The sequence below is a fragment of the Paramormyrops kingsleyae genome, chromosome 25 (genome assembly GCF_048594095.1).
Source record: "Paramormyrops kingsleyae isolate MSU_618 chromosome 25, PKINGS_0.4, whole genome shotgun sequence".
NCBI classification, from domain to species: Eukaryota; Metazoa; Chordata; class Actinopteri; order Osteoglossiformes; family Mormyridae; genus Paramormyrops; species Paramormyrops kingsleyae.
Window position 1 is genome coordinate 24,428,320 of NC_132821.1, and position 143,181 is coordinate 24,571,500.

The 143,181-nt window shown below is 50.2% G+C and overlaps 5 protein-coding genes and 1 long non-coding RNA gene across 17 annotated transcripts in view; 4 read left to right on the top strand and 2 right to left on the bottom strand.

Moving 5' to 3' along the window:
- Positions 1–308, top strand: part of abce1 (ATP-binding cassette, sub-family E (OABP), member 1) — a 7,080-nt gene extending 6,772 nt beyond the window's left edge. For all 3 annotated transcript variants that reach the window (XM_072707225.1, XM_023799477.2, XM_023799479.2), the window contains one exon: positions 1–308. This exon is cut by the window's left edge and continues 433 nt beyond it. The gene's annotated coding sequence lies outside the window, so the exon portion shown is untranslated.
- A 5,298-nt stretch (positions 309–5,606) lies between these two features.
- On the top strand, positions 5,607–18,723 carry smad1 (SMAD family member 1). The gene is made up of 7 exons (XM_072707144.1): positions 5,607–5,859; positions 10,354–10,903; positions 12,916–13,182; positions 13,275–13,391; positions 14,880–15,101; positions 16,166–16,422; positions 17,248–18,723. The coding sequence occupies exons 2-7, from the start codon at positions 10,504–10,506 to the stop codon at positions 17,389–17,391; spliced, it is 1,407 nt and encodes a 468-aa protein (XP_072563245.1). The 5' UTR covers positions 5,607–5,859; positions 10,354–10,503; the 3' UTR covers positions 17,392–18,723.
- A 1,148-nt stretch (positions 18,724–19,871) lies between these two features.
- Positions 19,872–24,458, top strand: mmaa (metabolism of cobalamin associated A). 2 transcript variants are annotated; one of them, XM_023799157.2, is made up of 7 exons: positions 19,872–20,072; positions 20,365–20,784; positions 21,359–21,481; positions 21,845–22,015; positions 22,137–22,222; positions 23,663–23,812; positions 24,094–24,458. In XM_023799157.2, exons 2-7 carry the CDS (start codon positions 20,424–20,426, stop codon positions 24,379–24,381), a joined length of 1,179 nt encoding a protein of 392 aa, XP_023654925.2. In that variant the 5' UTR covers positions 19,872–20,072; positions 20,365–20,423; the 3' UTR covers positions 24,382–24,458. The 2 variants fall into 2 exon arrangements, with proteins under 2 accessions (XP_023654925.2, XP_023654924.2); XM_023799156.2 differs by having other exon boundaries at positions 19,873–20,072; positions 20,339–20,784.
- An 11,521-nt stretch (positions 24,459–35,979) lies between these two features.
- znf827 (zinc finger protein 827) lies at positions 35,980–68,882 on the bottom strand. 7 transcript variants are annotated; one of them, XM_023799451.2, is made up of 15 exons: positions 68,345–68,881; positions 57,788–58,987; positions 56,080–56,252; positions 55,136–55,538; positions 52,710–52,931; positions 48,612–48,860; positions 47,930–47,984; positions 47,730–47,833; positions 45,638–45,775; positions 44,896–45,061; positions 44,481–44,647; positions 40,714–40,923; positions 40,053–40,230; positions 37,979–38,029; positions 37,579–37,715 (listed from the first exon to the last, which is right to left on the bottom strand). In XM_023799451.2, the coding sequence occupies exons 1-14, from the start codon at positions 68,385–68,387 to the stop codon at positions 37,981–37,983; spliced, it is 3,357 nt and encodes a 1,118-aa protein (XP_023655219.2). In that variant the 5' UTR covers positions 68,388–68,881; the 3' UTR covers positions 37,579–37,715; positions 37,979–37,980. The 7 variants fall into 7 exon arrangements, 6 of the variants coding, with proteins under 6 accessions (XP_023655217.2, XP_023655215.2, XP_023655216.2 ...); XR_002836653.2 differs by having other exon boundaries at positions 37,632–37,715; positions 40,044–40,230; XM_023799449.2 differs by lacking the exon at positions 37,979–38,029 and having other exon boundaries at positions 35,980–37,715; positions 40,774–40,923.
- An 11,913-nt stretch (positions 68,883–80,795) lies between these two features.
- On the top strand, positions 80,796–82,392 carry lsm6 (LSM6 homolog, U6 small nuclear RNA and mRNA degradation associated). The gene is made up of 4 exons (XM_023799192.1): positions 80,796–80,956; positions 81,313–81,414; positions 81,868–81,981; positions 82,223–82,392. The coding sequence occupies exons 2-4, from the start codon at positions 81,321–81,323 to the stop codon at positions 82,255–82,257; spliced, it is 243 nt and encodes an 80-aa protein (XP_023654960.1). The 5' UTR covers positions 80,796–80,956; positions 81,313–81,320; the 3' UTR covers positions 82,258–82,392.
- A 9,302-nt stretch (positions 82,393–91,694) lies between these two features.
- LOC111837267 (uncharacterized) lies at positions 91,695–103,234 on the bottom strand. 3 transcript variants are annotated; one of them, XR_011985781.1, is made up of 6 exons: positions 99,238–103,234; positions 98,545–98,628; positions 95,254–95,431; positions 94,927–95,055; positions 93,521–93,967; positions 91,695–93,422 (listed from the first exon to the last, which is right to left on the bottom strand). It is a non-coding gene; the product is annotated as an uncharacterized lncRNA (long non-coding RNA). The 3 variants fall into 3 exon arrangements; XR_002836615.2 differs by having other exon boundaries at positions 91,695–93,967; XR_011985782.1 differs by lacking the exon at positions 98,545–98,628 and having other exon boundaries at positions 91,695–93,967; positions 101,657–103,234.
- Between the last annotated feature and the right edge of the window lie 39,947 nt (positions 103,235–143,181).

A 143,181-nucleotide genomic window follows, 5' to 3' on the forward strand; every position in this document is an offset into this window, starting at 1 on the left:
TGCTATGTTTTATGTTATAATTTTCTGTTGGAAATCACCTGCGCGAGAATGGAAATTTTAAAACTAAAAGAAAAACGTCCAGCACTGCAACACCTGTTACTCGCTCACATTGGAATATTTGACAAATATGATAAATATTTGTACCAAAGATGGTGTCCATCCCAAGGTGACCTCCTGCTCGATAAATGTCACAAACTGAACTCGGCGTTAAAGGTCTTTCCAGACCATGATCAGCTGCAATGTTATTCTGTCACCGGGAACCAGGCAAAGATTTTCATTTTCAAAAAAATAAAAAATACAGCTCTCAACTGTATTTTGAGTGGTTCTTATGTCAGATAGTCTAATGCAAACTTAGCCATATCAAAATCCTTTGAAAATAACGATAAAAACTTGTGACATAAACAGGTATTAACTGTATTATTGATCGATCCTATATGGAGGAAATGTTGGTTGATGGTTTACGACGTAATTAATCTAGCAGAAATACGACTTAATGATTATGCTGGATAAGCGTTTCAGCTGACGAACGTGCATATGATAAAATTCTGTCAAATTGCTTGTGTTACCTCTTTTCGTCACTAGATGGCGTTTGGTACTTCATAGTCCCCGAGCGGAGAATGACAGCGATAATGACATTGGATAGGTAACTTTGACTTATGTGACATTTTATCGTTGCGCTGGATTTTCTCAAATTACTAAATTAATAAGACATATTGGTAGCAACAGCATGACTTAACACCGGCAGTAATTCTTTTCTATTTAAGAATACTGAGATGTTAATACATCTTACCCAGCATACGGCTAAGCGTGGATTGTAATGTCTTTCATTGACTGATCAGCTAAAAACTAATGTTGCTTAACAACAGCATCCATTCGGTGTCTTAACGTGATTTTTTGCTCTGACTGCGAGTCAGTTTCTTTCAATAACAATATTCAGTTTCTCGCAAAGCACTATTGATCCAGTGAGTAACTGCCGCAGCAGCTCCGCACTTTACTGTGTTTCTGAAGTGATCGTAAAAGTAACAGAACTGTCTGTCCATTTGGGGGGGGGGCGAGCTCTGAAATGGAAGATATGTTAAGAAGTCATTGCTCTGCTCAGGACTAGGCCCAGATCTATTGGGCTGAATTGTACTGCAACGTCCACAAAAGGTTTATCGGGGTCCAGTTGACATAGAAGCAGGCCGGTCTGGGGAGGCAGAGAACGCCATGGCTAATCGCTGCCGATCGATGACTCCGCACAGGCACCGTGGACGGAGCCCGGGTTATTGGGATGCGGGGAAGAGAGTGCCCCAAGCCGTCCAGGGAAGACTGCACACTGGATTAGATGTTAACAGTTAGCGGCTATGCCGGCGATCCTTTCCAAGTTCCAACCAGACACGTCACGTGGGCGGAGGGGGCGTGACTAGTGACCAGAGCAAGTGACAGTGTTTGGTGACGGCAGCAGTCAAGATGTATGTGCCGCCCGCCAGTCCGCCCATCTAAACCAGTTCATCTAACCGGGAAAGAAAGTAGGGGGAGTTATAATTTGTTTCACAAACGATGCTATTTTATGTTGTATAAAATGCCTTTAATTGTCACTTGTTCTATATTCATATTCTGACGCATGTGAATGAAAATATATTGAATAGTGCATCTTTTTCTACTTTGATTCTATATCGCATAGCACATCTTATGCGCAATTCACGTTTAGTTTTGGGGAGACTCCAGAATAATCTAATAACCTTGTATTTCCCCGCTTCTATCTATATACACTCAGTCCTATTGTGGATGTTGAGTACCACCCCTCCCCCACCCCCCACTGGGCGAAAAATTTGTAAGGATCTAATTTTTGCCTTGTGTTCATTTTTAAACAGACGAGATGGCCACCAGGTTTGTTTCGGAACATGCTCTATTTTTGCCCTAAGCTGTGTTTAGAACACAATGCAGGAAAGGGTGACGTAATGCTCCTATCACTTACAACACTCTCTCCCAGATGTACAGGCCTCTCGCGGGGGATGATCTCATCACCTTCTATTGGAGAAACATCTGCTGCATTTTGTGTGCAGTGAAACGTACGGGCGGCTGCCTCGGCGCAGTGAGCCCGGCTGACAAAAGCCTCCTCTTCTGACCAAGATGACGTCTAATGTCTTGCTCCTCGCGGATGAGTGACCCGCTGCCATTAAAACACGTAAATCGCGAGATGCATCGGAGTACATTTACACGGTATTAATGCAGATTTTGTAGAAACGATAACAGAACAGTTTATTGGCACATAAAAACCAGTGTAGCTGGAGATCTAGGGCCTCGAACTGGCGCCCCTGCACATAATCACATTGGCGATGGACTGTATTTGGTGCAACACAAATCTGCATGATATAGGCCATGAGGGAATTTTTCTGTCATTAGAAGGTTGTTCTCATCACCTACCAAACAGCCGTTCAAGCACAGTCCCCCCCCAGTGTCCCGGACTCTCTGGAGCTGGAATAATCAATTTCGACGGCATCTTGCGAACTGAAACGCTTCTTGCTGAGGCCTGAAGGCCCGATCGCTGATCGCCCGCGTCCGGGCCTCGACGCTGGGGACGGGGATGGAAAGGGTGGCGACCCTGCCCGATCATTTGCCCCCTCGCACTGAAGGCGATGTCTCTATAAAAAGATCACTGAACAAGCAGCACCCTCACACAGCTCTTACCCTTTAATGAACGCTGTAAGGACGAAAATGTTTTCTCTACTGCTGATTCTGAATGACTCCTTTTATCTACTATACCATTCTGGCATTACAATTACAGCTTCACTAAAAATCGTCAGTAAACAGGTGACTCTTACAAAGGCTTTATTTTGCATTTAAATGGCATTCCTCAGACTGCTCCTGTTATGTAGTCTAGTATTTGGTAAATTATTTTAGTCAGTTACATATAAGCCTATAAGCATAAGAACAGGCTATAGATTCCATAAATCAGTTTGACATACATCTCATTCAAATTTTTGTATTATTCTTTGGGCTTTCGTTTGATTACTGGATCATTTGAAAATTTTACTAATTAAATATTCTGAAATACAAAAATACAGAACACCACAAACAAGAAAGCGTTCCTATTTAATACAGCCAACAACTGTATGCAAACTATTGAAATAGTGTTCTAACAGCTGGAGAGCAGGTCTTGTTCTGTATATTTCATACTTTTGTGGGTAAGTCTAAATCCCGTGGCGCCTTAGGTAATATTGTTGCTATTTGACACGCCCGGCATCGTCTCGGGCTGCAGAATGTGTCTTTTCAAACTGATTTCCGAGGTTGTCATAAAGTTATTGTGCGACCAATAACATATAAACAAATTCGCAGAGCACGAGACCATTTCGGTTTTAAAGTTATAATAGTGGGAGATTTTGATCTCGAATCACGTCCATGTGAAACACACATAATTCAAATATTTCTGAATTTTAAATGTGTTTCAGACAATTGCTCCTGCAAAATTAGTCTAATTGAAATTCTTGTATCTAATGCAACACCAGAATGTTGCGAACACTGTACTAAATGCATGGGTTTATCGTAATGAGACACCCATGCACGGAAAGGCTGACATGTTTCGCACGGTTACAGTGTGGTGGTTTCGGTCGCGGTCTCTGTCCCCTCCGCTCGCGCCCAGCTCTCGGCTCGCGCTGTTTTCCCACATTTCACATTCACGTGCAGCTAGCACTCCGCCTCACTCAGACATTCTGTCGCCAGCCGCGTGACGTAACCTGCGCTAGGAGCTTCCACTCCGAATTGTTTCCCTCCGCCAAAAAGCAATCTGCTGGATAATCTAGTCCCAAAGTGATATCCGCGCTTCTTGTTGCCAAATTAATGCATAAACTTACCATGCTCCAATTTATTTAAGATGTTGCTAATGGTGCATATGAATAATTATTAAAGTGGCGATTCCTTCTACAAACATAAAGGTTTAGGCTATATTTTAGATCAGTGACATATCGTAGGATCAAAGGCAGGGAGGCTCTGTTTGTTTATTAGAACTTAAATAAATTGTTTTGTATCCCTCAGGTTTATATCATAATCGATAACAAACTATTTTTGTAGGAAATTTATGTTGGTTCGTAAGGTTGTCAAAGTACCCCTCGGACATCCATATATCCAGATACTTCAGTACTTGAAAACTGAATTTTTCGTACTACGCGGCGGACGGATTTACCTTGCCAAATACTGTTGAAGCATTTTGTTCGATATGTTAATGTGTTACATTCCGTCCTTTAATTAAGGTAAGCTTTACACTCATTACTGAAACTGCACTTCGGTCTGCGTTGCTGCAGGGTAATCGTTACATTTTTACAACTGTAAATTAATAACGAAATAAGGTCTTCATAACAATCCAACTGCACCAACACATAATTTTTTTCAATTAACCATGGTTACTCAGACATGGACTGTAATGAATTATAAATATTCATTAGTCATCATAATATTATTAGCTCAACTGGCCATCAGTCCACCAGAATTTTATGTGGCATATATAGGAAAAAAATAAATTATATATATATATGTTTATTTCATAAATATATTAAATAAACGTTATTTACTATGGTTATTTACTATGTGTAATTGCCAATAAATATACGTGTCCTTTTAAAAAAGGTCGGTATTTTCCTCATTTAATATAGATTTTGATTTGATATAGGCTACTGTGTAGAACTGATCTCGGAGGCTGTGGGGATGTTATCCTTGGATAGATTTCTTTTAACAGTCCACTAAAGCAGAACAAGCCCAGAGCGAAGTTCCTGGGTTTTTTTATGCAACGATTAAATAAACATAAGATCCCATTTGTTGTAGTTGAACTGCACAGATATAGTTTAGCGGCTATATTTATGCTGCACATGCACTCATAGTCAACAGCGTCGTATTTTTGCGGTGAGATAGATTATTTTGTTATACAGAACTTCACTTGGCAGCTGTTATTACAGTACGTGTAGAAATACAAGTAGCTGTTCATTAATTCATCCACCAGATTCTATTCCACGAAAGCATCAACAAATATAGTATAAATACGATGCAGTAAGTTATAAATAACTTTCTTCGAGTTCACGATGACCGATAAATTCATTGCTGATGATAATATTTTATATAAGACAGTATAAAAAAAAAATCAATTAAACGAAATTCAATGCAGGAATGTTTTTTCTTTCTCTAGATAAACAGTCAGTCTGCTGGGGGGGATTCTGTACCTTATAAAAGTGGGCCATGTTCTTGTCAATTATCCCTTGGCAAGTCACATTATACTACAGGAAGACGTAAAAGGATAAGCTTGTCCATTTAATATATATGCATATTTAATTAGAGCAAAACTGAAATGATTATGGATTATTTAAAAAATGAACGGTGTTTTTATTCTGCACATGAATGAAAATACGCATCTTCAGTGCCGAAACTTATGAAAAAGTCGGAGGGGACTACAAATGCAGACAATGTCAGCGCCAACAACGGGCACACGACCGGCATAGGCGGCGAAAGGCGACATCGTCGCGCTGTTACATAATCAATCCCCAGCGCCTCGAAAAGTTACATGTGTTAAAAAAGAAAAGTAGCGCTTGGCCATTGAGGGACCGCCCCCGTGCGCGCGCTTGCGCGGCGTGATATCCAGAGGCGCGCGGAGGGTGCGGCGGCTCGCGACACCCTGACGCCAGGCAGAGCACGGCGAGCCAGGCAGCCCGACGCGACCCGCCGAGGAGCCCTCAGGAGACGGCCGAGCTGACCTCCTCTCCGCTCTCCACGGCGTGCGTCCGCTGCCTTCGGACCCTCTGCTCACTGGGAGAAAGACCCTTCTGGCGGCCGCTTGGGGTTTTATGCTGGTTCTACTGTCCCTCTCGAAGCTCCCAAACTTTCCGTCCACGCCAGGTTGGTACATGGCCGGTCAGCACCGCTGTGTCTAAGAGCAGCAGCTTTATTTAAACACGTGATATTACACTGAAATCGAAAGAGTTTCGCTCCTGGTTGATTATGCTTTTGTGTTGGTGTTTCATCTTAAAAAGCTTGGCATCGACGTTTATTTTCTAAAAGAAATATAAATTCCATGACCAGTTAAACAAGATAATTTAGGTTGTTTACAAGATAGTTTAAAGATGAATTTCTGTGTTTGTATTTCAGAGTGGCTTCGGCCTTTGCGTGGTTTGTAAGGTACAGTGTGGGTCCCAAAACGTTATGTTTCCTCCGGTAGTGTTAGTTTTAACATCAGGCTTGTGAATCCGCTCCTTTGATGTTCACCTCGTACTGCCTCTGCAGTGGACAGGTGCGGGTTTTTGCAGCCTCCCGTGTGTTTGTGTCTCCGGGCGAGCAGATCATAGGCTAACGTCACATTGTACTAATACATATATATATACACACACACACACACACACACACACACACACACACACAGGTCTGTGCCACTTGGTCCAGCGTGAACCAACTGGTTCCCAGATTCAGAGGCTGCTTGATCTATAGCAGCTGGGGACAGAGCTCCTGATATCACTGAAGATGACATATTAGATTACTCAAAGGATGGGACTTCATCCTTGCCCTCTATTGGATTTAATAGATTTCCTGTCTTCCACCCCCCCCCCCCCCCCCCCCCCCACTGTAGCTATGTCTGACTTTTGATGTTGTTTTGGACTCTGCGTGTGAGTCTGGATCTGCACTGAGCTGGAACATAACAGCGAGTCAGAAGGGTGCTGCTCTGATTTGTGGATAATGCCCATTTCCGTAGCCATTTGTTCTTGCGCTTCTCGTAAATCCCAGCGTCCCGTCTGGTGGCTTGACGCAGCCTTTAATGTGGGGGCCTGTCAGCAAACGCGGCAATTAGCTTCTGCCGGATTAGATTGTAAACATCGCGGTGGGTGACGATTACGCTAACGGCTGCGGTCGCCCAGCGCCGACACGGGGAGGAAGGAGGCCCAGAGAGTGCTGACTCCTGCTGATCCTTTCGGGGAGCTTGATGGAGGCGCGGCATCCAGGTTGGGGATGGAGGAGAAGAGGAGGAGGTAACGGGGGGGTCTTTAAGTAGGTAGTGGTTTATTTAGTGGTGCTTGGGCCATATTCTTCGGATCTCATTCTCTTGATGGGAGATGCAGGCTTGCCGTTGTCATGCCGCAAGGAGAAAGTTCTGGAAGGGGTAGACTCAATGGAAAAGAGGGCATAGGCATGTACTGTACTGGCCATTTTGAAGCGAGTGTGGCGAAGGCTGGGCGCTGACGTGGGTCCCCGGAACGCCGCGTATGGGACGATGATGCTGCTGCAGCGGGGGCGGGGGCCACGAATCCCGTCTTTTTTTTTTTTTTTCTTCTTCTTCCTCCTCCCTGGTTGGGTAACAGAAATCGCATGTCGGTGGGAGCTTGGGGTCGCGTGCCGGGCCGCAGAGTGACAGAGCCGAGCCCGATTCTGGGGCCGCGTATGCAAGCGCCTGTCTGCACGTTTATTTCTGTCTCTCCACAGACAATGATGCTGGAAATACCGTATGGCGCCCCCCCCCCCCAACCATGGGTCTCAGGGTTATTCCTATCGTGGGGAGGGAGGGAGGGAGGGAGGGGGGGTTCTCCCCATTTTTAGATAGTGTCTATTCCTTTTGTGTTAGGGTGTGTGAGTTCACTGAGGAATGTTTAAAAAAAAAAATATATATATAAAAAAAATAATGAATATCACACTGGATCCTGATTGGACGGCGCTGGGTGCAGGTGCCGGGTCTGGGCCGGGCCTGCTTTCCGGAAAGCTCCGGGGCCCCCGTCCCAGGCTGCATCGCACGCGGGCCGGCTAATGGAGGCTCCGTCTCAGGCCTGATAAATAATGTAAGGTCTTCATAATATCTGGTCCCGCGGGGACAGCGCAGAGAGCATCATTATCCCCCGCCCCCCCAATCCCGCTGGAGGTCCTAAATTGATTAAACGCACTGAGGCAGGGGAAAATGATACATTGGATGCATCGGCGGGTCGGCGTGTCAAAGGCGTGCGATCATAGCGCATTAGACTGGCGGGAGATGGGGCATCATTATGCTCCCCAGCCCACTGTATGCCCTTTGGGGGGGGGGCTGAGAGTATCAGCCTTGCTCTCTCTCTTTTTTTTTTTTATTTAAATTTTTCGTCATTTAAATCTGTTGGGGTCACGCTGCCATACTTTGGCTCATAAAGCTTTAAATATTTATTGCATTTAAGGAAAACAGACTGGGTAGCATTACATGTTTGATTATAATTTGCCCTGAAACGGTGATATATATATCCGCCTTCCGCTGATCCTCCCTGTTCGGCGAGAGGCCCGGCAACATGGTGTCGCGTTTCCACCTTGAAGTGGAGCGTGTCACACCGCTTGTGATTGTGGGGGGGCTTCGAACTGTGTTCGATCTCCCCGCATTGCCCTGCCCCCCCCCCCCCCCCCCCCACGACCGCTCCCCTGCAGAAAGGGTCATGTGACCTTTTGCGGCCGCACCTGGGGGGTGCCCCCCCCCCCGACCCAGATGTCCGCTTAAGCAGAATCCGTCCCGCCTGCCACTGTGATGAAAAACCGGGAGCTGGTTTATTTAGTTATTTCCCACATCCGTCTTTGGATCCGCGGGCCCCATTGCTCCGAGCTTGATGGCCGACCCATGGAGAGCCCAGTTCTAGAGGCGTACTGTCTGAACATGTGTCTCGGATCCTTGGGAATGGAGATCGTAGCCTCCTGCCAGTCCGTCTTTGGCTATGTGTTTCAGAACCGGTCAGATGTCATTTAGGCTCGTTATTCAGGGCATTGATTCCACAAGAACCTTTCTGCTGGCAGTCTGATCGCGGCACATGAGTGCCCTGTGGGTGGCACATGACTGCCCTGTGGGCGGGGCTTCCAGCGGGAATGCGATGAAGTCATTTCTGCCGAGTTCCCCTCCATCACCTCCGCAGATGTATCTGTCCTCTGATGCGAGGAAATGTGCCGCGTACCCAATTGTTTCAGCGCCGCACCTGTAGTGGACCCGACCCCACCCCACCGGCGGGGGGGAGGGGGGGTGGCGACTAGGAGGCGGGGGGAAGGGGGTGTAGCTGCTGGGACAGAGGGTTTTATTTTGGGGCCTTTGAAAAAGAGATTAACCCCTCATGCAAACAATGCTGGGGGCGGCACCAGAGGGTGCAGAGGTCGAGCGAAGGATGTCGTTGTTACCCCCCCCCCCCCCCCCCCCCCCGAAAGATTTCCTTTGACGTGTCCTTGCAACATGCCACCCACAGAAATGAGTGACTGAAATGAGGGAGGGTCAAGGAGCAAAAAGTATGAGAACGGCCACGTAAACAGCACCTACTTTAATTTACAATAAACAGTTTATTATAACGTACATGGGAGCTGGGGGGTGGTGGTGGTGGTGGAGCTGGTGGGGGGGGGGGCCTGGCTTTTTTTCGCCGAGCGGCAGGCTGAAAATAATTCCCCAGGAGAAAAGCGATGCTTGGTAATGTTTGTGCTTCTCGTAAGAGGAAATCTCATCCGCCACGCCGCTTACTGTCAGGGGTGATTCTTGGTGACTCACGGCCGTTAAAAAAAGACGGCCGCATGTGATTTTTTTTTTTTTTCCTTTTTCATCCTGCGTGGAGGAGAAGCCAGTGGCCATATGTCACCGGGGAGGTTGGGGGGTTGCTGTAATATTACGGTGAACTTGCTGTCCCATCACCGTGGTTTTTGGCTTCCGATTGGGACAAGATAAAAGTTGGGAGGGGTGGACACCATTGGCCCCCACACAAAGCTGACGTGTGTGTGTGTGTATGTGTGTGTGTCTCGGGTAAGTGAACCAAGATGGCGGCTTCCTCCACAAGGGAGCTGGAGGGTCTTGGCATGGCTGTGGGGAGATGGAGCATTACAGAATGACAGAGCCCCCTCCCTCAGCTTCTCTCAGCCAGTAGAAAAAAAAAACTGAAATCTTTGATAAGTGGGAAAAAATTTAAGTTATGATGAGTCCTAGAGGAATTCCATTCGCTGGAAAAAGATTCACCTTTCAGCTTTGGATTGACTCCGTCTGTTTTGGTCATTCCACGTTTTGTGGACGTATGTTTTTGGATCAAACATTCAAATGAAAACCTGATATTGCTTCGAGAATTCCATCTGCTCTCTATGCTCAGGGATGTGACCCGCTGCCTGATGTGTAATTCCCAGAAGCCGTTTCTGAAATGACACCAGGGGTCCCGTTAGAGGCTGGAAGGTTCTGTCAGCTTCTTGGGGTATCTTTGGTTCCATGTGGGACGGCTTCACCAGCTCACGTCCAGAGTGCTTTTTGTTCCCGGTCCCCTCCCCCTTCAGGAGGCATGTGGAGCAGAGTTCACACCACACGACTGACACTCACACGACTGACACTCACACGACTGACACTCACACGACTGACACTCACTCGCTCGCTCTCTCTCTCTCTTGCAGGTGTGAGTTCTTGTGGCGATCATCCCCGAGGAGCGAGGACAGCGCCCCCCTCCCTCCCCACAGTTTTCCCGCCTGCACCTCCCCCTGTCAGAGCATAGGAGTGACGCCCCCCCCCCCCCCCACCCCCATCCCTCTGGCCAGCCTGGCACTATGAACGTCACCTCCCTGTTCTCCTTCACCAGCCCGGCGGTCAAGCGCCTCTTGGGCTGGAAGCAGGGCGACGAGGAGGAAAAATGGGCAGAGAAGGCGGTGGACGCCCTGGTGAAGAAGCTGAAGAAGAAGAAGGGGGCTATGGAGGAGCTGGAGCGTGCCCTCAGCTGCCCGGGGCAGCCCAGCCGCTGCGTCACCATCCCGCGCTCGCTGGACGGCCGGCTGCAGGTGTCACACCGCAAGGGCCTGCCGCACGTCATCTACTGCCGCGTGTGGCGCTGGCCCGACCTGCAGTCCCACCACGAGCTCAAGGCCCTCGACTGCTGCGAGTTCCCCTTCGGCTCCAAGCAGAAGGACGTGTGCATTAACCCCTATCACTACAAGCGAGTCGACAGCCCGGGTGAGCGCCCAGCAAGGGGAGAGCTTATCTATCTTCGAACCGACTATTTCAGCTGAATACCCTGTACATCCGACTGTGGTACAGTTTAACAAGGGTGGGTGGGTGGGGACCATAATTCAAGCAGAGGGGTAAACCGTATCATTGGCCAGTGAAATTTTTCTGGGGGCCAATCAGCTGGATTCGATGCCCCCTGGACACGCCCCTGCATTTTAAAGAAGTTGACATTATGCTAGAATAATTATATAATTTAGTCATTATTAAGGTGAGCGACCATAGAATGCCTAGGGGGCTTCTTGGCTTCAGAATGAGGCTTGTAGTCATTTTCTTTAAAGGCAGTATTTTGGGAGTATTTTCTTTAAAGGGAGTATTTTGCGTGTGGTGTAGGATTTGCATTTCCGTGTGCCGTCAGGAGGATCTTCATGGTGTCTACGCTGAATTATCCCTGGGCAATTTTTGATGATTCGGTTTAAGTGCGGTGACAGTGACAGCAAGCAGGAATTAATATTTAATGCGAGTCATGCTTTTGAGGACATCGATTGTGGTTTTTAAAGTCCGTGGAGTGCGATCGCCGGCTGTGGTTCCCGGGAGGGAGGTGCAGGTCCTGAAGACCCTGTAAGAAGATAAGGGCGTAGCCGTTTGGGAGATGACTGTCAGGCGGCCAGGTGCTGCGGTGTCCTCCCCTTCCCTGTGTGTGTGTGTCTGTGTGTGTGTGTCTGTGTGTGTGTGTCTGTCTGTGTGTGTGTGTCTGTCTGTGTGTGTGTGTGTGTCTGTCTGTGTGTGTGTGTCTGTCTGTGTGTGTGTGTGAGTGTGTCTGTCTGTGTGTGTGTGTCTGTCTGTCTGTGTGTGTGAGTGTGTCTGTCTGTGTGAGTGTGTGTGTCTGTCTGTGTGTGTGTGTGTGTGTGTGAGTGTCTGTGTCTGTCTGTCTGTGTGAGTGTCTGTCTGTGTGAGTGTCTGTCTGTGTGTGTGTGTCTGTCTGTGGCTGTCTGTGTGTGTGTGTGTGTGTGTGTGTCTGTGTCTGTTTGTCTGTGTCTGTGTGCGCCGTTTCCTCCCTCTCACCCAGATCTACTCCCCCGATATCTAGGTGTGCAGCTGTTCTTTTTTTACTGTGGTGTGTTTCATTGACTAATTTTTCCTGCGAAATGTGGAAAACATACACTCGTCTCCCTCTGAGGTTGTGATTTTCTAACTGTGGGGTGCACCCTCTTGGTGGGGCACATAGGAATTGCGAGAGGGCACAAAAGAGAGCTGGGGGTGGGGTTGATGTTGGTGGTGACCAATTTCAAAATTTTGTACCCTTTATAAATTTAGAGAGCCTTTAAAATGCATCATATGGCACTAACAAATAAATTCAATACCTTGAGTATTTTTTTTTTAGTTTAGTTTTATTCTTTGTTGTTTTTTTTGTTGGTGGGAGTGGAGGTCAGAGCTAGGGGGGGGGGTGTGGGGGGCAGGAAGCCGCAGCTGTGCCGGGCTGGCCGACAGCGTGCCGACGGCCGCCCCCCAAGCACACGGGCGCTCCGCAGGGAGAGGGCTGCACAGGAAGCTCTGTCGCCCAGTACAATGGCAGGAAGGAGCGGCCACTCGCTCTGCCTCGGAGCACGGGCCGACGGAGAGGGATGGGCCCCGCCTACCTGCCGCCCTCGCCCTGCTGCCTGCTGAGCACAGGGGGCGCTGTTCCTCTCCTGAGTCCCCCGAAGCTGACCTGCGCAAAAGCCCGCATATCTGGTACGGGGGCCCTGGAATAACGACCCCCGAAGCTGTAATTTCAGATATGCGGGTGCAGTGGTCCGTTTGTCATTTTTTAAAGAGCCGGTCTGTCTGCGTGAGGAGACCCGGCTGTCCTGGCTTAGTCGGAGGGGCCCCTTCTTGGCTGCCTGGACGGAGGGTCACGCCGACGGGTCAGCGCTGGCGTGCCGTGGGGGGGGGGCGAAGGTCCGCATGAGGGAGATGGGGGAGTCGGCCATGTTTGTGTAACACCTCTAACTGTTTTGGTTTCTCACGCCCCCACTCAGTGCTGCCCCCGGTGTTGGTGCCCAGGAACAGCGAGTTCAATGCCAAGCACAGCATGCTGCCCCGGTTTCAGAACCCACTGAACCAGACGGAGCCGCACATGCCGCACAACGCCATCTTCCCCGACTCCTTCCCCCCCGCCGGCCCGCTGCCCTTCCCTCACTCGCCCAACGGCAGCTTTCCCGGCTCCCCGGGCAGCGGGAGCAGCAGTGCCACCTTCCCACATTCTCCGTCTGGCTCCGACCCAGGGAGCCCTTTTCAGATGCCAGGTGAGCCAGCAGTAACCATGGCGATGACCTAAGCTTACCGGAGCGTACCCCCTTCACTAAATTAACTGGAACTCTTTTTCTGCGCCCTGCAGAAACACCCCCACCTGCCTACATGCCCCCGGAGGACCAGGTGACTCAGGATTGCCCTCAGCCTATGGACACCAACATATTGGCCCCGCCCCTGCCACTAGAGATCAATAACAGGCCAGGTAACCATGGCAACAGCCTCAGCGCACTCGTCCCCCCCCCAGGGCCAATTTGTCAGACTCTTCCTCCCATGATGCCCTCTGACCCACAGCAGACGGCGTTTCCCAGAGGGTAGATCGAATTTCTGCCACTTCACCTTTCAAATCTTTGACTTTTCACCGCGATTACGTTAGTCGTATAAATCTTGGGGATTCTATTAGTAAATGAGCAAAAATCTCCAGGTGACAGGAATTCACCTGGCGTTCATTTCTCACGACTGGGTGGCGAGTGGCCGTGATTCGTCAGACGCCGTGCCCGTGTTTCTGCGCACAGCCAATCACAGGAAGGCTGGGCGGTGCCTCCAGCTATGGCCGCTGCTCCCCCTCACATTGTCTTACGAGTGCGGTTGGGGCTCGGCTGCGGCGTGATCTCCGTGGGTGGTAATTACGGCGCGCTCGTAATGCATCGGACGCACTAATTACACTCGGATTTTATATAATGTTAGCAAGCAGACTAGCATGTGCATTACGACCGCTCCTGTTGGCATGGTGTTGAAAACCTCAATTCTAGTTCGCGTTCCAGCCTGGGAGAGACACTTCGAAACGGAGGGTTCTTATTAAATCTGCCATAAATTGTTGGGGGAGGGGGGGGTTTCTGTTTTGCATTAAGTGACCCCGCCGCATGCCTACCCTGGGACCTGTATCACGAAGCAAGATATTTTTAGTTAGGCAGTTCAGTGTTTCCCAACCTCTCGGGGACCTCAGACGGTCCTCGTTTTTGCTCCCTCCCAACTCCCTACCAAAGACGTGGACTGTGTGGGGGGGGGGATCTCCGAGGAGCGGGTTGGGAAACACTGAGCTAGACAACTTGCTGGATTTAAGGTACGCCAGTTTAAATGGATTTGAATTGCATTCATTTACATTTAGCCCAGACTGCCTCAAATCCTACAAGTTGTCAGGTTAACCCAAAAAGAGCTTTGTGATACAAGCCCCTGGACTCTCTGGATTCTCGAGGCTCCTGCCCAGGGCACAGATCCGGACTTCCCGGCCGCGTACAAAACAGAATTTATGTCTGCCCCTATCTTGACCGTGTCCAGCGAGAAGCGTAACAATGCTGGACCCCGCCGAGGCAGCTGGGGGGCCGGCACTGACACATTTACTGGAAGCGTGTGAGCCGGGGGCCCGGGGCCCCACAAGCTGTTTCCTGTGCAGCCGGGTCCGGCTCCCATTGTCACAAGTAGACGAAACACACCTGCAGGCCACACCAGGCCGCTGGGGAAGCTCGTGAGAAATGTGCGCTAGATAAATACCGTTTATCCCCTCGGAGTGGCCAGCTGGCAGCAGCAGCCTTAGATAACGGAATAGGGGGTGGTCCGCGGACTTGCTGGGCGGAGCTGGCACGCCACGGGCACCCTCATCAGTCTGATAGTGATGTAATCTCAGAAAATGAAGGACAGGAGCCCTCTTGTGGCCGTAAAGCGTCACGCGGGCCGGTTTCTGTCTCCTGCGCAGACGTGCAGCCGGTGGCGTACGAAGAGCCAAAACACTGGTGCGCCATCGTCTACTACGAGCTGAACAACCGCGTGGGGGAGGCCTTCCAGGCGTCCTCCACCAGCGTGCTGGTGGACGGCTTCACCGACCCCTCCAACAACCGGAACCGCTTCTGCCTGGGGCTCCTGTCCAACGTCAACCGCAACTCCACCATCGAGAACACCCGGAGGCACATCGGCAAAGGTAGACCCCCCCCCCACCCCCCGGACTCCGCCCTACAGTTTGGCCGTCACAGATTATAGTGGGAAATTTTACTTGAGGGGTTTATATCGGACATTGAGGATGACATAGAACTTTGTTAATCCAGGGAGAAAGCATTAGCTCTCACCAAGCAAGGTTAAACAACAGGACTTAAAAATACCAAAAACAAATGCACTGTTTTCTTGTAATATATTCTAATACAAAATAAGGAATATATGTATAATACAGTGGAAGCAGAATGGAAGGTGGTGTGTAACTTAAATGGGGGGGGGGGGGGGGTGCCTGTGCAGAGGGGGTGCAGGGGACCCCATGTGCAGAAGTACAGCATGGCTGATACACATACAAAAGAATGAAATTAAAAATTACTATTAAAAAACAGCCAAAAAATGTCAGGAAAGCAGTGAAAGTCTAGTGCTCCTAGTACTTGAATGGACTTAGAACCGTGGGTGATTCGGGTCCAGAGAGTACAAATCCAGTCCAATGTTTTGTTTCAACCAGTTGAGTGTAAAGAGTCGCAATCAGAGAGTACTCAGCTGGTTGGTTGAAAGTAAATCTTGGTCTGGACCGGATCTACTCGCCTCTGGAATCAGCAGCCTTCAGATAAAGTGTACATGTCCTTAACCTCTGTGTTACTGTAATATGATTAACTGGCATTTTTTTCATGTGTGCTTTTAATTTTTAAGAAACACATTTGACAGTCTGTGTTTATATGGGAAAAATGGCTGTAGAGTACAGTAGAATACTGTAGTGTATAATCTCTGTTCTAGTGTAGAATATGGATTACTAACTTTTCGGCATGACTGCGCTGTACTGTTAATCTGCCTATCAAATTGAGGGTATACGTAAATGTCCGTATAATATCAAAAAGCTGGCATCCGGACAAATGTTTATGCCCATCTAAAGCCCTGGTGAGTATTGCGCGTGTGCCACATAGTCGCGATATACCGTGCAGCTACACTGCAGAGCTTCTCAGCTTTCAGGTAGGCTGTGGTAGCCCCTGGCCTGGCGCCCCCTGCTGTCCCTAGTGATGTACTGCATCTCCCCAGGGGTGCACCTGTACTACGTGGGCGGCGAGGTCTACGCCGAGTGCCTCAGCGACAGCAGCATCTTCGTGCAGAGCCGCAACTGCAACTACCACCACGGCTTCCACCCCACCACCGTCTGCAAGATCCCCAGCGGCTGCAGCCTCAAGATCTTCAACAACCAGGAGTTCGCGGAGCTGCTGGCTCAGTCTGTCAACCACGGCTTCGAGGCCGTCTACGAGCTCACCAAGATGTGCACCATCCGCATGAGCTTCGTCAAGGTATGTCCTTGCCGCAGGGGACCGCGTCACACCAGCACCGCTGAACGCGCACAGGCAATTCCTGCATTACGGATGTGACGTATAAATTAAAAATATCAAACACAATGCCTCAGAGCATGAACAAGCTTGGTATCAATGAGTCAGTTTGCATATTGAAATTCGTACACAGCGCTCACAGATCATCTTGGGATACTTGCTTAATTCTGTAAAAATGTTGCAAATTTATTGGTTTCATAATTAAAGTCCATATTTAAAATATTTACACATTATCTTATGCACAGACACTTATTACTTTGTATCGTAGTTTTTTTGACTGACTCATACAGTTCTGTTCTTGCCATTTTGCTATTAATTGTAGTTGTAGCCATTGGCCCCCAAAGGGATACTAAACACTGATGTTTGGTGTTTTATGTTATTGCAAAGGTGTTACTAATTAAAAAGAACCCAATGAGACTGCTTGTCAATGAACTTGTAACTCAGAATAGCTCATTTAGAACTGTAATTTGGATTTCAGTTTATTACTACTTCAAATGAAAGTTTTACTCAAAACTATTGGTCGTTCCTAACGTGATACATATTTTTTGTTAACGAAAGAAGTTATGATTATTGTTTGAAAACCAATAAATTTGCAATATTTTTACTGAAATAAACAAGCGTCCCAAGACTTCCTGTGAGCGCTGTATTACATGTTACCAATGCATAGTGCTTTATCAGCATTATGGCAGTGAAATCAAACAGACCTTGGCATGGAATTGCTGTGATATTTATATGAAATGATGGAACTTTGCCGCTTGGGTGCTGATGTGAATTTCTGCTCCGCTCCAGGGTTGGGGGGCCGAGTACCACCGCCAGGACGTCACCAGCACCCCCTGCTGGATCGAGATCCACCTACACGGCCCCCTGCAGTGGCTGGATAAAGTCCTCACCCAGATGGGATCCCCAGACAACCCCATCACCTCCGTGTCCTAGACGGAACGGGGTTGGGGGGGGCAGATGGGGACGAGGCCGATAGTAGCGGGTGGTGGGGGGGGTTATATTTTACTTGAAGGCGGTCTGAATCAGGCACATGACAGACTGACACAGGGGGATTGCGCATTTGTCTGGAACATACTTGACCTTCGTAATCAGATCATCATGTCGCAGGTATTTCTAACCCTCCCCCATCCATCGCCCCCCACCCTCATCAGCAGTTTTCCTTCCCTCCACTCTCGAGTTCATAGTGCAGTATTCCGCTGTGGACCCGGGCTTGACCCGGGATTGTACAGCGACATGTCTGAATACGAGAGGCTGTAACAAGCAACTGAGGTGGGGTGGGGGGGCGGGGGGTGGGAGCGGTATAAAGGTCATGTTTTCATTGAACTTGTTAGCTTATGACTGTATTATAATATTTAGGTCAGTAATTAATGCATACGGGCCACTCGTTTTATATGATGTTGGGGGAGGGGGTTGGGGGAGTATGCGAACTGATGGTTTATTTTCCCATCAGACCTGCCTATAGGTGTTTAATTTGGGGGGGGGGGGGGGGTGGTTTCAGTCGGGGCAGGAAGTCCACATGCTTCATGTAGCGGCACTTTCCGACTGAAGCCAACCGAGCCTTCCTGCGTTCTCCTTAGGTCAGCAACTCCCAGCCCGGTCCTGTATTTGCTCCCTCCCAGCTCCTGGTAGCAGGGCGTTATGAGGGAGCAAAAACGTGGACCGTCTGTGGTCCCCGCGGACCGGGTTGAGAAACACTGCCTTAAGTTTCCCGGGGCGTGCGCCCTACTTGGATCTGTAGTGTGGTTAGCGTAGCGTAGCCGGGTGCTCGCAGTAAGGGGGTCAAGGCCTGTAGACCCCAGGCCGTGCAAGGTACAGCCCGCATGGAATGCAGCGCTGCACTGCACAGTGCATTCCTACCCTCCTGTTTCTGTGTGTCACCCACTCAGCAAGACCTGCTAGATGACTGGAATTGTTTTTAAAAGTTTTGGTTTAATGACTAATCAGAAAAAAACAGGCTGTTGTGGAATATCAGGAGGCCCAGTATCATTTTTTAAAATAAACCTTAAATTTCTTACTTTTCAATTTTTTTAAGCTTAGGCAAAAAAAAACCCATCAGCTATTAAAATGTTTTCTACTTTTTTGTATTTTTTTAAAAAACCTGTTCTGTTGTGTCTTGTATCTGCACTTTTACAGATGATGGCTTTCCCATGTTTATTTTTTTATTTGCTGTTTTTGCTGAGTAGTATTTGCAGATCTGTTTTATTCCATGAAAAAAAAAACAATCAAGTCTCTACTGGAAGACTTAATAAAATTGTTTCACTACCACTTGTTTATTGATTATTTTTTAAGACAAAATATTCTGTCTGTGAAAGTCCAGTTATGTAAATGACCCTATACCATGCAAAATCCTTTTTTCCCATGCATTGGTGTTAAACTGCACTGATGCAAACTAAAAGCCTGCAATCATCCCAGATCGACAGACGGCAGATTCTGATTTTTACTGGTCTGTGAAGACTCATCAGTCGCCTTTCCATTTTGACATTCCACCTCTAACCAGGCCATTTATTTGAAATTTAGGACCCACATCTTTTTCATCTCGAGTAGTCATGTGCCCATGTTGCCATCACGCAAACTCGACAGTGCTGTGGAAAATTAATTCTCTGAAAGGTTTAGTGTATTAAAAAAAGATTGTGCAGTAGCATTGCATTCCAAAATTTCTCTACCCTCTCTCTTTAGAAGGGTCTTCACCGTAATCGGGCAGCTGGATGGGTGAGATATTAGTCTTATAACCTGGACTATGCCTGATAACAGGGTTGGTTTTACTTTTGTATTAGAGTAATATATTTACGATGTTTGGAGGAAGATGGGCGTCAGAACCAGAGAAACATCCCAGTTCCACCTTCTCCACACCACATATCGTTACATTAATTTACAGTTTTTGTGTACCCAGAAATACTGTACGTCATCCATTCTGCCATCTTCCGTCTGCTGTTTGGTGTTATGCAAAATAACAGAATTCGGATAGATGTTCTCTGAGGACAAGTAAACATTTCTCCAGTGGGGGAAAAAATAAGCCTGGATGAGAGCGAAGACTGCCACCTAGTGGTACAACAAGGATACAACATCAAGCAAATTTATTGCTGACGGTTACCAGTAGATACCAACTCAAAAATCTTTTTCTTCGTACGTAGAAAATGAATTGCATTTAATTTTGTTTATATACGTATTGTGTAACTTTTCAAACCTTGTATTCAACAACCACTCATTAGCAAAATGAACGCGAAATAACGAAACCCGACTGTAAGTACGTAACATATTCTACTGTGTTTATACATACATTTGCTTTTCGCGCGATGGCATGAAATACATCTAGGGCACAACACCTATTTATTTCCTAAGTTGGAAACGTAACTGATAAGTAATATTACACCGACAAGTTGGAAAAGCAATTGCACCAGTCTCACGCGATCAGCTGATCTCGCGGTGACGTCACAGGAAGCCGGAAGTGAGGTGGAGACGTCGGCGTGCGCCGCTGGTGACCGGGATTTCAACCTTGCACCGCTGCAGTGAAACACCTTCCAGCACTCTGATTTGAAAACCTTCTCCAGTATGAAGTTTATAAACGCCTGGTGGCCGGTGAAGCCTTTCCCCGTGCTGTCCCATTAGGAACTGCGGTAAGGATTCATCGCAGTTGTGTCTGCGCAAACACCGTGTGTCATCTGTTCGTTTTACATGCATATTATGTGAAGTTTATACGGCAAGGAGTATAATGTAACGATTCAGGCGATGCTTTTAACAATACTAACGACAACATTCTGTGCAAAATCAAGTCGTTATTCGTTATAAGATCTACACCTCGTAAGACTGACACTCGAAGGGAGCTTCTTTATATCAAAGTACGGCGACCTGTTGACTGATAAACGAATCGCTTGTGCTTCAGGTCTGTCGGCCTTCCCTGAAACACAGGTGCGGAGTAACGGGACCAGCGACCTCCGCAGTGTCTGTAATTCGCCGTGTCGGCACCCATGCGGACTTTAAACCTTGCTTGGACATGGAGGAGTTACCTCACCGCAGCTGTGAACTGTGGCCGCGATTACTCCCCCTGGTCAGCGGCCTGGATTGCGCTGCCGAGAAGGGCTTACTGTGTGGAGGCAACTCTGAGACAGCAGATGGAGGATCTGACAGAAAGGGAGAGAAGGGGCCTTGATAGGCTGTACCAGGGACTGCTGCAAGGGCAGCGGGCCTGTCTGGCAGAGTCCATCACCCTGGTGGAGACACAGCACCCCCGCAAGAAGGTGCTGGCCCAGATGCTGCTGCAGCGAGTCCTGGCCTACAGGAAACAGCAGGAAGAGCTGAAGGGCGGCAAACCGCTGGCTTTCAGAGTGGGTCGGTGGGGCTTTGGGTATTAACTTCTTATCCCTAGTGCCGGCATGTAGGCAAGTAGTAAAATGAGGTCTGAACCACCCTCAAAATTTACTTCAGCCCCTGGTCGGCTAAATCTATCAAGCCCCCCCTGGTCGGCGAAGACATCTCAGGGTGACCCGTCGATCATACACCTGTTGATATGCAGACTCATAAAGGATATTTCGGGTTATAGATCTCAAGCACTTTTGAGGTTGTTTTGGGCCCCAGAGATTAGGCACTCCCTGCAGAAATAATTTCTCTTAATCCCCCTTATTGATTTGCTCTAGCAAGGCAGTAGGATGGGGGGGGGGTATATAATTAGCATTCATTCACCCCTCACAATATACAGACATTTTTATTGAATTGTGTCCCTACTACAAATACCAAACTCTCTGCTATGTAATTGTGCTCTAGGACAGAATGCAGGATTCTTACAGTTTAATGTTTTTTTATGGCGCTCTGTTAGAACTAAATTCATTTAAAAGCAGAAAGCATATTATTTCCTACCATTTCATGCTTCTGCAAATGGCTGAAAACATCTCCTCTGTCACAACAGGGCTTTCTGGCCCTCCCGGTGCTGGTAAGTCCTCCTTCATCGAGGTTTTCGGGAAGATGCTGACGGGGAGAGGCCACAGGGTGTCCGTGCTGGCGGTGGATCCGTCGTCCTGCACATCTGGCGGTGAGGTTAGCCGGTCTGGTCCTCCAGCAGCTTTTCTTTGAGAGAGGTACCATATTTGCCTGTTTCCACCTGACCGGCATGTATGCCGCCCCACGGCTCCAAGCCTCCAACTCTGTGATTGGAAGGTTGTTGGTTTGAATCCCATGATTGTAAGATTGTTGGTTTGAATCCCGTGATCAGAAGCCTAGCCACATCTCCATTGGGTACTTAAGTAAGGCTCTTAACCCCCCAAAAATGGTCCAGGGGCACTGGGACCCCAAGCTTCCAGAAAGATGGAATATATGAAAAGCACATTGCGATGTACCTTCTTTTGGTACATATACAAATGAGTGAAATGTTCTGTATTTTTTTTCTTGACACTAGGGTCACTTATGGGTGACAAAACACGCATGACTGAGCTGTCACGAGATATGAATGCTTTCATTCGCCCATCCCCCTCGTCAGGCACCCTGGGCGGGGTGACCAGGACCACCAATGAAGCCATAGTGCTGTGTGAGGGGGCAGGTTATGACATCGTTTTGGTTGAAACTGTTGGTAAGCTTTTTATTTCTTCCCCTCATTTAAAATTGCCTTGTGCTGAGAAATATTCTTGGCGTTGTGTCAAAATCCAGCAGAATATTTTCATGGCAAATCTGATGGGAATGTCGCCCTCCAGGTGTCGGCCAATCGGAGTTCGCGGTTGCCGACATGGTGGACATGTTTGTGTTGCTGATTCCACCAGCAGGGGGCGATGAGCTACAGGCAAGTTGTGAGAAATTGATAGGAATTGATGGGTGCGATCAAAATGTTATGAAATGAGTCGTCATTGTTTTGTCGATCTGCTGGGTGGGTGTGTCCGTGTTCACCATCGCACATCACTTTAAAAAGCCTGTCAAACACTGAAGGGGGGGGGGTCATCACTTTGAATTTGACTTGCTTGCTGTGATTTACAAGTGCATGATATTTATTTATTTTTTTGCCTTGACCAGCTTGGGGGGTTACTGTGTGTATGCATGGTATACATTTTTGCACATCCGGGAAGTGGTGACCATTTGATTTTTCCTGCTGTTTGTGATTAGATAGTAGGGTGGTCCTTAAAAATGAAAATGCTAGTTCTCACCCCTTAATTTTGTAAGAAAACATTTCAGGACTTATTTTAATGATTTTTCAAGCATGTTTAGGGTTTGCTGAAGCAGCTTGGATACCAAAGTCTAGTCAGCCACTGTTTCTGTGCTGCTTTGTCCTGTATTTCTTAATGTTTGGTTCATCCATCCCTTTATTGTCCTATTGAGGGGTGGGGGGTCTGGAGCCTATGGGCGCAAGGCAGGGAATAACCCAGGATGGGGCACCAACCCATCACAGGGCAAACTCACACACCATTCACTCACACATATGGGAAATTTAGTAATCAGCCTCAATGTGTTTTTGGACTGTGGGGGGGAAACCAGAGTCCCCAGAGGCAACTCCCCCCCCCCGACGACACAGACCAACTCCACACCACGGTGGAGACTCGAACCCTGGTCCCAGAGGTGTGAGGCAACAGTGCTAACCAACCGCGCCCCCCACCTTCGGTTCATTTAAATGAAACATAGGCCATAAAAAAATGCCGTTATGTTAAAATCTCAGGCAGCACCAATGCTATAAGAACTTTTTAAAAAATAATTCATTTCGTCGTTCTTAACTTCTGTCACAAACTTAAGCTCCACAGAGTTAAGAACGACGAAAGGAATTATTTTTAAAAAGTTCTTAGTGTATACGTACTACTTGAAGTTAAAAAAAAATCATGGCATTTTATATGCCCTACTTTTAATTTATATGAATTAAATGAGGGGCGGTACTGTGGTGCAGAGGATAGCCCTGTCACCTCACACCAGGGTTCGAGTAACCAGAGTGCTCCCCCTCCTGGTTTGTTTCCTGCCTTGCAGCCACGCATAAAACATGGTTGGATGGATATTTTCAATTTTTTACATGTCGTTTCATTTGGTCAAATTGCCCGAATGTTAACATGCTAGAGAGCTAAATGTAAGTGAACGATGATGAAAGTCAATCTGGTACAGACTGGCTTAAAATTCGGCAAGAATCCTGCTTTGCAGAACACACACACCCCCCCCACCCCCCAATCTGTTATTCTAGACAGTTAACAGTTACTGTTGCGTGGCTATGAAGTGACGTAGTATTTAATATCTTTGAATGATTCTTCAGGGAATCAAGCGAGGCATCATCGAGATGGCGGATGCAGTGGTGGTGACCAAGGCGGACGGGGAGCTGCTGGTACCGGCGCGGCGGGTGCAGGCGGAGTACACCAGCGCGCTGAAACTGCTCAGGAAACGCTCCAGCGTATGGAACCCCAAGGTGCGTCCACCTCACCCCCCCCAGTCGCTCTAGAACAGGGGTCACCAACTATGAGAGCTACTATCCAGTCGGTTTTCAATCCTACCTGGCTTCTGATGAGCCACACCTGTTCTCAGGTAAATACCAGGGCCAGAAGCAAAAGTAGGATAGAAAACCGACTGGATAGTAGCTCTCCAGGACCGGAGTTGGAGACCCCTGCTCTAGAACCACATCATGACGACCTCCTAGTTTCACGGAAAGCAAGATGGCGGAGACACTTCCCCCTCTCGCCCCTTTCCCAGGTGATGCGGCTCTCGTCCAGGACGGGCGACGGCGTGTCGCGGCTCTGGGAGGCCATGCGGGCGTTCCGGGAGGGGGGGCTGGCCAGCTCTCAGCTTCAGGCACGCCGCCGGCAGCAGCAGACCGTGTGGATGTGGAGCCTGATACGGGACAGCGCCCTGCACCTTTTCCAGGAGCACCCAGCGGTCCGGGCCGCCCTACCCCAGCTGCAGCGCAGCGTCTCTGCCGGAGACCTCACCCCGGGGCTGGCCGCAGACTTGCTGCTCAAAGCCTTCACCTCGTCCCAGTGAGGCGGCCCAGCCTCTGTGTCCAGCCCCTTGCACGTCTCGCGTCTCCGCTTCCTAATTTAATAAATCCATCAAACATATTGCGTCCCAGAATTCCTTCCCGCATCTTTCAGCCATATGGCATACAATGGTCACTCGCCCTCTGAACCCACACTCGCTCCGTGCTGACATGCCTCAGCGGTCCACATCGGCTGCTTTTAAGTCATAACGCACAATCACCCCTCAGGCATCAACAAAAAAAGGGGGGGGGGGGGGGGTCACGCTGGGTTTCAGGTTGACAAGAGGAGCCGCCACACATTACTGACCATGCAGATTAGCATAGTGCAGCAATTCTGGCCTCCTGATGGAGACGAAGTGCCATTTCACTACATTATCGGCGTCCTCAGGCGCAAGCAACACTGTTTAGGAGGGAAGGGGCTACTGAGAGCCACTCATCTGCCAACATAAATAAAATGGGAAAAGTTCACCTTCCTGCGGCCCGCTTACCTTTGTCCTGCTCTTCAGCTTGGGGGGGGGGGGGGCGCTAGGTGCTGTGTGGGTGTGTGTTCTCTGCACAGGATGCATCCAGCGCACGTGGAGATCTCACACTAGCAGAGACCGAAACGGGGGCAGCGAATCAGGGAGAGTGTTACTAGGATGTTTCAGAAGCAAAAGTTCAGCATCTTTAAACAACATGTTTGGTGTTCGTTACGACTAATTGTCAGAGGCATTGCTGGGGATCTCATACTGGGCCCACATCCCAGAGCAACCCAATCCAATTATGCTCCAAATTTTTAGGAATCTTCCCAGCTCCCCCATCCCCTCCTTTGAGGCTCCCCTGCCAATTTCGATAGGCTAAATAGGAAGGCCAGGCTTTGCCTATGTATTTTCATGTCTTTTGGTACGTAATCTGTCATTGTGGTCACCAGCTGCCAGCACCCTCCATCGCGTCCCTTTATTAGAGCCGCCATTCTAGCTGAACTTTCCTGCCAAAAGCAAACATCTAAAATTGCATTCATGCAAAGGATATGCTCATGGGAACCACCCTGCCCTCTAGTGGACACGCCGGGAAGTTCACGCTCTGCCAGCAGGCCGAGTTTGTCGTGCGCAATTTGCCAGCGTCCACGGAGCTGAATAATAGGGTTTTATTGCCACGGACTGACCGCCGCTAAAGGATCTGTGTGAATGCTCATGTCAGGGAATGGTTGAACGAGGTGTTTCTGCCTGTGGCTGGGGGGAGTTCAGTTGGCACCTGGGCTTCGGGTGCGTTTGGCACAGACAGAAAAGCACACTGCCACCCAGAGGTGGGAGGCTGACAGTGCAGTGCGTCACGTTAATGACTGCCCGTCTGGCGGGTGGCAGCCTAGGAAGCATGTGGCGCGGGGGTGGGTGTGTGTATGGGGAGGGGGGGGGGGACGGGACTTCACACGTACACAGGAGGATTGGCAGCTTGCCCGGTTTTCTGTACGTGCGAACGAGACCTTTTCAGGTAGCCATCTTAACGCGTGCGTCAGCAGCACCTCGAGAGCTTGCTTCTCCACGGGCGGAGCTCTGGTAACAAGACACGCCCACCTGAGACCTGGGGGTGGAGTAAAGGTGTGTGTGTGGGGGGGGGGGGGATGTGGTATTGCCCGCACACAGCCACTCAATGAGTGCTAACAAGAATATTAACTGGAACAGGACCACGATGCTTAGCTTTATTCTTGGATGACCCCCCCAGACGACGATGGTTTGGTTCTGGTCCTAGCTGGTATTCTTTGCCCCCCCCCTTCCCGTTTCTATCTCACTGTCAACACAATGGCAGCCTTGTAAGGCCAGTGGGGTGCAGCACAGACCCTGTCGTCACACCGGGCCTGCATTTCGGGAGGGGGGGGGGGCGATACGCTCCCTGCCTCGACTCCCTCTCTGCAGGCTGCCTGGGAGCAGCTGGGTGGGCCCAGCAGATGGGGTCTGGCCCCCGGTGCCACACGGGACCCGCTGTCCTGGCAGCGCCACTGCTGGCACATGCAGGCTGGGACAGGTGTTCCCCCCCCGGGGCAGCAACCAGTGAGAGAGAGAGAGAGAGAGAGAGAGGGAGAGAGAATGAAGTGGGGGGGGGGGGGTTGGGGGAGAGCTCAGAGAGCTAGTGATCTTTTGATACCCTCTCTCTTTCTCGTCGTCTCTCTCTCTCTCTCATGCACACAGAGGTGTATACAGAGAAGTGCATATAAGCCAACACAAAAACAGCTGTTAAAAAAAAAAAAAAAAAAAACAATCACAGAAACTCCTAAAGATGTGGGTCTATTTACATAAAAAAACGACAGGGACCGTTAGAACTCGTGATCTGCTCCGTGAGGGAGAAAAACTGCCATCGTCCTCCTGGGTTTAAGCATCTCAGGCGGCTTAGAACATGCGCCCCCTACAGGCCAGGAAGAGTGGAGTGTGGCACACCAAAGGCCCTGGGAACAGGCATCAGCGACTGCAACGTTCCGGCATGTTATTCCGCCCCGGACTCTCCCCCTCGAATCGCAATCGGGGGGGGGGGCAGAGACACCCACAGCCAGGCAGCTCTTTAATGCCCGGACTTGTGTGGATTTACCCAGGCAGCAACCTCAACTATCCTTGTTTAATAAAATTTTAACCCCCCCCCCCCCAGCCCGGTCAACAACTTTATCTATCGTCTCCCGCAATTGCCCCATGCTCGGTTGACAACTACACCATCGCAGAGAGGAGTAAGGGGGCCACAGACAACTGAAATAGCCCCCAGGGGGGGGTCCGCTGACAGCGACCGTGCAGTCATAAAGCGCCAGATATCACGCAGCCGTCACCGAGGACGAGACGCCCTGCGAAGTGAAGCAACACCTCGGAAAAATCGAGACAAAAGGAACGGCCGCCAAAGCGACGGAGGCAGAGAGGCAGGGGTCCAGATACTCTGACAGTCAGGAGGCCGGATCTGAGAAGGCGGACAGGCGGGCAGGCGGGCAGGCTGGCGGCTCGCCCCGTCTGTACTTGTGAGTGTTCTCCGAGTGGCTGGGGGCCGAGGCTGGAACGCGCCGCAGAAACACTCCGGCCCAGGAACTAGACGAGCTCCTGCCTGCCCGACGTGTCAAAACCGAGCAGCTTCGATGAACAAATGCGCGGGGTGATTCTTCGCTTCCCAGGCCTCCGGAAACCTTTTGTCCCATCCCCGCAACATTTCACGGGGGATTCAGACACTAAACGAGCAACTTCCAGCGACAGATTTGCAAAGGAGATTCGAAAAACCGCCAGTGTGAGAGCAAGAAGTCTACGCCGGCTGGTGGTTTCCATATTTATGGACCAACCTTAGCGCTAGCCAATGATATGTTTCGAATCGGTGACTGACAGGGGAGGGGACACACCTGGGGCCAATCAGCTTTCCGCTTGGGCCAGTGACCTGCCCCCTCTATACGCCCCTGACGCCCAAGTCAGCCAACCTCAGCATTTGGAAAAATCAAGGAAATTACTCATCCAATTTTAGCCATAAGATTTCAACGCGCACGTCCTACTCACAGCCAAAGGAGTCCGCATTCACAATCACCTCTATTAATCCAAGGTGCGTTTTTGGGTCAGCTACAACACATGAACTGCAGATTCAGTGAGAACGCCATAGGAAACAATAATTTTAGGGGTGACTTAGAGGGAAGGGAAAAAAAAAATCACCACAGGAAAAAAAAAAAAAAAAAAAAAAAAAAACCCACAGCTCATTGGCACCATGATTAATAATTCCATATGCACACACTGCATTGGGGACATGAATATTTCAGCCTGATTCTGCATGGGAATTAATTTCGCTCCCATTCAGCTCTCAGCTATAGCGTTGAAAAATATTATTGCGAGCCATCTGAGGATCGGCACGTTGGAATAATTTGCTCCACAGAATGACCTCTCTATTTTCGTCCCTTGAAGTCTGAAAAGCCGCGTCGGTGGAACTGCCTGAAACGTGCTCACATAACTCACCTGCCGCCATGATATCACGAGAGGTGCGGTGACCAGGAACGGACGCCATCATCTCGCTTCTGCACCTCCGCGTTAGACAAGCACGCCGGGTGTCTTGGAGCTCCCGGGGGCCGGCGGTAAATGAGGATTTAGGATCTGTAGCCGAAGCAGCGATCCAGACGTTTTAACACAGAGGGACAGCGGTACCTTTCCTGACACATGCAGCGTTCAGTCAGGAGAGTGAGAAAATGAAATTAATTCACGGTGTATAAATATCTACAGTTCAAACATCCGCCTGACAAATCAAGTCAAGATCTCCAGCCAACGGAATATTGGGAAAACTATGGTCAATAATTGAACAAATTGTGGTACCAACAAAGGCTACTCAGTGGTCTAGCCAGAAAGGTCATCAAGTGTCAGGCATGATAGAATGTATATGTAAAATCCATCCATCCATCCATCCATGTACCCGCTTGTCCAATTCAGGGACGTGGGGGGTCCAGAACCTATCCCAGAAGGTACGGGCACAAGGTAGGGAACAACCCAGGATGGGAAGCCAACCCATAATTGTGAAATATCAGTTTGAAATCATATGCAGAAAAAAAAGCCCATATCATATTATGACTGTTACTCGGTGCCGTGAAGTCGATATTGACTTCCGGAAAACACAGACAGCTTCCGGAATGCAGACCCTGCCTTCCATCTGCGTTCTCAGGCTTCTCAGTGTCCATCACTGTTGCTGGTCGTCATCTTCCTTGTTCACATTATCGTCTTCCTCCAACACATTTGGTCTTCGCATAATATGTCCAAAATCCGACTCAATCTGGTCATTTTGGGACTCCAGTGAAAGTTCAGACTGGATTTGATCAAGAATCCGCTCCTTTGCTTCAATTACTTGTGTTTTTTCTATACATCTGACTCACCGAATAAATGCTGATTGTTGGTGTGTCTTTGCTATCGAGGTCTTCTGTACGGTCTCCAGTCCATCAGTCATCATTTGCCTTTGATCTTGGAAACTCGTTTCCTCTGAAAAGCAGCCCTCGTTTTCCATGCTTATTTCTCATTCAGTGACTTTACAGACGTCGTCGTAATATCGCTCTTTGTCTTTCTTGGTAGCTTTTTTTTTGCAATTCGTGATTTAGTACTTTTAAGAGACCTTTCCTCTCTGCAATTTTCACTGTGCCGTCCACTTTGATTTCTTGGTTCTTTCATCAAAGAGGAATCAGGGGGGGGGGGGGGGGAAAACAAAGATTAATGAATACAATTGGAAAGGTTCATGAGCAGGTTCAGGCTGGAATAGGCAGGGCATGCAAACAAGATGTATTCCTGGTAGCTGCAGAGTGAAATGCCAGCACTGGAAATGAGGTGGTGGCAAATACAGTTTGCCGATATGTACTTAGAAACGCAGCTGGAAACCGGGGAATCGGACTCTGCGAATCCTAGGAATCCTTCATTGCCAGTACATTCTTCAAGCAACCAAAGTGTCATTTTTACGCCCCGGACACCATTACAGAATTAACAACAATCGCACTACCTTCTCAGTGCCAAACGACAAACAGGCTCAGTACAATCAAATACAATCAGAAACAAATGCGTATTTAAGTTTGCAGGCATTATGTATCAGATCAGGCCAACTCTTCAAACAACAATGAAAATTGTTTGGACTTTTGGCGATAAAACAGAGACTAGCACGTGTCTAATTTAAGAAAATTAATCAAATTATAGTCTTTTCAATGAACATTTTTTTGTGTATGAAATACATCCAATTGGCTCTTTATTATCACAAATTTATATTTTCCTCTTTTGTTTCTTTAACTGATAAACTCAGACCCATAGAGACCCAGCATCCCGTGATTGGTTCGACACCATTCGGTGCCATGGTAACCTTTCTAGCTTGACGACGAGAGACTTTGAATATCCACTGTTTTCTGTGCGGTTTCAGATAATTTGTTTGACAATGGGGAGTTTGAACAATGAATCATTCCCGACCACGACACGCAGTGTAACAGTGCCAGAATATTCCGATTGCTTTATGTAAGACAAAGTCCCTCGAGTGACACGCAAACCATCGCAGACGTTATCCAGAAGCAGGGAGTCCTTCTAGGCTCTGAGGCGGCCATTGCAAGCAGGCCCCGCTCTCACTAGGACAGAAGCTACACACCAATCTGCCCGCAGAGGTTCTTGGCTAATTATGTTCCCGCACTTTGGAACCTCCATTTCCGCTGAAGCTGCAGTAAGAACCCAGGTTTTAATAAAACCCCAGGCACCCCAAAATCATCGCGTAACCATGCAAGGCCTTTCCGAAAAAAAGAAAAAAAACGTAGAAATGCAGCGTAAAGGATACACTCAACAGTCACCTGCTGGGGAACGTAAACAGCAGGCTGCTCCACAGAGTGCGCGGGGCAAAGAGGTTCCCTTACAGTGCAGTCAATCATCAGGACAGCTGAACCGTCCGATCTAAGCGACTTTGATGGTGCTGGGATGTACGGCGCGCGGTGGTTCTAGCATCTTAGAAATAACAGCCCTCCAGGGATTTACATGCACTGTAGGGTCTAGAGTTTACAGAGGATGGTGCGATGGGGGGGTGACACCAGTCGATGGCATTTCTGTTGCCAAAAACAGTGCATTAATGAGGGAGGTCAGAGGGGAACAGCCAGACTCATTAAAGCTAACAGGAAGGCCACAAGTGTGAAAATATCAGCAGATAGGCAGACGCGAACACAACATCTTGTCAACCGTTAAATCAGTTCTGGAGGCAAAGGGGAGTCCTACCTGTTAATAGCCAGGTTTACCTATAAAGTGGCCAATGATTGTGAATATTTCATTTAAACCAATTAGCATCATGTTTAATTAGGACTATAAGCCTCTAAAGAACGACAGAACAATTCATTTCTATATAGAACCTTTCACAATTTCAGATGCACCTCGAACCTCCTGGATTTTCCTTTACATGCATATTTAGTGAGGGAAAGGTTAAGGAAAAGGAGCCACACTGACGGGGCAGGAGGTCGAGGTGGAGTTGGCATGTTATGTCGAACTTGCGGTGGGGGGGGCAGCTTCTCTTTCTGGCTGGGTCACGGGAGGTCGCTGTGGAATCACACTTCTGGCAAACAAGCACGGCCTCGCCCACAAATCTGCAAATGGCTCCCCTATGACTTGAACTACGTGTAATAAGCTCACGACAAGCTGAACTTACAAACAACAATGAAAAGAAGAAAAAAACAGTTGACGCACTATCGATCGTGGTAAACTCTCATAAGGTGATGTCAGAGGTCACAGCAGTGAAGACAGTGGGGACCAAAGGAAAAGGGTTTCGGTTGGGGGGGGCACAGGGTGCTTCTAGGACTATTCACATTTCTCTGAGTGCTTTAAGACTTCAATGACACAGATTTCTTCCCTAAAAAAAAACCCCAAAAGCGCCGCAGTACTCTGTTTTACATCCTCTTAAGGCAGTTCACACTGTTAAAGGTCATGGAGACCCTTTCTAAAAACATTTTGGTTCGTCCCTTAACCACAGCCTCATTTCTGTAGTTCACAGAACTTCCTGTGTGGCTATGATTACCATCCGTGCTCCGTCAGGTACAGCATACAGGCGATAAACACGCCGCAGACTTGCACGCTGTCTGTACCGCAAAAGAGAAACTGAGAATCCGGACTGTTGGATGCATCCGTGGTCTACCATCGAACAAAAGGCCATCCATCCGGTGCAGCCAATCAGGGAGGACGCCAGACATATGGGCGTGGCCTGAACCTGAGAGTTAGACTCAGTGATTGGAGCCCTGACACTTTTTCCTCCCTCTAAGAAATGCCATCAAATCAGCATCTGTTTATGTTTTTTCTAGATTGAGAGGCTGTTGTAAATGACTGAGACCCCCCCCCCCCAAAAAAATAAAAAATTTAAATTGTGGGTTTCTTCACATTGGCTGTCAGCATCGACCTGGGATTCACTGCGGCTCTCATGAAGCCCCCCCCCGCCCGCATTTCATCAATTTGACTAGCAGCACAAAATCCTTATATTGCAGCCATACGGAGGCACGACAGACGACCGCGAGTGTGACGCCCCTAACCCGTTTTAGGAACACCCCTGCTCTAATCAACACTTCCACCGGCCTGGGAACCAACTGTGCAGACACGCTCCCGGGGGGGGGTGGGGGAGCTTTGAAGTTAATTAAGCTGCTTTAAATACTGTGCAAATGATTAATATCAAAGCACGTCTGAAGACACGGCCCAGAAAACACAGCATCCCTGGACGTGTCCTAAGAGAGGGCAGCCAAAAGCGAATTGTAAGGCTACACTTTACCCGGAGTCACCAACATTCACAGGAATGAAAAAAAAAACAAAAAAAAAAATCAATCCAATGTTAGTGTCATTTTTCCCAGAATGCAGCAGGGCACCCACAGACATAACACCAAAATGTACCATGTTTCCACAAACAAAAGGTCACTTGTTATGAACAACAGCATGACTACACTCTGTGAATCTAACACCAAGCTCACTGCTTCAGTGCCTGGCAGAACAGTCATTTCAAGTCGAAAGCTGGCATTTTCCAGGAGGGCCAGAGCAGAGTAACATCACTAAGCCCAGTTTCTGAAGAGTTCCATACCAGCTCTACGTTCCAGTTTCATCTCGGAGATGGTTCTGTCAAGTTGGAGCTGAGCTTCTGCACTGGCCTTTGAAACATTCCAGACTTACTCTCCCCAAACCAACATATCAGTATACCATAAAACACACCGATGTTCAGTCAAGGGCAGGTCTGACCATGTTTTTTTAAGGTATCACACGCACAAAATCTTGACAGTATAGAGAGATTGGCAGTTCCTTGGCAGAATGAGGACAGGATCTGCTCTTAAGATGTCCTCAGCCAAGACGCACATGCATACACAAGCCTCCCCAGGAAAATAGGGGCGCAGTCCGAAACGTCTACCTGCCGCCACCCTGGGTCAGTCATGCAAATTAACGCCGGATCATCTTCTATGACATTATCCATCTAATACCCCTCAACGGCTGATTAACAGAGGTCCGACGAGAATAATTCCAATTTATTGCTGAACTTCAGACGCAATAACGGCTTCGCTAACAGCTTGAGTAAATCACACAATTAAAACCATCTGAACATTGAGAATAAAACCTGGCCTCCGTCCAAGAAGACAGTCCCCGGTGGGATGCACGGTATCCGGTCTTGTCATTCAAAACCACTACTCTGGAAACGTAGCTGGCTTTGTAATGCCCCAGTCTGTGTCCTCTAACACCACTTCAGTTGCTTGCATGAACATGGGATTTAAAAAAATAATAAATCAGAAAATCGCTACTCACCTCGGTGTCCGGGGGAAATTTTCTCCTGTGCTGTGGTCCGTCAGACGTTAAGTCCAGTCCAAGGTCCTTCGAGGCTCCGGGATAAATGTGATAAATGGATTGCTTAATGCCTGCAAACACGTTATCTCTGCTTCATCTGTTTTCATTAGCGAGGGGCAGACTTAGAAGAGAACGGACTGCTGCTTTCAATATTAGACTGTATTTAGATCCGGGCCGACGCCAGCGCCTGGCATTTACATTAAAAACAATAAGAATCACAGCAACGACGTTATTACTGCTATTCATTGGAATATATAACGATGAAGTTTGTCGGTAAAAAGTACTAACCATTTCTTTCACCTTGTCCGGACCATCCTACAAATCTCCATGTTGGAAAGCGATTAAACGGGAACGACGAACGCAACTCATTCGGTGTATGGAAGACAGGAGAACTATTTCGTATTTGATGTAAGCTTTAATTTCAAATTCTGTTACACTGAGAATTGACAATCGGAACATAAAATAATTCCCAACAAAGAAAAAAAAACAACAAATACAAAAGAAAACAAAAAAGTACAAATGGTCTAATAGTAACCTGTTGTTGTCACAAACAACCCTGTACAGCGTTAATGATTAAGTAATAAAAAAGCATTTTTTTTACAGCACAAACCTTTTCACTTAGTGCCAAGTAAAGAACTAAGATACGCAAGCCTCGTGAGCGTAGTAAAAAAAAAAAGAAAAGCTTAAGAATGCAGGCATATAACTAAATACAAACCAAATGTTAGTTTTAAGAAAAGTTTTTAAAAAGGAAAGAAAAACGTAAGTGCTAGGAGCTTGCAATACCATGCTTTTGCAGAAGTGCTAAACGGCAGCCACGCAATAACTTGAAGTCACTGTGCTGCTTACATTTAGGCAAATTAACTGGACTTAAGTGCTTAGAAACACCAGGCGACGGGCGAGACCCCGCCGCCCCATCGCGCCGGACGACTGCGCGAAACTGCAGTCTTACATTATATGCTTATACAGTATTCAAAAGGCAGATAGATAAATAACACGTCCCCCGGAGGACAGACCTTTTCTTCTCCGTTTCGATTAGTTTATGTCATTCTCAGTGATCGCAGGCGATGACCTTCCACCAAGTGGCACCAGAGGATAAAGGACAATGCGGACAGGCTGGGTGACGACGGACACCTCAGCACCGGCACAACATGTAGTTCATAGAGCAATCCAAACCCCCTTTCCCGTCCCGTACCACCCCAATCCCCGGTTTATGGCCCGAATTTCATTCGATCCTAAAGGAAAACGCCCATTTTATCGGCTTCTATTTGGTCTTCAAATCCCGTATTAACCCCACTTTACCCGATCAGCTTCATCTTGCATTGTAAAAAAATGGGAACTATCCCTTTTCAAACAATAAAAAATTGGCTTAACGACGATAGCGCTTTATAGTAATTGGTTAACAACCATCTGGAAATTCAAATCCTTTAGACTGCCTGCCAGACGTCTATCTGCAGACGTGGGATATACCTAATCTCCCATATTCTTTTCGATATACACATTTTTCCTTAATGGTAAATGTTTAAAAAGTGCAAGACTTTAAGCCCTGTGCAAAACTGCCTTTTAAAAATTTAGCCTGTGCATTTCTGCCGCAGGATGATTTTGACTTCCGTTTCGGTGCATTAACGACGAGAGGTTTCTGTACGTCTGCCGTGCATGTTCATATGTGTGCTGTACACGTTCGTACGCGTGTCGTACACGTTCGTACGTGTGGTTTGCATTGAGTTACATGGAGGGACCAAACGGGCAAGCTTTTTGATTCAGCACTGACAGTAAACATAGCGAAAATATATGGCATATTTCATAACGTTACATAATTATGCAAAAATAACTTCTCGTTACAGAGAACAGAAACCCTTTCGGCGAAGGCTAAGTGCTTTTTTTCCCCACTCAAATGACTACAAGAAGTGCATTCATGATACTGAAAGGAGGAAAATGAACGGCCATGAAAACGAACCCCCCCTCCCCCCACCCCCACCGACATCTCATTGCACCATTCAGATTTGTTTCAAGGTTTGTACTGAAAGTTATCAGAAATGTATGCGAAATCAAAAATGCTAAAAATAAAAACAGATTACAAAAAAAAAAACAAATCCACTGATATACTACCGTTTTTTATCTCAAATCTGAACGGAACTCTTCACATCTACCTCGGCGTCACTTCCACGTTTACAATAAAAAGCAATACATTCATTCAAGTCATTTTGGAACAAATATTACACAAAAAAAAAATTACAAAAAAGCTGAAAAAAGCACCATTAAATCGGCACGGCCAGCGTGACAGGCCCATGACATTGCCCCCCCACCCCATCACCACCCCCCCCCCCACCCCATCACCAACCCCTGGGCCGTCACTTTGACAATAACGGTCATCTTGTAAAAGTGAGTGTGTAATGCAGAGTTCAAAGCCCGGTGACCAAATGAGGAACCAGTGAGGCTTGGACCTCTGGTTCTGGCCCACCTTGGGCCCAGGATGCCAGTGGTGTACATTGCAGGCCAGCTGAACTGAGACTGCCCTATGCGGGGAACCTCCCCAGCCCACCGCACTCAGGCCGGCACCAGACCGGAGGACAGGTCACCTGCAGACCACCTGTGCGCCCAAGGGGCTTGTAACTAAAGGTAGCTAAACAGTAACAGTTTGACCGTTCTATAAAAACAACCGAAAGAAATGCTGTTGGGGGAATAGCTTACAAAAACTATGTACAATCAGACGAGTTAGTAAGTGCGTGGTTCGAAGCGTTGCCGTGGAAATGGACCCCGACACGGGCGGCTTCCATTGGGATCGTCGCCGGAGTGTGACAGATACTCTCCAGATAATTTCATATCAAACCCATAATGACACCGAAACCATGAGAACACGTATGCAAGCATGCGTCCTAATGCTTTGCAAGAGACAACAACACACAAGAACGTAGCATCTGCAAGTCCCCTTACTTTTCTCTGTCGTCGAATGATATGTTCAAGCAAAGTAATTAAACCGATATAACAGATAATGAAAGCAGCTTCGATATAAATGCATTAAGCACATACAGCCTTTTTTGTTAATAAAATTCTTCTTTTCCTACCACAACTACTTTTCTATCCAGGTCGGTACGCTAACGCGAGCGGGACGATCCAGTCGCAGTGGAGCTGCGCGCCACTGTCCGAGGGAATGAAAGAGGAAGAGGAGGCTGGCGGAGAGGAAGAGAAGGGAGAGGACCGGAAGGGAGAGAAGGAAAGGAGTGAGAAGGTGAGGATGCGAGAGGAGGACGGCTCACACAGTCTTGGCTCTCTCCGTCAGACCCAGGTAGGCCAGGAAGGAGTGCTTGAGAGACGCTGGTGACAGGGGAGACGAACGCGGGGAGCAGGACGAGGACGGCCGCTGTTTCGAGAAGAGTGGCAAGGGGCAGACGAACGTGTCGCGTCTCCCGAGTTGACCGGAGGCAAAGAGGGTGGTGAGGGGGACGAGGTGGGCTAGGTCGCAGTTCCTGTACTTCTCGTAACGTGAAGAAAATGCGGAGGCCGAGGAAGAGGATGAGGAGCCGTTGGCTGAGAGGTAGCATGGGGACAGGGCGCCGGACTGCTGCTTGCCCGTGATGGACAGCGCCACGGACTGCAAGGCGTGGGAGGCCGCCATGCTGAGGGGGGGCCCGTCTCCTACCAGGTCCCCCTCGGGGTTGGCGTCGACGCCGTGGTGCTTCTTGACGTGACGGCTGAAGACGAACGGGTGCGTGGTGGCGAAGGCGCACTCGGTGCAGCGGAACGTCTGGCGCGGCGCGTGCTTGAGCTTCTTGTGCAAGTTGAGGTTGTCCTTGCGCTTGCAGCTGTAGCTGCAGCGGTCGCAGAGGAAGGGCCGCTCGCCCGTGTGCACGCGTACGTGCTCGATGAGCTTGTTCGCCGTCTTGGACAGGTAGCCGCACTGCTCACACCGGTAGTGGTTGCCGAGCCGGTGTTCGCGCACGTGCACCTCCAGCTCCAGCTGGCTGCCCTTGACTGTCTGGCAGATGCGGCACTTGTGCTCCATCTTGTAGTGCGTCTTCAGGTGGCACTCCATGGCGGCTGGTCGGCCAGTGGAGTACGTGCAGAAGGGGCACCTGCAAGGGGGCGGGGACAGAGGTCCGGGGAAGGGGCGGAGGCGGGGTTAGACCCGGGATAGGATAGGAGCGAGCAGCACACGGACACACACGAACACACGGCCGCACACCCTAACGTGGGGAGGGGGGAGTGAGGGGGTTGGGGGAGACCCGTGGCTTGTGGGTAAAAGGCAGTGCGTCCCCCGCACTGGCGTCGCCTCCGCTGCGGAGGGCGCTGGACGGGGGACCGCGTGTAGGTAAATAAATAAACGGGTGGCACTTACATTTAAATAGCACCTTTCATCTGCTCTGGACCCCAAAGCGCTTCACAAACCCTGCAGAACAGAATCACCTCAGAAACGGCAGGCAAAGCCTCCGCCCCTCCCCCCCCCCCGCCCCCCACCGTCCACCCCCCGCACCCACCTCCCCCATCCTCCTCTCTGTGAGGACCTCAGCCAAGATGGGATTGGGAATGAGAACAGACCTCCCCTCCAATACGGCTGTTTTGGGCTGGTCCATGTCTCCGAAAACCCTCTGGGGTGGGGGGGTGGGGGGTTAATGACTTCCAGATTAAAGAAAAAAAACTGTTCCACTGTCACTGTTTCCCATCTCCTTGGCCTGGGGTTATGCCAGTTTGTGCATTACATACACACACTGTATTTTACACACACACACACACACACACACCTCTCCATGCCAGTTAAGGTCTCTTAAGATTCTGTCATTTCCCCCTTTAAATGAGCCAAAGTTTAAAGGCATTTTGAGTTAAATGCTGCATTCAGGGCCTTTGTCTTTCAGGCACAGCTCCGGCTCCTTAAACGTTGCGCCATCTGCTGCCGGTTATGAGATTAACAGTGAGTTTTTTTTTTGTTTGTTTCCAAAGCGCTTCTTAGAAGTACCACAACGAAAAGCAGCTGCCAGAGCCCTGCGAGGCAGGGTGACCGTGTGACGGCCCGCAGCCAGCCCTGGAACTGACGACTGGATCTGACCCAAACCAAATTCTAAACATCGCCCCGCCCGCCACCCGCTGGGCTTCCCAGCATGCCCCACACTGACCCCCCCCATCCCCAGTGACCAGAGCCCAGTAAACTGACAACACGGGAGCAACCGAGCCTGTGATCTGCCCTTCACTGCTACCTGAAGGGTGACTCAGACTGGTGACTAACTGGGAGGACTGGGTACGGGGACCGTCACTGGGCTGCTGCAGGAGTCATGTCAGAGTGTGTGTGTGTGTGGGGGGGGGGGTAGATTCCCTGCATGGTGTCAGCTATACGAGATCCAAGCCTCGTATTGTCTCACCTCCAAGCCACATTGCAAAGATACCATCTCTACACACAGGGTAACGAGCTGGCGTTAACGAGCCGTTAGCAGACAGTGGAATTACTGGGAAAGCTGGGCAAAGCCTATGAGCTTCCCTACAGGGTGCTTGTACGTTTAAAGGGGGGGGGGAGGGGGTCCTAATTAGCTATACCAGAGCTGGCACATGATCATAGCAGCCACTGCTATGACAAATAGAAAGGGCTTCACTGGCCGCAGTGTATTACAATGCAAACAGTGTGATGTAATGGGGAAAATGTGGGCGGGGACACACCTTATATGGTGTGCTGAGAAATGGGCAGAGACATTCTTCATACAGCATAGTGAGAATTGGGGAGGGACATTCCTTAAATGGCTTGCTGAGAAATGGGTGGGACATTCCTTATATGGTATGCTGAGAAATGGGTGGGGACATTCCTTATATGGTATGCTGAGAAATGGGTGGGGACATTCCTTATATGGTATGCTGAGAAATGGGTCGGGGACACTCCTTATATGGCATGCTGAGAAATGGGTGGGGACATTCCTTATATGGCATGCTGAGAAATGGGTGGGGACATTCCTTATATGGCATGCTGAGAAATGGGTGGGGACATTCCTTATATGGCATGCTGAGAAATGGGTGGGGACATTCCTTATATGGCATGCTGAGAAATGGGTGGGGACATTCCTTATATGGCATGCTGAGAAATGGGTGGGGACATTCCTTATATGGCATGCTGAGAAATGGGTGGGGACAATCCTTATGCTGACAGACAGTGACACACTCTGGCACTATAAAGCCCTCTATGACAGTAGCTCTTAATTGAGAGCTCGTTTAAATTTTGGCATCATTTGCAGAGCAGTGACAAACAGAAACGCGAAGTTTTCGAACCGAAAAATTCATTTTCGATCTGAGCCGTCAGTGCAACATGTGTCTGTCGCTGTCTGCAGTGGATGACAGACAAAGGACCGCACAGGATGTGGGCTAAGGGGCGGGGCAGAACAGGTCACGTGACACAGGGAAGGGAGGGGGGGCGTGGCTATACTTGCTTTCCTTACTTGAGCCCTCCGGTTGGGACAGTGTGACACTTCTTATGTTCCAACAGCTGTTCCGGAGTCTTCATGAACTTATGGCAGACGTCACACTCGAACATGCGCGCAATCAGGTGGATCTGCAGGTGCCGCTCGTACATGGTCCTCGTTTTGCAGACGAAGTTGCAGAACACACACTCGAAACCTACGTCGCAGGGGTGTGGGGTGCAGGGGGGGCACAGAGTGCATTAAGGGTGGTTCAAGGTCTTGGAGCCAAAGGTCTGTGGAACCTTTAAGGGGGAATATTTTTTCCTGACCAGTTTCTGGAAATATGTAGCTATTTGCCAGGATACGTTATTTTTTTTAAAAATACAAATTGCCTTAGAAAAATTTATCCACTGCTGTTTATTTATGCTCATTGCTTAGCTGAGTAACGGAAAGAGTAACTGAAAGGGATCGGGATATTTTATGGCAACAAATTCCTCGGTTTTGAATTAATGACCTCAAGGCTACGAGCGCGTTCTTAGGCCAGACCAGCAAACTCACGTTTCTCTTCATTTACAAATCTGCACGGCAACTATACACACAATCGTGAGATAATAATCACAGGGGACAGAGGGCTGTGCCGGGGGGGGGGGGCGGTTTCACAGCTCTTAAAGGAGGTGATTATCTATGCCCCACCCCATACCTTTCTCTGATTTGTCTTCGGCCCCAGATCCTGACAGGCTGCCGGTGCTGGACTGGCTACCTGCCGAGAAGGGCGGGGCCAACACGCCCTTCAGGTCCTCTCCGCCATGGGGGGTGTCGCTGCTCTCCGAGCTGTTCACAGAGTCGCTCAGGGCAGACAGCGAGGACGACGTGCTCTTGGTCTCACTCAGTGGGCTCCTGGGGTTCAGGCCTGATGGGCAGGAAAACAAACAACAAAAAGGTCAAAGGTCAGACTGGATCTCACCCTGACACCCCCCCCCCCCCACACACAACCCAGCCACAAAAAGAAATATCAACCAATCAGCACCAGCACTCCACCAGTTTCTAACCTAAAGTCAGCCTAGTCAGCCACTTTTTGCTCTTTTTTAAAAACCAAAAAGCACTTATGTTCTGAGAGGCCCGCATGGGGCTGGGATTGGCGTGGGCGATCGTGACTGGCATGGCGTGCCCTGCAACACCACAGCCACCAAACCACCCCCCCCCTCCCGCGGGGCTGTCAGCGACAGCAAATTCCACTGGCAGCCCTTAGCGATGACAGGAGGACCGCTCTGTCCGTCGCTGACCCATGAAGCCCGACGGGAACCTGAAAATTAGCCAAGAGGAGGCGGCTCAAAGCATTCGCTGGCTGACGGCGGGTCCAGTCGCTAGCTTCTACACCCCGCTTGGATACCACTGCCCTTTGGACGCGGAGACGGCAGACTGGGAATGCAAAACAAATCAAGCGGGGATGAAAGGGTTTCGGGAAATTCCAGCTGATGTCAATAACGCCATGGCTGTTGCATTGGATGCGAGCCAATCAGAGCCGCTAAACAATAACAGCCCTTAACAAATCAGAGGGCAGCTTACAGATTAACACATTGGATGAAGCTTTATTTAACAAAGCACTACAAAATGTAAAACATTTCAATAGACCTGGGAAGATTCTCGCTGGATCCGATTGGTGTACTACTACAAAACTGGCTATTTGCAAATAACAGGTAGGAGATTCAGAAGGGCGCGCACCAGGCCAGCGTTAACGAGGGCTACAAGCAGAGCACATGTTCAATGAATGGCCATTCCAGCGTGGGCCCGTGCCTGCCGTCATCCTGACATTAATTATGTGCTTATAAGACCCACGCAGTGCACACTTCACGCGTTCGCCCATTTGCGCAGCTGGCTACTTAACAAGTCGTCCACGTTACGTAACGTAACTTTTGAATTTACGTTTTTCCTTGGCACCCAAAGAGCCTCGCCAGGCAGGGGTTGGTCGGAGACAAACATAGACCGACGGTGGGCAGAAACACCGTTCGTCACTCCCCTGCCCGCGGCAGCACTCCGATTCTGGCACAGTGCCCCTAGTGGCCAGCAAGGGCACCGACAGGCCACCCAGACCAAAGAGCCATCTGTCTCGTGGTCAGGGTCCGCCTCCGTGACAGCTGATGGGTAAATGCAGCCTTTCCTCTCTGACTGTGCTATGGCATGTTGTTTGTTTGTTACTTATTAGCAACAACAACAATACTGTGTAGCTATCAGGGCTCAGCTTTTGATTGGTTCAGATCCTGATAACACCTGCATCCTGTTACAGGTCAGCACCCCAGTCCCCATGGAAGTGCACCGTTACTTGGCTTGGGCGGTATCTAATTTTTCCATTCCTCCTTACCATCTAAACCAGGGGTTAGCAACCCAACTGAGAAGAGGAGCCACTTTCAGAACTTCAAAAAAAAACTGAGAAACTGTAAACAGAAATTTATTCTAAACAGTTTAGCTACATTTTTACATGACACCAACAAAGTGCAAAATTATTTTCAGTGTTTTATGGACTTTAGAACGAAAATGGCATGTCTCTAGTTCTCTTAATTATATTGTTCTTATTTTTGAAATCGGTAAACAGGTGTTCCACTACTTTGATTAATTAAGCACTCCTTACCGTATTCAACATCAGTGAAAGGCTTTTTATAATCTCTCAACATGCCACAAAAACTGGGAGCAACTGAGCTAACTTGAGCCGTCGGAACAATGAAAGTTTGTAATCTTGCCTGAAAATCAAAGTGTCTTCGTACAGTCCAGACATCGAGAAGCTATCCAAAGATATAAAGGCACAAAATGCTGAACAGGTAATACACATACTTCAAGTTTTGCAGCTGTGATCAAGCAGACGTTATATTTTCAGCATACAATATATCGGCACATACGTTATTTTTTTTTCTCCAGGACTATTAAGCATATGCTGGAACAGCTGTGAATGCATTTGCCTCTGTCCAATCATCTCGAAATTCTTGACTTTCATCTTATGCTTTTCTCTTTTTTTGAGAACTGTTTTCAGCTGCCTTGGGATATGATTTATTTAGATTTGATTCGATAGTTTCACTGTTCTAGTTTACTTTTCAAAACATCTTTGCTAGCATAAAAATATAAAGTGGTACCGATTGAACTGATATTGTTCAATCAAATTCAGATACCAAGATGAACATCACAAGCTACCAATAACCAATGGTTGAATCCGCTAATAGTGATCAACAGATTATATGGATCAAAAAGCTTGGGACAGAATCATTCCGGTACAAACACTGCATAAATAATTTGCTTAGAGTAATCAAGTAGTTCATTTACAGTGTTCATTTTGGGTCTTTTTAAACAAGACGACCTATGGAAAAAATTAAAACTGTGGTAATTCTTTTTTGTTTTTTAACTTTACTTTGATAGGTCTATTTTGCCTTGCGGCAAGCCGTCTGCTTCTGGTAGCTACCTGAGGCTGATGTTCCGTGCACAGAAAATGACGACAAAAAGAAAATCATTTTCTCTCAATGGCAAATATAGACTCATCAAAGCTTTTGATAAACTGCCAAAAACAAGCCACCGAGATGCAGCAGCGAAACTACAATAAGCACAATGAGACAATGTAACGTTGTGTTAATAGAATTGAATTTAATATTATGTACAGGTCTGTACTGTATTGTAGCAATTGAATTAAACACAGTTCAGTAATTCAATTTGTACAGTACTGTAATTTGAAAAGCATCTAAAACAGCTGCACTGTATTTTGAAATCGTCAATAAAATTAAGTAAAATATGGAAGCTGTCTGTTCTACTACCTTAAATTCATGTAATAAATTTACACGTCAATTAGATAGTAATCTCCCTGAGACATAAAAAAAAAAAAAATCGGTTATAATGATCGTCCTCTTATAGCGATCAATTTCACCTAGACAGACGTGATCACTATAAGCGGTTTTCACTGTATGTGACATTCACGGAAGCCTTTTTCAAATTTTTTGAGCTGTAAGGCCTGCAATGTTATCAGGTTGCGTTCAAAACCTCATACTATTACTATACCTTCACTTAATGAATTTCGTTGGAAGAGTACCACTTAACCGGCAATGCAGTACGTACTGTATGCATGCACAACAGCCTGCTTCAGCGCGACCAGCAGATGCATGTCACTCGAGGTTTGCAGGTTCTCGGCTCCTGGTCTACCACAGTATACGACGGCATACACTATTTTACTTTCAAAAACAGTGCTAAAATTCACCGTCCTCCACAATACGAATTTGCCAGGACAGGTCCCTATGATAAATTACGAGGAACATGCCCAAAATTTCATGGTATACGTTTTACCATAATACCACCCAAATTGTTACCGTGACGCAGTTTATCCACGCAGTACACACCTTGTTGTTACGCATTGACATATACCGGCCAGTAAGGCAAAGAGTGCTGCACTGGTCATTTTCACTGGCAAAGTGGGCTGATCGCTGGCACGGCGCCCACCTGCATGCCCAGCGCTGACGTGGGCCTTCATGTCAGCCTCCTCGTTGCAGACAAAGTCGCAGGTGCTGCAACACAGCGCGTACATCCACTGCTCCCGGTCCACGTGCAGCGACATGTGACTCACAAAGTGGGCGTTGTGATCCGTGTGGAACCCGCATACGTGGCAGCTGTGGGGGAAGGGGGCGGGGTTACAGAAACCAATCAGGAAGGGGTAAAGTGGCGGTGCTTGGGAGGGAAGTCAGCAGCACATCCCGTTGAATATTTCCCACAGAAAGTGCGCATTCAGGCAGGTGCTACCCCTTCTGTTGCCATAACGATGGTAGCACCAGGATTAGGGGATACTTGAGCGCAGTGTGTGTGCGGTAGGGCGGCCGCGCATGTGGAAAAGCGGGAGAGCTGGCGGAGGAGCACCCACCTGTAATAGTAGGGGCAGTTCTTGCGGTCGCCGGTCTCCGTGGCGATGGTTATCTGCTCTGTGTCGGTGCTCACCAGCTTGACGGAGTGGATGGTGAGGTGCTGGTTGAGGTTGGCGCGGCACTTGGCGGCGTAGGGACACAGGTGGCACTTGTACTTCCGCTCGTCTGCGAGGACCCGGCGATGGGGGGCAGTGGGGGAGAGGGTGACACCCATATAGGGGAACGACAAAAAGAAAAAGGAAGGAGAGGGAAAAAAATTAGTAAAAAAAAAACAGCGAAGGCGGGAGTGAGGGGCACGCCGGCGAGGCTAGGCAGGCCACGAGGCCGGAACCCCTTCCCAGGGCCTCAGCACCGCGACACACAGACATATGCTTCCGCCTCTGCTCTCCACATGGGGGCCAAGTGATGGGTTGCCAGCCGTCCCCGTCCACCCGCAGTCCCAGGATCGGGGGCCCCTGCGCCGGCTCTGCTCCCGCTCCCGCTCCCCGTGCTCCGGGGAAAGCCCGCGAAGCTGGCGCCGTCCGTATGCTCAGCTAATGAGACGAGTCGTTCTCCCACTGAGACTAATCAGAGGCATAATCTCTTTAAAGCCGCGGGTAATCCTGTCCGGCTGCCCTCTTGTCCGGCCGCGCGCGTACTGAGAATCCGCCTCACGTAGCGCTTACAGGCCGCCTGCCCTGGAAAGGGGGCGGGGCCATATGGTGGGTGGGGCCATTGGGTGGGCGGAGCTCAGGCTCTCACCTGTGTGTAGAGAGAGGTGCCGGGAGAGAGTCTGCTGCCGGCCGAAGACCTTCCCGCACACAGTGCAGGGGTACAGCTGCTCGCCCGACCGCCATTGCGGCCTGCCGTTTCCCGGGTCCAGGCCGACCTTGTCCCAGTCTGGAAGAGAGGGAGCCCATCAGTCAGCTTCTCTAGGTGGCTGTGCTCTCAAGAACCAGGCTGGTCAGCATGTACCTCATCCGCATCAGATCCACCCCCGCCGAAGGTCACCCCCCCCCATAATCCAACCATCTACTTAACCCATCCCAGCGACACCGACCCACCAATAACCACTTCAATGAATAGCCCCCCCCCCCACGATAGCCTGGCAGTACAATGTTAAGCCTTTGATAAAAGGCGACAGCCAGTTCCCAATTAAGATTCCAGACTGGCAGTGCCACATCCCCCCCAGGGGAAGGACACGCACAATACCCCTAACCCATAAACGATATAGCCTGTTAGCCTGGAATGCAGGCTGAATATAAACACGCGTCTCTGCGCTTCCCATTGGTCACTGCGTGGGCCGGGTTCATGAATATTAATTATGTAAATCTGGATCTACTTAAGAGCATACTGGTTAATGGCTAAGTGGCTGCACCTTGGAAGGAGATGATCACAATAAGACAATGATAATGTAAATAAATGTCTGAACGTGACGCTTATTTGTGATAATCAAGGGAAATGTGTCTTTTTAAGACGACCGCAAACCGATGAGATATGAATAAATTGTCGAGAGCCGGGCTGGCGGCCATCTTGGCGACTGGCGCTCAGGCTGGGAAAGGCGGCGTGTGGCTGCAGGATCGCTGGGGCACCAGATGGGGGCGCTCTGGCTGACCGCAGCTTATTTAATGGCAGCCATTAGAAGACAGATGTGCGAAACGTAGAGCGGAATGCAGAAGGTGCATGTCCGGGCTCTGGTTACACACACAGTCCCCCAAATCGGGTCGGGGGGGGGGGGGCAACTTGTACAGGAATTCCTCTGAAGTAGGTGAGGGGTACGGGGTGAGACGGTGGACGCCATATGTGGTATATGTGGTCCGACCCGAGCGCACCGTTCCACTGCGAGCGACGCTCTTTTCGGAACCAGCGCATCTCGGAAACTAACCGACCCATCTGATACAAACACGGGGTCTGTGCTACTGACGCCGCGTGGCGAATTCAGCCAAACTTTGGCACATCCTTGCCCCCATCCCTGCCAAGGTGTCCGCCAACGCACGACCAAGCGTTGGTGCAGTGTGCCAAGCCCTCCGAATGGCACAGACACAGGTTCCAGAATCTGGGCCGCGCGGTTTACGGCCGATGTGGGGGCGGCGGTGCCATGAGGCCCAGGCCCGACACATTGGCGCTGACAGGCGGCTCGCGGAAACTGGGAGGGACAGCCGGCTTCCCTGGCTCTGACGAGGACGGCTGGGGTGGGGGCCTTTCAGGCACATAATGGTTTAATTGGCGTTATTAATGCTGGGGAGGGAGAGGAGGCCGCCGCGGCGGAGGGAAGACGGACAGGCGGGCACACACGCCGGCACGCGCCACTCCCCGGCAGAACCAAATAAAAATAGGAGGAAACAGATGCACAGTACAGCCGCCAAGCCCTCGCCGCACGACTCCCACCGCAATACTCCTCCGTGGCCAAGCTGTGGCGCCACAGACACATTCCACCGCCATGGGTTAGGGTGTCGGGACAGGAGAGAGGCAGCAGCGCGCATACAAAGGCAGGGAGGGGGGGCGTTCGGCAAATTAACTGCGAGGACACCCTTGACACGTAAAACGCAATCATTTTTTCATTAACTCAGGGCCGTGAGGGCGGGAGCATGCTAATTACCCTCTGAGTGCTGGGGGTGCCGCAGCCGATGGGGTGGGAGGGTGGGGGGGCAGAGGCTCACGAACGGCGCTCAGGCCCCTGAGGTCACGGCCTCGGTAAACCGCCACAAAGGTACCACCGAGCCCAGCCGGGTTCTGCCAATCACGCGTCTCCTTTAGGAGCTCAGCCAATCACAAACACCCTACCACTTGCTGCTGAACTGGTCGTGCGACCTGGGCTCCATGGCAGCCGTGAAACAGAGGTGGGGAGGTTTACCGAGTGGCGCCGCCCTGGTGGACGAGCTGGCCTCGCCGGTGACCGGGTCCTTGGAGCATGAGTTGAAGGGTGATTGTCTGAAGCAGTCGCCAAGGTACGAAGTGCTGTGTAGATGTGACCACAAGAACAGTCAAGGGGTGAAAACAAGCACCGCTGAGGGCAAAGCCAGTAACCGGGGGGGGGGGGGGGGGGGGGCTCACCTGTTCATGCCCAGCATAGTGCTATCTTTCTGGTCGTTAGCTTTGCTCACTTTTTCTGTTAAAAATAAAACGGACACAATGTTAATTCAGAGTAATCCTCTACATGCATAAAAACATTCAAAGATGGGGGGTGGCTACCCAAACCAGCCCCCCCCCCTCCAAATTACAGCGGCTCTGATTACAACCCAGATAAGACCAGTGCTCCCATTAAAGGCAGGCCCTCCCAGCACAGCCGTGACTCCTTTCAGAGAGGCGGATACCCAGGCGCCCCCCCCCCCATCCCCTTCTTGACACGGCTCCATCAAATGCCTGGCCAAGGACAGAGGTCTCCCTGCGTTGCCATGACGATCCCGCACAGGGGACGAGAAAGCGCGTGCGTGCGTGGTCAGGTTGGTGTGCTTCAGAAATGAGCCGCAAAGGAGGAGGGTGTCATTTTGGGGGGAGGGGGTCTTGCAAAACCTTAAAGGTTACTAAAACCTCAAAATTGACCAAAAAAAAATTCTTTATTAAATAGTTAAATACTGCCTTTAAATTGCCTGAGAAACCAGTATGTTGCAGTTTTGGTGACACAGATCCTTCAGGCCAATTAGGTTGTCCAGCTCCTTTCGAAGCCAAAAAAAAAAAAAAAAAAAACAAGCAGAGTCACATGACTCATTCAGCCAATCGGCATGGAGTCTCTTACCTGACAGCTTGAAGAGGAGCTCGGAGGCCATCTTGACAGAGATGTCCTGGGAGAAGAGGGCCTTCTGGGGCAGCACCAGGCCCTCGGGGAGGCCGGAGAGCGGCTCACCCGCCTCGCACCCGGGCAGCGTGCCGAAGCCCACCAGGCGTGAGGGCACGGGGGGTAGGGGTGGCTCCTCGGGCGGGTCCACCTCCATGGGCTCCGATTTCACCACCGCCTGCCGCATGCTGGCCTCCTTGTTGCTCTCTGCTGGAGGCCGTGAAAAACCAGTCAGCCGCCGTGCCCAGACCTCCCAGTACACCCAGTTAGGGGTACACAACGCATTAAAATCGGCAGGGATCGAGGACCTGAGAAGTGACCCCCAGTCTAAAAATACGGCTAGGATCTGTGATCATTTTGCCAGTCAGCTACCAGCTGCCCCAGAACACCAACCAATCGGTTACCAGCTGCCCAGGAACACCAACAAATCAGCTACCTTCTGCCCAGTAACGTCAGCCAATCAGCTACCTTCTGCCCAGTAACGTCAGCCAATCAGCTACCTTGCAGAGGTGACACAGAAAGGCACGAGGAAAAAAAAGAAGGCGACAAACGGACGCAGCTGTGAAATCCCACGTGCCCCCCCGGCCCGTGTCGGACAGCGGGGGCACAGGTGGCGGAACGGCGCGTGAGCAACCCGTCGGCCCATCCATATGCACGGGGGTTGGCCGGGGACGCGTGCACAGTGCCCCGATAAACGCCAGGCCGGGCGCTCCGGAGGTGAGGCAGACTGCCGTGTAAAAATAGCTCCTCGCCGTGCCGGATTTCTGCAGGTAACACGTGTGGAACGGACGGCTCCCATGGCACGCGGTATTTTGGGCTCTGCCCCGGTCGGGGTTTCCCCTGACGTCGCGGACAGCTAGCGGGCTCCGCCCACTGATCCGGCGGGGGGGAAGGAGGCAGAACGAGGGCAGGGGGGGTCACGGCACGGCCACCCCGACCTACATTCTGCACGGGGGACGGGACTCAGGTGCCACTACGCCGGAATCTTGACCCGAATTCCCCGAACGAGGAACTGGGACCCCAGAACCAGCATCGGGGTCAAGGTCAAGGGGACAGGACAACGTTCATGCCGAGACCCCGATTCGAGGCGGGTAACAGCTTCACCATGTGCCTGGGACACTGGACTTATTTTGTTTTCGTGGTACTATTTTTATTCGCAAAATCAACCCTGCGCAGACTGACGTGGTACGGCCCGCCGAGGTGGGTGACAGCAGTAGGAGGGGAAAGAGAGAGAGGGAAAGGAGCGAGTGGAGGAGAGCAGACGAGAGCGAGCGAGGAGAGGGGGCGGGGGCACGGGGGGGCGCGGAGGAGCGGGGGTGCGGAGCAGCGGGGTTGTCATTCCGAGCCGCGTCTCCTCCAGGCTCGACAGGAAGGACGACCTGCTTAGACAGGGGTGAAAAGTTCAGCCGCTTCAAGCGGGGGGGGTGGGGGGGGGGTGGGGTTGGGGGGTGGAGAGGCGTGCTGGGCGCTTGCGTGTCATGGCGAGGCCGCGCTGCCCCGGCAAGGACAAAAGAGGAGAGGCTCGCTTCCCGGAGGCGGCGCTTCGTTGGGTCCAATGACGGGGCGGTCCGTGGACGGGCCGGGCCAGTCTGAACAGGGTGGGGGCTGACGGGAGATGGGGGGGACTCGCTATCTCGCGGCGACTGCTGGATAACACGGTATTAATGCGGTATCTCGCCATATCCGGGTTTAATAAATGCCCACCCGCAGCACCGAAGCTCACGGGACACGTCGTCATCTCTGTACTTTCACACCTAAGCCTACACATATTATGGGATGCCACACATTCGCACACACTGCCAGCGCGCCGAGGATCCGCAGCCCTTCCGCTCCTCTGACGCCGCGCCGTCCAAATCCAGCTCGTTCGCTGGCCCCCACTCGTTAACTCTACCGCCCGCCAATCAGGGAGCAGGCTTGACGTCACTGCTGTCCCCCCGGCGGACTCATGGGGACGGCCGTGTTTAAGTGACCGCGTCCTCGTCACGCAAAGCTGCCTTCCTCCCTCACCCGCCGACCCTTTTAGAATCAGGGGGGATGAGTCACGTGACAATGGCAGGGGTAACCGAGGGCTCTCTCTCTCGCCAAGGCCAGATCCAACAGGCGGGTAACTTTCCTCCAATCACATTGCGGGGAGGAAAAAAAAAAAAACTTCTAAAAAGTGTCATTTATGAACACCACAGACAGAAAAGCCTCCACTGCTTCACGCTTAAGGTCCACATCGGTCCTAGAGTCACGCCCCCCCAGGGGGTCTCGGGTAAAAGGCTCCAACTTATCGGGGCACACAGATGTTAACGTCTAGGAAATTGGAAAAAGGGAAGCAATTAAACCCAATTTAAAGTCCTTACATATCAGCAGAATGTGTCAATGTTTAATAAACTAAATAAGAATTGGGGGGGGGGGGGTAAATCAAGAGGTAAATGTATTTATTTTAGGACAGAAAGGCCCCTTTCATTCCAGTCAGGGAAAGTGTTTTGACAACCGAAACGCAGGGGGTTCAGCAGAGGTCATTTGGGTACATAATTTCTGTGTATAACTGCTTCTACAAAAAAAAATGATATTTGTGCTTTTATTTACCAAATTGAAAGGCGACAAGGTGAGCTAGTGCCCAGCATCCTGGGTCGTGACCCGACTGCCTGCTGGCTGGTTCATGTTTTCCTTTTTAAGTATAGATTCCCCCTCCCTACCCGTGACCCTAAGTTTGGTCCAGCTGTCATGGTGGCGGGACGGGACCGGAACTGTTCCACCTCAGAGGTGGTGTGGAGAAAGTAGGCCACCCCGCCCCCCCCCAGCCTCGACACTGGGCTAGTTTACCCTCCTTAATTGACCCCTGGATGGTAACCGTAAGAATTAACAGATTAGTAATAAGCATACACATTTCTCCACCCCCCCCCCCCCCACCCCCAGTCCTGGGGGGGCCTGCAGCAGTCAGGCTCATGGGCATCGGAACTACAGAGGATCACAACCCAGCGAGAAGCCACTTCCTCAACAATATCCTAAAGATAGATGCCGCCGGCAACCCTTGGGTCAAGCGGCAGTAGGCGGGTGACTCATTCCTGGTGACGTTTAGAGCATCAGCCGGCCTCGCCAATGCGTCTGCGGCCTCGCAGACATTTTCAGTCAGGTAGGGGTTAAGGTTGGGGTTGAGGTTTCTGCGCTGGTCTCTGAAACCTTCCAGCGGTACTTTCTGGAATTCCCCACAGTAACGTTGGCCTTGATCCTCCCACGCTGTTCCGTGTGAGGGGCCCCTCGGTCAGGGAGGGGGGGGGGGGGGGCATTCGGAGACACATCAGATTTGTCCCTCCTGACATTCTGTCCAAGTTCAAGACCTCACGTTTCTATGGCGACCACACTCTAGAAAACTCCACTCACGACAAGGCCAAGGCCAGGGGGGTGGGGACATTTTTCCACCGTATTTTTTTTATTTATTTTTTTTAAAGAGGCTCATTCACTGACACACACACACCCATGGCAACAAAACACTGGATGACAACACACAGTGACGGTGTAGCACACAAACGCACGAGGACACCCCGCAGCAACATTTACAGCACGCTAAGCAACTGCGTTAAAACGGGGCATTTTTCCAGAACAGTAAGAAGTAAACTGCACTTTGCTTTTAGCTTATTAGTAACCTTGTGTGAATAGCTTCGGTATGTTTTGTACTAAAGCAACATGAGAATGTGTCGTTTTAAAGAAGCAGAACTTTAAAAAATAAAGGGCTTAAAGGGCTTGAAAGAAAGTCTGCTTTATTCATTTGAGGTTACAAACAGAAACATTGGTGTATGTTGGGGGGGGGGGCTCTCAGCCATCAGGATAGGCCTTCCTGTGGACTTTCCTCTGTTTTAATGCTACTGAGCACCAAGACCCTTAAAAAGGGGCTCTTTTTGAGAATTTAGGCTTAAAAAGAAAAAAAAAACCCACTGAATTCTGGGAACGGTCCCTGAGGTCAGTTTTGCAGGCCAAGTGAAACTTCCAGAAGAAGAGAAGACAGAAGGGCGGGTGGAGAGATGGGCAAAGCGGCGAGGGGGGGGGGGGGGCTGGGGGGAGAGGCAGACCCACCTGAGAGCTTAATCAGCAGCTCCGACGCCACCTTCATGCTGATGTCCTGGTTCAGCAGACGGTTCTTGGCTAGTGGGCTCGCCTCCTGGGGCTGGGGGGCCCGTTCAGCGGGCCCCGGGGTGGGCCCCTCCTGATGCATCCCGTAGCCCGACTGCACCTCCTCGGAGCTGGGCTCCTCCTTCACGAAGAGGGAGGGCTTCAGGGCCTCTTTCTGATTGGCCGCTACGGGTAGGAGGAGAGGAGTCGTTTTTGGTGGGGGGGGGGTTGTATTTGGAGGGGACCCCAGCGTCACATGCAGCAACGCAGGCCACTTTAAGCAAGATCTGCTGGGCTCACCCTGAGAGGGGGGGGGGCACCGGCAGATCTAGCTCAGCGGCCTGAAAACGCGGCCTTGTGTCCCGCGACGGCATACGGATAAATAAAAGGGATTCGGTTACTCGGGAGGGGGGGGGGGGTGGATCAGATGAAGAATTAATAAGCGGACGGGCCGGAACAGATGGCCCCCGACACGGTCGCTCTCGAGCCGAAAGCTCCGATTATCCCCGCTGCGGGTACGAGAGACGCAGAGAGCCGTGTGAGGCGAGCAGCCAGCAGGGAGCCGAAAGCATTCGGATGGGGAGGTTCAGTGGCCCTGTCCAACAGGGGGCGCCACTATCATGGGGTAGATCCTGAATCACCAGGATCACTTGTTAGCCGCTCTCCTGCCCAGCTCGCACAACCGAGCGCCCATATGACCAGCCCACACTGGATAAAAAGGGGCTCATTAATGAGGGGGCATGGGGGGGGGGGCACAGGCAGGGGGGTTGTCGGCTGCCCTTGCCAGCTGGAAAGCGGGCGGAGCCCAGAAGGACGTCCTCTAATGAGGAGCGTGTTGCGCCATGTGGGACCAGACAGCGCCGGTACGCTCGGCCCACGGCCTGCCCAGTCTGAGCGGGAACGCGACAGATCTCCGGGACCCGGAGCATACGAGGTCACTCCTGGCCAGGCCGTGGATTTCCGGCGGGATCCATGCCGCGCTGCAGTCAGAATGAAGCCGAATTCTCCCGCTGGTGCTCGAAGTTGCCCCCCCCGCTAGTGTCAAACTCCCCGAACCCTAATCCTACCCACAATCCTCACTCGCCCATGTCAGCCACTGCCCCCGAGTCTTTTACCCGTAAAACCGAACCCGCCGATTGCAGCGGACGGCAGGCGACAGAGTTCAATCGAACCAGCAACAGCAAGCAGGGAGGGAACAAAAACCCGCAGCGCGTTTCCGTAAAGTCTGGGGTCGTGGAAAGTTCAGGCGTGATTGCTGAGGGATTCTGGGAATGACTCTCGCAGGCCTGCAGGCTGCCAGCGGTGCCAAGGTGATGGATCCTCGTGCCGGGGGGGGGGTCCGTGCACACAGCCCCACCTCTGACTCAGCATAGCACCTCCTCCCGGACCAACGGCCCCCAGTGACACAGCACCGGTGTTATGGCCCGTTTACTCACTCACACCTCCCCAAACACCCACCCCCTCCCCCGCTGCCCCATTGGAGTCTATTTATGTAACATTATTGTCTCCTGGGGGCCCCAGACCCTCCTGGGACCAGATGAGAGAGTCACCCCCCCCCACCTCTCACACTCCATAAGGGTTATGGGGTATAAGCACCCCTCCCCAAATGCGATTCATTTCTAATGATGAATTATGCATGGAGTTATTAATTAATCTAATGATCTGTGTTTTCTGCGCTGGCCCCCTCCCCCGAGATGGCGGTGTAATTATGCAGCGCCAACGAGCTCCGAGGTCCTCCGTGAGCTGCTCTTCCAGCGCCCGGGGCTGGGCCGCCCCCGTGGGCAAAGCCGGGCACGGACAACGCCAAGCCAGACCACCTGTGCCGGCGAGAACCTGTTTCTACAACCCGGGCAGCACCCATAAGTCCTAAGCCGATTAGAGCCCTAAAGCACGCTGGGAAGGCCGTATCAAACCGATGGCGGCAGCTTGGGGTCACCATGGACGTCTCTCAATACCCAAAACGCAAAGACCGTACTTGTGGTCTTTGCAGGACCAGTCTTGCCAACTTCCCTCCCAAGAACGAAGCTGGGGGGGCAATGAATCATGGGGCTTGTCTCCTTCGGGGAGGAATACCCTTGATTTTTGGGGCGGGGATTTTCACCATCCTTTGTACTTCTGTTCTTAGTATTGGAACTGGTCTTCAGCAATAGAAGATGACGGAAAATGGGTAGAAGAGAACACAAGTACGGTCAAGCACACATATTGGGAAACACCCCAGCTTACCTACAGCCAGGGGTGGGGCTGCAGGGGCATTGGCCCCAGCCGAATGTTGATTGACCCCTTCCCTTGTCACTTATCAACTCAAAACATATCATTGGCTAATAAGGTTGGGTGGTCTATATGAACTACGGCCTCTGTTATGCTCCTCCACCCCCCCCACCGGCCCATACCTGAGATCTTCATGAGCAGGTCGGTGGCCGTCTTGGTGGAAATATCAGGGCTGAAAAGGGAGGCCGCGGTCGGCCCGGGGGGGCTGAACTTGACATTGGGGGGGTCGCCATGGAGGGAGAAGGAGGCCGGCGTGGAGACGTCGTGCTCCTGCGGCTCCTCCTTGACGCGGAGGTGCTCAGACGGCGATGGCCCCGGCGTGGCACCGGCCGCTCCGCCCACGGGCTCCTCCTCGGCGCCGGTCTCCGCCTCGGTGTCCGTGCCGACCTCCTCCTTGACGGCGACCTCGGAGCGGGGAAAGTGCTGGTGGCAGCGCATGTGCAGCTTCAGGCTGAAGTGCCGCGAGGAGGTGAAGGGGCACAGCTCGCAGTGGAAGGTCTCGCCGCGGTCTTGGTGCTGGTGGACCTGGGGGGCGGGGCAAAGATCAGCACCAGCCAATCAGGTTCAGGCCACAAGACACCCTATCAAATAACACTAATAGCAAATAGCACCAATAGCATTACAGTGTTTCATTATAACTTTGTGGATTGGTTGCTGGTCACCGTTTACCTCACGTCTTACATTTGCCGATTTGTCAATACATTTGCACAAAGCAACATAGAGCTACTGTCCAGTAGGTTTTTTTATCCTGGCTTCTGATGAGCCAAATCTCAGGTAAATACCAGGAACAGGTGTGGCTCATCAAACAGGTAGAATAGAAAACCAACTGGATAGTAGCTCTGTTGGACCAGATCTGGAGACCCCTGCCCTAGAGCATGTGGAATTAAGGGCACTGCTCCTTCCCAACCACTGATATGATTACTATCTTGGCTATGGGATTCGAAATCACAACCTACTGGACAAGGGCTCAGATACCCAGCTTACCGAGCTACACAGTCTACATACCGTTTTCTGATTTTATTGAATATTTTCTTAATGATCTGTCGCCCAGGGGGGGGGGCGGTACCTTCATGTGGGACTTGAGATTGTCTTTGCGGGCGCAGCGGAAGGGGCACAGCGGGCACTGGTGGCTCTTGAGGCCCGTGTGGATCACCATGTGCCTCTTCCAGTAGCTCTTCCGCTTGATGACCAGGCCACACACAGGGCACTGGAAGGGCTTCCCCCCGTCCTCTGGAGAGCCTGCGGACAGCAGGTGGCGCCATCATTAAGGAGCCGCCACTGCGATTAGCATTATTATTAATGACAAGCTGGGAGTTTCCACCACGAATGCAGGTTTGAATGCCGGAGAGCACTGCGTCCGAGGTTTAATGTCTACATCAAACGGTCAATTTTATAATCACACACACAGGACCTAAAGCCACTTTCAGGATCCTCGGCACAATGACAGATGGACATCAGGGACGGGGGCCGTATCATTTTTACCGCACACATGGGTGTAATTATCGTTATGCGAAGTTTTAATAGGAAGATCGCAAACCATGTCTGAGAAAGTTAGAGAAACTCCTCCTTAGCGTCGCGGCTCTCAGCCACAAAGCGATCCTGGGTCCCGAACCTGCGTCCCACCTACACTGCCACTCTCTATGTCCTCCTCCATGTCCTCATGGGCTAACGGACAGCCACGGGGACCAATCACGGATCATCAGCCCCCCACAGTAACAGGCAATGAGATGCATGGTTATGAATGACATCATCAGTTTATTAAAGGTATTTCAAACAAATTAAGTCTCGTTATAAACCTATAGGACAGAAGACAGACAGAGGCATTTCAGGTAATCCTTCTCAGTCTGGGCAAGGAAAAAAAATTGCTAAGAGTGACATTATAATTACTTAACTAGCATTTTAAGTGCCTTGCGCTCTTTTGAATAACCTCGTCGACGGCGATGTGCGTTATCTCAGCGTGAGGCACCTCTCATTTTTGGGATCATGCCGGTGGCTGGTTTAAACTGGCTAATTTCCTTTTTGTCCGTGGACGCCTGACGTGCATCTGGAAGGTACGGCGCCGGCAGCCAGCGCCCACAAAACGGAAAGTATGATCGCTATGTTTGGCTTGGAATTTGATGGTGGGGGGAGGATGGAAGGGAGGCTGGCGAGGTGGCCCCCCCCGCTGCCCGTGTGAGGGGCCGAGGCTGACAGGCCGGCTTTGCGGGTCGCTCCTCCCTCCAAAAATGAGCCCCGCCGGGGTCAGGGGAGACCCCCCACGGACCGTCGAAAGCTCCGTTTGGCCGCTACGCCTCCCACAGGAGTGAGGCCGGGGGGGCGGGGGGGGGGCTACTGAGGGGGCCGCGGGAGTTAATCAAAGACACTCGACCGCCGGTTCGAATCGGACGACGGGGGCCGGAATTCCGCTTCCAGAATCTGTAAAAACATTTCTGTGGAGCAGAAGAGGAGGCATGAACTTTGGCTGCTAGATTAGGGAACGTGACATAAACATAACATCTTATTTCCATTTGGGGGGGGGGGGGGAGGCAGAAAAAATGCAGAGAAATGGAGAAAAAATGAGTGAAAAAAACAGCTATAAAAACCCCAGAGTGTCGAGCGAGAGGAGGGAGGAACGATGTTTTCTGAGCCGGGCTGCATGGAGGCTGCGACCTTTCACCTCCGCTGCGTTTTAAGAAGGAAAAAACACCCCCCCACACACACACACACACACACACACACACAGCAGGCTCAAATGAAAGGAGCTTTAACACGGAGAGCCTGCGGGGGGGCGATACCTCCTTGGCTGCTGTTGGCTTTGGCCCTCCCCTTAGGGGTGGAGGGCAGGAGCAGGTCCACGGTCTGGTTGGGTGTCGGGGGCTTTTGGCTCTTCTCCAGAAGGGGCTTGACATCCTCCGTGGAGCTAGGGGGCGCTGGCGTCAGCGGCGGGTCCTTCATGTCGGCCAGCAGGTTCCCGGCAGCGCGGGCGGCCACCTCCTTGAGGAGCGCAGCGGAGGAGGTGCGGGAGACCAGCGAGAGGAAGGAGCCGGCGGAGGCCTGGGGGTCCGCCTGGGGGGCGGCCAGACCCCTCTCGCTCACCTTCTTGGACAGCGCCGCCAGCGTGGAGCTGGCCGACTGCGGGTTGAATGGCGAACCGAAGGCGTCAAAGCGCACGGCTGCCGCTGCCTCCTCGGAGCGCCCCCCAGTGGCCGGAATGGAGGAGGACGAGGAGGAGGAGGAGGAGGACGACGACGACGAAGATGAAGAGGAGGAGCAAGCAGAGGAAGCAGCCGCAGCGCCCTTGTCCTGCAACACGGCGTTGGCAGCCGCTTTCAGCTTCTGGATGGCCGAGTCTGGCGAGAGACTGCTGCTGGGCAGAGAGCAGCCAGATGGGGGCCAGACCTCGGCCCCGGGGGGCCACACGAAGCCACCAGCCCCGCCCCCGTCACAGGGCTCCTGTTTGATGCCGGCTGGGGGGGCCGAGGAGGCAGGCGAGCCAGTCATGGACCCTCTGTTATTGTTACCGCCGCCGCAGGCCAGCTTCCGGGCGAGAGCGCTCAGCTGCTGGGCATGATGGGAAGGTGGCAGGAGGGCCAGGCCCAGGGGGGGCGGCGAGTCTGTGCCACCGGCCTGCAGGCTCAGTTCCCCAACCTCCAGGAGGCGCCGTAAGTTGCTGTTCAATGGCTTGCCCAGCACCTGCGAGGCATCCCGGTAGAGGGATACCAGGGCGTCCTGCCCCGCGAAGGATCCAGCCCGGAAGGCGTCCCCCTCTAACCCTAGTAGGTCCAGAGAAGCCCGGGGCACCGGCGTGGGGCAGCCCAGCGAGCTCTCTGCCGACGTGTCCTGTTCCGGCCGCGGCGCTCCATCAGGGGTCGTCTGGAGGTCATCCTGCACGTCCCCATAGGACGATTCCGAGGGCGTGTCCGAGGCGTTGCCGAACCAGCCGTCCTCGTCGCCGGGCTCCCGGCCCGCCGGCTCGTCCTCGGCAGGGTCGGCATCTGCGGGGCGGGTGGAAAAGGCGGCGGGATTAGGAGGGAGCTAGACGAGCCACACTGTAAATATCGCGTCGATTCACGCACCAGGGACGCGCTCGCAAACACTCGTGTAAAGTGTAATCCTTCATCGCCGCCGCCATGCACAAAGACCCAGCTTTCTGTCTTTTAACCATATTCCTCCCGGGGTCTGAAGGAGTTTGGCGAAGGGGTTACCATGGCGACAGGCCCTTCTGGGAGGCGAGACGGGAGAGATTAGGGTAATGGAGGTTACCGAGGCGGATTAATATTCATGAGGCTGCGGATAGTCGCCGACGAGCCAATGAGGATAGGGTTAAGGTCGCGGAGGGTCATTAATATACAGTCCCCGTATCAATATTCATAAGCAAAACATTACGGCGAGCCAGACACGGAGGAACAAAGCAGAGGGGCTACACAACGAGACGGAGGGAAAAGACGGACGTGACAATCAAAGGGGCGTGCATCCGGACGAGTTAACCAGACTCTGCGTTTACCTTCATTAAAGGAGTGAAATGTAGCAAAATGGAGAGAAATACCGCCGTACTCAGAGAGAAACTGACCTGCTGCCTATTGAATCTTTTTCTGTTCACCTCTCTCTCTCTCTCTCTCTCACACACACACTATACATCAGCTGGTCCTGATGTAAGATTGGAGGGCAGGGAGAATAGAAGCAGACTGACTCCGCCCACAGGGGGCAGTGATGAGCAGACTGACGTTGCCGATGTACAGCAAGCCGACTGGGTCCACAGCAGTGCACACAGGCCGCCTGCTGGATCAGAACCGTCACGGGTTCCACGTGGGCATCCTGGGGACACAGGTTTGGGCAGACGGAACCAAAAACCCATCCAGAGGATGGACTCCTGTAATCCCACTCAGGGGCTCGTTAACCCCCCAGCCAACCAAACCTGATTAGCGAGCTGGAGAAGGTCTGCTAGGTTCTAGGAGGCATGGAGCAGGAATCCCCGGAAGGTCACGGGTTTAGGATCCGAAGGATTTAGCTACACGGAGCGAGACGTCTGTCGAGACGCCCTGTGGCAGGTTGTCACTCGAGGGAGAGACCGCCGCTAGCAACGTTAAGGGGTAACGACACCGGCAAGTGGGGGTGTGGCCGAGGATGGTCGTCTAGGAGACGCTCGGCTCCCTCCAGTAACGATGCACCCGTCCGCGGACCCCACCACAAGCGCCAAAAAGACACCGTGAACCGTTTACGATATCCGAACGCACTCTTTTTACAAAAGGGCTCCCGTCCAAAGAGACTCTGTCCGCCGCACGACTTTCACACGTCTGGGCTCAGAATTACGCGGCGGATAACGGATCCAATCCCCCTCCATGGAGATGAATCCGGCATGCCGCGGCCGCGCGTGTTTGGATCCTGCCCAAAAGAGAGCCGGACATGCCCTCTGCGTCGAACAGAGTGCCGCCTCAACCCGACTCCTGCAAAGCCAACACGCTGAAACAGGGCCCAAGTATGGGGGGGGGGGGGGGGGGGGAGGGGTCATTTACAGGTCGCTGGTCACATGACATGCCCAAGGCTGCCTGCCAACACACTGCAGCTACTCCGCAACACATCCAAAATGGCAGATCAGTGCATGTTTGGGGGGGGGGGGGGGGGCAGGGCATTCCCAGTCCGGTAGGAGACAGGAGTGCAGACATCTCCTACCCCACAGCCCACCGGGACGTCCGCATGTCGGCACGGCGCAGGACAAAGGCGGCAGTGTTCCTTCTAGCGGTGCGGCCGCCTACATTTATTCCACATTTTACAAATCGGCAAAATGGATCCTTTCCATACCCCCCCACCCACACCCCCCCCGGAAGGTCCGCCGCAGAGGCCAGCGTGACGACTAGCCTTCTTTTAACGGAAATGCCATGAAATGACAATCTGACGTCTCGTCCTGCTCCCCCACCCAGGCGCTGAACGCCCCTCGTCCCGGTTCTGATGCCCACAGCCGTCTCAAACAGAGGGGGGGTCCTTAGTGAAAAGGGTGGGCGATTAAAAAAATAAAAAAATAAAACCCACACGCACAACCGGATGCCCGAATAACTAACAGCAGCCCCACCCCCCGTGGTTTTGGCTGTGGGGGGCCCGGGGGTGGTGATTACGGGTCTGGGCGAGTGCTCCCCGGGTCACACGCCACGCCAAGGCCCCCCCCAGGCCATGCTAATGAGCGCCAACCAGGGCCGGCCCAGCTTATTACAACACCGCAGACAATACGAGACACAACTACGTACCGCATGTGCTGTGGGGGGGGGGGGGTGGCTGTTCCATTAATTGGGCTGCCATCAGAACCTCACTCTGCCCTCTTAAGGCCAAAGACTGCGGCACTTCCAGGTACCTGGACCGCTGGTCATTAATCCGGCCCCCTCTCCCTGCTTTCTATCCGTTAAGCGGGGTCCTCTCATGTTTGGGGGGGGCGCAGGCTGCTTACACCACAGCCAGAATGTCCACCTTTATCACCCCAGTCTCTAGCGGAGGGTCGGGTGCGGGGCGGGCAGAGAAGGTACGGCAGGCCGGATTCGCCCTCCACCCCCCCCAGCTGCTAACAGCTGCAGAGTGAGTCAGTCTGGGTCACGGCTGAGCAGAACCTCAGGTTCCACACGCTGGGCCGCCCAGCCGTACTCACAGATTTGGTGTCACTTCATCTAAAATTTGGTGCGCCCCCCCCCTTCCACATGCCATTCTGCACTTGAGGCCCCATCCAGCCCAGCCTATCATCAACCCCCCAAGCTGAGTTAAAACTAGTGCTGAAACAGAACCCGCCCCCCCCCCCTCCCGAAACAGCCCAGCCTATCAATAATGGTTAATTTAACACATATGTGGGAGACAATCACATAGGGAGGGGCTATACCAAATTAGAAACCAAATACTGCTCAAGTACTGAAGAACAGCCTGGAAACCATTGCTGGGGGGCCCGGGGGGCACTGACCACACACACCCCCCAACACTGACAGGGTGCTTCCCTGTAAAGCAAGAGCCAGCCAAATACGCAGAGCAGCACACGCCCCGCGCACATCCAACGCGCCCTGTAATTCACCGCCTGTCTCTCTCAGGCATGCCCCCCCCCCCCAGCTTCGCGGGCACTCTGGGCAGCATGCCAGGGGTGAAACAGGAAAGAAAAGCGTTCTTGGACGCCGAGCGGGAAAGCTCACCCCAAGCCCTTCCAATTCCTCGGCACAGATGCGGCTGTGGCTCTTTGTGCCGAGCGCCCAGGGGTGGGGGGTGGGGTGTGGCGGTTGAGCTGGATCCGGCGGAAGGAGAGCGCCCCCTGAGGTAAAGGCGCAACCCCGTGCTGATAACGCAATTTTACGCAAGCGATCCGCGAGTCCGCAACCGCAGAGGCAGCAGATTTTTTAATTAAATAAATATTAAATAAAGGCGTTTCTCACATGGACACGTCAAGAGAGCCGCGGGTCTCTGAGCAGTGAAGTGCGGCGGAACGTAAACGCGCCGCGAGTAATTTGAAGCATAAACACTTTCCGGGATTTACATGGGGCCGCTCGACGATGTCGCCGCCAGCAGCTGCTCCGTCGACACCTTTAACGTTATTAAAACGAGCTTTTGATTCCCGCTGAAATGACTACAGGATGTAAATTAAACCCGCAGTACCCACCCCCCAGAAGCCTAGTCCACCCCCTTCCCAACCCCCACCAATCAGGGTCCTGGTGCCTACATGCTGCCTTTTGTCCAGCGGGGGTCTGCGTGCGATCGGGTGAGGATGCAGCTTAACAGGTGACGGGGTCTCCGGTCTGGCATGGGATGCCGGGGGGGGGGGGGGGGCTTAGGGGTTTGAAAGGTATCCGCTGAGTTTGGACAACAAGCGGGGACCAGTCAACTGCAAGAAAAGGGGTTTTTCCTCCCGCAAGACAGACAGAACACTCAGGAAGTCAGGAAGCCAGTCCCACCTGCATGTCATTCAAGCCTGAGACAGTAATCATGATTGGCCTGCTCAATGTCAGAGTGGGGGGGAGAGAGAGAGAGAGAGAGAGAGAGAGAAGAGGCAGGCCATTAAAAGAGCTGGGGAGGGGTCCGCAGGGGACACACTCATTTGCATGCAGGCAGGGGGGGGCAGCCCCACTCCCCGTCTCCGTGTTAAACATTGGATGTAGAGGACGGCAGATGAGGCATCACTGGACCGGCGCTGCGGAGACCACGGACGACCCCGGGGGCTGCTGGCTCACGCCAAAATCACGTACCCCACCCCCCCCCCCCATTCCCTCTACCTAACTCCAAATCTGCGGCTCACAAACAATAAGATAACGAGGTCAGTCCCATAAGATCGGGCCCATTTCTATGACAACCATCTGTGACATGATAGGAGGTCAATTATCCCCCCCCCCCCCCAAGAAGGCAGACACCATCGGTTTCACATGTTGGAGTATATGCCGCTGGGAGCAGGAGGTGATGGGAAGTGGGGGGGGGGGGGGGGGCTTATACCAGTGACGAGAGAACAACTGCTCTCGACGTGGCCACGTCCCTGAAGGATGACAAACGCGTGGTGTTAAGGCAGGGAGAGCCCCCCCCCCACACCCCCCCAGGCTGGCCCCACACCTGACGTTTGCCAAATGAGCTTTTTAATGGGCTTCGGGGAGGATTACCGCTAATCTCAAAAACCTTCTGGACAAAGTATAAATGCATCTGTTTTGGCCCAATGCCCTGGGGGGCGTCAGAGAGTGACGATCGGCTGCAACCTGCGATCTCCTTCCGGCGGTCGCTCTCGGCTACAGGGCACCTCCTCTCGGCTGGCGTCCGGCCCCGGCCGCCTCCTCGCCCCCGCCCCACCTCCGTCACTCGGCGGCGAAGCGACACAGAGCAGGTCTCTGCAAGGTTGCGGCACGCGCGGCCATTTGCATGTGCGAATAGAATCGCATTTCATGCGCTGCTGCATTCGTGTCGGGACTCGCAGGCGCCTGAGGGTCGCCCATGACCGACCGTCGGCACATACGCCGGCTCTGAAAGACAGGCCCGCGGGCCATGGATACACCACTGTGAATCTCTACGCATACTCCTTTAATCCGCTCCCCTAAACACAGGACACTACCCGGGGGGGGGTCTGTAATCGGTGCCTTCCCATCCACTTCCAGCTTACCCCCAGATTTTTCCTACCTACCAAACGCCGATTACAGGAGATGCAAACGCCATATCCGTTACCTACAGCAGGTCCGGACACAGCCTCACTAGAGCGACACGTACGTTCACTGTAATTACCGGGACACCACCGAGGATTCTGTTTACTAACATTTGCAAACAAACTGCCCAGAGACCAATTTGAAATGCTCTCTATAAAGGTGTGTATAAAATGTGCTACTTACTTTACCAACAAAGCAATATTTACACTTTGGATAACTACCGTTTCCTAGAAAATGCTTTGCAGAAACAATCCAAATATTATTATTTCTAAAATTTAAGAAATACAGGGATTCAGAATCAGGTTCAAGTCCTGCTTGAATCAGGGTACTTCTTGATAATGGATATAAACTCACCAAACGTTTATCTTAAACGCTGTTGGCCGAAGCACGTTTAGACGTGGAAAACGGAAAGGCTTCCCTGTCGCCTGATCCGCTTTCTCAGCTTATCGGGGTTCCCCGGTCTACGGGCCGGGCAGGACCGCACTGGCTAGCTGGTTACTCTCCGCCATGCGGGCCGGGCCCGCGGCCAAAACCAGCCCCCAGGATCACGGATCCTAATTCACTGGCATCTGCAGAGGACTTCCACTTCCTCTCAGCGCGCCGCCGGGCTCGCGGTCAACTCCAGCACCTCCGCCCGGCGATTTTTAAGACAAAATCTGCGATGCAGGTTAATCATCAATCATTCTTTCCTCAAACTCCCATCAGAGTTTCTTCCAGAGAATTGAGAACATGGGAATTTAATAAACAACACCCCCCCCCCTGTTTTTCATATTATAAATCCAGCTCCAGACAACATTTTTGGACCTTCAGACCACAAGTGTTTTGGGACCGGCTCACATTGGGCACGGTCGGGGATCTACAGCCAAATACAGACCCTCAGGCCCAAGGGCTCGAGGGGAGCGGCCCGATACAGCACACTGTCGCTCTGCCAAACGGCCTGGCAGCCAGAAAAATCGAGCTCCCCAGTCCTCCAGAACCCTGCCCTCCCCGAGCGGCCAGTCCTCAGAAAACACGGAGCCCTTTTCCCCGCCAATGGGAGACGGTCGAGGTCCAGCGGGAGCCACCCAGCGGCCAATGGAGGCCGGCGCTGTGCGTCACACACCGCGATTCATCAACCTGGCGGGAATCTCTGGGAGGCACCCGGCACGGGCGACAAGGGACGCCTCTATCTTTAGGGCGACAAGAATTCCAGATAACCTGCCTCGACTTTTGTAGGCGGGAGGGGAAATGGCTTTGGAAGATCCCGGAAAACGATTAGCAGCGAGGCCATTTCAAGCAGATCTTCCAGATCCTACATGTTACAGTAGCGTAAATTTTAAAGATCTGATCTTGAGGACTTCGAGACATTCGGAGTCCAACAGGCCAATCGGACGTCTGCTTATTAGACTGTATTGTTTAAAATCAGGAACACATCCGAATGAAGGACGTTACAAGATCTCTGGTCCACAATCCCAGCAACCTAACACGTGACACACAATGTGGTGAGAAGCCCCCCCCCCCGAACCATCAGCGTGACGACTATGGGTATCCCGCTCACTTCCGTGCAGAAGCCCTGGTGTCGTTAGCTGGCCGAGCCCAACCTGCCAGGCTGTACACAGAACGGCGGAGCGCTGGCAGAAATTCTGGAGAAATCCGATGCCAAGAGCGAGATGGAAAACCACCCGGCTTCCGATTTTTTTCCCCTCCCCTTAATCCAAGGTTTTCGAGCCCTTGACCAGACAAAGTCACTGTAATCACTAAGGAGACGCAAGGGCCAATGACACACCATTACGGGGGGGGGGGGGGCACTCACTAGGATACACTTTCACTACAGTGGCCTCGTACGCAGCCGGTACGACCCGAACCAAGAACATCAGATACAGGGCCGTTGTGACCCAGGAGCCTTTACTCCTATGGCCGGTGGGACAAAAGCCACGAGCGGTGACCTTGACCCTCAGCTGACCTTTGACCTAGACACACCATCCAGCATTTCAGCACAAAACGTGACAAACCTTGTGGAATCTCAGGGATTCTGCCTATAGACAAAGATTTTCTCTGCAGATGTCATCACCCATTCATCCATCCATCCATCCTTCCATCTTCCAAACGCTTGGAAGGACAGAGTCATAGACACAGGAGCCAATCCCAAGCACAACATGACACAGACAGAAGTACACAATGGATGTGTTACCAGACCATTGCAGGGCACAAACACGCATATTACAGATTAGCTTCAGCCAGGTGGTTCCAATGGCAGTATGACGGCGCATAAACTGCCCTGTAACACCCAACGCATCGGGTCACTGGACCTCAGCACCACCAACGAGGTCGCATGACACCATGACACCGGTGGGTTGAGCGTTGACCCTGGTGAGTCTGCCCTGGGGCTCGTTAAGGTCCATCTTCACCAAAAGCATCACACCATAACACAAATTAGCTCATTTTAACACCCCCCACCCCAAATTAGAGGGGGTCCATTTTGCATCCGAATAACTATTTGTCCAAAGAGGGCCTATGCTCAGGACAACAGAATGTTTTAAAAAAAACTATAAAAACACCAGAGAGAGACACAACTAGTGAATCTTGACAGAAGAGCACTAAACAGGACAAGATTTAAATACAAGCTGACACAACACACCATACAAAAGCCTCTGATATATACACTGTACCACCACATATTTCTGATATTTTAAACAAATAAGCTTTACATTTAACTGATGAAACAGACTGTCGTGCAGAAAAAAAAGTGCATCTGAAAAGCATTTCACCTAAAATCCCAGTACTGAATCTCTGCAGATCGAGCCATGTGTCAAAGCGTTTGACCATCCAAAAGACCCAGAGATGAGATGACGAGGTCTCAAACCTGCAGCCTCCTGTAAAACCCGGGGAGCACAGCGCGTATGCCGGCACCGCGACGCAGAAAACAAAGGCAACTGACAACAACATCAATTACAGTTTGCCGCACACTTCTGTAATTACAGATAATTTCGCTGAACAGCTGTTTTGGCTACCTAGACTTAACTGTTTACATACTAAATAATTTGCCCAGCACTACAGTCAATTTGCATGCAGCATTCCTCAATCAACTATAATTACCTAGAACATCATTCTTATTGCACCCCTGTATTAGAGGTTAATTGTATCTTTTCCCCATTTTCCTTTTGCTCTGTAAAAAATCGCCACACCGGAGTCTTTCAGATCACGGTTTGCCCATTCTGCGGCCTCTAGTGGACGGTGGGGGGTACTGCGCATCTTTATTATTATTAAAAAGCACAATCTAAACATCCTAGCTGCGTATGGTCAGGAGAAGTAGTGGGAGGAGGATTAGAAATAATGCCGATTGATAGGTGTCCCGGTAATCAATTTTTAGGGGTCCGTAATGGCGGAGTCGGCCAACGCACCGCCGTGCTTTGGTGCGCCGGGTTGTTATCGATCGTGGTGTGTCTGCAATGGATGGCCGCAGAGGCACGGGGGGGAGAAAAAGCCCTGAACTTCAGGTGACCGATCAGGGGGTTCCGACACGGGCTGCCCGCACCCACGGAGACCTCCAGGGCTGGATGGGAGGAAGAGGGGGAGATCGCAGCTGCAAAACGATACCGATAATAATACTCTTTAGAAAGTCCCATCCGACTCCTGAACGTTTTGCATTAAAATACAGAAAAGCGATGTTTATTTTTTTCGCAGCATATGGAAAGTTTGATGTTTTCCTCTCTTCCCCCCTCCTACTCCTCCTCCAACAGAAAAGGGGAATAAAGTTGCCGAGCGGCGTCAGGATCCGCCGGGGCACGGAAGCCTGAATGTAGCCTGGCTCCTCTGATCCGACTGACCCTTCGCTTTATAGCGGCCAGAGCCTCCGATCCTCCCCTTTCTCCTGCAAGAGAGCAGACGCGGCTCCATGGACAGATAAGCTTAGGGGGGAAATGGGGGGGAAAAATGGATAAAAAAAGCGTTTGCCTGCCATAAAGGCGTTTAGCGGCGTTACACACCATGAGTGACCGTAGCAGGACCTTTAGCGATCGCTTAGTGTCCGGCGTGCTGCTTTACACACTCGCTCGCCAGGCTGCTCATCGCCAACATGGCTGCCTAGCACAGACCTAAAAAAAGGAGAAATAACCTACGCCGCGTCTTTGTTTCACCTCTTTAACCCTAAACTACTGCGCAAAACGCACGCAAAGCCGTTTCGAGGGAGAAAAAAGGGGAAAAGCACGACCGTCTTTGCAAATTCAGAAATCGACTTACGTGACGGCAGGCGCTTGGGCTGCTCCTGCTTCCTCCGGGGCATTTTCCCCCCTTTTTTCACATTCTCCTCCTTGTTTAGGGATACGAAGAAAAAGGGATTTTTTCCATTGAAATAGTAGGCGAGTGTGTGATGGCAGGGGCTCGCCGTGCACCTGGCTGTCCTCGGCTCGGAGCGTATTGTCGGTAGCGGGGACACGGGGGGGAGGCGGCGGCGGCGGCGGTGGTGTTGTTGCCGTGTCTTGACTATGGCTGCTCTCTGTGCAAAGTGTGTGTCTCCGAGCCCCTAACTAACACTAATGCGGGGATCAAAGGGCAGCAGCAGCGGAGCAGACACACACACACAGGCGCGCGCGCGCGCGCACACTCATGCACACACACAGGGGATCGGCTCGCGCAGCAGCACACGGCGAGCCCTCGGAGGGACACATACTGTAGGCTTTTAGGGTGTATGCTGAATGCATGGATCCGATGGATATCTTTATCTGGCGTTACAGTTCTCCGTGTGCATATGTGCGTGCAATTATACAGGTAGTGTGCACACGCAAAAAAAAAAAAAATCGTTCACGTATAAACATGAAATGTAAATAACAATTTAGTTCTTTTTTCATAAGCAGAACACCACCAAGCAATCGATTTTTAATTTTCTTTTACAAAAAAAAGTAATTCGGTATTAATGTTAGTAGTATTATTTTCCCTTAATAAAAACTATAAATTAGTATAAAAGTCAACATTTTTTCCCATTCTTGTCACTATGATGCAACAATTTATAATAGTTTAATAAATTGTTTTGTAAATAAAATTAAACACGCATTTAGTTTAGCCGTGATGGTATTTATCAGAGCAGTCGTTATTGGCTTCCTGTTGGGAATCTGTCGCGATATGTGTCATTAGGTACGCGCACCCCCCCACACGCGCACACCTCAGTCACGGTATCACTACATCTGCTTCTGGCTGTCCTGCTTTGACTCAGACCCAGGCGCAAGAAGCTCGTTATGGCGGCAATTAGCAAATGCCCTAATTACAGCTCTCGGCTGACCACAGGTGACTGACACACAGTTTGTATATTCCTAATTAGAATACAAGACGAGCTGATTAACATCCCTATCCGATGCTACTGAGCCCACGTATTGGGCTGCTGAGATACAAGCCTTAAATCTAAAGTTTATATATTTATTCAGACATCAGTCACATGCTACATGACTGCAATAATTAAGACACAGAATGCATGCGTGTCCTTTAATGTTTAATCACAATACCTGTGCATGTTTGCATATAGGCAGTTAAATGTTTCACTGCATTTGCTGTAAAAAATATGTATAAACAAATAACTTATCCAGAACTCCAGTGCAGGATGCTGAGGTGATATTAATTAAAACAAGTCTGAATATTAATTACTATGGCTGATTAAGGACCTGAATGATTCTCAAGATTGTTTATAGCGCAAGGTCTGAACTTTCACTGTTAGCGAGGGTCCCGTTCCTGGGGTGAGGAACTACTAGCTCGTAGTTTGATGACGTGTTCAGTGCTTGCAGCAGCTTGGGGAAACCTCTCGCTGGAACGTCACTCACTACAAAAGTATCTATAGATTTTATTGACCGCTTGATTTGAAAGGAATACCGGGAGCTCGGTTTCACAGCCGTCTGCTCATGTTTGCCCAACAAATTGATGCCGGCGAAGGGTCACGTTGCTTGGACGGAACGGGTCTGATCGCCTGCCCGTGCCGAGTCGGACCGACAGCGCGGCTCTAGGGTACAGAGAGGCTGCAATCCGCAGCAGCTTCCCTCGGCTCTCTCGGCTCCCCGTCTCCCTCGCTCCTCTCCTCCACCTGTCGACGCCGCCCCAGCGCCAAGACCAGGTGTTCCCAGCGCTCAGAAGGGAATTCCCCTAATCACTGTGTCTGCTCTCATTTAGCATGTACCGTGTTTCTACCGCAGTAATTCTCAGCAGCTTAAATTCTCCACAGCCAGGACACCTGGATGCGGGTGGGAGATTTCTTCAGAAACAAATCTGACTGTCTTCCATTCTGAATGGAAAAGTTCATGAACTTTCGTGTGATGTTAGATAACTTTTTTTCTGTTTTCGTCCCTGTAATGCAAACTGTATAAGATCCTATTCGGAAACCTCAAAAACCAAATGTCAACATCTTAAATCCTGTTGTTGTGTGGAGGCAAGTTTACAGAGTATTTCTGTCACTGGGGGGAAGGCCAAGGTTTGTCCTATGACCCCCCCCCCCCCTTGGATACCAGGCTGCTGAGGTAATGTTTGCAGCAGGACGATTGTCTGATAGTCGTCATGGAGACAGCCGTGACCTCACACGCCACTGCACCTAAAGGTCATTGTTCAGGCTTAAGGCTGAGCTGATGTGGTTTCCCAGCAACACCACAGATCCACGTATGTTTGAAAAATACAGGTAAAAACTGCACACTTTAGTTGTTTTCAGTTTCACTTTTTCTCAAGACAGCTTTCCACCCTATATTTTATCAGAATTGCATCTGATCAGAAATCCGATGCAATGTGTGGATTCCTACCACAAAAATTTACAATATTAATCCTGTTTTATATTACAAAATCTACAGGTAGAATTCAAGCCTTTACAACACACTCTATTTCCAAAGAATATTTGTATTGTTTCAGCCTTTTGCAATATTAGTTCATGCCCTCAGTATCGATAATCCGTAGTTACTTTAACAAAATCATCTTCAGTGTTGTTAAAAATCTATAAAGATCAGGTTTTGAAAAATGAGGAGAATTCTTGTCTGTTTTCCACACGTCAGCCATGGCCCGCTGCTGGCACTGGGGAATTCATTGTCTGGTCCATGATCCATTACTTTATATTTGGTGTTATTATCGCTTATTAAAAAGCATCTATGCAGAGACACAGCCTGCGTTTGGTGAATAAAATCCAGGTGCTTCAACCTGAAGACAGAGATGATCCCTTACGAGTTCACTCGTCCGAGGGTTCTGTTCCTCGCACCTTGTGTGACATCTTTCTGAAGTTAGTTTTCGGAAAGTGTCATCAATCCCCCCCCCCCCAGGACAAGCACATGCACCCATAACCCAGTGATCCCAACAAGGGCACTGCTGATGTACCTTTGATCTTGCATTGCTAAAACATGCAATATATAGTGGACATTAAAAAGTCTGCACACACTGTTATTGGAATTGCGCGTTTTTTTTTAATTTAAAGCCAGAAATCAAGATAATAGACTTTTTTTATTCCATCTGTAACATGTGACCTTGCAAGCAAAATAATTCAGGATATAAACAAACTGACATTCATTGGACAAATAATGGACATAACCAAACCTTCAACACCCTGATTGCACTGGTGTGCATGTGTAAACTAAGGTATTGCAGTTTTTTTTTCTTTCTTCAGTTGTCCTACTCATTACCCATTTGCCCCCATGACCCTGAAAGTTAAGTGCTTAGAAGATCGATGGATGGATGGATGGATTATCGGTTTGTCTTGAATTTAGTTGCAAGTTCCTATCAAAGATGGAAAAACGTCAGGCACGATTTATCTTGATTTCTGGCTCTAAATCAGACAAGCTTGCGATATCAGTAAAGGCGTGTACACCGGTTAACGTGTACCACACACTGGTAAAAACCCGTGAGTTGTTTTCAGCATCATCAACAGCATTGTGACTAAAAATCAGTCGGAAGACCACAGCTGATGTCTGATGCTTTGCGGCGGATCTCAGTCCCGTTACATGAGCCGTACGGGGAGCGAGGTTTCGGAAGGGGACGCCCCCGTGATCAGATAAGATGGCCCCTCTGTGCCCGCGGCCATTTCAGCCACCGACCGTCACGCCATTAACATAAACTCCTCGACTGTGTCCAGGACAGAAAAAAAGCACCTATAAGCTGCTGGGAGAACGAGGGCCATCAGGAGATCAGGCACGGACGAGAGGGAAGGCGTTGCCGTCCATCTTGCTGGGTGACTCACCCTAAGCCATTGGCGGGATTCTCAGACATCAGGAAGGACGACAGGTCGGATCAAGCTGCCGCAACGTTGTGATCGTCGTTAGAAACGGCAGAGTGGTGGTTGCATGCCTTGAATCCTGATGACACGATGAATTGGATATTGAAATGAGCTCGACGCTGGGGCGCCCGGCCCGAGTCGGCGAGTGCATCAGGAGGGAGAGCGATTAAATTAAGCCAATTTCATTAAATCGCCGACTTGAGATGCCTTAGAGATGCGTTCCGGAAGAGCCCGCCAAGATGTCTGCCAAGTAAATAAATAAGCAAATAAATAATCAAAAAAAAAATAATGGAAGCCGTAGAAAAGGTTGCTGGTTAGGGCTTTGGCGCGTCCTCGCGTTTGGACTCTCAGGTCCATCCTTTGTTCTGATTTGCCTTTTAAATGAAGAAGGTCAGACTGGACCCGGCAGGGGATCACGTTACGTCAGGCCCCGCCGTTTGTTCCTTAATGAAGTATTTTAATTGCTGGGATTATTTGCTTAACTCTAGTGTATTTAACGGCGCTGCGGTCTCTGTGCGTTTCATTTTTCATTCAGGCTTCCTACCAAAAAAAAGGAACGGCAATAAACTTGCCAAGGGCATGAACGGGGAGCAAAATTAGTCACACTTATGTATTTTGCGGACATTTTTGTCCAAAGTCGCTGCACTCGGCGTCATAAGAGCGTTAAGCGGCAGAGGTCAGTAGTACAAGCACGGGGTGACTAAGCGGGGTGTCAGATCATTACCAGCCTGTGGCTACCTGTATGTTGCCTCTTCGGATAAACAATAAAATTAACCTCAGCTGTCACATCCAGCCTTATTACGGAGTGCCGTCCTCGGGCCGGCGGCGAGGTGGACGGCTTCCATCTTGGCATGTGACGGCAGAACAATCGCTGAACAGACCGAATGGTAACGGGAGGAAGCCGGAGTGGCTTTGCCAAGTGGCCTTGAGCGCCTGACGGGAGGGGGGGGGGGGGGGCAGGGATGGGGGAGAAGACAGCTAATAAACGGGCTGACAAGCACCGGTGTCACGGCCCTGCGGGGGGAGCCAGTGCTTTTAGCGGGGGCCGTGGGACGTGCAGCTGAGAGGGGAGGGCCCGCGTCACTGTCCGCCCCCCCCCCCCACCTTAGGGTATCCCAGAAGGGGGGGAGTGTTCACCCAGTGACCTCTGTCAGGCGCTGATCCTACAGCCGGGACTGTACAGATTATAAACACGGGCTTGGACATGAACTAGCAGGAGAGAGACCAGGCTGCTCTGTCCTGGCATTCCTCTCTCTCTTTTCTGACTCTGATTCATCTCTGTCCTTCCCGGACGCCTTTGTTCCTTTCCACCTCCTTCTCCCCCGACCCAGAGACCCAATAAGGGAAACCTTCGGGTGTCGACCTTATCGGCTCGAGGTCAGTGCCGGGTCGGGTTTCTGTTGCTAGGTTACTATCAGATAACCGGGGCCTGTGTCCTGAACTGCGGCGCAGTGCCACGCGAAGCCGGTCATGTAATCTCATTCATTTTCAGGCATTTGCCTGCCGGTTGGAAAGGTTATCTCCCTCACGCCGCCATAATGTAACAAATTAAAATATAGAGCCGGCTGAGGCGAGTCCTGGCATGGCCGTCCGTCAGCTCCGATTACGCCGGTACCCACCTCCGCTGCCGGGATGGATTCTCCCCCAGAGATGAGGCTGGCATGGACCCCACTTAAATAAACACATAACGGACCTGTTCATTCTTCACTTATAGTACCTTTGAATCTGAACAATATGCTGCATGTGCACAGATTCATTCTGTGAATCCACTCACCTTCATAAATTCTTATATTCGATTCGACTACATCCATCCATCCATCCATCCGTTACCACTTAGCCAGTATGGTTTGAGCCTGGATCCTATCCTAGGAGGCAGGGGGCTCCATGGCCGGGAGGGAATCTTGCATCAGCATATTGGGGGGGGGGGGCAGCTTCAGCACAAGGCTGCACTCAGACCAGGCAATGAGGCACAGGGAGGTCACTACAACTGTCACACTATAATACTAACAATTCCACTATACAACAGATCATAATACTGCAATATTAATATATTTCCAACAGCATTATAATGTATGTGGCTGTATCTATGCATTTCACATGTAAAGTCTAAAATCCAGACTCCAGTGATTCTTTACTCAAACTTAAGGGGCTATATTCCCCTGATTATATACAGTAATGGTTTGTAATATTATTATATTATAAACTGGGCACTGATTAAAGGTTGATGGCTTTACATCCTTTGTTTTTACTTCTGGTTTGTAACGTGACATCATCAAAAATTTATTTATGGCCTAATTAGCCTGAAACCATGATGTAATACAGTAGACCGACGGGAGCAAAGGTGGCGGCATGCATAAATAACCAGAGGCTGGTCCGTCCCGGGGCATCTTTAATCAGCCTGAGACATTTTTAATCTGCTCTCGCCATCATACGGACTCCGCTGTCTGCCTATCGAACCTGGGGCTGAGAAATCGAGACAATGCTCGCCGAGGACGGCCTCCTTTACCGGGCGCCTTGGAAAACCGAGGTAATACTCACCTCCTGCGTATTATTAGACATTTAGCTACTTTTCAGTTAACATAAGAACGTAAGAAATTTACAAACGAGAGGAGGTCATTCGGCCCATCAAGCTCGTTTGGGGAGAACTTAACTAATAGCTCAGAGTTGTTAAAATCTTATCTAGCTCTGATTTAAAGGACCCCAGGGTTTTAGCTTGCGCTACACTAGGAGGAAGACTATTCCATACTCTAACCACATGCTGTGTAAAGAAGTGCTTCCTCAAATTCATTTTAAAATGTCCTCCCGCTAATTTCCATTTATGGCCACGAGTTCTAGTACTTAAACTAATATTGAAGTAGACCTGTTAGGGTTTCATATACCTGGATCATGTCCCCCCTTAGTCTCCTTTGCTCGAGGCTAAACAGATTCAGCTCAGCTAACCTCTCCTCATAAGACATTCCTCTAAGACCAGGAATCATTCTCGTAGCCCTGCGTTGCACCATTTCCAAGGCAGCAATGTCCTTTTTAAGGTATAGTGACCGAACCTGAGGCTAATATCGGTGCTACGATGTTAATGTTCTTACTGGATGTATTGGGAACTGAGAAATCCCTGTGCCACCAGGCAAACAGGTCGTGCCATTTGTTGCGAACACGCAATGTACATATACTTTGCATTACTTGTAATGCAGGATCAGTGGCCATTTTAATGACTCACTAATGAGTCATTTGGAAACAAGTGGTCTAATTACCTTGAACTTTAAAATAAAATGAGGCAGGAGAATAGAGAGCTGGGGTCTCTTTGAACAGCGCGGCTTCTTCACACACAAGTTTGAGTTCCCGCCCACTCCATGTGCCGCGAGCAGTGCGTCATACCTGGAGGTGGCCAGCGTGAGGCGATCTGGAGCGGCGGATAAAAAATCAGGCACCTCTCAGCCAATTAGCATATATAAAGGAGAAAAAAAACAGATGCGATGGCAGTGATGCGTGTCACGTGTCCCCACTGGGCACGCTCACCTTGTCGCCATGGCGGCGAGGTAGGCGGTTAATTAAGGGTTGGAAGGGGCGGTCCATAGAGGGGCGAGATGGGAAAGGGTCACGAATCAGACCCCTAATTAGGGGTCGAGAAAGCGATGGTGAAAAAACAGAGCGTGGTGGCCTGGCAGGAGAGTCGTGCCAGCGCTGAGCCCATGTGGATCTTCGTGGTGCTGTTTCAGTGTGAGCCATCCCCTGGGCGTCTGCCAGCTGACATAATGAAACAAGCTGGCATAGCGGGCAGATTTACTGTAACGGCGGTCTGTCTCCGGAATGTATTTTTTTTCCCTGTATCAAGGTACCTGTGGAAGATACTTTATTACAGGGTTTATATCTGTGTTGGGTTTGCAGCCTGACGTTGGGAATAGCACAAGCGACATCAGACACCTTCCGTCGCCTCCAGTGTGATGAATAATGGTGCTCGCCGCGAGTCCCGCGAGTCACAGATTCTGAGGAGTGGGCCCTGACGGCTGGCAGGGTGCCCGGAGAGTGGGTCTCTGAAGAGGTGCACTCTGGGATTTCGCGAGCCACCAATCCCGGCGGATGAAGAGCCCTGACAGTGAAGAGTCCATTACACTCGAGCACTGAGAACATGAAGAGCACAAATGGCTGGCCAGTGCACACCCCCACCCCACCCCCCAGACTGGTCATGTGACGTGATTATTATTTATCTATTTCTTATTCATTTTTTAGCCACTATATTCATCCCACCCAGTTATGGTGCTGCTACAGTATATGACTTCTTGTTTGCATACATACACATTGCACTACGTATATAAACCCTTGTTTCCAGCCCCCCTGTTTTTGCACCATCCTGTGTTTTCACACTTTAAGTGCTTGTGAAAACCCTCCCCTCGTCACTGCTCTTGTATGTTGCGCCATGGTCCTGGGGGGGGAGCGCTATTTCACGCGATCGTATACCTGGATATGGATGGTATGACAATAAAGCCTACTTGAGCTGACTCTTTTGTTACGGTTCCCATGCTAATGCTAGCAGGGAAGCCAATGCTAATGCTAGCAGGGAAGCTAGCTCGGGGTCCCTGTCTGCTCTTTTGTCTGGATTGGCACATTCGATGTATGACTTTGTATGCAGCAAGGAGAGACAGACAGTTATTTCAATATTAGTTCAAATACAAGAACTGATGGCCATAGGTGGGAGAACATTTTAAACTGGATTTGAGAAAGAACGTCGTTACACAGCGTGTAGTAAGAGTAAGGAATAGTCTTCCTGTTAGTGAAGTGCAAGCTGAATCCTTGGGTTCCTTTAAATCAGAGCTAGATAAGATTTTAACAACTTCAAGCTATTAAACTTCTCCCCAAGTGAGCTTGACGGGCCTAATGGCCTCCTCTTTGTAAATTTCTTATGTTCTTATCAAGCCGGGTCAACGGTTGCTGACGTGGATCTTCTCCCAAAAGCCAACTTCGGGCTAAATGGTAGCATCCAGGAGTTATCAAAACGACGAGCAGAGTTGCCGAGCGCCGCCGTTGTCCGTGATGCAGGGGGCTGGCCGAGCGCATCATAAAGGCGGGACGTGGGGCTTTGTTCAAAATGCCACGATGCATATTTATAGGGCCGCGAGAGAGAGCCCCGTCGGTCTGACAAAGCCCGGCTGAGCCTGTCAGAACTTCTGGCGGGACGATGTGGGCCAGCCCAGCGGAGAGGGGAACCCGGCGATTTGACGCAACCTTTTATCGCCGCCTAATCATGTAAACTCGTCCCATGCCAGGCTGCCCATTGAAGCTGGACAGGTCGTGCTGGGATTTCGAGGATGGAGGCGACAAATAAAATGCAAGCTTTGACTTGGGGGGTCGAGGGGACTCTGGCGGAGAAGGAGGAGGGGGCACGGGCTAGTATTCGCTCGGACTGGACAGCGGGAAACAAAAGGGGAGGCCGAGAGCGAGCCCCGATCGGGATGCCGGGTTCTAAAAGAATCCCACAGAGGCTGTGCCTAGATCTCCCATCTTGGCCGGATGGACTGGCCCACGTCCATCTCCATTGAACTTATATTTCAATGGTTTCAATGTCTGGAGACAGTAACCAGCCCTAAGGGAATTTAGGGTGGAGGTCAAGGTAGCCGAACTTGTAACCAAGCCGTCAGAGGGGCGGAATCGTCCCTCCTCTGAGATACTTAACCCCATTCTGATAGTGCTGAATAAAAATGGGTATTTTAAGCAAGTCTCAGTGGATAAGGGTGTCTCCTATGGAATCGGAAAACGTGAACGCTGAACTTGTTGCATACGTGACTCAAAGACCAGATCATTCGCTTCTTCTTCCAGAGATTTCCGCAGGGGGTTTCCATTATCACCCCCTGAAATACAAACTGAATCTTATTGTTGTTATATATTGTTTTGTTTTTCTGAATGCTTAATGTTCAAATAAAACATAAACGGTACAAGTCAGAGAAGCTCTTTCTGGATTCGTTGTTCTTTTGGCGTTTTAATCTCCCCTTAGCTGTTAACCATCCCGCTGGAGGCTTGTCACAGGATACCTGCCCGTACTTCTGCTTTTTCAGCTCTGCTTGATTTCCCCGATCTATAAGCTGGAGGGCGAGTCCAGGCTGCGGACGGCCAGCCAGCGGCGGAACAGAGGAAGATAAAGTTTAATAAGTTCGGCAGAAACAGGCTTGTTGCGTGTCTTTGTGTGGGAAGGCACCACTTCACTGGTTGAATTTTCGCTCTGCACTGGGGATGAGCTGGCCCCCGGCAACATTCCTCAACAAAACATGTGGGGGTGGGCTGGGGGGGGAGTATGGGGTCATGGGGGTCGTAGGTGCAATGACTTTTTTTTTTTTGAGCCAGCCAACGGTTCCCGATCACTTCCAAGCTGTTACTTCTATAGTGTCAGGGATTAGGGGGGACGGAGCAAGCCGGAAAGGCAATCTGTTTTCCATTCTAACACTCCCTCGGGATTCTCCATTATCCTGCTCCACATACAGCCTGACCTGAAGAAAAAGCTTTGCTTCTGAAGGTCAGCGCTGTCTAGACTTTCCTCGCCCGCCCCTTCGCGTGGAATGCCGGAATATGAGGAGGACCCACCCCCCCTCCCCCATCCTTACCCCATCATTTTCCTGAGGGTCAAATGTCAGTAACAGGTAGTGCCTACCAATCCAATAGCACACTGCAGGACTGCCGCTCCCCACAGAGACGGACAGCATGACACCAGGGGGCGCCACAAACTTCCTGTACTTTTGTTTCTCATACTCCTCTGGACCGGAAGTCAGACCATCATAGGGCACACACACACACACAGACACACACACTGACACACACAGACAGACACACACACACACACACATTATCTCGGAGTACTTTTACATACAAGGATTTTTATGTACATACATAAAACAATGTGTATTGCATAGTGCAATGGTGCGACAGTCATACGCTATGGGCAATTTAGAGATTCCACTTAGCCTATCTGTGTTTCATTGAACTGCAGGAGGAAACCAGAGCTTCCTCAGTAAACCGACACCACGTGGGAAAAACATGCTAACTCCGCACGCAAAGAGCGAAGGTGGGATTCAGATGGCGACTGGCAACAACAAAACACTGCACGGATTTGTCAGCATGGGTGAAGTGAGTCAGCTCGTGGACGGGTAGGGAAGTCACCCCCTCTCTACCAGCGCTGTGCTCTCACCCTGCAACAAAACCCCCTGCTTCCGGACTGATAGTCTGATTCAGTGCCTGAATGAGGGGCTGGCGTCTGGTAAATGCAAGGACCGGACCACAGACCTGTGGCCGGGTTCACAAAACACCTGCTCACTAGGGATGCTGAGGTAACGGATGACATCATCAAGTACAGGCTGCCCGGCTGACCAGCAGTACGAATTTAAAGAGGCACGTCAAATACAACTTACACTAGCCAGAAAAAGCAGCTGCGCTTTTAGGAAAGAATTCAAATCCATTAACTATACATTTTTACCATATCCCCCCTGGACTAGATCTTCTTTAAAAGGTCAAAATAATTTTCGTAAAACCAAAATATTCATATCCCACCCATTATTTCCTGTCTCTCTGCCAATCAGCATCCTCAAGAGGACAGACCAAGCCAATGTGAGCTGATCTGAACAATAGTCTGATTGAACGGTCCAGTCGCATGAATTAAACTCATTAAGCCAATCGCCTTCAACAGAAAAAAAAATCTTTAACCAACAGTCACCGTAACCCAGCCATGACCTGATAGCCTTCATTTATAAGGGCACACATTAAAATAGCCCAAGGGCAGGGGGGTATTTTGCTATATGTTTGTTCACAAACGCATCTTGTTTTTTGATTAAAGGAAGATCCATCGGTGTTTCATTCCTTTCATCTTCCGTCCTAACATCCGAAATAGTGAACAAACAGACTTACTCATTGAATATTTATCAGCCCAAGCCTATGCGTGCATGACTCACTCGCACACCCGTTTATAACTTTGGGACTTGTAACACTGACCTTAATTTAACCCCGCCGCAGATAGCAAATTAACCTGTGCCCTGAGCCAGGCTGCCAGGGCTCGCTAACAAGCACGAGGCACTCGCCGCTTTCTTGGCTTAATGCTTTTCCCTCTTCGGAAACACTGGGCGGGCGCCGAGCTTCTCCAGTCTCCACCCCGGCCGGCGGTTGTCACTTCTGCGACCTCTTTGCACAGGGGATGATGTCCTGCAGCTTTTAGAAAACACCAGATTACACCTATATTTGCACAATTTTTCACTTTAATTAACCTTGTATTTTGAGCCTTGTGCTTTATTCTTACATTTTATATTTAGTGCATGTTACATTCCATATCAAAATTACAAATTAAATATCTACGAATACATGTTCGATACCCCATTTATCCAACTGAAGAGCAAAATTATTTTATATACATGAAAACTGTGGCTGTAGTAACATTTAAACAAATAACAACTCGATTGTATTCGTAGCCAACAGAACACTGAATGTGAAGGGTTATTAGCACAAAAAAAAGAAATTTAGAAAGATAAGCGCGTGTGTTGATAGAGCAACGCGGCGGCCTTTTTGTCCCTCCGCGGGCACCGTAACCGTCGTAATGTATAAACCGGGACTGGCGCTGCGGCTTGCTGAGGCTTTAGACGGCGAGATTTTGCTTTAACGACGCGGTATGTAATGGGCTTGTATTTAATTAAAAAACAATCAAATAATAAGCAGGTATTTCCAGTAACAGGAAAGACGCTAGCGTAGTTTGCGTATGTGCAGCTGTAGCGGTAATAGACTTTAATAAACATTCTGAGTTTGGATTAGCGGGCCTTGCTAGCCGGCTAACTAAGCAGCCTTGAGGGCGGCGGTAGTTACCACGCCGCCAGCACCCTATGGCTTCACTTAACTGAGCTGTCGCTGATTTACTGGTTATACTGGGCTTTGTCGCTGCTGTGCCAATTCCCTGTGAATTGCCGGTATCGTTTCTCTGGGAGGGTTGTTTTCGCTTCCTCCCGTCACGCCGTTCCTTCCATTGCAGCTTTGAAGATGAGTCTCCGTAAACAGACCCCCAGCGACTTCCTGAAGCAGATCATCGGGAGGCCGGTGGTGGTGAAGCTCAACTCGGGCGTGGATTACCGAGGTGAGGCTGAGAGTCCTTTAAACGCGGTGGGGGGAAGCCCACCTTGTTGCTTGTTCATGTGCACGGTCCTATGTGACCCAGGCAATGAGGAGCTCTGAATACCTTTCAGGTGTTCTGGGAACTGGGATACAACAAAAATTGTGCATCCATCCAGTGTGCCCTGAGCACTGGTTTGGGAAACACTGGCCTAAGTGTTTTGTTGTTGGACCAGATAGAGAGACATTCAAGCCATATAAATCTCTTTGGATGTGTATCAGTCAATCAGTTAATTACAAATTGAATATATTGTCTGCTAAATTCTGCATAATGCTTTTCTAAGTCCTAGCCTGTCACTGTATTCTGCTGGTTAATCTAGGAGTGCTCCTGCTGTGCACGTTTTTTGCTGGTGTAATGGTTTCCCCAGGCTGGGTGTCGCACCTGTCTGACGGGAACCTTTGGCCCTCTTCCCCGCAGGTGTTCTGGCCTGCCTGGACGGCTACATGAACATTGCGGTGGAGCAGACCGAGGAGTATGTCAATGGCCAGCTGAAGAACAAATATGGCGATGCCTTCCTCAGGGGGAACAATGGTAGGTGGCAGGGGGATCTGTGGTCAGCGTGCCCGCTGACTTAATCGTAGGGGGTCTTGTCCTTGCTAGGGAGGTGGTGCCAATCTGTAGTACGATGCTTGGTGTAAATTGGGCTGATGAGTAAGAAGTTACTCCTGACCTCCATTACCACGCCACCTTCATAATTAGTTTCATTATTGAATTGACTGCTTTCTCCATTTAGACATGTTCTGTTGACATGCCTTTTTTTAACCCCATACAGTGTTGTACATAAGCACCCAGAAGAGGAAGATGTAATGAAGAAGTGTTATTTTTTTCAGTTTGTGTCGTATCTCAGTTGAGAATTTCTGAAGATAACTTCTTTGTGTAAGCTACAATGTTTCAGCTGTTTGGTTGCTTGTTTTGTTTTATAAATTAAAAGAATGAAACTTCGCAGTGTGTGATGCCGTGTTTGTTTGTAGGATGCCCCCAATCTTTTTGGGTACGCCCTCGGTAGTGCTGTTACTGCAGTGCTCACGTCTGCCCTACAGTCCAGTTGCATGCAAACACATACACATACCTGCCTTTAAGGCTTTTTCTAAATGGCTTTCTGTAAGTGATTTTGAGGTGCATTTTTGAGAGGCATCGCATCATGCATGTATCTGCCAGCTGTGATGTTCCTCTGCTCTTGGCTGAAACCTGGAGGAAGCGGGGTGCCTCTTTCAGGCGCATGCTGACATCTGCCCTCCTCTGTGTATCAGCACTTCCTGGTCCAGGTCCCTGCAGATTTTTATTTTTTTTTTCTCTGCTCTTCAAACAGCACGGTTTTGTTTCCGATGAGGCTGAGAGCCAGACACAAGCATCAGGGAGGGGTAGAATTTCTCCATTTGGTGCCCTGCCTCCTTCCCCAGGGCTCCAAAATGTCCTCCCCGTCAGATCGATGCAAGGGGAGCTTGGGAATGCTCCTTTGGTGACTCTTCTCAGCTGGGATCAGTCATTTACAAAATGAGTTCAGTACAGTGGCTGTTAATCACGTCAAGATGAGAGTGCAGTAAGTAAAGGTCCCCTTCTCCTTAATGAGCTGTTTGCTCCACGGTGGAGTTTACAGGGAGCTTCGGGCCCCCTTCCTCTTGCATACAGACACCCAGCCCCTTGCGGAGCTCCAAGGCTTCAAGGTCACGCTCAACTGAAGAGAGAAGGACGAGTTATTGATCAAACTGTGTGGAACCCGGCTCTAATGGAGGTTACTGTCATAGCAGAGAAAATCATTATGCCAGGTTTACAGCATGGCTAACAGAAGCAAATGTTTGCTTACCAGAGATCAGATTAGCCCCACTGGAAGCTTGGTCCTGTTTGTTTTTTTTTGGGGAGGAACACAAATTAATGCTATGCCCAGTCTGTTATTTACAGCTCAACGTGAATGTAGTAGAGTAATGCATGTTTAAATAACCCTTGCAGTAATTTTCTTGCAAAGAATTCAATACTGAATTGCTTATTTTACTGTTTCATTCATGGCTGTCACACCTTTTGTCACTTCAACACTGCTTGGACTGACATCTGAAGATTGTTTCAAAATATTTGGGCTAGCAGTTAGTGTTAGAGCACCACCAGCTGCTGGCTTCTGTAACTGCACCTGCCTGCGTGGGTACAGGCCGTTATTTAGACGGCGGGAGTGCGGGAGCTGGGGCAGGGGTGAGAAACCCTTTTCTGTTGGGGCTCTGCAGAGGAGAGGTCAGGGTCCCTGTCCTGTTAACGACTGAGAAACACTTCAAGCATCAGATGAACTTTGAACCTACCTAATAATAGCAATAGTAAAAGTGGGGGGGGGGGGGAATGAAAGGCAGGGATTCCTGCAGGGGGGTTACCGTGATGTCCTGGCATTTTCTGAAGGGCTCCTGGAAGATTATCATAGCATTTTTTTCCCCCTTAATGGTTTGAGTGGTAGGCAGTGATATCTCTGCATCTCCAGTGAGGAGATCCTGAATGCTCTAACTGCTCACAGTATCCTCCTGGGGCTGTCCTAAAGGTAGTTTAATAACATTTAAAAACATCAATACATTTCTTTAATATCGCTCTTGCAAGCGTCCCAGTATTTGTTTACCTCATATTTGGCATCATCTGGCATTGTGGTTGAGGAATGCATCAGACGGCTGCTCATTAAGGATATTAAACTGCACTTCCCATTATGTCCTGCTGGCTTTCCCTCCGATTAAACCGCAGATCCCTGCGGACTTACGGCCGAGTGCGCCCACAGGTCAGGAACAGGTCTCGGCTCTTCAGGACGGCTCTTGAAACACGACACCTGGACCTTGGGGTGGATCCGGATACGGACACTAATTTGGTTCACTAGCAGCGATGAAAGGACCCAGTTTTCTCTAACCAAGAAAGAATGCCTGCATAGCGCTTGTCGTCGCTCCCTGGTGGTCATTTGACATCCAAACAGAGCGATTCACTGTCACATGCAGATAATCACCTACACCCCCGTACACGAGGCCACGAGCAGGGTCAGAGGTCATCAGGCTGAAATGCTCTCCTTGCCGGGAGGCATTTCGACGTGGGCAACAATGACCTGTGCTGAAATCCTCACCGATGTGAAGGTATTACGTTTGGCACAGTGTGGCACAAACTTGGAAACACCTCCCATGACCTCTCTATGGCCTGCGAAAAATGTTCCAGGAGGCAGGATGTCTTCTCCGGCTCGCATTCTGGAAGCATCTGTGGCTCTTGAACAATGTCCCCCCCCTGACCCCCCCGCCCCATTCTGCCATCGCACATGGTGATTGAAGAGTACCAATAATATTCTGCCTTAAAAGGCTTTTTACTCTGAGAGCCCCATTTAATAAATGACACCGGCGGCCGTGCCCGGACGGCCATAAACAAATAACAAACGAGGACTTTTTATCAGAAGCGACACTGAGGCTCGGGCCCAGTGGGCAGCCTTTCCGCTGACCTTAAACTACGAAAATAGCCCCCATGTACAAGCAGTCTTGGCCAGGAATGTAACCCCTGGGCTTCCTGAAAGGCGGCATTGGATGTGGCGCATCGAGGTTGGGGGGGGGGTGTTTTCAGGAGGAAGGGCCGTCTTAAGAGGAAATGCCAGTCTGGGTCTCCCTGGGGTGCTACTGCCCACGCCGGCTAGGCAAACGGAGCCCCCTGAAGTAGAGGGGTGGCCCGGGTGTGGCCAGCAGGGGGCGCCATCATCCGGCACTAATCAGCTGAATTAATGAGCTGTGGCACGCAGTGGCAGCACGAGCCGTGCGTGTCTGTGCTTGCCGGGCTCGGGCCAGCAGGTCACGCGGGCACGGCCGGCTGGGCGGGGACGGCCTCCGGGAGCAGCCGGGCACAGGGCCCGGCCTGCTGCGTTCTCCTGCTCTCTGCTCCGGGCCCCGGTGCCATGTTCCCGGGAAGACGGACCTCCATACGGAATGGAAGGGGGGGGGGCGGGGACCGGGGTCTGGGATGTGAGGTGAGCGGGAAGGTGGTTTTGCGGGGGATGCCGCAGACGCGTGTCCATGCTCTCCCAGCAAGTCCAGCTGGTCCCATCCTCCCCATCGCCACACATGGGCTTGGTCCAGCCCGGCCAGCCAAGAGCGATCAGGCTACAGGAGGATTATACATCTACCACCTGTCACACATACCAGGCACTGTCAGTGATGTCATAATGGCCCTGTTTGTTTGTTTGTGTTTTTCCACCACATATGGAGGGCTTCTTGCACACTGCACACCCGCCTTTTCCTTTCCTTTCGTCCCGCGGAGAAGCTGACCAAACATTTCCCCTGCAAATTAAAAAGGTTTTTCAAATAAAGTCGGGGCTGGGGTAACATGAGGCCTATTTTTATTTTAAGAATAACAGGCCGGACAGCAGGGCGCGATCGAACCGACGCGCCGCACATCTGCAGATGAGACGAAATGTAACTGCAAACAGGCACTGGCTGCCGACAATCTTACAAACACAAACAGTTGAACAGTGAACAGATGTAACTGACAATGCAGAAGAGCTGAATGTGACCCACCCCACCCAGCACGCATCCTGTGCTGCCTGGGATAGGCTGCAAGCTCCTTGGTAACCCTTACCAGGATAAGCGGTTGGAGTCTTCACTCTGCCACTGGCCCACTGGGACCCCTTGTTGCTGGCTGAGTGTTCCGCACTGGGAGTGTCCATCAGTTTTGCAGTGATTTGAGGGGCCAACCTTACCATTAGCCAATGACATGTTTTGAATCGATAAGTGACAGGGCAGCGGGCCAATCAGATTTCAGCTGGCCCTTGTGGCCCCTCCCCTGTATACACCTCCCTGTCTTCATGCTCATGGACATGGGGGGGGGGCATGCAAGTGCCACACAGGAAAAATGCAAACAGGGAGCTGAGAATTCATGCCCATGACCCTGTAGGTGTGAGGACCGTTTGGTGCCTTATTGAAGGTAATCAAAGCAACTGACTCTAAGGCCACAAGGTGAATACGACCCTCAGACTGCTGGCTCTGCTGTCACTGTACAGCATGCTCGGTGAATAAGTGACGATAGTGAATAGTGACAAATGTGCACATACATGAAAGGGAATGAGCGACCAGCTTGCAGCTATTTTCTGAACTCTCAACCGGATGAAAAGTCCCATAAGTGATTCGAGGTCATACTCAAAAGGCCATTTAAAGTCTGGATTCCAGGTGCTGTTTTTGCATTATTGTCCTTGGATCTTCTGACATCTTATCATGTTACAATGTCCTTTCAGTGTCATGCTAGCTACTATGCTATAGATTCCCTGGCACTCTCCACTCTAGAGATGAGTGGGGGGTGGGGGGCGGTGGTGGATGTTATGAGGCCGTGAGTTAAAGGGGCGGCCGCGCGTTCTTAAAGGGACATGCCCGGTTTACTGACACGCATTGAGCCCCTGTGCTTTTTATGGGTCCTGCTGGTTGTGCGTTTCGCAAATTGCAACAAATAATCGGTGCAAACAAGATCATGGAAGATGCTGAAAAAACAGCGACTGTTTGAGCAATTTAATCTGGGCCGGGTGCACGTCCAACTCCGAGCGAGTCTGAGATCCGATACCCTTTGAAAGCGTCCCATAACCCCACTCCACCCCTCCCCCCGTATCCTGTGTGCGACATGCCCTCGATTGACGCTGCGCCCCAGCGCTGCTCGCTGCGAGAGGCGGGATCATGCCCGCCCGCCCGCCCGCGCACACTACCCCCCCCCGCCCCCTCTATCTTAATTGACCTGGATTTCCTTGCTTTTCTGTGCCACGGCGAACAAAACGCGCAACGTCTGGAGACGAGCACTTCCCCCGTCAGCCTTGCCCAACAGCAATTCCCACACCCTGAACTGGGTCCTATACAGCCTGCTGCCGTTTGAAGCTGAACCGAAATAAAAAATTTAGAGGGACCTGGGCGAGACATTGTTCCTAAATAAATTATTTGTAGGAAATGAAGTTAAACTCCATAATGAAACAGCTAAAACTGAACCCAGCATTTCTCTAAAAAGGACTAAAAAACACATTCATTTATTTCACATTTACAAACACAACAAGCCTTCTAAACAAGCCACGCAACTGTGGCGTCATCCATCAACGCAGAATCATCTGTTTTGGCAACTTGACAAACGCCGATTTCCTCACAAGTTATCCCTGACACAGCAATTGAGCCGGTAGAAGGCAGGATCAAGCCAACAGCTCATAGACAGATTAGGAAACGTGCAAGGCCGTTATTTACGGCAAAATGTTTTTATTCTCTTTTGGTGGAGATTGGGGCCGTCGAGTGGATGGACTGATGTGTGTGGGTGACCTTAGAATCCATGACACTGCCCTAGAGGAGTATACTACCTATCAATGAGACTGGGGCACAAAGAAAATGGGGTAAAAGTTGGGAACAGGATGGTTGAAACCAGTCTGGTACCTACAGGTGTCGGTGCTTCTGAAAGCTTTGACAAGGATCCAGGAAGGTATCCTTTAATTGGGGCTGGTGAAAGGCATCCCCTTATGGTTCGCAACGGTGTTTCCTAAAATCACTCTTACGTCTACCTTTCACTGGGAGCTCCCAGCCACAGTTGAACACTGGATCATTTTAGGACGTGGATTAAGATTAACATAGGGATAGAAATCAAGCTGTCTGGCATCCCACGGACGAATCACCACGGCAGGCTGGTACCATATTTTCCCCCGCTCAGATAGGTCCATGTTTTTACTGCCGTTGTTTCCAACGTGATAAAGTGCAATGTGTTCGTTTCCCGGGGTAACAAGACGACATTATGTTTTATCTCGTTGACATTAACTGAATCACCCCCATTGTAAAGGAGCCCGTCCCAATTAGACAGTGGCGGCTCTCCGAGACCCAAAGTGAAACTTTGCAGCCGTTAAATCAGGACAATGCTTTTTGTGTCACAGGAGTTGGCCCGCTCGGTTCATCTTACATCTGCCATATAGTTCAGCCTCCAAAAATAAATCATGCGTCTCTCTCTTTCAGCGCAAGGGCCGGGCCAAGCACTTTGGCAGGGCACTTTTCTGAGGGGGAGAGAGAGAGAGAGAGAGAGACGTTCTGGCGCCCTCTGTTGGCCAACGTGGGCACGTCTGGCGCTGCAACCCTGTTTCCGAATCAAATGGAATCATGTCATTTGTCACATCCCCTGGCACTTGTCCAATACAGGTGAGTGAAACCGTTTATGTGCAAAGTGCACAGCAGCATCAGCAGCAACAAAATGCAAATAAAACAAGTGCAAATAAAAACAATAGTTCAAATAGCAAGCAGGTAATATACAGCATTATAATAATGTGAGGGATATGGATGACAGAATGTCTCCATTGACCAGAGTTTAGCATTCTAACCATCTAATGGAATAAGCCCGGAGCCTGCTGGTTTGGGCCCTCATACTGCAATATCACCTGCCTGACACTGTCCCGGAGCCTGCTGGTTTGGGCCCTCATACTGCAATATCACCTGCCTGACACTGTCCAGGAGCCTGCTGGTTTGGGCCCTCATACTGCAATATCACCTGCCTGACACTGTCCAGGAGCCTGCTGGTTTGGGCCCTCATACTGCAATATCACCTGCCTGACACTGTCCCGGAGCCTGCTGGTTTTGGCCCTCATACTGCAGTACCGTCTGCCTGACACTGTCCTGAAGCCTGCTGGTTCTGACCCTCACACTGCAATATCACCTGCCTGACACTGTCCAGGAGCCTACTGGTTCGGGCCCTCATATTGCAGTACTATCTGCCTGACACTGCCCCAGAACCTGCTAGGTTGGGCCCTTATACCACATTACCATTTGCCTGACACTGTCCCAGAGCCTGCTGGTTTGGGCCCTCATACCGCAGTACCATCTGCTTGACACTGTCCTGGGACCTGCTGGTTAAAGTTTGGGCTCTCATACCACAGTACCGTCTGCCTGACTCTGTCCCAGAACCTGCTGGTTCGGGCCTTATACTGTAGTATTGTTTGTCTGACACTGTCCTGGAGCCTGCTGGTTCAGGCCCTCATACTGCAGCACTGCCTGCCTGACACTGTCCAGGAGCCTACTGGTTTGGGCCTTCACACTGCAATACGACCTGCCTGACACTGTCCCGGAGCCTGCTGGTTTGGGCCCTCATACTGCAATACTGCCTGCCTGACACTGTCCCGGAGCCTGCTGGTTCGGGCCCTCATACTGCAATACTGCCTGCCTGACACTGTCCAGGAGCCTACTGGTTTGGGCCTTCACACTGCAATACGACCTGCCTGACACTGTCCCGGAGCCTGCTGGTTCGGGCCCTCATACTGCAATACTGCCTGCCTGACACTGTCCTGGAGCCTGCTGGTTTGGGCCCTCATACTGCAATACCACCTGCCTGACACTGTCCCGGAGCCTACTGGTTTGGGCCTTCACACTGCAGTACTATCTGCCTGACACTGTCCCGGAGCCTACTGGTTTGGGCCTTCACACTGCAATACCACCTGCCTGACACTGTCCCGGAGCCTGCTAGTTCGGGTCCTCATACCACAGTACTGTCTGTCTGACACTGTCCAGGAGCCTACTGGGTTGGGCCTTCACACTGCAGTACTATCTGCCTGACACTGTCCCGGAGCCTGCTAGTTCGGGTCCTCATACCGCAGTACTGTCTGCCTGGTGGCATTAATATGAACTGTCTGTGGCTCGGGTGAGTGAGATCCTTGATGATTTTCCCAGCTTTCTTCAGGCACCGCCTGGTATGTACATCCAGGAGGAAGCAAAGCTCACCTCTGATAATTTTCCCCATGCACCTCACTACTTTCTGGTTTTAGGTGGTGCAGTTCCCATACCAGGTGGTGATGCATCCAGTTATGATGATCTCGATGGCACCGTTATAAAATGCCCTGAGGTCGTGAGGACTGACACCAAACATTCAGTCACCAGAGGTAGAAGAGACCCCTCTGCGCCACCTTCACTGTTTTTTTGGTATGGAAGTCCTCAGTGATGCACACCCCAAGGAACCTGCAGCTGACACTCTCCCCACTGCAGACCCTTTGATAGTGATGAGGCTGTGCACCCCTCTCTCCTTGTGAAAGTCCACTATGAGCTCCTTAGTCTTGGCGGTGTTCAGGGAAAGGCAGTTTTCTTGGCGTTGGTGTGTATGGGCTCTGACTTCCTCTCTATACACCGTCTCATCCTTGACAAGGCTCACCATTGTTTTGTTGCCAGCAAACTTCACAATGATGTTGGAGCTGTTGGTGGCCATGCAGTCGTGGGTGAAGGGTGAGTACAGGAGGGGACTCAGTACATCGGTCTGGGGAGATCCTATGTTCAGGGTCCGGAAGGATGAAGTGATGCTGGTTGGTGCCAGACAGGAAGTGCCATCAATCCAACAGGAAGTTCAGAATCTAGCTGCAGATAGAGCCGTTCAGACACAGAGCTTGGAGCTTCTTGTCAAACCTGGAGGGAACTATAGTGTTGAATGCTGAGGTGTTCTCTACACACGGGTGTACTCTACACATCCTCACAACTGTGTATCTCCTGTGCAGGTGGGAGCGGGCAGTGTGGAGAGTCATGGATATGTTTGGTGGACCTGTGCGAATTGAGGAGGATCTGATGTGTCAGGCAGCACAGAGTAGATGATGCTCCTGACCAGTTGGCGTTTCCTTATAACCGGGGTCAGAGCAACCAAACAAGGGATCCATGTTGAGAAACTAACCCAAGAGCTGATTCCATAATCAGGGCCAAATCTGCTCCTCCAAGCTTGCACTGTGCTTGGCTAAGAAACTCAATGTCCGGCTTATGCTGAGCGATCATACTTTTTGGTTCTGTTTGCTATGACGTCTGTTGAACACAGCTACAGATGTGTGGCATGGAATCTTATTGTGATTTTCATTGTTAAACTTTCAAGGTAACCTGTGATGTCCAATTCAGGTTACGATTAAGACCAACATCAAAGTAAAAATCAGGAATGAGCATGTTAACGAGAAAGTCCCAACTGATAAGTGTTTAATGGAGGCAAATCATGTTAGGAAGAAGCAAGAGCAAGATGGAAGACTTAGTCTCCAGATAAGAGCGACCAACTAGTGAAGATGTGTGGTGCCAATTTGGGAAGAGGAGGTTTCATAAAACGTCGAGGAGACAGAGAAACAGTTCAGCAGATAGGAATTAAACATACCATGGAAAGGTGGATCACATCTGTGAAGAGAAGCAACAGGTCAGAGACTGTGAGAGAGAAGATCCTGAGAGGCACAATCAATGAGAGCTCCCACCTTACACACAGGGGACAGTCCTCTCATTGAGACATCAACAGGAAATAAATGGACAGTTTCACAAAACTGAAGCTATGCTGGAGGGGTACTTTAATCCTGGTTGAGAAAGAGAAGCGTGACATTTTATAAAACTCTCTAGCTGGAAAAAGAGGGTGAGAGATCTTGTTGGCAGGCCCAGCTTGACTTCAGGACGAGGTGGAGGCCATAGCCTAGATGGGAAGCTCAAAGGGTGCCCCCTAGAGGCGAGGCTGGGCATAACACCAAGAGGCCTCAGCTAGATAATTCAGAAAGGTGGCACAGTGGAGGAAGATCCGAGTTCAGCAACCTCAGTCGCCTCCATCATAGGCGGAGGACAATCACACCGGCCCCAGGAACCGCCAGGGTGTGACTGTAGGAGAGAGAGAACAGAAGCAGTTTACTGATAAAATAAATTAAAATACCTAGTAAGGATTCAGAAATCACGTAGTTGAAGTCACTGGCACATTAATACCTTTTGTGTTGTTTATTAAGCAGTGCCCACTGTGGAACATATCCAGTGAAAGTATCACGCAACCATGTATACGGTACCCCCCCACCGAGGAAGAGCCGTTATCTCTGACAGCTGCATGCGGGACGCTCATTAACTATTCACAGTTCAGCCAATCCCATCATAAACAAAATAAATATGTTTGTGAGCGAGACAGACTACTTCGTATTTTCTGGCATACAGAACTGCCCACTGACTGTCACTGAATGAATAAAAAAAGATAAATGATAAAGGCCTTTGTGCCCTATGCTGCCTGGGACAGGCTCCAGCCCCCCCCAACCCAGACCAGGATAAGCAGCAGGACGATGTATGGATGGATGGATGGATGGAATTAATGACGGTGTTAAGTGCCACTCTGACAAAAATAAGCACTTCAAAGTTGAAACACTTCAAACACTTCAAAGCTTATTATTATATATTATTTTTGAACTTGAAAAGTTTGATATGTAAAATTAATGTACATCACATTTAAGACTGTTTATGCCAGTCACTACTGTAATTTCACATTTTTTGAGACCAATGAGAACAAGCCGACGGAAGCTGACAGTCTGTCGTTTGTCCACTAGAGGTCACCCTTACAACATGTCATACCGACAGCGCCTCTCAGATTCAGCAACGCGGGTCTAATCACACGACTTAGGTGGTGCCACGAATGTTATATCCTGGACAGCAAGGTTTTAAACAGCAGTGTCTTGAAACCATAAATAAAACATCTCCTTCAGGCAGTAACCATTTAGTTCTGGTTACATTAACAGTGGAAACTAAAACAGCTTTATAACATCTGGGGAAAGTGGGCTTTTGGAGACAGAAATGAAAACCAGAGACTTTTCCAGGAAAAAAAAAAAACAGTCCTGCATAGAATAGCATTCGATAAACACAGCAGAGCTGAGGAAATAGACTCTTTCTGAAGCTGCACCCTCCAGTTCCACACATTCCCATCCTGGGGCTGTAAGCAGTAATAATTAAAATACGGCAGACTGAGACACGGGACCACAAACCGCTTCCAACTAAAAACTAAATGGGTGAGAGATGATCGGGGGTATCAGAACAAACAGACACACACACGCTGACGGCCAAAGGGGGTAAATCCCAGCGCGTGACTCTAGACAGGCAGCCGTACGGACTCTCAGGGTTAGCGCATGTAGCAGAAGGTGTAGGCACTGTCAGTCAACCCATCAGGCGACACAGGCAGCCACCTAGAGTGCCCTCTGCTGGTGGGGTTTTGACTTAGCAAACCGGCTGACAGAGGGAGGGGCACCAGCAGTAAACCTTGCCTAGAGTGCCACCTTCTGGTGGGGTTTTGATTTAGTAAGCCAGCTGATAAAGTGTGTGTATGTGTGTGTGGTGGGGGGGGGGCAGCGGTAAACCTTGCCTAGAGCACCATCTGCTGGTGGGGTATTCTCTTAGCAAACCGGCTGACAGAGTGCGTTTCTGTGGGGAGGGGGGGCCACATGAACTTTGAGCAGCCCTGGGTGCAGCTCATGCCGGCACCTTGCTTTGCTTTTGTAGGACTGTCACGATCCACAGCTCTGCCTTCAATGGCCTCTTCATCCACCCCATTGGTAATAAGCTGGCAGTTCTGGTGTTTACAGGCACTGAGAAAGGTCAGGCGATAAACAGGCCGCTCAGATCCTGCCTGAATATCATGCACGCTCCTTCCCAGAACGCCAGCTTCTCTCCAAGCTCAGGAGTCACGCAGTTGGGCGAATGGGCATCAGACGTGTCCGTTGCCTGAGCCTGTCGATGCGTGCCGTCCCATGCAGGGTGCTCCACAGCGGCGCCTCCAACTCTGCCTGGGATAAGCTCCAGGCTTCCTGCAATGGATAAGCAGCGGGCAGGTGGGTGGATGGACACGTATAGGGCCTGCGGTCCTTCACGGCCGTGTGTAAGCCCTCCATACAAGCAGCGGATGGCACTCTTTCCCATCTCCGGGTGCAGATCGCAGGGCCAACCACGAGCTGCCAGGTACTAACCCTGAAACCGACTGCTCCCCATATTCATTCGGGCCAATCTGAACGCTCCCTTTAGCTAAGCGCCCAATCGGGTGCGAGATGCGCAGCCTTGGGGCGGGTATTGCGCCTGACCGTAAGGCTCACAGGAAGGCCTGCAGTTTCCAGCTTGCAGTGCGCATGGCGAACAGCCCCCCCCCCCCCCCCGCGCCCAGGCCAAAGCCTGTGACCTTCCCGAGAAGTGTGGCGATCTCACTTGTCACGCCATCACCCTGAAGCATTTAAAACGTTACTAACGGCGCTGTTTCCCAGGCGATAAAGAGCAGTTACAGGCCTCCCTGTCTTCCATCATTCCTCTATATTCCAAACTGTGGCACTGCCTGCGCCGCTAATGGGACGCTGTGTTCAGGCTTAATGGAGCCTCCCCCCCCTCTGAAAAGGCTTTTCTCCCCAGTTATGGCGTCAGAAGCCCCAGGGCCATAAACACATTAACCTGTTTCGTTATAAATGGCATTATTAGGGACGGCGTGGGCACCCCCCCACAGGTGAGGGTCTGTGGATCATACAGGGAGGGGGCGGGGTGGCTCATACGATGGCCCGGGCTGGTGTGGCAGACGCCGACAGGTGTCATAAAGCACAGTGACGGACTGGTGCTGAGAAGCAGCCCAGCGAACGGCTTCTGGAATGCAGTAACACACCGTAATAAGGAACAGCTTTGCGTTACACACATTTGCAGCTATAGTGCCTTTTTCTGTTTCTCTACAGTCCTAAACAGACTTTTGGCTAGAAAATGTCTCTTTTCCCCTTTTTTACTAAACACGTACACGGCCCCTCGCTCCCAAGTCGATCCAGCCGTCCGTTCTCTGCTGCACTCTCGTCCCGTTCAGCCCCCGTCCCCAAACGCCTGGGCCGCCGGGAGGGGTACGCCCTGGACGCCGGGCCGGCATAGAGCTCTGTTTGATCAAAGTTTTATTTTAGGACGGGGGAGGTAAAGAGCACAGCCAATGAAGACAGCTGGTGAAAGCTTCACAGCCAATCAGAGCGGCTCGGCTGATGACACTGACATATGTCAGTGTCCTAGGATAGATTATAAAAGGGAAACGTGGTGCTTAGAGCTGGAACAGAGCCGCCTTTCAAACAGCATAATGTACCTCGCCAGGCTGGCCGTTCACATATTCATGTATTTTTCACTTTTAAACAGTGTCCGTCACACTAATCCCGGTCCTGGAACCATCAGTCTCGGCGGCACCTGGACCAGCTGCTCTCCCTCTGACTCTGGCGAAGGGGGGGGGGCTCTGCTTGCATCACCTGTGACTTCATGCCGCCTGGCTATGGGACATAAAAAAAAAGTGTGTCACAATGGCTGGGAAATCTGGCCCTGTTCTGCACATTATTATTTAATTTCCTCAGCTGATGCTTTAAGCCACATTAAGATCAGCTTCGCACTGGACCAACTCCTTCTTATATCTTCTATAGAAAAAAGCAGGTAGAAACCTAAAGGATGCCGGTTCAGATCCTTAACTACTTCTCCCTCTGCTGGCTGAATGTGTGGTTCTTCTGAAAGCCCCCCCGGCATGACAATGAACTTAGGGCAGAACACTGGCACATCTTCACTTCTCTCCTCCACACCCTCTTGCCCCCTGGTGGGCAGGACATGCTATCTTTCATCTAGGCTAACACAACGCCTCCCCCCCCCAACTCACCTTCTTGTCCCCCCCCCCCCCCTCCCCAGCAATCAGCCAGTCCCTGTTGTCTGAAATTTGGATCGCAGTCCTGGCAGCCAACTACCCAGTATCACTGCCACCCACCACCCGAAACCTTTGACCAATCCCCAGCCAAGTCTCCCGCTGCCCTGCCCTGGTCTCCCAGCACGCCCAGCCCATCATGTATCAACTCCCTTGACATGACGTGCATACCTACACAGCGCAGTTATCCTCAAAACTAGTTAACAGCCTTTGCATAAGTGAATTCTGAGTCGAGTAAATAATTCAGCAGGAAGAATTATTTATCTAATATTTATTTATTATTTATATTTATACAAGGGACTCCGCTGGGACCAGGTCTCATTTACAGTCCCATATTATGTAAACAGTCAGCGGTAAACAGGCGCTCTGGCTGATTCGCTGTGACAGCCGCGGTTGTAAAGAGTGATGCGTACCTTGAACTGAAACAGAACAAGATCAACCTTTAATTTTTTATGCGTCATTTGCATTAACTCCCCGTCTGAATCCTTTTTTTCTTAAAAAATGGACAATAGAATATATTTGAGTATATGAAATGGAATAACAAATGAACAGTTTTATAAAATCTGGGAAACTGGGGTACGTGTGATTAAATGAGAATTTCTCCCTTCATTAAACCAGTCTTCTGGTCTCGCGCGTCTATTCATAGCGCGCAGAAATTTAACTATTGATTTATAATATTACAATTCGTACGTGATTGTGCGTGAAATGTTTGTTCCTTATTTTATAACAAAAGCTGCACCGCAAATGGCACGAGAACCACATTGTAGCAACGAGCGGCTTTATAAAAGTTTGAACACGTACACAGCGTAAGGAAAACGCGTTTTAAATCTCCCTGCGAGGGGTCCGTCCCTGCCGCCGAGTATGAAAACAAGTGACACGACTTAAAAATGGATCAAAACAGCCGTATCGTGTGCTATATCGAGTACTTAACTGCGATCGCAGAATCACATTCTGGCTGTCTCCGCGTAGCTCATTGTGTTTCCCCGACTCGGGACCGATATCGGCCTGCCTATTACACGACAGCCGCCGGCGAAGCTCGGCCACCACGCCACTTACACCTCCAAACACATAAAGTAGGGATAAAACCGCTTTTCATATGGAATGATGTACGACAACGCCACGCCAGCTTCCTCTGACATATTCTCACACACACACATATAGGCTATATATACTTTACTGATTGCATTAATTTTATACGCTCGCGGAAAGACAGGAGGATGCCGCCGGAACCCATGCAGGAAAACTAATGCGGAAGAATTAAACACACGTCAAATTGCAGTGAAGAATTGATGAGGACAGAAAAGAGACTTCCTGTCTCGGAGAAAAACAGCGTAGGACAAGTGACGCACATTTCAAAGGGAAGCTTCGCGGAGCTATCGTGGCAGCGGTGCGACTCGCCGATAAATTTTAATGTGCCACTCGGCTGATTCGGTGTCATTTTCGCGGTGAGGACCCTCTGCCACTCTCCGAGATGACACCCGAACAGGCACTCTGCATACATCTGCTAGGACTTGGAGCCAAGGCACTAGAAAATGTTTATGAAAGATTAATCAAAACTGCCTCTAATCTGGGATGCATTGTCTGAGATGTTCTAAAGCACATATTGTAAATGGGTTCTTCTCCCTCTGACTGAAGCAATTTCTTGCAAAGGGTCCTTCTCTGCCAGCCAACGGTTACAGAGTGCTAGGAGACTGGGGTTGGGGGGGCGGAGGGGGCACTATATGAGCATGCAGCTACCTGCGAGGAGGGTGTGTGTGCAAATGCACCATCGGTCACGTTGGGCTTGACACGCTTGTCAAGAATGACCCGACAAGACCTGACGAGAGAAGGGCTTTCAAGACTTACTGCCAGCAATGTTTAAGGTCCAACTTTACTTTCAGATGCCGGCCCCCCTGCCCAAACCCAGCGCTGCCCCGGAACCAGGCAGAGACGAAACAATCAGGGTGTCAAACCTTCTCAAGTAACGTCGGCCTTCAAACCTCGGCCTCGCTCCCTCAGTGCCAGCTGAGGGAAATCCTCCATAATTCATCCCTGTTTCAGACCCCCACCGCAGATAAAACCACAATGAGGTAGAAATAACCTGGCAGCCCTGCTCGGCCTGGGGAGGGAGGTCCTGCCCTGGCCAAAGTTTTAATGGCAATGGTGCCTTCTGGCTGCATCTGGGGCTGCCGGGCGGTTCTCTGATCCCACCTAAATGAAGGCTGCTTTCACCTCTGCGAAACACAACTTCCAGTCCCTTTCATCTTCACTCCCCCACATATAGTAATTTACTTTAAGAAATTACTCTAAGAGAAGTAATCCAGTTTACATTCTTTATGTGAGCAATTCTAACATGAGCCACAATTTTTAACCAGCTGCTACTACTACTGCTACTAATACTACTACTGCTACTAATACTACTACTACTGCTACTAATACTACTACTGCTACTAATACTACTACTGCTACTAATACTACTACTACTGCTACTAATACTACTACTAATAATAATAATAGCAGTAGTATTATAATTTTAAATAATTCTTTGTAATAATTATTGGTTTGTTCTGTGAATCTCCTTCCCACAGACTCCAGAAATTGAATCTGCAGGACGATCTGCAAACACACACCAAAACGGCGTTTTGTTACAAACCGACCGGCAGCACGGCTGACGTAGCCGTGGACGTCCTGCTGGAATGTGACCTTTCACACTCTGACCTTTGACAGGCTGATGCGGGTGATGCGATGACATGTCCCACCTGGAGGTGTCACCACGGCGTGCCTGCCAGTCTGGGGGACAGTCTGGGACAGTGTGTGACATGGTGAAATTAGGTGACCTTCCGGACCACAGATAAACACATGAGCTGAAGTGGAACAGAACCTTCCTTCATGATGACAAGTGATGCCAGGTGTGTGTGTGTGTGTGTGTGGGGGGGGGGGGGGGGTGGCAGCTGTTACTAATACTGCACTGCTTCTGGCCAGAGGAAACAAGGAAATATCGATTTTACTGCCTTAAATTTAATAAAGTAGCACTCAAAGCCTAACAGAAGGATGACCAGTCAGTTTATAACTCAGGAGTTCATGGGTAACAGGCACACACGCATAAATAGTCAGGGTTAGGGAAATCCCTGCAGGGATTAACGGGAACACAGCTTTCGGGCTGTTGCTATGCTGTAACTGAGGCCGGCAAACGTAGGGGCTGCTCGTGAGTGTGACCTGTTTACGTGTTAATTAGGCAGCCGACGATGACGCAGGCCGAGACCACGGGCAGGCGGGGGTTTGCTGTGTCACCTGACAAAGCCGCAGAGGCCCCCCCAAGCTGGATAATTACAGCATAATACCTCACTGGGGACAGGAGGGCTTAGCAGGCCTCAAACCACGAAAAATGAAATTCAATAACTTCCCCATTACCTGTGTCCTGACTCCCCGCTCCTTCAGCTGCTGCTTCCACACATTGCTATACCTGTTTCTCATGTTCTCTCACAAAGAGATAGACAGATGATATACATTGCAGTTAATTCAATTCTCAGTAGTAACAAATTAGGCCAGCAGGTGGCATGGTGGTTAGAGACAAAAAGTCAAAGTATTTAAAATACTACATTAGACACCCAGAACTTCACACATACAAATATAGTAAGAGTATTTAAAAAATAAATCAATAAATAAAATATAAAAAAGGACATTGCAAACCCTGACAAGTAGAAATGAAGGTGGTTCTACAGCAAGATATTAATACATAACTTATAATTCAGGAAATATGAAAATAAACAAGGTCATCCAGTCACTCCCCAGGACAGCAACTGGATAATTAATTGCCCACCTCGATCATTACTGAAAAAAACTGATGTGTTATGACATCATGGGTGATTAAGGTGAGTGAACGTGGAGAGCCTGCACTCCATTACACTCTCACCGACGTCCCCAAACTCCCGTGCATGGCTCAACACCCCAGAACTGTGTAAGAGAGCATGTTGTGTGGCTTTGAGTTAACGGCTGCATGATGCTGACATCGTGTCCTGCGCCTGACTCCCTCCTGAATTCTAAATCGGGCTTTACATACCACACGGAATACAGCATGCCCTCGGTACAGCATGTTCCGTAAGCACAAATGCACACAGACTATGTTCCTGTCCGGCCATCGTTGCAGTGTAAGATTGCTGGAGTTTCCTGTTCTGTACCAGAGGCCAGGATGGTGAGAGAGCTATTTCCTGTCCTGTATTAGAGGCCGGAGTACAGAGAAGGCTATTTCCTCTGCTGTGCTAAAGGCTGCTGTGAAGAGAGAGCCATTTCCTGTCCTGTATTACAGGCCACAGCAGAGAGAGAGACATGTCCTGTCCTGTATTAGTGGCTAAAGTAGAGAGAGAAAAATTTCCTGTCCTGTATTAGAGGCTAAAGTAGACAGAGAGACATTTCCTGTCCTGTAGTAAAGGCCAAGGTAGAGAGAGAGAGACATATCCTGTCCTGTAGTAAAGGCCAAGGTAGAGAGAGAGAGACATATCCTGTCCTGTATCAGAGGCTGGAGTACAGAAAGAGCCATTTCCCGTCTTGTTCTCCTCGTTCCTTACTTTACCTTGACCATACAAGGAATTCATTCCTGGCTTTAAAGCTAGCTCCCACTCCCCAAGTAAGTACAGACAGATAAGCTCCTTGGTAATAAAAACAGATAATGCAGTTTGCGTGTCCCGCACAGCTTTCAAGGGGGGGGGCAGATAAATAATTTGAGAGGTGACAGCAGAGAGAGGCGATGTTATCCATTCATCGCTTAGCCAAAGGTGGAGGACGAACGTCAAGCCAGCTGTGTCCCCGAGGCGACGCTGCATAGTTCGGACAGAGTAAACAAGTGATTTTCCCTGATGTGTGGTTTAGCGTAGCTGCAGGCTACTCCGCCTCTCTGCTGCAGCCACGACTCACGTGAGAAAACAAGACGTGGGATTTTAATTAAACCCGTCAAGCCGGTCAATGACGGTCACTGTATAAATTCTGTAAATAAATAAATCATCGTCCGGCGTACATTAAGCCTTTTAAAATTGCTCCATTAACGTTTAACCATATTTGTTTCTGAAGCGACTGTTTGGAATTGAACACCTGCCATTCGAGAGAATGACGTAATAACATTTTGGTGAAATAATTTTGGAAACCGTCTCCCTGGAGCACCGGCTGACTGAGGGGGGAGGGGAGGGGATTTGTAGACACTCCTGGAAGGTGTGAGTGGTGCGTTTGAACTGAAGCCTTTGACTCCCCACTCGGAAGCGTGACGGAAAGCCCGGAGCAGAGTGACTTACTCAGGAAACGTGTCGCAGAGGCAGCAAAAGGCTAGGATACCTAAATATCACATTATGTGAAATAAACAGAAAACACAGAATAAGACACAAATACGTTCCCAGGAGACATACTAACTGTTCTCTCCACATCTAATACTGGAAATCAGGTTGAACTTTCCCATTTTGTGGGCCTTTAATTTCCTGGAGAAAAAACACTAACCGCAATAAGGTAGGACTCTTGAAGTTCCAATAGCGGACATGGTTAAAGGCTTCTTATTGTGCATCCGACACTGTGACTGGTTCAGTGACAGGCTGAGAGGCACAGCACTGCTGGTGTGGACACCGGGGCGGGGTACCGGTGCCAAATTAGCAGCCATCTGTGTCCCCAAAGTGTCCCGGGCACTGTCCCCTTGAGAAGGTCACTGAACCATATCGGAACTGGAGCCATAAATCATGAGACTGGGAGTTATTTAAGGTGCTTTGGGTATCTGGCTATGCGACGGAATTAATTCATGTGTTAATTAAAGTAATTGCTTAATTAACGTGACATGGCGGAGTGCTGCACTCACGGGTCTTGCCCGGCTGGGAAAGGGAATCCTGCGGGATCCCCCCGCTCGGCTCTTGGCGTCGACCCCACAAGCGCGCTCCGCTCCATCATGCCACGTGACGTCTATGGACCGCCGGCCGGTGGAATCAGACAACGATCCCAGCGTGAATCTTCAAACAAAGACATCGGAATCACACCGGCATCACCAAGCAGACAGATTCACTTATCATTAAAACCTGAGCAGTGGTACTGTTGTCCTGACCCCTATGAATACATCAAAGCTACCCTCCTTTTTCTTTTTATTTACCTAAAGTTTTACATTTACATTTCCCACAAATTATCCCCCCCACCTCCCACCTCACATATGTACATAATAAATAAAAAATAGAGACATAACCTCCTAATTTCCCTGGTTACTTTTAAATGCAAATGGGGGATTCATTAAAAATCCCAATTCATTAGCACATGGGAGATGGGCCTTTATTGATTTACCTGTAGGCACGAGGCACAAAGGTTTATGGGAATGGTTGTTTAAAGCGGAGAGCTCGGGGGCGGCGTTCCTGTAGCCGCCCCTCCTGCATGAGTCGCCCGATACCACTGCCGGGAAAACTGATGCTCCGTGGAGCAAGCACCACGTGAGAGGTGTGCATATGCGAGTGTGATGGACCAAGAAGAGAGGCCTGCCAGCAGGCACAGATACAGAGGGCTCACATCAATTTAATTTCCTGCAAGTTAAAACAGAAACTCATATGTCTGATTCATTCTAGTGAAACATCAAAAAGCAGCTACTTTAAAGCTTAAACAAACTACCAGGATCAGTGTCACAAACCTGGCAGACTGGACTCTAACTAAACGAGTGTTATTTACTGAGTGTAATTTTTTGAGTGTTACTTACCAAGTGTAAGCTCTCTAAACCTGCACCCAGAAGAGCCTACTATAGGAGTCCTATAGTAGATGTGAGATGTAACTGAGAGATGTGTAACTTAGTGCTGGTAGTACGGGGGGGCACCGGGTGTACGGGGGGGGCACCGGGTGTAAGGTGCATGCTCTGGGGTCTGGGGCATGCCGTCCCCGGCCATGACTCCATGATGGAGTTGAGAATACGCCAGCAACCATCTGGGACTGGGGATCGCAGACTTGGGGCCATCTTGTTATTTCTTTCCATCACCACGGCGACCACAGAACCTTCAGCCTCGTGTCTTTGATCTCTGGTGAACGAGCGGCCCGGCCAGGCGCAGGTCCCACCGCGGTGCACGGGGACAAAGGCCGATGCTGGAATTGCGGGGGATTACTCCTAATCCGCCCCCGATGCGGGGAGCCGCGGGCATTGGCAGCAGCCCAACAGCACGCCGGTGGATGGGGAACATCTGGCGGTTATTACGCGGGCTCGGACAGTGACGGGGGGGTTGGGAATATAAGGCCGGGCCAGCGGCCACCACGGAGGCCCTGCATTTTTAAACGTGCTGCAGATCAATCGGAGACAATGGCCAGAACTGTGGCCCAAACCAGACGGGCGACCTGGCATGGCACGAACACTGGCCTGGAATAGTACACACACAAACACCCTTCAGCTCCAAGAACCAAACCGCATGTGATTTATTTACCCACTGGGGTGTGTGGCGGCTGTGTTCGGACCCAACACCGTGGCGAAGGGCACCCATTAATGAGGCCGGGGGTGAAGGGAGGCGAAGGGGAACACTGCTAAATAAGCCCCCCTACCGTGCCCCTCCCTCCATCCCTGGGGCCTCACCTCCTCGTGCTTAACCAACTCCTGGGAGCAGGATTAGGATAAGGCAGCCAGCTTCGCCATACCTCCCCCCCCCCCCCCCCCATGGCCGACTCACCTACCACAATAGCTCAGCGCCGGGCTCGCCGGGCCAGGCCTGTGATCGAGGGTCAGCCAGGCCCCCGTCTCTCCAGGCGGTCATTAAAATAACGGCAGACAGCCGCACACGGCCACTAATGAAGGCCATGAATCACATTTTTCTTAAGAACATATTAGTAGCATCATTAACAGTGTGCAAAGGGCCGACCGGGACGACAGCTCTATAGCCCTGGTGAGCGCAGCCTCATTAGCGGGACCCGGACGGCAGCAAGTGCGGCCGCCACACGGGCCTTTGTGTCCAGGGGAGAGGGCGATCGGACCGGCCCCTCAATGGCTTGTGGTAAAATCCTACCATGACAGAGACATGAAAACGCAACACGCAAACATATCAAAACGGACCAAAGATATGTCGGCGTGTTTCTCTTTTTCTGCACTGCCATTTAGCCAGTACTTAATAAAAGATTATTAAAATTAAATCAGTAAGATATAAATGCTGGGGAAAAAGCTACACAAGGCTATGAAAGTTACGGTCCGAGTGGAAAATCGACCCGCGCCGGCATTAAAATTGTAGTAAACCTTGGAGATAACGCGCCCATCAAACTGATGTAAGAGGAAGTAAGAAGCAGATTTATTTGAATGGGCTAAAAATCTGGGGTCGACGGTGCGAACGGCCGATCGGGGGCAGGACCTCCGTGGGTCCCGCAAGCGGGGGGGGGGGAAACATATGGCGTCCTCCTGTTGAGGTCGTGGCCACATTTTTTAAAGCGGCGAGGGGGTTTATCCGAAAAGCAGCAGAATGCAACAGGGTCCAGAAAAGCGAATGATGGTCCCGGGCAGGTAACAGGAAGAGCAATCAGCACCTGTGCAGGTCACAGGGCGTCACCAGGTGTGTTACAGTCAGCTTTCAGAAATACCCCCCCCCCCCCCCCCAATATTAAGGGAGTTACGCAGCACACAGAGAAGGAAACCGGGTCGGCACTGGCAGAGGACGGTCAGTGGGTCCTTCTTTGAGTTCGGAGACCTGGATTCGGGTGAAATGGGCGAAAGTTCACGACCGGGCCCCAAACCCAGCAGTGCTACATGTGACCCCCCCCAAAGTAAGTCACAGGACCCAATCGGCGTGCAGAGCCCTCATTTGCAGACCATGATGAAATTAGGTGAAATCGGCAGCATCGGCCCGCCTTCCGCTGAGGCCCCCTGACAGTCCTGCCGCGCTAAATCATAAATGGCCCTCCATTGGGCCGCCAACAGCGCAGCCCGCGTGGGGCCGCCTCTCCCTGGACCCATCAAAGTTACAGCCCCCACCCCGCACAGATTGGCCTTCCCTTCCACAGACTGGGGGCCGTCTCCCCGAGCAGGAAAAGCGGCTCACGCCCAGAGATTACACGGAAATTACAGCATTGCGACATTAACATTTAAACCGGCCATTTGGAGGCCGCGAGCCCTTGGGCACAACGCTGACGATTGAAGCCTATCGCACGCCAGCTTGATCGGCGTCGGAATTTGCCGGCTTGTACCAGGAAATGCCTGACCGCCATCCTGCCAGCTGGTCAAGTCCAGCATGGGCACAGAACTTAGGAACAGTGGAAAAGCACAGGTGTGTGAGGGACAAAATGAAGACAGGCCATAGAAACACACAGAACCAGGATTCAACAAATGAATAATATAAGCAGGTGCCAGTGTGTAGCCAGGCACATCACTGGAAGGTCACTGGTTCAAACCCCAAGCTTCACTGTTGGCCCCTGAGCAAGATCCTTATTCTCGGGAACTGGCTGACCCCACTTGCTCAATTATACAGTGCTTCAGATTTGCAGTGACGGCAAAGCCGTCGTTTCAAGAGGAGATAGCAACACAGCAATAATACAATGAATCTGATTAGCCATTTGCAGAAATGTCATAAGAATACCGTGAAATTGCGAGGCTTTCTCAGATAAAGAGTGCACTTCATACAACGCCTACCATATGTATATTTAAATATTTATTTAAAAGATTGGATCAGGACTCGGAATCGGCAGATATAAATATTGAATGGATCAGACTGGGGTACCAAAAATTGTATGGGGACATCCCTAGCAGACACGCAGCACGGACACACAGCGGGGACACGCAGCACTGACACACAGCACGGACACACAGCGGGGACACGCAGCACTGACACGCAGCACGGACACACAGCGGGAACACGCAGCACTGACACGCAGCACAGACACACAGCGGGGACACGCAGCACGGACACACAGCGGGGACACGCAGCACTGACACGCAGCATGGACACACAGCGGGGACACGCAGCACTGACACACAGCGGGGACACGCAGCACTGACACGCAGCATGGACACACAGCGGGGACACGCAGCACTGACACGCAGCACGGACACACAGCGGGGACACGCAGCACTGACACGCAGCACGGACACACAGCGGGGACACGCAGCACTGACATGCAGCATGGACACACAGCGGGGACATGCAGCACTGACACGCAGCATGGACACACAGTGGGGACACGCAGCACTGACACGCAGCCAGCCTCCCCACCATTATACGCCGTGGTGACTTTGCTCTCGTGTTTCACTCCCCACGCCACAGACACCTTGATGCAGCCGAGGCTTCAGAGCGAAAATGGGACAGAAAGCAGGAGAAACGGCATTAATAGATGCAGCGGTGAAGCAGGCTGTTGGTATGCAACACAAGAAAGGGGCCTGTATTTTATTACAGGTTATGTACACTGTATTCGAGCTTTGTGACATGGTGCATTATCCTGCTGGAAGTAGCCATCAGAGGATGGGTACATGGTGGTCATAAAGGGATGGACATGGTCAGAAACAATGCTCAGGTAGGCCGTGGCATTTAAACGATGCCCAATTGGCACTAAGGGGCTTAAAGTGTGCCAAGAAAACATCCCCCACACCATTACACCACCACCACCAGCCTGCACAATGGTAACAAGGCATGATGGATCCATGTTCTCATTCTGTTTACGCCAAATTCTGACTCTACCATTTGAATGTCTCAACAGAAATCGAGACTCATCAGACCAGGCAACATTTTTCCAGTCGTCAACTGTCCAATTTTGGTGAGTTCGTGCAAATTGTAGCCTCTTTTTCCTATTTGTAGTGGAGATGAGTGGTACCCGGTGGGGTCTTCTGCTGTTGTAGCCCATCCGCCTCAAGGTTGTGTGTGTTGTGGCTTCACAAATGCTTTGCTGCATACCTCGGTTGTAACGAGTGGTTATTTCAGTCAAAGTTGCTCTTCTATCAGCTTGAATCAGTCGGCCCATTCTCCTCTGACCAACAAGGCATTTTCGCCCACAGGACTGGCGCATACTGGATGTTTTTCCCTTTGCACACCATTCTTTGTAAACCCTAGAAATGGTTGTGCGTGAAAATCCCAGTAACTGAGCAGATTGTGAAATACTCAGACCGGCCCGTCTGGCACCAACAACCATGCCACGCTCAAAATTGCTTAAATCACCTTTCTTTCCCATTCTGACATTCAGTTTGGAGTTCAGGAGATTGTCTTGACCAGGACCACACCCCTAAATGCATTGAAGCAACTGCCATGTGATTGGTTGATTAGACAATTGAACAGGTGTTCCTAATAATCCTTTAGGTGAGTGTATTTCATTAATCAATACACTACTTCAACATGTAATGGGCAATATTTCATATTTATCAGGCTTGATGAAAAAGTTTATTTTGGGCTCTATCTGCACCAGCATCACTCCTGATGGGTTTTAATCCCACATATCTCACTTAACAGCTTTGTGATGCACGATGAATATTTCAGCGCCCTCTCTCCCCCTGATCAGTCAGCTCGAGCGGGCCCTGAAAGCGGCCCATTCGTACCAGTGCTATGAAAAATGCAGAACCCCTCTTAAAATCATGCGTTGGCCTGCTCCGGCCCGTTATCGCCGTCCCCCACACGGGACGAGGGGGGCTCATTCCGTCCCGTGTGACCAATCTCACACCTGCCCGGGGACATCACGAAAAGGCAGTGCTAGAGCAGCCTGATGGGGAAACAATGTCTCCCTGAGATTCTTCAGACGTAACACGCAGTTAATAATTTACTGCCGGCGTCAAAGATTTCGTAGTGAGGAAATCTCAGCCACCTCCACGCGCTCCCAATAATACCCAGTTTAACTCCTCCACGGTGATCCCAAGCCCTTATCTGATTTCCTTTTAAACATGAACTTTGGGCGAACCTAAAACATAGTGGGGTGTCACGCTGCCTCAGCGGGTGGCACTCTTGGCTCACGCCTCGGGGTTCAAGTCCTGCCTCCCCCCTGCGTGTGCGGAATTTGCATGTCCCCCCCCCCCATGTCATATGAATTTCCCCCAGGTACTCCCGTTTCAATGGCTCATGTGTGCATGTATGTGCCCTATAGGAATGTCCTGATCCACTTTTTCGGTATCCCGATCCCACCCATTCAATATTTATATCTGCCAATTCTGAGTCCCGATCTGATCTTTTAATAAATATTTAAATATACGTACACATACAGCAGGCTTCGCTGCATTCTTCGTCTGCATTCCTCCTTATGATGTTTCTGCAAGTGCCTAATTAGATTTGTTGCATTAAGCGACGCTCTGCTGCTGCCTCCTCTCGAACGGACGGCAAACAGTGCAGGTAGCTGTTGGGCTGCTTTGAGTTTCACATTTAAAGAATTCTCACATGGCTGACATCCCCATAGTTTCTAGTTTCAAGCCATATGCCTCAGGCTTGATGTAGTTTGTGACGGAGGCTTACAATCTGCACAAATCATGTGGATCTGGCTAGGAGGGGAAATTAAATAGATCGGCCTTTGGATTGGGCTGTAGTGGCTGAAACCAATCAATTAAAAAATGCCTGGATCGGCCTAGATTCCATTTCCAGATCTTTGGTAGCTGCTTGGGACATTGCTTGCGCCTTAAGATGGACTGGGCTCCCTTCCAAGATGGAGCCCAGTCTTATGCCTCCTCGGATGGACTCTGAGCTCCAGGCCTCCATGTCTTCATGACCAGGATAAGATTGACGTATAACATAAAACCACAGAAAGCAACTTGAGTTGCTCTGTTAATTCTGGCTCACGAACGACACTGCTTGGTAGGGACAAGTAAGCAGAGTGAGCGACGATCAGCAGAGACTCTCTGAAAGGCACGGGACTCCATACCAGTCAGTTGGCATGAATACCGTGTAAAGATGTCCGACGTCATGGTGACCGGTCTCCATGGCGCCCCCTGAGGCCCCATAATGGCACATTAGGAGCTTCTGCTCACCTGGCAAAAATAAATAGCGTGGCGTGGCAGACGGTTCACTGGCTCCCTGACCGTACGGCTGCTGAAATATTAAAGGTAATAAATAGCATGTTAACTCCGCACAAAGCCTCCTCCATCGCCGTCTCATCCGCGGCACCACACACGCACACTTCCTGTACAACTCTCCATTTCATTTTCTTTCAATTAACGTAATGATTTAATTTTCTTTGGTCTAATTTCTGAAATAAAACAGGCTATTGCTCCTGCATTTACTGTTTTTGTCTTCCCTCTAGGTACCAAGACAGACACGCATTTTACATGCCCGGCCTCATACACCGACACACTGGCACACCGACGCACAGCCACAAACACCATTTCCACCCCCCCACCCCACCCCACCCCACCCCACACATCTCAAATTTATCTTTTGCCTGGTAACAGATTAGCTCGTGGCTACGAACAGCTTAATTTGGCAGGCTCACACTTTCCCTCATCCTGAACGGGAGGCAGGCCCCCTCATTTGATTCCTCTGATGAGAACAAATGATCCTGATGCAGACAGAGAGCGATGGGAGGGGGTGGGAGGGTGGAGAGTGGTTTGGGGGGGGGAGGGGGGGTTACATGAAAAGAGTTGAGTGAGAAGGTGTCGGGCAAGTGATATACAGGCCCCCCCAAACAGGCCTCGTAAGATTGTCTAGAGTGGCCCCTGACTGAAATGCCGACAAGGCAAACAAGAGCTTCATCCGTGCCCCAGCCCCCCCCCCCCAAATCTCAGCAGAGGAGTAAAAGGGATCGTTTGACTTGAAAGGACCTGTTATGTATCATGTAATCTGTAGACATGTTTGCATTTTACATGAACGGGCCCAATATTAATCCTTCATTAGCTGGGGCTCAAAACCCCGTCCTCAAATAGAATGACGCAGGCAGCAAGAAAGGCGGCTCTTCATTAAATAAAGTCCCGTCCCCCAATACAATGAAGTCAAGCTCCAGACAAATATTTCTGCCCGTGTGCATGGAAGTTCGACTGCCTTGCATTTGGACATATTTTGCCAGCAGGACCCTGTGAAGTTGTCATCCATCTGGAGTCCCCCCGTTTCTCGGTTTAGACGGTGTGCGTTTAAAACAGCGTTAAATCACTTCCCTGGGCTCTGCCAGAAATGGAGAGGCAACCATGTGTAATCACTGCACATTGCTCCCAAACGGCTTTATGAACGTGTGTGAGGAGACGCGGGTGCGGGTTCTGGAATATTCTGGAACATTCCGGAGGTCCTCAACCAACCATCTATGCAACTATCTTGGCAGGGAATAGAAGGGGCTTCACCCCCCGGCTCTCCTCCACCAAGGCTGGTGACCTCTGCAGCTGACAGACTGGCCCTAATGTGTGGGACAGCAAATAGATGGTTGGACAAGATTAAAGCAGATGCAGGCGTATAATTAGCTGCCGCGCAGAAAGCGAGGGTTCCCTAGTACATCTTTGCCACTGGTGATTAACTGGAGACGTCTGGGGAGCGGCAGGGCAGAATTGAGCAACCTGCCTCTTGGGAACGGGCCAGATTATTCACATGGAGATCCAAACATGGCAGAGTAATTAGCCGGATTATACACGAACGATGGCTGATGAACATGAAAGGATGAAGATTATCTCCAAATGCATCCAGAAATAGACAACAACCAAAAACAGGGCTAACAAAGAGGGAATCGAACACAAAGGAGAGAGCAAGTCGCTCGTGCACTCAAATGAACTTTAGTATTAAACCCCTGAACCCACCTCCAGGACTGGCCATGAGACAGGCCCATGTCCCCCGGTCAGGGTTCGACCCTGCCGTCCACACTAATGGATAGAGGCAACAGCTGGAGGACACTGTCTGCGATTTTGAGCATGGGCCCAGGAGATATGGAAACAGGCCCGGTGACATCTTAAGGAATTTCACAGGGACGGCTAATCGAAAGTGATCAGCGGAAGATTTTAATATTTAAACAGCCAGCAACGCACCAGAAGTTTCTAATTAAATTATAAGTCATGCCTGAAAATCTGAAGTGCGTGTGTTGTGGGAGCGTAAATTATTCAGCTGGCCCATATCTAGTCTTTCTGTTAATCCGAAGACAAAGGCGAGCGTGAGCTTCCAGGCGGAGGCCGGAGCCGGAGAGGGAAGTGGACGATGCTGAGATACGGGCCGAGGATTCACATTCGAACCCGGCGTACGGCTGCGGTACAACTCCTGCAGTCGAAAAAATAATTATGTGGGCTGGCTTCAGAAGATCCTCCTCGTTTGATCGCACATTGCTTCCAAAGCCTTGTCACTCCACCCCCCCAAATAATGTGATCGAGCCCTCTCCACATGAATCCATCATCAACCGAAAGTTTCACATGTAGGTAGAGGACAAAGAGGCCCAAAAAACCATTACTTATTTGATTTAATTATATTATTATATTTATCATAAAACCACCTAATTAATGTGCTTCAGAAGGATATATCCATGAAGATGTGTGAAATATTTAGGATGGTAACACTGAGATTAATCATTACATATATATTTTAAAAATACGGAGACCTTTTTTAGACCAGAGGAGTCCGCTCACAGTCTATTAAAACGACCACACGTTTCTGTCAGAATAATAACAGGTATATGAATCTATTACTGCTCCAGGTTACACTTTCTGTTAATTTATTCATTTTCAGGTACCTCACCTCTTGACCACTTAATTTCCCTCTGGCGATTTTTTGAAGACAAAAACCCTCTTTGATAAAAAACTAATTATAAAGATTCAACTAGGAAAAAAAAAAAAATTGGCCAGAGTGTCCTCCACGCTGTTCCGTCCACGGGGCGCAGAGCCCGGGAAGCCTGCCAGGCAGGGCACCGGCCCGCCGGCCCGCGGGAATGCCAGTCAAAGGCTGTCCCAGCTCGCCTGCCATGTTCTGATCCTGTCTCAAATAAAATCACACGCTCCAGCCGCCGTGGTGCACTTCTATCTCACCTCTCCAGGGTTGGGGCTCTGCGTCCCGTCTTTGCTCCCCGTGTGAGGGCCCTGTATGTGCCCCCTTTGTCGTTTTACTCTCCCTACCCTGGCTTCTCCCCCTACACTCCAAAGACATGCAGTTTACCCTGTGAGGGGCTGCAAGGGATCCTATCCACGGTGTTTTTCTACTCCATCCCCCATAATCCTACTAGTGTTTGGAAGATTGATGGATATTTCAGATGTTTTGTCAACAATATTCACAGGTGATCGACCACAAAGGGACTTTCATTCAGGTGTTTGTTTGGTTACTTCTAACCACACTGGGAACATCTTGTGCGGGTTTCAGAGACAGAAAATAAACTTTCAGTCATGTGTTGACAGGATATATATATATTTTTTAATGGATAACAGTAACCTATTTAGCATATGCTTCTTGTTCAAAGCGACATATTTTTTTTTGCAAAAACAGGGACTGCTAGTCCCTGGAGCAACTGGGGGTTAAGGGTCTTGCTCAGGTGCCCAGCACTAAAAACTCCGACATTGGGACTGGAACCGACGACCTTCCGATTCCAGGAGTTCCAATCTAGCGAGCCACACTCCCGACGGCGGGAAGCCACCAGAACAGTTTCCCCATCAGAGCTCTTCTCACTGAAACTCGCACAGGAAGCGAATCACGTGAACGTGAGGCACAAACGCAAATGAAACACGGAGAAGCGAGATCGAATACAACATGGGGTCACCTCACCAGCAGCGGGGCTCTGATCCGGCTAGAAAATAAGACATACAAAAAACAGAGTGGCTCGCCAATGTTTATTTTAGTAGGTTAGTGCTTCCAGAGCTTAGAACAAAGGCACAATGCGCTTCTTTTGTAGTTCATAAAGCCCTTGGCTACGCTTCACTCGACCACCCCAATACTGCTACCGTTTCTTAGATGATAATTTAATTGTATTATAAACAAGCAGTGAAAGGAAAAGGAGCAGGGGGTCACAAACAAATGCACAAATCTCTGTCTGATATCTCCTAAGTTCTAATTGTTCTGATCATAAAAATACCTTTCAGAAAGCTTCTGTTTCAAGCACGCTGATTAAAGAATGCATGATACTGCAGTGACAAGTCTGTATTATTAATTCATCGCAAACAGTGGATTTGGGTGTGTTACTTTGAAAAATGTTCAAAACTGGCGGCCTGTAATAAAAGCACAGAGAGAAATTCGCGCTCATTAACATTTAATCAGAAAATTCCCTTTCATATGAAACACCCAATATAGACTGTCAGAATCAATCAGCTGTCCAGGAAGGCGGAGACGCGGCAGGGCGATGGGGTAGCGGCCCGACTCTTGTGGTCGGCGGTGCCCCCCCCTCTGCCATGTCGCGAGTCCCTTGGAATGGAGGCCCCTCCCCGCTCCTGAAACAAGGCCCCAGTGCCGCGCGACTCACCCTCGGCTCGAACCCAGGCTCTCGAGGTCCTGCTGGCAGGGACTCATTACCGTAGTTGCCTGCAGCACTACTCCGCGACTCTGCCATCATTTCGGGGGGGGGGGCGCTTAACCGTAATGAGTGCCAATAAGAGGGCACGTCTTTAAAACTCAACGCCTCTTCACTAACGGGAAAGAACACACTTCTAATTGCCTGAGTTCTTTGGGAGAAAAATGGCTACGGTAAAGAGTAATTAAAGGAGAAATGGTACGGGTGCCGTTTACTCACATGATGAGCTCGGAGGAGGGCTTCCTGTCTGCTGCAGACGCTGGGCTGAATCTTAATTTACGATTGGGAAATCGGACGGGGTCAGACGGGCACGCGCGTGCCGCGTTAAGGTGCCGGATGAGCGCTGGATACGTTAAGGTGCCGGGAAGTGGGCAAGGCCGAGGCAGAGGGCGGGAGGAGGGAGCGGGCGATTACCTCTGTCCTCGGCAGCAGGTCCCAGTTCCACTGTATCAGATTGCCGGGGCTCAGTTGGCGCTGAGACATTTCGCTGGCTGCCCCGGTGCTGAAGGTGAGGGATTAGCGTGTGCGTCGGTCCTGAGTGACAAACATGGCCCACGTGCGGCTGACCTTGGCTAGGATAGGGGGTGGGAGCAAAGCCATAGCTCTCTAAGGCCGGTAGACCAGAGGTGGACCCCCGTGGGACACCACATTACAACCTCGATCGTCATGATGCTTGACGGTAGGAAAAGTGAGATACAGTCTAAGCCCAGAAAACCATAGACGACCACAACCTTGCTAAGCTCGACACTAAACTCTCCTGTCTCTGCTTGTCCATTGTACAACACACCACCACACCCTACAGGAAGCGGTACTGGAGGAATGGGATGAATGGGAGGGCATCAAGCTTCAGTATAGCTTTAGGCAAAAGATGTCCTTATAGCTGGTCCTGGGTGCGAAACTGGAGCCACGAATATAGGCCTATAGGCCACCAAGAGCCATTCCATGTGGGCAGAACACGTGGGGTGGAGCAGGGAGCTAGCTGACTACTGACTAATCCATAATGACAGGGGAAGATCAGGACCAGGACCAGACTGATGCAACACTCACTGGGCACACTCAGAGGGCAGTGTCGCCACGGGAACAAGAACCTCTCCATTCCCAAAGCATTCACGCCAGCACTATATATGGAGCGCTGAAGTTATCCAACAGGAAACGTGCTAGGCCGTCAAAAATGTGTAGCCCGGTGCCTCTCGTTAGGCGGACGAAGAAGAACGTGAGCCGTGGCAGCACAGACCGGGAGTGTGACCCCGCGCCAAAGGCACCACTGTGATTGGAAGGTACATAGGTAGCTATTTAGTGTGGAACAGAGTAAACGTGGTGCAGTACAATGGCTAGTGGGCAAGCCGCACTGCCAGCGCATTTCGTTAGCTTTGTGTTTTTTAATTAGCAGGAGGGTAGAATAATGAATATAACTCCATTAATCAAAAGGTAATATATGTAAAAGCAGCCTTGTAGCCTTGGGAGAAATTGAGAAAGGTACCATAAAACTCAAAGCAGGAAAAATAACCTCTACAAAAATGAATATTGCTGTAATACTGCTTTATACATATTTTCTTTTATTCATCACACAGACCTTTTGTTTCCCCACTCAAAAAAAAGAGATTTACTAGAACAGCAATATTAAAAACTGTCTAGATCTTCTATTGTTTAATAGAAGTGCCCTCAAATGCTAAGAGGTCTTGTCTCGATTGGACCGGTGACATCTAGAAAGTACAGTGTGCAAGTGACTGAAAGCACTGGACCAAATGAGTCATCCTGTAGTGACTCACGCTCGAGGTGGAGTCGGTCAGAAGCCGCTTTTGGAGGGGCAGGTCCCATCAGCCTTCTGCAGGTGCACGATGGCAGCAAGGGCTGTTTGACCCAACCGGACTCTGGTAACAATCAGGAAGCCAGTCGTGCAATTACTGTTACAACCAACAGCAGCAAAGAAATGACAACACACCAGTAACTCAAATCAATGACACGGAACGAAACCTTGATTCTGGAAGCTTTGAAAAAATACATCGGTAACACTTCACTTGACAGGACACAAATAATATAGTATTACACTATTACTTATGTATTAATTAAGCACAAACTAAGTCTTAGTTACATACTGATCACATGTTAATTCATCATTAATGAATCGTGAAATGTTTCATCTCAATTACTATATTTGTTACTGTACGTGTTAATTTTGTAAACCTTTGTGAACTACTGAATGAACTACTGAAATGTCACGAATATCACTAGCAAAACACTCATCTAATGTTTGTTCATCATTAATGAATCGTGATGTATCCTTTCTCAAGTAGCGACTGTATTTGTTCATGATTTGTTCATAATTTGTACTTCAGTGGTAACTGAGTTATTACTAAGTATTTGTGCCCCATAAAGTGGTGTTTCCAGTAAATCTTATACATCTGCTGTAGTCTTTAAAACAATAACTGTTTAATAATAATTCATTAAACCCTTGAAAATAAACCATTGTAATACAGAGGAGTGCAAAAGGCTGGTATCCTGAGCATGCCCTCGAACGGGAATGACTATGTAGGTCAACAGAGGCGGAACCGTGAGGCAGAGCTGAGCGTACGGCCCGAAAAAGGCCGGCGATGACAGCCGAGTGATACTCTCTCTGAGTTGCCACAACAATGCCGGCAACGTACTGCTGATTCCCCAAGTCCGCCTTTTTCCGACGCGCCCGTGCCTCAGCATGAGAAGGGAGGGAGCTTGTCGGTGCTGACAGGGGGGGGCGATGCAACGCTGCCTTGAAAAAAAAGCCTTCTGGGATATAAATAAATGCCATGGAGTAGGGGCCACAAATGCAGCCCAAAATCCAGACCAGCCGATGCAAAAAACAGAACCATTTCCCAGTTTCAAGACAGATGGTTTTTCTGGAATCAGGCGCGGACACAAAACCACACCAGAATTAGCCAGAATAAAAGAACTAAGACTGGTTAAATGTGTCATAAAGGTTTCAGTTACAGCTGGTGTCTAAAAACATTCAGTAGCAGAAAACATGTTTCGAGTCATTCATAGATGGATTAGGTATTAATATGGCACACGAGATATAGAATGCGCTCCATCCGCACAGCACCCGTAAGCGAGTTACATCATAATATGGCAGATTAAATGACAGAATCAACAGGAAAATCAATGTTGGTTTACCACAGGGACACAAGCAGCTGCTGTTTTTATTTCTTTCTGCTCCTCTGTGGCCATTTTAAATTGAGGGACAGTTTCAGGCATTTCATCAAGATCTGCGGGCAACTCTCTCAGAAGGCTTTCGCTTGAAGACCCAGGCACACGTCTAGAGATAGAGCGGCAAGGGAGCACAGACTGTCTCAGAGAAACTGTGAGCATCATGCAGACGGGGGTTAGCGATACCGCGATCTTCATACTAACAGGCTAAGTGATACCAAGATCTCTACAAAAATGGGGATGGTGATACCGTGATCTTCACACTAACGAGGTAAGTGATACCTACATCTCTACAAATACGGGGTTAGTGATACTGCGATCTTCACACTAACAGGGTAAGTTATACCAAGATCTCTACAAAAACAGGGTTAGTGATACCGCGATCTTCACACTAACGAGGTAAGCGATACCAGCATCTCTACAAATACGGGGTTAGTGACACCGTGATCTTCACATTAACGAGGTGAGTGATACCGACATCTTTACAAATACGTGGTTAGTGATACTGCAATCTTCACACGAACAGAGAAAGTGATACTGAGACCTGTACAAATATGGAGTTAGTGATACTGTGATCTTCACACTAACGAGGTAGGTGATACCGACATTTCTACAAATACGGGGTTAGTGATACCGCAATCTTCACACTGACAGTATGAAGTGATATCACAATCTTCATGCAAACAAGGTTTGTGACTGTGATCTTTACACAAACAAGGTTAGTGATACTACGATCTTCATGCAAAAGGGGTTAGTGATGCTGGGATCTCCAAGCAAAGGGGATTGGTACTACTCTGATCTTCATACAAACGGAGTTAATGACGACATCATCTACACACATGTGGGGTTAGTGGTATTGTGATCTTCACACACATGGGATTAGTGATTCTGTGCTCTTCATGCAAAAGGAGTTAGTAATACCGGGATATTCATGCAAACAGGGTTAGTGATTCTATGATCTTTAGGCAAATGGGGTTAGACATACCATAGTCTTCACACAAACACGGTTAGTGATTCCACAAGCTATACAGAGAATAGGATACAGACAGGGTCAAATTGTGTCATTTATGATCTATGGACTCCATAGTAAGGACAATATGAATCACTATTTAAAAGAAACTGTGAGTTACACACAACTGGTCAGACAGAGAAATATAGGTACTGCAAACCATGGCCTGACTAGCTAAACGGTCAGCTGTACAGGGATTTAATTAAAGACAACTCAGTCAGAGGCAGGCGACATTACAGACAGTCAGCAGTCCATACTACAAACGCTGAGTGCTACTCGCAACTTTCAAAATTCTGCCACCTGGATAAAAGAGCACTGTAATGAGCAGAGACCATGCAAAGGTCCAGACCACGCGGCTCAAAAGCACAGACTGCCATGAATCACACACAACACGCTAGAGTAATGATCTCCCAACTCTCGACACACCCCTGTAATATCACTTCAAAAACAAAATACGCAACAAAGACTGAAAGGTGGAGATATCCCCCCCCCCCGCCACCTCGTGAGGTGCTTCAGCAGGCATTTTTCAAATGCTATCCGACTCAGCAGGACCCAGGGGAGGGGTACCCGAGGAAGGCCTCTGAGATTGGAGGACGCCACCGTGAACGAGACACCGACTCTGAGGGGGAGAAAAGCACAAAGGGAGGGAGACGACGGCTGGCTGGCAGCGCCATTTCAACGTGACATCCTCCCCACACTTAAAAGCAGACAGCGCCCTACATCTCCTTCCCAATTCCATCTTATCAGCTGCATTTAGCACATAACCAGGGTAATGCTAATGCGTATCAAAGTAGCACTTGTGTCATGTAGCATTAACACCACTCGTATTACACTGGTTGTTTTTCTGTATGCAGAGTGAAAGACAACTATTAAAATATGGAAGGTGTGTTTTCCGAGTGCCTGCCATCTGTTAATTCCTAAGTAGTGTCCCTCCCCCCGCTCATCGGAACGCATTTCATCTGGGTTTCATCAAGCCGTCTCCCCCTCTTTGTCCGGAAGGCCGCGTCTGCGCGGACTGCAAAGCGCTCCGCCGTAAGGACTGCTGACAAAGCCTGGTTTTCTGGCTCTTTCTTTGGGAGGATGATTTTTGGGGTTCGTCCATCTGTGATCAATTGTGTGATGATCAGAAACCCTGAGGTGTGGATTAAGTGTGTCTGGGAGGGGGTGAACGGGTGGTCAGACACACATGCATCCTTCGCTCCCGAAACTGCTGTATGGGCTGCTAAGTGAACGCCTCTCCTCCCTTTTCCCTCCTTTCATCCCTCGCTTCATGAAACACCCCAGCCCACTACCGCCGGTGTAGGGACAGCACGTCTGCATCTGGGTCACACGCCCCCAGCTGGCTATGGGTGTCAAATCTGTGGTTTTAACACAGGGATGGTGTTCCGAGTTTTCTGTGACGTTTTTTGGCCCTAAGGAGGCCCAAGCAGATGACCCCCAGTAGAGGTATCATCCTGAATCGTACTGTAGATAAAAGTAGCCCGTCACAAACACACCCCTGCCAAAGCATCAGGTCTATGCTGTATCCGTTCTAATGCTCCTTTAGTAAAGTTGCATGAAGGATAATTTCACTATTAATATCCAATGTTTATCCTTGTTACATTACTGATGTGTATACCAGATGCCTACTTTGACATTAAACAAAGTCACGGCTGAAAAGGGGGCCACGACTCACTGTTGTATCGTAGCGTACTTGAGCGCAAGTCTGCCAGAACAAATTTTCCACTAGATGGCGCCGTCGTCCTTCAGATTCTGCCTGTCTGGGGCCTGGCTGGTCAGACCAATTCGATTTCAGGACAAGTGTGGTGGCCCTTTCTCAGTGAGTGCTCTAGACATTAAGCAGGACGCCAATGCTAATGTAATTTGCTTTCGGTAACAAATATGCAGCCATTAAAACTGAATGTGAAATAAATATATAAAAGTTAAGAAACATTGACAGGTATAATAGCAGAAAGTATACTGGGTACCTCTATTTAATAGTGGCTCTGAGTTCTTTATGGGCTATTTGAATGGGAGTATAGCCTCATTTTGAGAGGAGATGTCAATTACATTACTACAATGTTTCATCACACTCTGTGTCGCAATACTAGACCGAATTCCTGAGTTATCTTTACATTGTTCTTTTAGCTGACCATACACTCACAACTAATCAACTGCCTTTCCCGCACAGAGAAATTACGCTTAGAGATGGTCACTGTTTGGAACCTGACCAATCAATCTGGATTCATCCTGAGATTCAGCAGAGAGTTTATATAAGTCCTCCTCTCCTGGCACACCAGGACATCTGAGGACGTTTCACAGCATGCAAAAGCTATGGAGTTTAAGCATCCAGCAGTGGATCAATGAATGTGCACACAACTTTCTGCCTCAGAGGCGTGCGGATCCTTCTGTCTGCCCCGCTTCTGGTGGTTCCTCGTTATCGCCGTTAACCAGAGGAGGCGCTGCGAGGCATCGGCACTACGTATCATAACAGAGCGAGTCATCTGACAAAATCTATCCATCTCACTACAAAAAAAGGTGCATGATGGGATTTTTCACCTTCATCAACAAATGGAGCATCCGAAGGTAGCGTTGAACCCATGGGCGCTGGATTCAAGCAGACTGACACTCCCAACCCGGCAATACTTCATCTGATCACTACACACATGCTCACATGCTACAGACATGCTACAGCACACCCATTGACATGATATAAACATGCAATCTCAGAGCTCAAGCGCAGGTTAACAGACTGTACGCATGTTACCATGCCCCGGACAAATCATGCCGCAGCTCACATGTGTTCACACGCTATGAACATGCTGCCTTACATGCAGGCCATACGAGCTGCATGAGTTTGGCCAGCAAGACAGGAACCCTGCTGCGTCTCAAAAAGTATCTCTACAGGCTAGAACTTCAGATCGGCCTTTTTTTGGGAGGCCAGACACCCACGTTACAGCAGGTCCGCGATGGTGTCTTCTCTTGGATGAAGGGAGCAAGAAATGATTTTGTGTTATGCAATGAAAAACGTGGCCTACATAAGGCGCTGGCGAGCTAGAAGGTCTGTGTACCTCAAGCTAGTGGCGCTCTTCATGCTGGTGTGGCCACTGCAGTAGGTGTTTCTCTAGAGAACCCAGCTTTTCACACCTTGGCAGGTGAACTCCAAGTTTGGGCTCGTCCAAACCAATGGGCTCAGGTTTTAGAGATGTTCCACAGGTTCTCTCACTGTAAGGCAGGGGTGCCCAACTCCAATCCTGGGGGGCCGGAGCCCTGTGTAGCTTAGTTCTTTCCATGTTCCACCATAAATGATTCAGCTCAAGAGTTGTGTGGTAATTAGCACAAGGAGTTGAATCAGGTGTGTTAAATGAGGGGAAACCCAAAAATGTGCAGGGCTCTGGCCCCCCAGGACTGGAGTTGGGCACCCCAGCTGTAAGGGTTACTGGAGGGGGGGCATGTTCACAACTTCACCACAGGCTCTCTGATGACTTGCGGTAGAGTCCAGTAGAGCATGTGAGGCAGGTAAGTGTCTGGCCTGCACCCCACTCATGGGACTTGCCTCGGGGTGAAGGTTGTGGGGACTGGGGGGGGGGGGACAATCAATTGCCAAGGGCGTGGCTCGGAGCTACTGACCCCTAAACACACAGCAGAACTTCACAAGGAGACCCGTTCATGCACGACTGGATTCATTCTCAGGGAAGTGGTCAAGGAGACGCTTCTCAGCCTGCGGCTGTTTGGACAGGCATGTGCATGAAGGGTGACTGCCTGTCTGACTGTCACACCTACTTCCATTGTAAATATCAAAGCTTTAGTCTCTCTCCTGCTTCCTAATGCCTTTATATTCTGTATTCCACCACATTTCTGGCTGCACATTGAAATAAGGTAAAAGGAAGCAAGCTAAAAACAAGCTAGTAGCTAAAAATAAACAAGCAAACGTAAGGGGTTTCCTATACCAGTCATCGTGGGAAAATACACAGGCTTTATTGTATATGATGAAATATGTAACCCATGAAGATGTTAGTGCCAGACGGGGCTGTGGTTTAGCATTATAAACTGGTGATATGTTACTTTGGTGCATCACAGTAGGTCAATGGAATAAACTGACTATTCTCTGGGATCTTTATCTACCATGCAGAAAAAATCATGTAACAGTCTGAGTCTGCAGGTAAGACTACAATAAATATAGAGTGTTTTACAACTAATTCCAGCTCTCTCAGCGCCATGTGTATGAATCAAAAGAGAATGAGATTAATTATGTACATGAGCCCAAAGCATGTTTCTGGGTTTGGACCTATAGCTCAGCACGGACCTATAGCCTAGCATGGACCTGTAACTCAGCATGGACCTGTAACTCAGCATGGACCTATAGCTGAGCATGGACCTATAGCCTAGCATGGACCTGTAACTCAGCATGGACCTATAGCTGAGCATGGACCTGTAACTCAGCATGGACCTATAGCTGAGCATGGACCTATAGCCTAGCATGGACCTGTAACTCAGCATGGACCTATAGCTGAGCATGGACCTATAGCCTAGCATGGACCTGTAACTCAGCATGGACCTATAGCTGAGCATGGACCTATAGCTTAGTATGGACCTACAGCTTAGCGAGGATCTGTAGCTCAGCATGGACCTGTAGCTTGCTATGGATCTAAGGCATGGACCCGCTTTTTCCGGTTTCAAGCTGGCGTTGTGCCGGAATGCCCCAAAACTAGTATGAACTACGCATGGGCTGGGCTGAATTTTCACAGGTGGGGGTGTGGCCCGATCTTTGGGCTCCAGACAGAAGAAGAGAAGGAGGGAAAACTGCTGTACGTGTGAAGTGTTGCTATGGGAACCATGGGTAGAAACTCTGCCCTCAGTGAACTGTACTTAGAGAAAAGGTACTTCATCCTTCTTTCATCCCCCTGAACCCATTTCTTGAAGAGAGCTACCTCATTCTGACCCACGAAATTTCATTTTTCTGCGATGAAGACGCAGACCCTGGCGCAAGAAAGAAACGCGCTCTCTGGGCTGGGCGCCAGCCCTCGCATGAAATACCGCGGCCCGGACACGGCGTATCCCACAGGCAGAAGCCCCGCTGATCTTCCAGGCACGGCCACCGCTGTGTTTGAGGCCACTGCAAGCAGAGCGAGTCACATGAAACCACATCAGAGCGCATTGGGCCAGGCACATGGGGGGAGGGGGGTGGCTGGGGGGTGGGGGGTGGATGGGGGGCAGGAGGCGGGAGGCAGAGACACACAGCGGCAGCGGCTCCTGGCCCAAACATCGCCACGCATCTGAGACTCTGGGTGGATCCGTTTTACACATGTACCGAGCTGTCTGTCTGGACTCGGGGGCATCAATTATGAATGGAAATATACAGCCATGGTGCCAACACAGAAGGCGCCTTGCGAAGGGCTTAAACGGAGCGGAAAAAAACCTCACGCATACACGCGCCGGGCTGACATTTGTGCGCTTCTTCCCGCGGACGGGAGCGAGTCCTGCCGCGCCAGCGTCTGATTTGCGGCGGTCGGCTCTTTGGGCGCCCCGCACGTCTGTCTGGAGCAAAACCGAGGCGGACGGCTCAACAAAAGGTAAAGGGACCGGCGCTGTGCCGTGACAGAGGACCCGGCCGGTCCGATAACGGCCGGGATGAGAGCAGCGGAAGCAAGCCGTGAAGCGCCACAGTTGACTCGGACATCGGGGGCCTAATGGCTCTGAAATTGGGTAGAATGTCCTGCCCCCCGACACATGAAAAACATCTCGGGACGGGTGCCGGAATCCCAGTGGTAAACGGCTCCTACTAGGAGCCCTTAAAACGCTAAAAGATCAACAGATTAGCATAACGGCAGTGAGACCCCCAGCCAATCAAATGCACCGACCGTGGAGCTCCTACTGAGACGGATGCTAATGGGAGGCTCCCTAACGCTCCCCAAGAGTTTCCACACGCGCTGTGTACCCTTTGGATGTATTTATAACTCTGTCAGTTGAAATTTAAAACTTCAAACATAGATGTGAAAACATACAAATTGTCTCTAATTAATCTGTCTGGAATGCTAATAAAATTCACATTTTGTACCGCTCCGGAAAAACAGGCTGAACTCCCACATGGTTAGGTGCCTTGTGAGTTGCATCGAAATAAATGTGCATTATAGCATTAACGCATACTTGTTCCATGAAACAGGGCACATCATTAGACAGCAACATCTCCTTAAATGATGGATCTGCTCCTCACAGTGTGTGCCTAGGGGTCTCCCAGTGGCCTGAAGCCCAAATATAAAATAACAAGCAGCCCCTTGGACAGAATCGCCATCAGGGGCTTGTCCCAGTACACCATGCTCGTTCAGACACAGTTACACGGGGAGTGACAGCACATTTAATTCTGAGGGTTAGCCAAATGTTTGAAGAAAAAAAAAAACGGAAACAGCACAACGACATACCTGCACGATCCAATCCATCAGATCCTTATTTACAGTGCAAATTCAGCTTCGAGACAACCGTGTGATACCCGCTGTTTCCTTTTTAAAAAAAAACCCCAGCACACCTGCCCTCTAGAGACAGCCCAAATCGCGGTTAAGATGTTTAAAACCTGAAACGCCTCTGCTGGTGAATACCAATCGCGGTTCCTGAAAGTGACAGCCTGGCGGTGAGAAAAACATGTTCCACGTAGGGAGGGGAGAGGATGGGGGGGTCTACAGTTCCGGTATCTTCAAGGGTAGAGGGGTGACAATATGGTGCCTTTAAAACCTAAGGTTAGGGTACCAGGGTTCGGGTAACGTCGCCACTGTGCGGGGCTGACCTACAGACGGCATTACAAATGTGTGTCATCCCTACATCAGCCGCGCCCCCCATTTTTTAAAAGGGCTCTAAAAGGTCAGATCATTATGGTTGCTAAGCAACCCTGCACAAGCCACTTAAAAATCACTGTGTTATTTCATTTGATGTCGGCACTAAGCTATATCAAGGTGAATTATGCGCAGGAGTGTAAGGTCTCCGTTAAACACCGATGTGAAGATTCCGCCCAGGCCGGCTGTCCTGCGAACAGTACAGACGCAACTGTCACGACGACGTCAACCACGAGCAGCGCGACAACAGCTAAGCGGCGCCGCAGGTTGTCCGCGTTCTGGACCAGACACACGGATCTGTGCATTCTGGTTTTTGGTTTCGAAGGCTCATACCTCCATATCATCCGCAAATCTGCCCACGCCCCCCCGCCTTTAGGATGAGTCTCACAAAGACTTGATTCCTCGCCACCTGTATCCCCAACCCCATTCCCAGGCCCCTCCAATCAGGATGCACCTGGTCTCCCAACATCACAGCCCTATATCAAGCAGTGCCCTCCATTATTTAAGCTATAATCCCTGCAATCCCTCTGGATCTAATCCCTCTCTCTCTGCAATGTTAACAAGCAAGAGAAGAGGAACAACTGGAGATGCACGCACACATGCGCACACCAATACCAAAACAAGATATTGACGACTTTGATGAGTAGGCATTAATTAATGATCATTCTGCTCATTTTCATCATGTACTGCGGTTCAAAATACATGAGTGATCGAATTGATTGCGCCGAAGACCTTGATGCTCGGACTAACGAGGGTAATTACTTGTGATTCACATCCACCGCCTTCAATCATTGAACAGCTCTTGAAGACACTTCCTGTGTTCCTCCTTGGCCTTGCCGTGTCTGAAGGACCCCCCGCGTCACGCGCCCTCTTCCCTCGCTGAACCATCCCTGGGGATCTCAACCTGCAGGAGGTCACAGCGTGTGGAGAATGCTGAAAGCCAGGTCGAGCGCGGATTGTCTGGCGTGGCCATCTTTCAGCTGGTTTGGCCGCTGACTGTAATCGGAAGGTTGCTGGTTCAAATCCCTGGGTCGGTAGAGTGATTTAACCATTGGGACCTTGAGCGAGGCCCTTAACCCGCCGATGTTCCAGGGAATGGCTGGCCCTGCTTTCACAATTGTACGTCACTTTGGATAAAACCGCCTGCCCGGGTCTAGTTAGAGATTGATGGATAGGGCGGCTGAGTCTTTACTGAGGGGGGTCGATGGCAAACATACACAAGGCTATTCATGACTTAGTGCCAAAAAATACACATTTATTTGGGGGGCCCAAAAATGATTTTAGGGAGGCTAAAGCCTCCCCTAAAATAGGCCTAACAACACTCCTGACATCTGCTAAATAAATATGAGGTCATGTACAATGTAATGTGTCCTGTCTCCTAAGGAGCAGTCCACACCGGTCTCACACTCACTGGAACCCCTCATTATTGGACCTTCTAAGTGGCCCCTCTCTGGTCCCCTGTGCAGTGCATGCTGGGACTCAGACCCCTGATACGGCAGTTCCTTCAAACCCCCCTCAGTCACCAGCCTAGCCTCCCTCTGCTAGAACAGCCAGGTGTTCGGCCTAATCTTAAAGCAGGCTGCCGGGTTTGATGGATGTTCTCGCCATGCTGTGGGCTGCAGGTCTGTGGAGAAAAACAGGCCTGATAATATGATTTATCTGCACCTTCCGGCCTGTAATGGATGGGCCGAACCAACGCGGCTGAAACTTTGTCAGAAAGCGGACCACAACTAAGAAAAGAGGGGGGAGGATATGAAAAGGCCATTGGAATGACTTGTGGCCGCTGATTAATCAAGGTCTTATAGTCTTTGAGAATGAATTCAAGAATTCACTGGACTGGTCTGGAAAACAGGTTAACTGGAACAAAAAGTGTTTAATGGGCATTTTAAGTGAAGCTGTTTACGCATCCATACTGAGAGACATTTACTACGGTTTAGGTTCAATACCGTGCTCAAAAGTGTGAAGGTACAACTGCAGCTCCCTGATATTGGACAGGCATGGCTCATGTGGCAGGAAATTTTTAAGGTGGGGAGCATAAGAGGAGCCATAATTGACACAGAAGAGCCAATGTAATCATTAGCCAATGATATGTCTTGAATCAGTGAGTGACAGGGGAGCGGGCCATTCAGCTGGGTTTCTGGGAACTGGTTGTAGGGCCTTCCCAGGTGTCCCAAGGTGGAGGGGTGGAGACGCCCCGTACCTGTTTGGGTCGCATAGCACATGGGTGGCGTTCATGGGGGGACGGCCGCAAAGGTCCATGCTTCAGGGGAGGGATCACAGAGATGCTGCAGAATCACTCTGCCTCCTCATTGCCACCCCCCCTCCCCCCCCCCCCCCACTCTGTCAGCTGTGACATTGACCTCGGCTGCTGACCTCTTTTAGCCACTATGTCTCTGAGCTGCAAAAAGGGGGGCGAGTCTGGGCAGCTCCAGTGAAGGGCCCACCCTGTTAAAAAGCCCCTCTGTAACCATCTCTAACATAAACAACCCTCCCCACGGCCGGGCCTGCAGTGACCACGTGTGCCACTGCGCAGCTAAACTGGGGCGGGGGTCTGGCAGTGACCACGTGTGTCACTGCGCAGCTAAACCGGGGCGGGGGTCCGGCAGTGATTTAACAAACAAGCTCTCAATCAATCGCCGGTCTAGAGCACACAACACATGTCAGTCAGGAGCCATTACGCTCAAAGGGGGGGGGGGCTCTTTACATTCCACTCAAGCATGCTGACCCCACTGCAGGCAGCCAGCGATGTGGGTGGGGGGGGGAAGCACCTCATAATGAGCCTGCAGATACAATGAGCACGTGGCCTGTATATGGGGGGGGGGGGGGGGGGATGCCGCACAGGGTGATTAACACCCCCCCCCCCATCACTCCCCTCCAGCCACTTCTGTGTTGAAAAGCCCCTATGTGTAGGTGCCACCTTCCCGTCGCTGATGGAGAGCCGGAGTCGCCGGAGGCCCCCGTGCACACGCACGCACACACACCCTACACACACCCTACACACACAAACACGCACACACACACATATACACAGACGCGCGCGTGCTGTGAGAGGCAGCCTGCAAGCAGGGTTTTAGCACCACATGCGAATGAGGCCAAGAGAAGTGAAATCAACACTTTTAGTCAAAGCGGAGCTGCGGGGCTGCGGGGCTGCAGGGCTGGCTGTGGGCGCTGCTCAGGCACAGGCCGCTTGGCAGGCAAATGCGCCGTCTGCTGACAGCCCAAAGAGAACATCTAATGGCAAGACATGCGCCCTCAACCGTGCTGCCGCATGCGTTTGTTCTCCTTCAGCGCATTAAGCGGACGGCCCTCCGCCCCTCGGTAAACACCGTGTCTGGCTCTCCTTCCTGTTTCGTTATTATTGGGATTTTTCTTCTCATTTTGGAACCCCTCGGCCTTTAAGAGGGACTCCGCTGTGCCCTTCACAGGGTGATGTCGCTGGCGTCCGCCGTTCATCCCCGGCTCGTCTAGTCCGGCGTGGCCCAGCTGTGCTCACACGGCAGGATGTTCACAAGCGATTCGACCCGAGTGCCTATCAAGGGTACAACAGCAGGAGCCACAATGGGATTGGACATTTTGTTGAAGGGTCCGGTGTAAATTCCCGAGGCTCTAGACAAAAGCGGCACCCTCGTGAGGCCGTCACCTGCCAGGTCAGCGTTCAGCCATCACCTGTACAGGTAGCGTGGCCATATCCGATAATATGCCCATATCCGATAATGACGATAAATCGTTAAAGATCGATATATCAGCACGGCTCAGTGAGGCCCAGACGGCTCCCCTTACAGGCGGGTCTCATACCCGCTATTATCTGATGGCAGGTTCAGAAATACGCGTGTAAAATATCCTCGTCTGATACCGACTTCTCCCTTCCCTGGGCAGTCGTGCTGTCTGATCACACCTTTTGATTTGTGGAAAGTGTGAGATCCCATTCCTCCATGGCTCCGCCCCTCCACAGAGAAGCTAAGCTCATGGGAACGGACGGGGGGGGGGGCATTCAGGAGGGGCCTGAAGGGAAAATAAAAAAGGAGAGGGCAATGTGAACAGGATGTGAACCAGCCTTTAGCATCCATGCCAGGCTTCTACCAAGTGATTATATCGCCCCTTGTTGCAGTTCCCACCCAAGAGCCAGAGGGTGAGTGTGTGTGTGTGTGTGTGTGTGTGTGTGTCTGCATGCCCTCAAACACAGAGAGATGATTAGCGGCCCTGTCTGGTGGCATGCGCCATGCCTCTCAGACTCAGACAGCTGCTGAGAGAGACACGCAGTGAGATGTTCGGGGGTGGGTGGGGGGGCCACTCCTCACAGCTATTAAACGTAAAGGAGCCTGTGAGGGAGGGGCCTCCGCGGCCACGGGCGTGCAGCGACTGCTCACTCCATAGTGGCACCGTGGCCTTTGTGTGCTGGGTGGAGGGAGCGGGTGTTGGGGGGGTAGGGGGCACGGAGCCCCTGAGCAGGAGAGTGAACGGGAGCCCTCATCAATCAGAGATACACACAGACACACACATATACTAACCAAACTAAATACAAGACTTCTTCAGATTTTTGATTGCAGTCACAATTTTTTTTATAAAATTGAGGTTCCCCTTGTGGGGACTGAAAAAACAGTTCCCACAACATCATATTTTTAAAATTACATTGTGGGGACATTTGGTCCCCACAATGTAATACACACATAACCCTCTGTGGTTACAGACAGCTATGGGAACACAAAGGGTCCCTTCCCAAGGGCTTACGTGTGGCTGTGTGGGACTTCTCCAGGAAGAGTGATAAAACAGATAAACATCTTTAAAACAAGAATCCTGTCCCCCTCATTTATTACTGTCATGTGTTTCATTGTTCTCAAGCCCCCCCCCCCCCCCACCAGAAAGAGGCTGAAGGATGGATGTATGGATGGATAGATGGATGCTATTTCCTCATTTGTTTTTATTTTCCTCCGGATGTAAACATGTCAGCTCTCAGTAGCACAGCGATCTTAAAGGTTCTGCGTATTAATGGGATGGGTGAGTAGTGCTGTGAATTACACGCGATCTCCGCGTCACGCCTGGCCTTCTCGCACCCATGCTCATCGTTCCCCCATCACTCAGGGTCGTTAGATGGCAGCCGGGCTGAGGGCAGGGTGTGAATGATCCGGCGTGACCCCGGAGGACCCCCCCCCCAACCCCCCGCCTGGCTCGGAGGCAGTTCCCAGCAGACGGCCTGGTGGACATCCCACTCCCCCCCTCCAAATCAATAGCGCTGTGACATGGTACAAATGATCCAAGACCGCACATGAATCACGGTGAGTGCGGAGGTGGTGGGTGGGTGGGGGGGGCGGGGCAGGGGGGCGGGGTTGATAGGGGTGCGGCAAGCCTTTTGGGCCTCCCGATGAAAGGCAGAGTTTTCATTATTTTCAATTCGACTTAATATGGATCCATGGGGCTTCTTGGTCGACCCTGGCTATTGTTTACTTTAAGCACTTATTACTCTGACTCGGCCCCCTCCTCAGGGGACAGCCCCCCCCCCCCTTTAAATCTACAGTGGCAAAATTGTGTTAATTTACCCAGCTAGAAATATTAACTATATTATATCCAATAAATGCCAGAGACAATCCAGTCGGCTGCCCCTGACTTGGTTTTAATTGATTTCCTCACTTGCTTGCAGCCAGCACTGATTTGGTTTCCTTTGACATAATGTTTATTAAAGGCTTTGGGCTTTGGGCTTTGGCTGGGGGTGGGGGGGGGCACGGACGGGTGTCATGGGTGTCCCGACCACAGGACTTAATGGCCGTAGCGTTTTCGTGAATTCTAGCTGTTTCTGGCTGGCGGCCCAGCCTCTCGCCCTCTCCGAGACCCCCATGTGTGCGCTGACGTTTTCATTACAAGACGCGCTCCTGCGGCTCGGCTCAATGCTGTTTGCTGTGTGTGTGTGTGGGCATGTATATACTACTTTGTGGGGACATTTTTCCAGTCCCCACAAGGGGAAACTCAATCATATAAAAATTGGTGACTGCGATCAAAAAACTAAAAATGCCAAAAGTCCTGTATTTTGTTTGCTTATTTATGGTTAAGGTTAGGGCTGGGTAGGGTTAAGGTTGTTATTGCTGGGATTAGGGATTTGTCCATAGAAATGAATGGTGAGTCCCAACAAAGATTTTGATACCTAATCTTTTTGTGTGTGTGTGTGTGTGTTTCTGCATCTAGAACACAGGTGCTGATGGCCCTTAATAAGCAGAACCTCACAGCCATAAAGAAACACACACCACATCCATCCATCCAACTTTCTATCTATCCATTTTCATCCATCCATCCATCCATCTTCCAAACACTAGAAATCAAAGGAGCCGCATACATTTGTACATAAAACGGAAGCAAACAAGACGACTGTTTTGTGGGATTGTCCCCACGGCCTGTATTTCAGGAATTACTTGTGTTACTGGGACAGTTTTCCAGTGATTTTCCCCCGACGGAGATCGCAAAATCTGTACAAAAAGACAGTATATATATTTATACAGACTGTCCTTGTCAGCACCGTACAAACACCATGGAAAACAGGCAGAGACACAATTTGAGCACAGAGCCTCCGAGAGAGGCGACCCTCTGGCTCAGATCCAGGTTGGTGGTGGGACATCATCAGCACCCTCCCCCCCCCCCCCCAAATTCCCGGGCTTCACGCACTGGGTTCAACCACAGGCCTGGGCGCCTCTGCTCGGGAGCTGATGACGGCATGGCACCTGACTGGGCTTCCCCCCCGCCCCCCGCCCACACGCTCCCGTCAAGGCCGACCAGGAGATTACGTAAGCGGCAGCGACCCTGGGGTCAGAGGAGTGAGCAGGATTAGAGCTGCCTGTTTCGACAAATGTACAGCCACAGTGAAGGTTTCAAAATAGAAGCCGGCGATATATCTCTGGGCGAGAAAACAAACCAGTGTGTGTGTGTGAGTGTGTGTGTGTGCGTGTATGTGTATTTTTTATATTTTATTTTTTTCCCCCATGTACTCACGAAGGCCTAATCTCCATTTCACGGCTGGCTCGACGTATGGCTCCGAATAGGAATGAGCGCTGCCAACAGGTGACAAGGAGTATAAAACACCTTTCATCTCTTCCCAGGTGCCACACCTGGCGGGGGGAGGAAGCTGCACACACCAGAGAGAGAAAAGAGAGAGAGAGAGAGAGAGAGAGAAAGAGACACTGCTGCTCTCCTCCGCCCCCCCCCCACCCTGTCTGGCACGCACACGGCACACGCCTCACGGCAGACCGCATCAGTGCCGGGCCCACCAGGGAGAGAAGGACCCACAGGCAGGAGGGCGGACGCCTTTCTGGGCCTCACACTCGCACTGGCCTCGGTCAGCTGCATGCTGTACCAGAGTGCAAATCAGGGCGAATACTCTGTCCACAAGCACCACATCTACATCTGTACCCCTGCCTTAAACCAAACAATGAACCAGTCACCTGCTTGTCATTACACAGCTATTTCCTTTTAAACTGACTGATTAATGTTCAGAGCATTACCACACATTTAGTGAACAGTGGACACGCCTAATGAAGGCACCACATCACACCTGGAGTAATTCTATTATTACTGTTATTAAAGTATTATTATTTTCATCGTTATTATTGTCGTTATTATTGTATTAAATGCTCCTCCCCTTTGACATGCCAGAGACGTTACGGACGGCTTTCAGGGTTCGTTGGACGATATTTCGTTACCTCCCCAGCCTGCCCACCGCTAATGACCGGTGAACAAAAACAGAATAATGCCGATAAAGGATAGGAGACGGACCACACTGATACCCCCAGCCCCCCCCCCACAATACACGGCTGACCACAAAAAGTAAGGCGAGATTCATTTAGCATGCTTAGCATTTAAATTTAAAATGCATTTTGCTTCAGGCCACATTAAATCAGTTGCTTGAAGTTAATATGGATTCAAGGAAACAGCAAAAATTTAAATTATTGTTTGCATATGTAAAGCTTTCAGAGACAATACAGACTCATATTTATTACAGCGCAATGTAAGATATGTGTATATAGGATGATCTATTCCTATTCAAAAGGATATAATTACATTTTTAAAAGCCCTTAAATGGCATTCAGCTTTAAAAAGAGACAAAAAAGTGGATTGAGTGTTGAATTTAATTAACACAACGTTTAAGGGAAAACAGCACCCTATCTGCTGAGGGGTAAAATCCCAGCCCGAGAGGGGGGTCGGGTCACACATGTGAGGGCGGGGTCAGAACGAGGCCATGTGGAGCATCATCCATCAGCAGGCCCCAGGGGGGCAGGGGGCAAATTACAGCCCATAAAAGGCCTCATTACGCACTTTGTCGTCTTATTCAAGGCCGCCACTATAGTGCTGTGGTGATGGCAGGGAACCAGGCCGCAATCCGCGATCAGGGAGTGCGAGCATGCGGACGGCGGGCGTCAGGCCGGAAGCGCGTGGCGAGCATGCGGACGGCGGGCGTCAGGCCGGAAGCGCGTGGCGAGCATGCGGACGGCGGGCGTCAGGCTGGAGGCGCGTCAGGCCGGAGGTGCGTGGCGAGCATGTGGACGGCGGGCGTCAGGCCGGAGGCGCGTGGCGAGCATGCGGACGGCGGGCGTCAGGCCGGAGGTGCGTGGCGAGCATGCGGACGGTGGGCGTCAGGCCGGAGGTGCGTCAGGCTGGAGGCGCGTGGCGAGCATGCGGACGGCGGGCGTCAGGCTGGAGGCGCGTGGCGAGCATGCGGACGGCGGGTGTCAGGCCGGAGGCGCGTGGCGAGCATCAGACCGGAGGCGCGTCAGGCCGGAGGTGCGTGGCGAGCATGCGGACGGCGGGCGTCAGGCCGGAGGCGCGTGGCGAGCATGCGGACGGCGGGCGTCAGGCCGGAGGTGCGTGGCGAGCATGCGGACGGCGGGCGTCAGGCCGGAGGCGCGTGGCGAGCATGCGGACGGCGGGCGTCAGGCCGGAGGCGCGTGGCGAGCATGCGGACGGCGGGCGTCAGGCCGGAGGCGCGTGGCGAGCATGCGGACGGCGGGCATCGGGCCGGAGGTGTGTAGCCACGCGCGCAGCGAGTAAACAAACAAGCAGAAAACAAAACAGAAAATAAAAACAAAACCCAACTGCTGATCAGTGTCTCCTGGACAGGTAATCATCACTAAATCAATAAACACAGATACTCCCCCCACCCCCCAAAAGTGGAACTGGATCTGATTCACCACGACTGTGGCGCCTCCTTTGAACCGGGGATCCCGGAAATGAGCCGCACACCGTCAGCCATCCTCCTTCATTATACATGTCCTGTAAATAGGAGGAGTTCGTCTTCGATAATGGTGAGAATATTTGCTGAATCCCCGAAAATGGCAGGCATTAATAAGCGGGGGGTCTTGGGGGACTCGGGGAGTAACGATGGCTGGGGGAGTGTTTAACGCGCCGTGTTTGTGCGCCGGCAACATTCCCCCCGACCCCGAAAAACATGCCCGGTCGACTTGGGCTTTTATTAAGGTCTGCTGGAAAACTTAAAAGGCGGCGGCGAGGAGGGGGTGGTGGGGGGGCTGCTTGTTAGTGAGCCATTTACACAGCAAAGCTCGGCTAATTACACTCTGACACCCGACATGGCGTTTGCATGTGGACCCGGGACGGAAACGGTGGAGGACGAGAGTGGCAGAGGCGCGAGGGGCGGAATCGCCCTCCCCCCACCCCACCGGGACTGCAGGAGTGCCCGTGGAGCGCCCCCCGCTCCATCTTCCCGCATCCCTGAACTGCTGCGTACCTCCAGCGCAACCCACATACGTGCTGATTATCCGTGTTAAATAATGCATGGGGTGGAGAAGAGTCAGCATGAACAGCATTCGGGGGTTCAGAGGTACACACTCTTTCAACAACAGGCCGCCACGAACGGCAGCAACGGTGTTGCCTCATTTAAATCGAATTAGAGACGAAAACACTATCGATCCGCTCCGCCCCACCCCCCCCAGCCTCTCATTGCCTTCCAAAAAACACCCCCCCCCCTCACCCATCCCTACAGAGGAGACTAAACAAAGGCCCTGGACTTTTTGAGGCTGGAACAGAAGTGAGGTGCCTGGAATGCATTAACAAGGAGCGCGGATGAAAAGAGGCGCCGTTTCAGGCCACGGACTCTAGGCTGTGGCCGTGCATACAAACACATCCACCAGTGGCTGACTTGGGCCACGTCCCACCATCATGTACACCGGCAAAAATCTCCAGAATATTTTAACCCAAATTAATTTGAAACACCCCAAAACGAGACGGCCGGTCCAAGGAAGTAGCACTTCCCTCATTTTTATCGGGCACTGCACCGTACGCAAGTCCCGACTGAACTTTCGAAATGTGCAGTGACGGCTCTAAACGTTGTGTGCTGCATATTCCAGCATGTTACTGGGCCACATTTCTTCGCGATCTGTCCAGAAAGATGTCTAAAAAAACACAAGCTGAAGGTGAAAAATTAATAAATATATTCCACCTAGGAATCGATTGAGTCCTGCATTTCCACCACCGGTTTCAAAAGCAATTCCGTGGAAAAACTTCAGCTTCAATTCGGAGGTCTGGAACCACGTGAAAATGCAGCCTCGGCTGAAGATCAATACAGTCTTATGGTTAAAAGAGAGAGGGCCGCGTAATTGATGATCCTCCATCAGAGCTAAAGCTTATTATTCTGGAATTGTGATTTGACACGGTTTGATCTCCTGGAATATGTGCTTTCAGGCCCGAAACCAATGTTCCTCAACAGACTTTTGTTTATAGACTGATTGATCAAAGGGCTGCTTCTGTTTCTGTTGTTTGAGGCACACAGGCATTCAGTGGGACACTGCTTTCTCCCCGTAGCAGCATGGAATTGTGGGTCCACTGCTGCTGCGGCAAAAATACCCCGAGCTTTCCCCTTACAGCTCCAGACGGTCCAATGGGCCCCAATCTGCCCATCAGATTGGAAAATACACTGAGAATATAATTCCATCCCAACCCTACCCTGTTCCCAAATAACCCCGAAAGAGGAAACTTTTCCAAGTAACCCTATTCCTCACGGTCCCCCTGCCCCTTATCAAAGTCTCTAAATTATACACAGAACTGAACAGTGCCCACAACAGCACATGATTCATCCCATGAAGAACCATAAAGAACGGAGAATGATTTCAGTGCCTTACAGCTGGTGAACTGAGATCTCCATGTCTAAGAGGGATAGTGAACGGTATTAGACTTCACACCAAACATCAATACTCAACCTCATCAGTTACGAGGAAAACAAGCAATTTATACGCTTCTAGTTTCTACGAAGAAGAGCGTGACTGGAATATAATCTGTATGGATGCTGGTCTCCTTAACTAGTCACCGTACGAGTAGCGAAGAAATACTTTCCACAGAGGAACTGAGAATCAGAATGTCAGACGGAACAGGAAGCCATCACCGTTTGTGACGGTAACAGCTGCCCCCATATGGTAACACCGCGTACGCATGAGACCTTTCCGACACCTGGCAGGAGCTCGGGAACTCGAAACGGCGACACCAAAGGTGTCGCACACGACAGAGGGCCGTGGCGTGGCTGCTGACAAAACTACAGTAGCACAAATAAGCTCATGAAGCTCAGCCGGCACGCCGGAGCGCCGGCAGCGTTTATCCGAAGTCCTCCCACTCGACGGCGCGGATCGTAAACAAACGCAACGCGGAGGCGCCCTCCGATGCTGGCTCGCCTGCCATTGTCAACGCTCGTTCCATGTTTACGGGTTAAAAAATCCCCGGGGCGGAATGACATCTCTTTCACGCGGCGCCTTTTAGCGGCGCGAGCGGAGAGGCGTTTTATAATCTAACCGTCCCCAGAAAAGCTTGGGGGGAGTTTTACCCCGTCCCGGAGTTTTACTATTTATAAAAACGTGTGTTGTCTGTGAACATCCTGTCAGGCAGAAGCACACGGGCATGCGCGCGCACACACACACAGACAGACACACACACGCACACACACTCACAGTTTAACAAACAAAACAGAGAGAAACTCTAGCGTCATATGGGAGGCCTGGTGACTCAAAGCCGGCTGCCAGGGGCCTGATCCGAACACCCAGTGCCATCGAGGTATCGACTGACACCTGCCTGCTGTTTAGCCGAAGCCTCAGAGCCTGGATTGCAGGCAGAGGTGGAAATTTAAGGTCAAGAGAGTAAAAGTCCAGACCAAGATTACACTTCAACCAAGAAGTTGAGTATAAAAAGTCACAGTCACTCAACTGGTTGGTTGAAGCAAAATCTTGGTTTGGATTTGTGCTTTCTGGACTTGAAATTCCCACCTGTGATTTCAGGCATGGAGTGAGGAGAGGTGATGTCTTAGGGACCTTTGCCCTCTGGTGACAGGCCTTGCCGGCAAGTGAGACGACCTGACCACGAACCCAAGTAAGCCCCAGTAACTTCTTCGCGCTCAACACTGCCAAATGCCCTTGACACTTTTCATGAAGGGCCTCAGTTTGCTCATTTGAGATTTGAGGCTCTGAGCAACAGGCCCACAGGGTCCCACCATTAAAGTTACCCTGTGTTGCACCTGTGAGCCAGAACAATTTCAAGATTTAGGAGAAGGGTGAGGGAACCTGACATGCTGTCCACATTCTGGGTCCACAGGACCATAACAAGAACCATACTGGGGATACGACCAGTGTACAACCTCTGTGCCATTAATTGGGTGGTGGGTTGAATGTAGAATGTCCCTAATGCGAGGTGGCCCCGGATGGCATGGGGCCGTATCAAGGGGAGAACACTGAAATCGGCATGGAGCGAAATCCTGGCCGAACTCCATGAGAAGAAGGAGAGCAGCACGTCTTTTAATGAAGCGCCACGATCCTCGGCCATAATTTTCAAAGGATCTCAAGATTAAAGTCAAAGGACTCTCCCAATGGCTTCAAGTCTGTGCTTCTTTGAAAAACACCCCAGCGTACAAAGCCTCTCTTTCCCCCCCCCCCCCTCCTTCCTCCTCCAACCCCCCCCCCCCAAAAAAAAAAAAAACTGAAGCTGCACTTCGTCCAGCGAAACCCGTTCTGAGCCGATCATTAAACCGGCAGCAGGAATGGGTGTGTGAGGCAAGGCAGCGGCGGCAGACGTGTACACAACAAAGCACGGCTCGCTGTTTAAGAGCGGCCGACACCTCTCCTCTAACTAGCGGCCCCGCGCAGGCGCACACGCACCGCCGCGTCAATTATTAACGCTCCCTGGGCTTCCCGCGTTAAGAACAGAGGCGGCGTGCCAGTACCGTTTTCACTCCGAATTTGTATTGTCTTTAGTCTGGCCCGTTCATCTGCATTTCTAACACCTGCTTCAGTCAGATGTGCGGTACGGTGCAACGCCAGGACGACCTTTCATCTTTACCGAAAAAAAAAACACCGTTCCGAGGGATCGTTATCTGCGGAAAAAGCCAGGAGGCCCCCCCCCACCCCATTAACCCGGCGACGTCATTCCCTTCTCCTTTCAGGAGAGTCATCAGAAAAGGAGCGGTCAAAAACAAAACAAGCGGGTAAATAAACAAGTGCAGCTCATGCCTACTATTTCATACTTTCAAATTCTACCCTACCCACAGAAAATTCCTGAATAAGCAATAAGCCACCATCTGAATGCATATACATTATATATCAAGCAATTAAAAAGTCTAAGTCTTGGCTATATTTAAAATCCAGACCCGGGGTTATGTTGTTCAAGGAACAGCTTACAAGCTTTTCCTGTTCAGCAGGATAAACAGAGAGTCTAGGGGTTGGGCATTGCTTTGGAATAGCATCGGATCTGTTCCTAATACTCCTCCTCGGCAAAGGAGAGTTTCAGCCATAACTTGGCGCACAACTCTGAGGGTTTTATTCCAAGCACGGATCGTACTAACAGGTTCTGTGAAATCAGCCACTTAAATGGTGAATAATTTCATGTATAATGAAATTAAATAAGCAGAAACTTTCACGCGTTGCGTTATCATATATATTTGGTTTAACAGATCAATGTTTGTACCCAGTTACTGACTGACATCCAGTACATCCAGTACTCATCTTGTGCTATGTGTTTTCTCTACAACGCTGACCAGAATAAGCAGTCAGAAGATGGATGGATGGATGGATATTGACATTAATGCAGCAACGTTTCTACCCTGGTTTCCTCCAGGTTTGGTTTCACCCAACAGTCAAAAATCATGCTGAGGTGAACTGGAGCTGCTAAATTGTCTGCAGGTGTGTGTGCATGTGTGTATGTTTATCGATGGGTTGACGTCCCATTCTGGGTTACTCCCTACCTTATGCCTGTAGCTTTTGTGGAAGACTCCAGACCCCCAGGAACCGGTATAGGAAAAGAGGGTATGGAAAATGAATGGATGGGTAGATATTTGTTCCCATTTATTGACTGCTATCTTGTCCGGGTTTATTTGTCATGTCCCATGCAATTCCCAGAATGGCCACTAGGCCGCCCCCGATGGCGCTGACAAACATAAGCAGTTAGAAGATGGATGGATATATATTGGCTTAACGCATCAATATTTGTGCCCTGTTATTGATCAACACCCTGGCCAAGGTGTCCCTTGCCTTGAGGCCTGTGTTTTCTGGGACAAACTCCAAGTCCCTCTCGACCCAGTCCTGGGAGGATATCAAGAATGGATGGATAGATGGATGGATGGATGGAGGAGTGGATTTTTTTTGTTCACCCACATATAGTTGATCATCCGCACATATGGCTTGAGCATGTGCGGGAAATTATTTAAAAAATACATTTAGAGAAAGAAGTTTGATCAATAATTTGTGCGTTTCTTAACTGAAAAACACACCGCCTAAATAAATAACGGCACGCTGCGGCTAACCTCTGTACACAGAGTTAACGGGAATGCAATATTTTAGTGCACTAGCTTTCGCTGGCTTCCCGGCGGTCTGGGGAGCGGCCCTCCTGCGCAGCGGGTTCGAGGCGCGGCGGGTCCGAGGCGCAGCACAGTGGCACCACCGCGGGCCCGTGAGAAGCGTATCAAAGCCTGGCGAGCTCCGGTGCCGCCGCCCCGCCGGCTGCATCTTATTCATCAAGTGAAAATATTTATATACGCAAGTCGCCCCGGAAAGGAAGCGGTTCTTTGCGGATGACGGCCGGCTGGCAGCACATGAAAAGTTACAAATCAGAGGAACATCAAAAAGCAGAGCGAGGGGGAAAAACACACACATACACTCGCACTGATATACACACATAGCGGCTGAAAAAAACATCACAGGGCACGCTAGCCTGTCACTGCACTGCTGTAAAACAGCACTGCACTCTGACCCGGCACGCTAGCCTGTCACTGCACTGCTGTAAAACAGCACTGCACTCTGACCCGGGGCGCCGTCCGCCTCATTTTCACACCCCACTTTGTTCCCGTCTCACTTCTCTGCATCTATAGACGTCGGGTCCTCGTCAAAAGCCCCGCCCCCCCATTACCTCCAAGTTAATATCAGGTGTCGATATGAATCCACACGATTCTAAGCCCTGGTTTCTTACTTTTGCCGAATGACATTCCAAAGAAACCGGCCCACGCCCGCATTCTGGCAATAATTGCCTATTTTGTCTGTCATTTTACGAAACCCCAAAAAACCTCGGCAAGCCTACTTAAATAAATATCTTTCTCTTTACAAGGCTCTTTTCTGAAAGAGGAAAACGCCTCACGGAAAATAACAGAGGACTCAGCACAGAGCGCGCGTGTTTGGGGGGGGGGGGGCCTCAGGGCGGTCTGAAAAGCTATTGTTTGTACCCTCTTATCACCTGTAATTGGTGCTTGGCTTTTAATGAGCCCTGGATTTAACCTGTGGTCGGCCCCATTAGATAAACATTTGTCAGGGAGACAGGGAGGCGAGGGCTCCCCGGCATGCATGCAGACTCAGGTTACCGGCCTTCACCCACAGGCTAATGATATTACTCTTAAAAAAGCCCACCCCCTATCACCGGTTGTGGCCTTGTTCCATGCTCCTGCTTGGGTTGAATAATTCTTTGCCACACGAATGGTGATTGCCACGGTATTACCCCTAAACGAGAGTGAGGGCATTTCAAAGTTCCTTCGAAACCAACAAGACATACGGGCCCTTTGATTCTGCGTGCTAAACAAATACTTAACAATAACAACAACAAAAATGCTTTCGATATGCATAATTCATTACTTTGGTTGAACTGAACAACCATTAATTTATTCAATCGAAGAGTGGGGGGAAAAAAATAATCGTTAGCATTTCAATGGCTTCTGTAATGGCTTCTGTAATGTGTAAACACGCTTAAATTATGTAATACCAGAATATTTCTGAGGCTGAATAGCAATCTATGAGTAACAGCCTCAACGACACCAGTACCCCATGTGACCTTTGACCTCTGACCTTGGGTCCAGCAGAACGCAAGCTACTCACATACCTGTTTCACAGAAGCTTCGATATAATGACCCTTCCTTTCCTGACTCTGTTACTCAATATCTTCATTTTATCTCCATCAAGATTACATTTTAAAACAGACCACAGGTAATATCCCCAAGCATCATATCCTCAAACTTTAAGGTGAGGTGAAGCTTTGTAATGAGGTTTTATTCTGGATTCTGGACTCTCCTTTGAGAGTGAGGCCCAATCTATAAAAGGCAGCTTGATAAAATCAAAATCCCAGGATGGAGAGCAGGCCATGCAAACTGTGGCTGGCGGCGTAGGGATACGTGTTACTGACTAACATGGGGCCGAAGACCGCCTCTGCACAGGAAGGCCACTGCCGCAACTCACCCTGCTACCCCAGACTCACGTGAGCTGAACTAGGCCCTGCCGCTATATGAAGCAACAGCCGCTGAGAAGGTGATTAACTGAGGATACCGAGTCCCTGAGATCAGGACAACAGAAAGCGGCGACGGAAGGAGACTTCAGACATCAAAAGGGGCCTGCGTAGCGCCAGTGAGAATCGTGCCGCTGTGGGGACGGAGCGGAATGCGACTCACGCCCGGCGCTAACAGCACTAACGTCTGCTGACACCAGCACCGGCTTTAAACGCAGCTCCATCAAATCCGGCTCGACAACAAGCGCAAGGCAGCGGCGGCAGACACCGGCGCAGGAATAATGAGCGAGGCGAAGGGGAAGCCGTCTCCTCCGCAGATTTTTATCTGCATTTTATGAAGTGCAAAGGAGGGGGACGGGGGGGATGCATAAAGAATACTGTCACTCCAAGTCAGTCCGCACATGCGGAATTAAATTTGTTAGTTTTGTGGTCATTCGAGTAATTAAATTCCTGTGACAAATGTGAGAGGAAAAGGGCCACCCCCGCTAATGCAGTTATGGCGGCGCCGAGGGGACCAGCTCCGAGACCGGACCCTCGATTTGAATTGTAGATACAGACGGCTCAGGTGACCCCGTTTGTGTTCCTTTGCCTTGCTTTCGCACAAACTGATGAGGATATAATGGCTTCCTGTTGGAGCTTGTCACTTGCAAGAAGCAGAGATATTAATTTTCACAGAGGATGGGGACTCAAAGACAGAGGGATGAAACTTGCTGTGTGTTACGAAGGCGCACCCCAGATTTTAGGTGTCACCTTTTTAAGGTGACATTTTGTTTGAAAGGAAAAAGCTGACACGACGTGACCAAGGATCACTAAGAGTGAGCAAAGACAACTGAGCATAACCAAAGATCATCAATGGTAAAAGACTGCAGAATATGACCAAAATTTATCAAATAGCCCTAAGACCCCCAAACACCACTAAAGATCGTTAATGGAACCAAAGACCACCGAACACGACTAAATATCAATTAACTGACTAAAGACCACCAAACACAGCCAAAGATTGTCAACTGGTCCAAAGACCACCTAACACGACCAAAGGTTGTCGACCAGGCCGAAGACCATGAAACGTGACCAAAGATCATTGAATGGGGCAAAGATCATCGAAAGTGAACAAAGATTTCCAATGGGCCAAAGATCACTGATAGTGACTAAAGATCTCCAAGTCAACTGAAGATTATTTAATGCAACCAAACACTTCTGATTGAGCCAAAGATCATTTAACATGCACAAAGAATGTGGAAAGGGCCAAAGATCACTGAATGCGTCTAAAGAACTCCGTTTGGCCCAAAGATCATCAAAAGAGCAAAGGACCACTAAATATGATCATTGATTGTGACCAAATTTTAGTGAATCCTCCTCTAAATTTCGGTTAATGCTGCCGGTTTGTGCGTGGATGTATCATAAGCGCCATGGGAGTGACAGGGGCGACCCGGGAGACGGGATAAAAGCCTCGCACACGTCACTGAAGTCTAGCCCTATATTCAGGCAGGTTCTCCATACCCCCTCCTTGGTGATGGAGGCTGAGGAACCTGAAAACTAGAAACCGAGGGCTCTAAAAGCTGTACATTTTTTTTGTTTTGCGTGCTTAGACAGAAGTGTTGCACCGTGATGTCGTCAGCCGCGGCTGTCCAAGCGTGTGACATTCGTGCTTTTCCCGATGACGCCAAGGGTTCAAGCCCATGTCGTTGGGACGGCGGTCACGGGGCTCCCAATGGAACCGGAGACCTGACTTGATCGAGAGATCTGGATCAAACAGATAGATTAGCGCCACACCCTTTTGTTTACACTGTGCTCCCCAGGGTGGTCACGGACGGCCCAACCAGACATGTGCGTGGACCCCAGTGCTTCCATCACATCATACCTCATTGGCGCCCATCGCCTAGCTAATCCTAATCTTGTATTCTGTTTTCCAATTATTGTAAAGCGGCATGTCTAAATGAGGGGTGTAGCTAATAAAATTAACTTCCTAACTTAGAGCAATTCTCAGTGGCACAATGATCAGATACAGGCTCCCTTGGTCTGAAATTTATGTTAATTTTATGCATCTATCATTAGTTATTACCATTGCAGCTACATAAAACACAGCTTTCTTTAACAATTAGACCTTAAAATGTCGAATATTAAATCAGCCATGGGACACGCACATGAACATTTAAGCTGTGTAATTGAAAACCTTGAACTTCTGACACTCGCCGTGACTGAGGCTTGATGGTACCGTCTCCCTTTGTATGCATCTTGACACCATTTCCGAAAGTGCGTAAACAAGAGGAGAAGCCCGAGAAGACTTTAATTAGCTGTGCTCCTTTCCAGCTAGTTGCCATTTGAAAAAGT

Bases quoted from the DNA above. Each gene is read 5' to 3' on its own strand.
- znf827 (XM_023799447.2), bottom strand. From the start codon at position 68,387: ATGCCCCGGAGGAAGCAGGAGCAGCCCAAGCGCCTGCCGTCAC. The intron at 45,062-45,637 runs GTGAGAGCCTGA...GGGTCCTCGCAG, and splicing joins GCACCTCTCTCTACACACAG to ACGAGCGGAAGTACAAGTGC. The intron at 40,924-44,480 runs GTGGGCGCCGTG...CCTGCCCATCAG, and splicing joins CGTCAGCGCTGGGCATGCAG to GCCTGAACCCCAGGAGCCCA.
- smad1 (XM_072707144.1), top strand. From the start codon at position 10,504: ATGAACGTCACCTCCCTGTTCTCCTTCACCAGCCCGGCGGTCAAGCGC. The intron at 13,183-13,274 runs GTGAGCCAGCAG...TGCGCCCTGCAG, and splicing joins GAGCCCTTTTCAGATGCCAG to AAACACCCCCACCTGCCTAC. The intron at 13,392-14,879 runs GTAACCATGGCA...TCTCCTGCGCAG, and splicing joins AGAGATCAATAACAGGCCAG to ACGTGCAGCCGGTGGCGTAC.
- lsm6 (XM_023799192.1), top strand. From the start codon at position 81,321: ATGAGTCTCCGTAAACAGACCCCCAGCGACTTCCTGAAGCAGATCATC. The intron at 81,415-81,867 runs GTGAGGCTGAGA...TCTTCCCCGCAG, and splicing joins CTCGGGCGTGGATTACCGAG to GTGTTCTGGCCTGCCTGGAC. The intron at 81,982-82,222 runs GTAGGTGGCAGG...AACCCCATACAG, and splicing joins CTTCCTCAGGGGGAACAATG to TGTTGTACATAAGCACCCAG.
- mmaa (XM_023799157.2), top strand. From the start codon at position 20,424: ATGCGGACTTTAAACCTTGCTTGGACATGGAGGAGTTACCTCACCGCA. The intron at 20,785-21,358 runs GTCGGTGGGGCT...CTGTCACAACAG, and splicing joins ACCGCTGGCTTTCAGAGTGG to GGCTTTCTGGCCCTCCCGGT. The intron at 22,223-23,662 runs GCAAGTTGTGAG...ATGATTCTTCAG, and splicing joins CAGGGGGCGATGAGCTACAG to GGAATCAAGCGAGGCATCAT.